This window comes from Callithrix jacchus, chromosome 5, assembly GCF_049354715.1.
Source record: "Callithrix jacchus isolate 240 chromosome 5, calJac240_pri, whole genome shotgun sequence".
NCBI classification, from domain to species: Eukaryota; Metazoa; Chordata; class Mammalia; order Primates; family Cebidae; genus Callithrix; species Callithrix jacchus.
Window position 1 is genome coordinate 118,328,722 of NC_133506.1, and position 109,842 is coordinate 118,438,563.

General features: G+C 49.5%; 3 protein-coding genes and 2 long non-coding RNA genes across 15 annotated transcripts; 3 read left to right on the forward strand and 2 right to left on the reverse strand.

Moving 5' to 3' along the window:
* Window positions 1–1,311: 1,311 nt before the first annotated feature.
* On the reverse strand, window positions 1,312–23,332 carry PNPO (pyridoxamine 5'-phosphate oxidase). Of its 4 annotated transcripts, none has more exons than XM_017972698.3 (8): window positions 23,100–23,332; window positions 21,629–21,753; window positions 20,324–20,423; window positions 19,430–19,483; window positions 19,039–19,167; window positions 18,665–18,735; window positions 14,862–14,912; window positions 1,312–1,566 (listed from the first exon to the last, which is right to left on the reverse strand). In XM_017972698.3, exons 1-7 carry the CDS (start codon window positions 23,235–23,237, stop codon window positions 14,888–14,890), a joined length of 642 nt encoding a protein of 213 aa, XP_017828187.2. In that variant the 5' UTR covers window positions 23,238–23,332; the 3' UTR covers window positions 1,312–1,566; window positions 14,862–14,887. The 4 variants fall into 4 exon arrangements, with proteins under 4 accessions (XP_017828187.2, XP_008995693.2, XP_078230382.1 ...); XM_008997445.5 differs by lacking the exon at window positions 1,312–1,566 and adding an exon at window positions 4,807–6,849; XM_078374256.1 differs by lacking the exons at window positions 1,312–1,566; window positions 14,862–14,912 and adding an exon at window positions 15,637–16,634.
* Window positions 6,834–17,364, forward strand: PRR15L (proline rich 15 like). Of its 2 annotated transcripts, none has more exons than XM_035301363.3 (2): window positions 6,834–7,060; window positions 12,073–17,364. In XM_035301363.3, exon 2 carries the CDS (start codon window positions 12,105–12,107, stop codon window positions 12,414–12,416), a length of 312 nt encoding a protein of 103 aa, XP_035157254.3. In that variant the 5' UTR covers window positions 6,834–7,060; window positions 12,073–12,104; the 3' UTR covers window positions 12,417–17,364. The 2 variants fall into 2 exon arrangements, with proteins under 2 accessions (XP_035157254.3, XP_017828188.4); XM_017972699.4 differs by having other exon boundaries at window positions 12,076–17,364.
* A 187-nt stretch (window positions 23,333–23,519) lies between the features above and the next one.
* Window positions 23,520–49,009, forward strand: LOC103793289 (uncharacterized). Its single transcript, XR_004743486.3, has 3 exons — window positions 23,520–23,566; window positions 47,277–47,396; window positions 48,753–49,009. It is a non-coding gene; the product is annotated as an uncharacterized LOC103793289 (long non-coding RNA).
* Window positions 36,419–69,689, reverse strand: SP2 (Sp2 transcription factor). 7 transcript variants are annotated; one of them, XR_013535883.1, is made up of 7 exons: window positions 69,632–69,689; window positions 51,207–51,283; window positions 49,463–50,437; window positions 41,401–41,786; window positions 39,885–40,059; window positions 39,436–39,629; window positions 36,419–37,687 (listed from the first exon to the last, which is right to left on the reverse strand). XR_013535883.1 is itself a non-coding variant. In XM_008997448.5 (7 exons), the coding sequence occupies exons 1-7, from the start codon at window positions 69,636–69,638 to the stop codon at window positions 37,587–37,589; spliced, it is 1,842 nt and encodes a 613-aa protein (XP_008995696.2). In that variant the 5' UTR covers window positions 69,639–69,689; the 3' UTR covers window positions 36,419–37,586. The 7 variants fall into 7 exon arrangements, 6 of the variants coding, with proteins under 6 accessions (XP_008995696.2, XP_008995695.2, XP_078230380.1 ...); XM_008997448.5 differs by having other exon boundaries at window positions 41,474–41,786; XM_008997447.5 differs by having other exon boundaries at window positions 41,447–41,786.
* A 453-nt stretch (window positions 69,690–70,142) lies between these two features.
* On the forward strand, window positions 70,143–72,641 carry LOC103793290 (uncharacterized). Its single transcript, XR_620294.5, has 3 exons — window positions 70,143–70,222; window positions 70,455–70,686; window positions 72,286–72,641. It is a non-coding gene; the product is annotated as an uncharacterized LOC103793290 (long non-coding RNA).
* The last annotated feature ends 37,201 nt before the right edge of the window (window positions 72,642–109,842 follow it).

A 109,842-nucleotide genomic window follows, 5' to 3' on the forward strand; every position in this document is an offset into this window, starting at 1 on the left:
ACTCGGGGGTGGGAAAAAAAAGAGGTACACTCAGAGATGCTCAGACTGCTAAGGGAACAGAAAGAAGGAGGAGGAGTACCCTACTCAGCTTGGGAAAAGGCAAGGGAGAAGGACAGAACACCACCAGAGCAGGCTCTTAGGAGAAGTAAGACTTGAGCTGAGTCTTGCAGGATGGTAGGAATTGTACCAGAACAGAGAGGAAAGAAAAGAGGAAGGGAAGTGGCAGTTGTCATTCTGGGAAAAGGAGAAAGCAAGGACAAAGCCCAGAAGTGAGAGAATGGCTGTTCCAGAAGGAAGAAGTTTATTATGGGAGCATGGATATTTGTGGGGACAGTGGAGAGAAATTAGGTTGAAGAGATGGGCAAAGGGAGATCTTGAAGAACCTTCAGGTCCATGACGAAGGGTTGAAGTTTAATCCCATAGGTCAGGATTCCTAACCAATGGGCAGCAGATCGCTGGAAAGCTGTAGAATTATGCAATGGTGGGAGGATCGTTTGAGCCAAGGAGTTTGAGGCTGCAGTGAACTATGACTGTGCAATTGTATTTCTAGCCTGGGTGACCGAGGGAGACCCTTTCTCTAAAAATAATATATAAATAAAATAGAATTATGCAAAGAGGCCAGGGATCCATAAATGCATTGATAACTCTCATATGATGAGATGAAGTTTTTCTACATTGAAAAAAATGATCATTTTGGCTGGGCATTGTAGCTCACACCTATAATCCCAGCATTTTAGGAGGTCAAGGCAGGAGGATCACTTGAGTCCAGGAGTTCAAAACCAGCCTGGGCAACATAGTGAGACCCAGACTCAAAAAGAAGAGAAAAGGGAGAGGAGAGGAGAGGGGAGGGAGGGGAGGGGAGGGGAGGGGAGGGGAGGGAAAGATGGATGGTCCAGCCAGGCGCGGTGGCTCACGCCTATAATCCCAGCACTTTGGGAGGCCAAGGCAGGTGGATCATGAGGTCAAGAGATCGAGACCATCCTGGTCAACAAGGTGAAACCCCGTCTCTACTAAAAATACAAAAATTAGCTGGGCATGGTGGCGCGTGCCTGTAATCCCAGCTACTCGGGGGGCTGAGGCAGGAGAATTGCTTGAACCCAGGAGGCGGAGGTTGAGGTGAGCCGAGATGGCGCCATTGCACTCCAGTCTGGGTAACAACATCGAAATTCCGTCTCAAAAAAAAAAAAAAAGAAAGAAAGAAAGATGGATGGTCATTTCAGAGAACATGACCAATAAGAAAAGATGTCCAACCTTACTAGAAACTGGGGTCTAGCTTCCCGGGGCTGCTGTAACAAATCACCACAAACTGGGTGGCTTAAAATAACAGAAATTTACTCTCTCACAGTTCTGGAGGCTTGAAGTCTGAAATCCAGGTGTCAGAACAGTTAGTTCCTTGCAGAGAAGCTCTCTGTGCCTCTCTCCTGGCTTCTGCAGCTGCTGGCAGGCCTTGGTGTCATTGGCTTGCAGGTACATCCCTCTTGGCCTCCATTGTCACATGACATTCTTCTTGTAAGAACACTATTCCTCAGCCAGGATGACCACATTTGAAAACCACATCTGGAAACCCTATTTTCAAAGCAGGTCACATTCTGGGGTTCTGAGTGGATGTGAATTTTTGGGGACACTGTTAAATCCAGTACACTAGGGAAATGCAAATATAAAGGACACCGGCCAGGCACGATGCTGCACACCTGTAATCCCAGCACCTTGGGAAGCCAAGGTGGGTGGATCACTTTAGGTCAGGAATTCAAAACCAGCCTGGCCAACATGGGGAAACCCCGTCTCTACTAAAAATACAAAAATTAGCTGGGTGTGGTAGTGTGCACCTGTAAGTGCAGGTACTTGGGAGTCTGAGGTGGGAGAATCGCTTGGAAGGTGGAGGTTGCAGTGAGCCAAGATGGCACCACTGCAGCAACACAGTGTGACTCTCTCTCTAAATAAATAAATGACATGAAGTAGACCACCTCACCTCCACCATACTGGCAAAAATGGAAACATCTGTGTCATGGGTTGCATTCTACAGTAGTAGGTGGTGTTTTGGGGTCGAGATGTTTATTAGGAATCATTTCCTGTGAGAGGAACCAGATGGAAGCAGGACTGGGCGAGGCAGAAATCCAACTGCACTGCAGGCTCAGTAAAGCTTCAGTTAATATGGTGGGGGCCTCTGAGTGAATATTGCCCCTGAGCATGTTCTTCATGGGGCTGAAATGGCTGGGTTTTTATATCCCTAGAAGAGCGCTGCCCCAAAGGGGCACCTTGCCCCTCCGGCAAGGTAGCTTTCTGTTGCTGAGGCAGACCTCGAAGGAGCTGATGGCCAACTGCTGACCATGCTCCTGTGACCTGGCAGCAAGTCCTTCCCTGAAAAAGGATGTGGGAGGCGCACTTAAATCTGACAATACAGAGAAGTGGTCTGAATGAAGAATGTGGAAGGCTGAAAAATGACCCCTCCAAAGATAACCATTTCAAACCTCTGGAAGCTATGAATGTGACCTTATTCATAGCAAAAGAATAATAGAAAAAGATTCTTTGCACATGTGATTATGTTAAACATCTTGAGGTGAGGAGAGAATCCTGGATCATCTGGGTGGATCCTAAATGCCATCCATCCCAAGTGTCCTTATAAGAGAGAAGTGGAGGGAGGTTAGCCTGACCCACGGAAGTGGTGTGGCCACAAGCCCAGGAGTGCCTGCAGTCACCAGGAGTTTGGAGGAGTCAAGGACAGGTTCTCCCTGGAACCTCCAGAGGAATCATGGCACTGCCAACCCCTTGGTCTTGACCAGTTAAACTGATTTCTGACTTCTGACTTACTGGATAGGTCAGAAGAGTCCATTTCTGTTGTTTCAAGCCAGGGAGCTCGCAGTAACTCATGGCAGCCACAGGGAATGAATGCAAAAAAGCAACAGGAAAATTGCTGAGGGGACATGAATGGGTGTACTGGTCAGAGAATCCACCTGGGGGTGGCCATGGGGGAATCAAGGGTTCACACCTATGGAACATCTGGGAGAGTGCCTGGAACACATCCCCCTAATATTGGCTGCTTATACTGCCACTTCCTGCTGAGATCTCCTTGAAGGGGACACCTCGAATGAAAACAAGGAGAAAGCCACCTCCAGTGGCAGCCCCACCACCCACCTCAGATCAGAATGCAGCTTCTGCCTGCCCCCACTCCCCACTGACCTGGTGTAGCCCACCAGAGACTGATCTTTGGTTTTGCCTTGCTTGTCACCTCGACCAGGCTGGACACCCCCAGGATCTCTGGTCTCCTGTCCTTCCAGAAAAAGGGGAGTGCTGAGGAGAATGGCAGCACCTCTCTTGTCTCTGTTTTGGGGAAGAAATATCCTTGAAGCCTAGATCTACTTGCTGGGCAGAGGTTAGTAAAATGGGATGGATGTGCCAGGCCAACTGGATTTGTAATTCAATGGGGCCTCATGGCTGTGTACCCCAAAAGAGCAACAAGGTCCTTGGGGCTCCTTTAGGTGAATTTGACTTGCTTTACTCAACAAGAACACATTTCTGAAAATGTGCCTACTGCGTGTTTGTATATGGCGTGTTACACTTAAACCTAGTTTTAGAAAGGTGTGCTTAAAGGTGAGATTTATTTATTTATTTAGTTTTAGTTTTTATTTTATTTTATTTTTTAGAGACAGTGTTTCACCATTTTGGCCAAGCTAGGCTTGAACTCCTGACCTCGTGATCTGCCCACCTCAACCTCCCAAAGTGCTAGGATTATGGGCATGAGCCACTGCGCCTGGCCCAAGCTGAGATTTAAAAAAAAATTTTTTTGAGATGGAGTTTTGCTCTTGTTGCCCAGGCTGGAGTGCAATGGTGCCATCTCAGCTCACTGCAACCTCCGCCTCCTGGGTTCAAGCGATTCTCCTGCATCAGCCTCCAGAGTAACTGGGATTACAGGCATGCGCCACCATGCCTGGCTAGTTTTGTATTTTAGCAGAGATGGGGTTTCTGCATGTTGGTCAGGTTAGTCTCCAACTCCCGACCTCAGGTGATCTGCCCCTCCACCCTCACATTCCCAAAGTGCTGGGATTATAGACCTGAGCCACCTTGCCGGACAAAGGTAACAATTTTTATAAAGCAATTAAGTGGCCTGTATGTGAAGAGTGATATTTATAGCTCACAGCGTTATCTCAAACTCTCCTCCCAACGCTGCTCCTCCCAGAAATAAATACCCTGAAGGCCAGGGGTTGGGCCTGACTTCCCAGGCTGACCCCTCCCTGGGTAATGTGCTAGAGCCTCACCCCGGCACCTGGTCCTGGTGGTGCCTGGGAAAGGGGAGCCACTAGTGGGCCTGCCATGGCACTTATGGGGGCTCCTTCTGTAGTGTGGGGCCAAGAGAACAGGAATCTGCTCCCCTGGGTCAGACATCAGAGAGGCTGGGATCTCTGAGGCACGCAGAATTAGCAAACCCTTTTCTCTATAGCTGGGAAATGGGGACCTGACTCTGGGGTTACTGTCCCCCAGACCAAAGCCCATCTCACCAGCCTTCTGGTCTCTTCCCAACACCTGAGCTGGAAGGAGTTTTTGTCTTCTGAACCAGATACCCACTTTCTGAGTAGACCAGGCTTTCATAGAAAGTGACAGATCTAGGAAGCTGTGGCACCTTTCTGGGACAGCTGTGTGTACTTTGCACTAGAGGCAGGGGACCTTGCAAAATAATACCCTTCAATTCGAATCAACCCCCAGGGAGATGATAGCATGACAGCAAGCCAGCTGTAGCTGGAACCGCAAGAAGGCAAATAAATGGGTTTTCTTGCACGTTTACCTGCCCCAGGGAGACTGGGACAAAGCCATTGGCTACATTAACAGTTTATTTGGGTAAAAACAATGTTTGTGTTTCTCATTCGTATTTTCAGGTTTGCATAAGTACCTACTATATGTCAGGCCTGTATCAGTGATACATAATTCTGGGCTCAAAGAGCTAAAAGTTTATAAGTGGAAATCAATCATGGTATATATATCATGTTAAATAGAAGTATATGAGCAGGTTCTATGGGAACACAGAAAGGGAAACAAGAAAACTTCTGGTAGGGTGGAAGGTGTAATCATTAATTCAGGTTTTGAGGGATGAATAGGAGTTTGTCTTGGGTCACACAGGTGATGGGAAGGACATTGCTACCCAAGAGCACAGCCAGCACTTCTAATCTCACCATTCTAAGGCAGCCTTGTGCCTACCAAGACAGGCAGAGAAGAGTCTACTATTCAGGGACAGTTGGAATGGGGAGGTGGGCATGAGAGGAGGCTGCAGAGGCCCCATCCTAGGAGAGTCAGGCCAAGTGGGTTCTGCTATGGGCTGTGGGGAGCCTTTGGAGGACTGTCCACCCAAAGACATTTTAAGGGAAGAGGGGCTATTTCCGATGGAGGAGAATACAAATCCAAGAGGCCATCAGAAGCTGGAGTGTCGGTAGAAGCAGAATTGGAGCTGGAGGACAGCTCTTAGAGTTAGTGAGCTGGGATTTCAAATGTAATTTAGAGGGAGAGCCAGGGAAAGGGGGGATTTTATGCCTTTCTTTACTTCATGCCTCACTCTGTGCCTGATACGCATGCCCCCAGTTCCTGAAGGAAGGTAGCTGGTGCGTGGATTGGGCACCTGAGCTGGGCAGCACTGGGCCCAGGAGTGGCAGAGACATTGAGTATGCAGCAGATGTTTTCTACTCTCCAGAGATGTCCATCCAAGGGGAGAGAGAATGCAAATGCAAACAGGAGAGGCCACCCTGGGTGGCTGCAAAGCAATGTTCCCCAGGCACAGAGCCATCCGCAAAAGCAGCCCTGGCTGAGGGCTGCACACAGGCTTGGCCGATGGTGGGTTTACAGGGGGAGTGTGGTTGCAAATCAGTGAGGACGATCGCCCCTGTGCGCACACACTCTGCCCTGTTCCCAACCAAGTGCCCATCCCCTGCCTTCTTGCCTTTCCTTCTCTTCCAGCCTCACTAGGGGCCCATCTCTCCTTTCCTTGAGAACTTGCTCCAGGTTTTGCTAACTGTATAATATCTAGGAAGGCCCTTTCGATTGATGCTGGGAGGAGTTGAAGCCAGTGGTACTTTGCTAGTGGAGAGACCGTCACAGGTCTTTTTGAGAGTCCGATACGAGTATAATCTATGCAGAAAAGTCAATGCCCCTGCCCACAAACATGGAATTCTGCATCTGATCTCAAGGGCCTTGAGGCCCCACCTCCAAGCAAAGCGGGAGAGGGATAACAATGTTTGAGGTTGTGGTGGGTCTGGAGAGCCTGACCCAAGGAGAGGCTGGTATCCCTTTTTTTCTCCCTAGGGAGATTTTAAGGAGGGGCTCTTTGGGTCAGGAGGAAGCCACAGCCCCCAACCCAGTCCCCATTTTGAGGCCTTCAGGCAGGGGAGTGACAGCCTGGGAACCGGTCTGCCAACCAGTTTAACCAGGGACTGGTTTCGACTCAGGGAGTTCAAAGGAAGCTGGGGTGCACCCCGTCCTACCCAGCCTGCCAATGGAAGCAGCAGCCCTTAACCCTTTCCCGGTTGTGACCTGGGCAACATCTAGGTGGTGGTCCATGCTGGAGAGGGATCTGAGCTTCCTTGGAAGATGAAATGCGTAGAGTGACCTTGGCTACAGCTGGGAAGTGCAACCAGACACCCAACAGTGGGGAAACTGAGAGAGAGCCTCCTGTGCTCCGCCACTCCAGATCTCCCTTGGGATTCCCTCCTCCAGTGTGGCAGTCCCTGGAGGTCCCCGGCTTCTGGGTGGATGCATGGGCGCTGGGATTGGATTTCCGGCATGATGAATATTCATTAGTCTGAGCCGGCCTCTGCTTCTGTTTACTTAGCTGGGAGGGGCTGGGTTTCAGGTTCACGGTGACTCCAGGAGCTGCAGCGGAGCAGGTACTAGCTCCTGCACCTGTTCCTCCTGCACCTGATGTGCAGCTGCTCCTACCCACCTCTCCTGGCCAAGCCTTGCCTGGTACGGCACCCCGGAGGCACCCCTTCCTGCCTGAGTCTCACCATCCCAGGCAGCTACTAGACTCAACTGCTTCTCTAGGAAAGGTCTCACCTCCAGCCTGGAGCAGTCAGGATTACAGGTACAGGCAGAGGGCTGGTGGGTGGGGAAACTAAGGCACAGACCCCAGTCAGGGCACCCAGTTCTGCCAGTTCTTCTGGGAAAGAACCCCAGCCTCTAACCTGGACTCCACTCAGGACTCATCCCACTGGCCTCTTGGAGTCAGTCCAGGCCTCCAACAGAGCTCCTGCTGAGTAGTTTTCTGTTAACTCTTGCTGAACGGGAGCCCACCCCTCTGACCCCGCAGCCTGGAGCATTTTTCCAGCTGTCTGGTAGGAACATCTCCCCATTTTTATTCAGGGTACCCCAGTCTCATTCTGCATGGACAAGCACCATTAGGAGCCCTGGAGAGGGATGGTGGAGGGAGTTCTGGGTTTTGTCCAACAACACATTAGCTGACTTGCTTCCCTTACCTACCCCTCTGCCCCAGTCAATGGTTAACTTGTCCCAGCTCAGAAGGGGCCTGGCTCAATCTGGGCAAAGCCCTTCAGAGCAGCTCACAGAACTCAGCCGGGATGGAGGGGCCTGTCCCAGGACACCCATGTGCATGCCATAGTGCTGGTCACCAAAGACCAGGTGGCAGGCTGTCCCATGAGACCCTTCATGGCCCCAAAGCTGTGCAAACAGCAGAGGTGAAGCTGGCATCCTCAGGGGCTGATTTCTATCATCCTTGGATTGTAGGGCCCCAGGGCAAGGGCCTAGCCCTTAGCTTGGCCAGCTCAGGAACCTGCCTGAGCTGCAGGGCCCTCCATGTGTCACCAAATGCTGGGTCTGTTTGAAGTCCGGAGCACCTGCCCACCCCCGCCAACCCCCTTGAGCCCTCTGTGATTATGCAGGGGCACAAGGTTGTAGATATCTTGTTCTTTGCCACTTTGAGAATCTGGGAAGTTTGGACATCACATCACCTTTTTTGTTTGCTTGTTTTTAAAGCAAATCAGATTTTACACTATCTTTTATGATCACTGTTTACAGAATCCTACAGCTGGGTTATTTTGTAAAACAAAGAATATTCTGCTAATTTTTCTGTTTTGCAAATCCAGATTTCCATAAGTCAGGCTTGCCTAAAGGGCAAACAGCTGCTGGCTGGTCCTACATGTCCTCCTGGGCAGAAGAGACAAGAAGGCCTGGCAAAAGCATTCTTTTTTTTTTTTTTTTTGAGACAGAATCTCACTCTGTCACCCACGCTGGAGTGCAGTGGCACAATCTCGGCTCACTGCAACCTCTGCCTACTGGGTTCAAGGGATTTTCGTGCTTCAGCTTCCCTAGTAGCTGGGACTACAGGCACATGACACCGTACCTGCCTAATTTTTTTTTGTGGGTTTTTTTTTCGATATGGAGTTTAGTTCTTGTTGCCCAGACTAGAGTGCAATGGTGTGATCTTGGCTCACTGCAACCTCTGTTTCCTGGGTTCAAGCAATTCTCCTGCCTCAGCCTCTGGAGTAGCTGGGATTACAGGTATATGCCACCGCACCCAGCTAATTTTGTATTTTTAGTAGAGACAGTGTTTATCCATGTTGGTCAGGCTGGTCTTGAACTCCCAACCTCAGGTGGTCTACCCACCTAGGCCTCCCAAAGTGTTGGAATGACAGGCGTGAGCCACACGCTCTGTGGATTTTTTTTTTTTTTTTTTTTTGAGACGGAGTTTCGCTCTTGTTACCCAGACTGGAGTGCAATGGCGCGATCTCGGCTCACTGCAACCTCCGCCTCCTGGGTTCAGGCAATTCTCCTGCCTCAGCCTCCTGAGTAGCTGGGATTACAGGCATGCGCCACCATGCCCAGCTAATTTTTTGTATTTTTAGTAGAGACGGGGTTTCACCATGTTGACCAGGATAGTCTCGATCTCTTGACCTCATGATCCACCTGCCTTGGCCTCCCAAAGTGCTGGGATTACAGGCTTGAGCCACTGTTCCCGGCCAGGATTTCTGTATTTTTAGTGGTGACAGAGTTTCTCCATGTTGGCCAGGCTAGTCTTGGACTCTGGGCCTCAAGCAATCCTCCTGCCTCAGCCTCCCAAAGTGCTGGGATTATCGTCTTGAGCCGCTGTACCTGGCCTCTGGCAAAGAACATTCTAGAGAGACCACAGTACAAGGCAAGGACACAAGGGCACCATACCTGATGCCTTGGTGGAGGCCCCAGGGCAGGGCACAAGGGCTGTTCCCGTCTCTACATTTTCTGACAAGTTCCTCATGATCTGTGGCTCCCTTTATGCCAAAGAGAGTTAAGCCTCAAGTTTGTCAACTTGAAATGCCTGTTAAAACAGGTGAATTTTTTTTTTTTTTTGAGACGGAGTTTCACTGTTGTTACCCAGGCTGGAGTGCAATGGTACGATCTCAGCTCACTGCAACCTCCGCCTCCTGGGTTCAAGCAACTCTCCTGCCTCAGCCTCCCGAGTAGCTGGGACTACAGGTGCGCACCACCATGCCCAGCTAATTTTTTGTATTTTTAGTAGAGACGGGGTTTCACCTTGTTGACCAGGATGGTCTCAATCTCTTGACCTCGTGATCCACCCGCCTCGGCCTCCCAAAGTGCTGGGATTATAGACGTGAGCCACCACACCCGGCCCAAAACAGGTGAATTTTAATGGGCACAGGCAGAAGCTTCTTTCTCTCTGGAGCTAGAAAATCTGGTGGTTATGAGTCTCGGGAGCTGGATCTTCTGTTCTTCCATTCTCCAAGTTCCTTGCTCCAGATGAGTAGTGGTGGGGCTATGGGCCTTGTTCCAGACAAGGCAGTGACTGGGGCACCCACAGACCAAGCAAGTACCCTGTTCCTCCTTCTCTGCTCTCCCCACACCTCCTTCCAGAAACCCATTCTGGAACACTAAGTCCTGTGCAAGGCTGTGCTAAGCCCAGGTGGGGCAAGCTGCCAAAGCAAACCTCTCAGGCTGTCCCTAGGTGTGCTCACCTCTCCAGGGTGCCCTGGAAGTATTTATCGAGTCCCTCTCACCGCCCCTTCACTTTCTGAGCGGGAGCTTCACAAGATCTCCCCTCAGCTTCTCTTGCTACTTGAGCCCAGCTAAAGGGACAGAGCTGGCAATGTGGCAGCTGCTTCCCAGACAGAGAGGTGGAAAGGAATCCATCAGCTGTGTGCTCTGGGGGAGGGGGTGGGGACATGGAGGGGCAAAAGACCAGAGCAGCGAGGAGTCTGGATGCAGGCCTTCAGCTCATTGTAAGCCTAGGCTCACATCGTGCTCTCCTCTTTCCTGAATTTGATATGCTCCCCAACCCCTAAAATAATCTATTCTCATTATGGAAATTCTGGAAATCAGAAAACTAGAATAGAGAAAGCACCCTCTACTCCTACATAAAGAAAGGCACTATTAATTATTTGGAGTATGTCTTTCTGGTATTTTTCAAAAAATGCAGTGAATACCTCCAGTTTTTAAAAGGAGGTGAACGCCAGGCATGGTGGCTCACGCCTGTAATCCCAGCACTTTGGGAGGCTGAGGTAGGCAGATCACCCGAGGTCAGGAGTTCGAGACCAGCCTGACCAACATGGAGAAACCCCCGTCTTTACTAAAAATACAAAATTAGCTGGGTGTGGTGGCACATGCCTGTGATCCCAGCTACTTGGCAGGCTGAGGCAGGAAAATCACTTGAACCTGGGAGGTGGAGGTTGCAATGAGCCAAGATCACAGCATTGCACTCCAGAGGGGTGACAAGAGCAATGCCTTCTAGCTTTCTGGTGTCCACTGGCTGCGCCTTCCTCCCCAGGAGCTTTCACAGCTGGCACCTAGGCATCCTGAGAACTAGACCACCAACCTCGCTAGTCATCACCTTTCTTCTGCCTGTTTTGTCATTGATCTTCCTTCATCTAGCAGACTGTCATCTGCTTCTATCTTACATACCTCATCTATCGATGATGTCCAGGCAACCTTCTCTCCCAGAACTTCCGCTAGCTCAAACAATACCTTTGTGGAAATTAGTCAAAGGTGAGGCCCCTGGGGAAGGCAGCTCCATGGCAGGGTACGTGGCCTATGAGTAGAGAAGCCTGGATTTCAGACCTAAGCCCCACCCTGGAAGGTACAACCTGTGATGACCGTGTCTCTCCTGTACTTCTGGGATACTTCTAACTGCTTTCTGCCTTTTTCGCTCCCCTTTCTTATGAAAGCTTGGTGGGAAAGGGAACTATCTCTTAATTATTCCCATTATCATAGGTTTTATTTGCAATGCATGGTTACCTCTGTGGGCAGGGATTAACAGTAGAGCTAAATGCTATGGCTGGATGGGATAGGTGAGGAAATCCCCCAGGATTTCCCAGTCCTAGCCTGAGGTTCTGGCTCCTGCCTTAGGAACAGCTCAGCAGCTACTTCAGCCTTGCGGGTCACTGCTGGGAAGTTCACATTGCTCAGAAAGTCACTAATTATATTTAATTTTGTAATGAATTCCAAGCAAAATGCACATGGTCTTTCTCTCCCTGTGCCACAAGTCAATGGTCTGCCCACACCTGGCAGCAGGGCGTGAGAAGTTTGCGAAGAGCATTAAAGGCCTGGATGCTGTGTGACTTGGGCAAGCTGCCCACCTGCCTGCGGCCCTGAGGGGCCTGGCAGGAATGATCTCAAAGCTCCCGACAACCCTGCAGGGCAATGGTGTGTGCCTGTCCCACTGCCCCTCTGCCTGGTGTGGGTGGCTTCCCTGTCATGACCTTAACTTTGACCCTTCTCTTGTCTCATACTCTCCAAAAGCATGTGTCACTCCACTGACCTGAATCTTGGGTTTATTCAGCCCTACCTTCAATTCTTTAATTCTTTTTTTTTTTTTTTTTTTTTTTTTTTTTGAGACAGAGTCTCGCTCTGTTGCCCAGGCTGGAATGCAGTGGTGTGATCTCAGCTCACTGCGACCTCTGCCTCCCGGGTTCAAGCGATACTCCTGCCTCAACCTCCTGAGTAGCTGGGAGTACAGGTGTTCACCACCATACCTCGGCCCTTTCTTTAATTCTTAAAAGAAGCCCACGATTAGGAGTCTACAGCAAGCTGGTCCAAAGGCACCCACCCCCTTTTCCCATTGACCCCTTTGTCTCCCCCACCCTGCTCCAGCAGAAAGCCCCACCCTCGGCTTAGGGAGCACCATGACAACTGAAATTGGTTGGTGGAAGCTGACTTTCCTCCGGAAAAAGAAATCCACTCCCAAGGTGCTGTATGAGATCCCTGACACCTATGCCCAAACAGAGGGAGGCACAGAACCCCCGAGGCCCGACGCTGGAGGCCCCAACAGCAACTTTAACACCCGCCTGGAAAAGATCGTGGACAAGAGCACCAAGGGCAAGCACGTCAAGGTCTCCAACTCAGGCCGCTTCAAGGAGAAGAAGAAAGTGAGAGCCACACTGGCAGAGAACCCTAGCCTCTTTGATGACTGCGAGGAAGGGCGGTCATTGAAGTGAAGGACTGAGGAGGGTGCTAGCACCTCCTTGTTCCCTGTCATCAGCAGGATCTGAGACAGGAGTTTGCTACGCTGGCCTCTTTGGCCATAGCTGAAGCCATGGTGGCAGTTGATGTCTGCTGGCAGGAAATGGCTGGTTTTTAGATTTGTATTTATGTGACTCCACTTTTATATGGCCTGGGAGATCCCAGGGTCCTCCTACCCTCACCCTGACCGCATAAAAAGGCCCTCTAGTTCAAGGGTGAAAACTCTCACTCAGGATGGACAGCCCTCCTTGAAGCAATGGCAGGGCCGGCAGGGAGGTGGGCATGGCAGGGAATGGAGAGAGGGAGCCAGACTTCATCTCCTCAATGGACACAGGGTCAAGGGCGAGTTTGAATTGCTGCTCGCTTTACTTTCTCTACCCGTGACTGTTCCCTGGACCAATCCTGAGGAGGTCAATTTTTCAGAAGCCACGTGATGGACTCTGGTTTCTGTGGAGCCAGAGGCAGAGACACTGAACTTGAGCTCACCTCCTAACACAGGCAGTAAACTTCCTGGAACTGTGCCCTCAGGTGTGGAGGGGGCAGAGGACACGGGCACTCTGTGGGGGGTGCTGTAGAAGACTAGATTGATGGTAGTTTGACTTACTGGTTCCTGTTTTGGCCATGACTTGTGCAGGTGACACTCTCAAAGGGAAGCTACACTGGCCAAATCGGGGGAGTGGGTGGGGAACTTTCTCCTCTCCCTCCCCTATAGTAATGTATCCGCTCCAGAGATGGGTCCTGGAGTCTTGTTTAACAAAATAATTGTAGGTTTCTCTCTTTGTAATAACAATGCTAGAAATGCAGAGAACCTCTTTTATGCTCATGTCTTGTACTTATTGAGATGACTGTTTTTCATGCCTTTATCTTCCTTCATGTAAGTAAAGTGGACCTTTGTGCTCAAACTTTTTTTCAAGCTTCAGGAAGGGTTCCCAGGTGTGACAGTGTGGGAACTGGGTCAGTAATTTTTACCATCAAACCAGCCTTAGTATGGGGATCTGGGAGCAGAAGGAGCTAGTTACACCTCAGTGGTTAGTTCTCTCTGGTCCACAGAGAGGCCATCAGATGCTCAAGAGAGTAGGGCAGAGCTTTGGGGACTGACCCCAAAGTTTCAGTGGTTTGGTTTGGGATGAAGATTCAAACTCTGGCTCTACCCCTTAGTAGCTGGGTGACCTTGAAAACATTTGCTTGTCCTCTGAGCCTCAGTTCCCTCTTCTATAAAAGGGGGCTGAAACAATCTTATCAAAAGCGGTCAGTATTAAGTAGCCTATCAGAGGTCCCATAGTAGGTGTTCAGTTTAATACTGGCTTCCTTGCCCCTTGCTTTATAAAGAACTCCACCATACCCCATAGCTTTGGTTTAAGAAAAAGGAGAGGGCAGGTATGGTGGCTCAGGCCTGTAATTCCCACTTTTTGGGAGGCTGAGATGGGTGGATTGCTTGAGCCCAGGAGTTTGAGACCAGCCTAGGTAACATAGCGAGATCCCCATCTCTAAAAAAAACCCAGCAAACAAAAACTAGCTGACTGTGGTGGCACATGCCTGTAGTCCTATCTGCTTGGGAGGTTGAGGTGGGAGGATTGCTTGAGTCCAGGAGTTCAAGACTACAGTGAGCTATGATTGTGCTACTGTACTACAACCTGGGTGACAGAACTAGACCTGAACTCTAGAAAAAAATTTTTTTTTAGTAAATAAGAAAGAGGAGAAAGTTGTTATCTTATGATGTTAGGTCCAACTCTTTATCAAGCCATAAGAGCTGGGAACTAAAAAAAGTTGGCCAAATCTCTGGAGCTCCTGGTAGAAACACAGGGAGAGACTAAGGTGGCCACCAAACAATGTAGTCCTGCGGCTTCCAGGTCAGCTCCTGGCAGGCTGCTGGCCACCCCACCCCAGGAGCCGCTGCTTGGGGAATTTATTACTGAAACAAACAGACCTATACAAGGGAGCCTTTGTTAGGTGCCTCACCCAGGCCAGGGGGACCTCAAGTGATGGGGGAGGGAGACCAGGAGCTAGAAGGATGGAAGGCAGGCTCAGGGGTGTTGCCTTTCCCAAGGCCTCTTCCCCTACCCCTTCTCACTACACAGAACTTTCTAGGGTCTCACTAATTACTCAATCCATGAGGCCTCCAAGGAGGAACTCAGACTTTCCCCACACTACAGCCCTGCCCCATGTTAATAGGTAACATTTACAGGGTGCTTATGACAGGCGGCTCTAGAACAAGCCCTCCCTAAGGTTGCTCACTTAATCCTATCATCACCTGAGACAGGTGCAGTCATTATCCCCATTTTTCAGACAAGCTGGCTGAGGCTTAGAGGTGAAATCACTCACCCTGGGGGCCAGGCGCTGGTGGAGCTGGGACTGAAGCCAGAGCCAGCTTGTGCATGTGACCACTGTCCCACACAGTCCCTTCTACTCTTGAGTCTTACCTGCTGCGGGAACAGGAACCTGAAGCTCAGAATGAAGAAAAGCACAGATACCTGCAGAAGGGGAAGAGGGGAGGGGAGGGAGCAATGTCTGGGTCTTGGATCCTGGGAGGTGAGCATCATTTGAGGAGGCTGGACAAACTCTGGAAGCCGTGGGATAAAGCCAACCAACTTTGAAGCAGTGTCCCCTAAGACCCCAGACTACAGGCATCTCCCACATCCACCCATTCTCAGTTTCCCTGAGTGGGGAGCAATAAGGTTGGGCCCTGGGCCACCACCTCCAATCTCACCATCACCACTCTGGGTGAGAGTGTCCACAGCCCCTCTGACCATTGCATGCTGACCCCAGCTCCATCTTCTAGGTAAAGTCCACCTGTGTTTCTAAGCTGGGGGGCCAGATGGATATGGGGTAGATACTAGAAGCCAAAGGGAGATCTGACTGCCCAGGGAAGCAGAGTGAGGCAGCTGCAAGTTTTCATGAGAACAGGGAAGGAGGAGGAACCGAGAGCGTAAATATGTGCGGGAACCGGGAGAGGCTACGAGTTATCGACCACAGTTTCACTGGGACGCGGCCCAAGCAGAGGAAGGGGGAGGCAAGGGAGGCCGGCTAGAACTGGCCTCACTGCCCGGAAGGGGCCGACCCTGTGCGACGAGCTCCCCCTGCTGGACATAGGCCTACTTGATGCGGAGAAGTGAGGGGGCAGAAAAGTCGATTAAATTCCTCAAGTCCCCTCCTTGGGGGTCGAGGGAGACCAGACCGGATTGAACATCAATAAAATGCACAGCTGACAGGCTTTTATTACAGACTGGGGGCAGTAACGACTGGACAGAGAACGGAAAAGGAACAGCTGAGACCAGGCTTAAAACTGGGGGGATACACAACCCCCAATAACACAAGGTGGGTGCAGCGCTTCTACACACACGTACACGAACTCAGAAACAGCACTGCTTACAGTACAAGAAAAAGGTCAAGGGAGCTCAGGGCACCCGACACCCTCCTGCCTGCAGGGGGCCGCAAGGTTCATGTACCTTCCTGCACTCAGGCTTAAGGGGGATTAACCAGGAGAGGGCTGCCCTGGGAGGAGGCCTGTAGATAATAGGGACTGAGGCTCAGGGCCCTGAAGGGGAAGGAAGCACAGCTCAGAGTGGCAAGCTCAATGCCAGCCAGTGCAAGCAACAGTCAGTTCTCTGATCCTGGCTTAGTCACAGCAAACATTTACCCAGCCTGGCTCCTCTCCATGGCCAGCAGGCTGCTTGCTCATCCAGGCTGTCTCTGATCAGTGGGCTTTGCTCAAAGAGAACAAACACAGTTTAGCACAGACTCAGCTGAGGGTCACAAAAGGATCACAGATTGTGAGGGTGGGAGGTCATGGTTTAGAGGTTGAGTCCAGTGCAGTTGGTCACCTGGGGTCTAGTGAAAATACAGGGTCAGATTCAGTGGGCCAGGGGTCTGAATCTCTAAGGGGCTGCCAAGTGATGCTGATGCTCTTGGCTTGTGGACCACACTGTGTATAGCAAAGCTCTAGACCAGGAGGCCTCAACTTTGGCTGCACAGAATTCTCTGGGGAGCTTTTAAATTTCCCAGTGCCCAGGCTGCCCTCATAGTAGATACAGGGTTTCACCATGCTGGCCAGGCTGGTTCAATCATCTCTGAGGGTGGGACCCAGGCATCGGAGTTCTTAAAACTTTCCAGGTAATTCCAGTGTGGGTGAAAAGCTAATGATCTAGGAGTCATCAGCAGAAGTGGGGAGTATCGACAGCAGATATATGGGTAGTCTGAAAAACATAATCTCTATAATCATTTAATTTTCCTTTTTGGAAAAACATACACACACCATTTCCACAAACAAACATAGAAAGTAAAGCTGATTAAAATGTTCCTGTCCTATTTATACCAGCACATGAATCCCTTCTACAAAATTCCTGAATGACTGGGAATAAAAATTCCTAGTGACAGCCTACTCCTTCTTAGGCAGGTCTGATTGCTTGAAATCTCTCCTAATACTGAGATGAAACCTGCTTTCCTGTAACTCTGTGGGTCCTTTGGAGCCACAGAGAAGGCAGCAATCAGTAGGGGAAGTACTATAAAAATATACTATCCTGCGCTGGGCAGAGTGGCTTATGCCTGTAATCCTAGCACTTTGGGAGGCCAAGGTGGACTGATCACAAGGTCAGGAGTTCAAGACCAGCCTAACCAACATGGTGAAACCCTGTCTCTACTTATAATAGAAAAATCAGCCGGGCATGGTGGCATGCACCTGTAATCCCAGCTACTCAGGAGGCTGAGGCAGGAAAACTGCTTCAGCCCGGGAGGCGGAGGCTGCAGTGAGCTGAGATCATACCACTGCACTCTAGATGGGGCTGGGTGACTGAGCGAGACTCCATCTCAAAAAGCAAAAACAAAAATTACATATATATATATATATATATATACACACACACACACACACACACACAATCCTGGCCGGACACAGTGGCTCATGTCTGTAATCCTAGCACTCTGGGAGGCCGAGGTGGATGGATCATTTCAGGTCAGGAATTGGAGACTAGCCTGGCCAACACGATGAACCCCATCTCTACTAAAAATATAAAAATTAGCCAGGCGTCGTGGCGGGTACCTGTAATCCCAGCTACTAAGCAGGGATCACTTAAACCTGGGAGGCAGAGGTTGCAACGAGCTGAGATCATGCCATGTACTCCAGCCTGGGTGACAGAGTGAGATTCCATCTCAAAAAAAAAAAAAAAAAAATTCTATTGGTAAATGAGTTAGTTAAGGTTAAGTTGTAAGCAACGGAAATAGATTCTAGCTAGATTAGGTCAAAAAAAAAAAAAAAAGAGAGAGAGAGAGAGAGAATTTACAGAGATAGTGGGGTTTTTCAAGGCAGGGGGAGGAACTGCACAGCTGACCTGGGAATGAGGGATCCTGGGAATTGCAACAGCAGCAGGCAGAGGCTGTTGATTCCTGTTGTTTCCTGGCTGCCATGAATGACTTGGCTTCAGTGACTCCCAGCGCTTTGATCTCTCCATTTCAAATTTCAAATTATTGACAAAACAATCTGATTGGCCAGATTGAATCAGGTGCATATGCTGGGACTAAGCTTTGGCCAGGATGACTCAAAAGATGTCACGAGAAAGGCGGCTGCTACCCCAGAGGGAGCTATCCTAATCAATCATAGGCAAGGTCAAAAAAATAATTATGGAATTATTTTCCATTTGTGATTCTCTACGCCACCATTACACTCCGCTTGACCAGCTAACTGAGAACCAACTGAGAACAGAGAACTCGGAGGATGAACTCTGAAGAGTCCTGAATATAAGGGGTAGGGAGGGAAATGGGCTGAGGTTAGAAAGAAGGGCCTGAGTCCCAATCCCACACCGTCTCTTGACACCTAGCCCTAGCTCCACTCTGGGCCAGAGTCAAGGTGCAAGTCTTTCATAGAGCCAGTCTTCCTCCCCACGGTGGGTCATGGGCCCCAAAGGGGAATCTCCTGTGGGTAGGCCCCGCCGAAAGACTATCCGGTCATGCAGGCGGTTGGTTTGACCTTGCCAGAACTCCATCACCTGGGGGTACAGGACATAGCCACCCCTATAAGGAGAAGCAGGGGTTTCAGTGCTCTGTGGGTTTTTCTAGCCAGGTCACTCTCCTACCCTCACCCCTCACCCCAGGGCCCCTTGAAGGAAATTGCTGGGATGCATCTGACAAGGGTTGTCAGGGAGGAGGAGATCTGTGATTCCCCAGGCAGGTGGCTTCAAGTAAATGTGAGGGCATGGTGTCCCTTTCTAGATGACTACCAGATGTCACTCACCAGTATTTTGGCTTGGGCACCTCTTGATCCTGGTAGAGCTGTTCCAGTTCCTCATTTTTCTTTCTCAGATACTGTCCAGGGGAAGGAGTTAGAAGAAGGGCCAGGCCCAGTCAATCATTCATTAGCAAGGACTTCCTGTGGATGTGTGCTGGGGAGATGGGTGAGCAGAGCAGACTGGCCTCTATCCTCCAGGAGCACACAGTCAACGAGAGGGCCAGACAGACAGAGGAGGCCTATTTCCCCTCTCCCACCCCCACTTCCCCTAGGGAGATTGTCCTTTTCACTGTCTTCACTAGAGAGAGAAGAACCAGGTATCTTCTAGGGATAAGCCAAAGCCTCCACCACCTGGAGGACTATGGCAGAGCCCCACTCACCTCCCGATCAGGGATCACAGAACTCTGGTGGCTGACCACAGCCCCAATCTGGCTGCTCTTGGGGCGGGAGTGGAAGTAGCACTCAGCCTCCTCCTCGGACAGCTTCTTCACAGGGCCTTCCACACGCACCTGCTCAGGGATGGCTCTGGGTGAATGGTGTTCAATGCCACCTGCCGTCCCTACCAGCACAGGCCCCGTTCGTCTGTTCTCTCTATCCACTGCCTCACCACTCCTGGCTCCAACTAGACCAGCTAACTGAGGGCTGTTTTGGAGGCAGAGTGCCCAGGTGGGACGTTTGCCCAGTCTGGAGACCTTCACTAGACTCAGCCATAAACTCAGGTCCTGCCAACCCAGTCTATTTTTCCAGGCTTTTCTGGGAAAAGTCACTCACCTGACGGTTAAGTGGCTCCCAGTAGAAGACAAGGGAAGCAAAGGGATTCGAGTCCTAGAAGTAAAAGAGAATCTACAACCAGCCATCAGGACAGGGAGAGGAGGCCTCCGGCATGCAGGGGAAAGGCAGGAGAGCTGTAGTGTGCAGGCCTGCAGCAGATGCATCCACTGTAATAGCTCATTTAAATCCTCAAAGGTGGGCCTGTTGTCACAGATACAGCGACAGGCTAAGTCACACGCCCAAGTTCCCTCAGTAATGGTGGAGCTAAATTTAAGCCAGTTGCACTCCAAAGTGAGGCTGGGACACTTCTCTCACCCACAGATTTGTGAGTCTTGAGATGCTGGCATAGACTCAGGGAGGTTTACTCATTTTGGATCCATTCATTGAATGCACATGAAGCGCCCACTCTGGGTCTGATAATAGGAGACATGCAGTGGGTACAGCAAAGATAAAACAGAGCAGCCTCCACTCCTAGAGAGCTTACTGTTCGGCAGAGGAGACAAATATCCGTTACATAATCACCTAAATAAATGCTCATTTACAAACTGAAGAAAATAACAAAAAGGAATGTTGCAAGTTATAATGACAGCAAACAGCATGAGGGACTGAGTCAGAGTCAAGGAAGGCCTTCCTGAGGCGGTAACATGTTGGCTGAGATCTGAAGGAACAGGTGAAGGCTGATGGGGGTGAGGCAGGGACCTTTGCATTAATTAATTCATTCATTCATTCATGGCAAAGAGCAGGGCAAGTGCCAAGGCCTCATGGCAGGAGGATACTTGCACACAGAGAGCAAGTAGATGGGAAGGGGTAGGGGCAGGTGGCATGAGAAGGTGACAGAAGGCAAGAGCCAGACCCTGCAGGCCCTGGGAAAGATTACCAGCCCTTTTCACTGACCAGCTCTTTTCCTTTTCGGCTCTCGAAGTTGGTGAAGAAACGGAAGCCATCTTTGCCAAAGCCCTTCAGTAACAACATGCGGGCAGAGGGTTTTCCATCTCTAGGGGCAAACAGCAGAGCACTGTGGTCAGAGCCTGCTTCAAGGTTCTGGCTACAGTCCCTCTCCCCAAAAGATGTCTAAGCACCCCCTCCAGCTGCACCCCCTTTATTGAGCTGTCAGGCTGCCCCCTCCCGTGTGCTTCTGGGGATTTGTCCTAGAGGTATGACACTACAGCCTGAGGCCCTGTTACGGACTGAACTGTGATACCCAAAACCCCTATGTCAAAGCCTTAAACCCCAATATGACTGTATTCGGAGACAGGGACCTTATGGAGGTAACTAAGGTTAAATACGGTCATAGGGTGGGGCCCTAATCCAATAGGATTGGTGTCACTGTAAGAGAAGAGACACTTCAGAACCACCTCCCCTACCCCCGCACCCTCCAACACACACACACACACACACACACACACACACACACGAAAGGCAGTGTGACGACATGGCAAAAAGCAGCTGTCTGCAAACCACGCAGAGGCCTCACCAGAAACCACTCCTGATGGCACTTTGATCTTGGACTTCTAGCCACCAGAACTATAAGAAAATAAATTCCTGTTGTTTAAGCTACCAGTCTACAGTATTTTGTTAAGACAGCCCTAGCAAACTCATAAGACCTTAAGGGCAGGGACTAACAATAATGAATCATCCAATGCTTAGGGATCATGGTGGTGCTATTAGATCAGCTCCTCTGCTCAGAGCTCTGGGAGATAGGCACTCGCACAGTATAAGAGCACTGCTTTCAAGGCCTTACAGTTTAGCTAGGAGTATTGTTCTATCTATCATAGTCTGAATAACAGGCTATAATACAAGTTATGTCTCAAAGGACATATGATTGTCAAAGGAATGATATAGTGAAGTACTGTACTAGATTTTGAGAGAGGAACAGAGCTTCAGCAGAAGTAGCTCCTGAACGGCAGATGGGGTTTGGGTAAATGGAGAGATGAGGGAGGCAAGGGATTGTGTATGGCTGTATAAAGGGCAGAGATGAACAAGGCACTGCATTTTTATCACTGACATGTAATTTTGTGGTCTGGTCTCCGGTTTATAAGTAGGGACATAGAGGCCGAGAGAGGACAAGTATGCTGCCTAAAGCCACACAGTACATTAACAACAGAGCTGGAACCATAAAGTCGGCATCTAGAGCTGAGAGCTTCATAAGCTCCTACTTCATATGTACCCAGCCAAGGAGGGTCCCATGGCCATGCTCACCTGGTACAGGTAGCCAGACACATGGCGTTGGCCTCCCCTATGTCAGGACACTGAACAGCATCCTCAAACCAGGCAGCAAACTGTTTAACTGGGTCCAGGGAGGCCAGATGAGTCTCCTCAAATGCCTAGAAAGGGAGTTTTATTTCATTTAATAAACATATATAGCGCTTACTATGTACGTGGTACTGTTCTAATCACTTTTCAAATATCAACTGATTTAGTCCTCATGACAATGACCTTAAAATAAAAAATAGCATGCAGTAAGAAGATTCTATGCCCCATTTTATAGGTGAGGAAACAGGCATAAAAAGGTCAGACAACTTGCTGTCCCAGAGCTAGCAATGGATAAATCAGAGTTTTATGTCATGGGTATCAAAACTGTCTGTGTATCAGAATCACCTGGGGAGCATTAAAAAACTTTCTGGGCTCCACCCCCATAATTTCTCATTCAGCAGGCTGAGATTTAATCAAAAACTGCTTTTTTTTTTTTTTTTTGAGGCAGTGTCTCACTCTTTCACCTAGGCTGGAGTGCAGTGGTGTGATCTTGGCTCACTGAGGCCTCAACCTCCCAAGCTCATGTGATCCTCCCACCTTATCCTCCCAAGTAGCTGGGATTACAGGCACGCTCCAACATGCCTGACTAATAAAGGTTCTCTTGGTTCCCATCCTGAGGAGGGAAAAGGAAAAGAACTTCCCAGCGGTCAGCAAAAAGTACTGAAGGCAGTAAGCTAAGAGCTTTCTCCTCCCTGAGCTAGTCCCCTTCCCCAAATTCCACTTACTTTTTTCTCAAACAGTTTGTAAGCTCTTTATCACTGTATCCACCCAAAGAGGGGCCCATGACCATGCCCTCCTTGGGGAGTTTGGGTGACCCCCAAACCTCCTTGCCCCAGGGGGTGGCCCCAGGAGCCCTGAGGGGCTGGCTCCTCCTAATCCCCTCCTCCGAGTAGATGACTCTGAAAGACCCCTCTTCCCCCACCACTTGAGGGAGGCCCGGCCCTGTCATGACATCTATGACATGAAACCCTGATTAATCCATCACTGGCTCAGCGGGACTGAGCAAGTTATCTGACCTTGCTACCTGTACTAGGTGAGTAGCAGGGTTCTAAGCACTTTACAGACATCTAAGTTCTTAACATCCCCGTGAGCTAGGTACTATCACTTCCCAGATGAGGAAACTGAGGCCCAGAGAGGTTAAGGATTCCAACCCAGGTAGGCTCCAAATTTCGAGCTCATATCCCTTACGAAAGGCTGACGTTCGAACCCATCTTCATTTGCATTTCCCCGGAACTGCTCCCCCGGTCGGATGTCTTTGAAGCCCCCTTATCCCACGGGGGTGATCCCCAAACCTCCTTGCCCCATTGGCTGGCCCCAGAAGTCCCGAGAGGTTCCTCCTACTCCCCTCCCCGCTGTAGATGAATCTGGGGACCCTTCTTCCCCCGCCCTGCGGGAGGCCTGGCCCTGGCGGCGGCACCTCTCGGTCCCCGCGGTAACTCTTGCGCATGGGTCCCAGGTCCATTGCAGCACCACGACCACACAGGTGACGGAAGTAGCCTGGCCACTCGGCAGGTCGCCCAAACGTCGCAGTGACGCCCCGCAGCCAGCACGTCATGGGGACCGCCGGCCACGTGACTCGGCTGTCGCCCCACGCTGGGTTCCTTTGAGTTCGGAACCAATTTCTCACCGCAGACGTCTACCTCCGGGAAGGAAGGATTTGCTAGTCGCCCAACCAAGCTAACAGGTCCTAAGTCCTCAGAGCCAATGGGAGTCCAGGATCGGAGGAGGGAGACAGGCACGGAAAGGTCATTGGTTGGAGCTTTTGGGGAGCGAGGCCAATTAGAGTGTGAACAGAGGAACCCAGCGGCCAATGGGCAGCTCCTTTGGGGGCGGGAGCAGAGAGACAAGGAAATGCTGTCACCGCCGTTAAACACGCACGTGGAGGTTAGTTAAAGGTATAGGAAGATCTCCTGCAGCTCAGGAGGGGCGGAGGATGTGTCCCGGGGGCTTGAGGGGAGTGGTCAGTGTTAAGTGGCTGGCCCATAGTAGGTGCCTGAAGGTGAGCTTAAGGCAGGAAGTACCCCCTGGGAGGGGAGACTAGTGGAATGGGAAAAGAAAATTGGAAAATGGTCAGGGGCCAGACTGAGGCAGGGTGATGGGGACACATAGAGAAAAGGGTAATCTGGTTGTGGGAGAAATTAGGGCATGAGAGTGGGAGAGGTTGAAATGACTTGTGGACCATGCCCGGACTGGGAGGTGCAGTGGGGTTAGGAAGAGACGGTCAGGTGAGAAGGAAGATGGCTGAATGGGAAGGGGGAAGAAGGAAATTTGGGACCAAGGCGTCCTAGATGAGAGTTGTTTTCCTCTTCTAGTTTTGTTTTTGTTTTGTTTGAGACAGAGACTAGCTCTGTGTCTCAGGCTGGAGTGCAGAGGCGCGATCTCAACTCACTGCAGCCTCTACCTCCCAGGTTCAAGCAATTCTCTGCCTCAGACTCTCGAGTAGCTGGGATTGCAGGCACCCGCCACCACGCCTGGCTAATTTTTCTATTTTTAGTAGAGACAGGGTTTCACCATGTTGGCCAGGCTGGTCTCAAACCCCTGATCTCAAGTGATCCACCTGGCCTCCCAAAGTGCTGGGTTTATAGGCATGAGCCACCGAGCCCATCACCTCTTCTAGTTTTGAACTCTCCCTCCAGTCTCATTTATTTAAGCAAGGGTCAGAACATACTGCTCCCTTTGCTCATGGTTTTCCCTGTCATGGTCCACTGGAGTTCATAGGAGCCAGTGTCCTGGTATATGGCAAGGCTGCCAATGTCCTGTCTCTCCAGGGCCTCCCCTATCTTTATCAAGCTTTCCCTTTTCCACATTTTGCCCATCCTAGATAGTAGGAGTCTAGCACCTAGGTCAATGCCAGCAATTGCCAACTGAGAGTACACAGAGCAGGTGGCTGTGCATAGCCATTCCAGGCAGTGGATGCAAGGCTGAAAAATGGGAAACCCACTTGTGCCTAATCCAGTTCTGACCTGGCTGGGGCAGCCTTGGGTTGAGACCTCTCTGTAGCCCTGCTTTCCACCAGCATCAGGAAGGGGAGCTGCAAGAGCCATCTAGGCAGGCACCCAGGACTGTGCCAGGTAAGGTTCCCCTTCCTGGCCTGCCCAGGTGTCTGCATTACAGCTGAGCTTCATAAAGCCCTAGATTAGATACCTGACATCCTTTATGTGTACATAGCTTGAGCCAGATAGAATCTCTAAGACAATTTTGCTGCAAGGAAATAATATGTGTCTCAAGGCTTAATGATATTTTCTATGGATTCTCCATTGGTTGGAATTTTTTGTGCTGCCATCATTTTCCTCCATAAGCATAATTGAGAGATAGTTAACTGGATTTACTTTCCTGAAGTTGTCTTTCTATATAAGAACATTGCTGTCTTCCCGCCCTCCTAAGCCCCTGTAGTTGAACCTGTGTAAGCAGTAATGAATGCACTTTGACTCAGATGGCTTTTGTTCTTTTTTTTTGAGATAGAGTCTCCCTCTGTCACCCAGGCTGTAGTGCAGTGGTGCGATCTCGGCTCACTGCTAGGTTCAAGCCATTGTGCCCCAGCCTCCTGAGTAGCTGGGATTACAGGCGTGTGCCACCACACCTGGCTAATTTTTTGTAATTTTAGTAGAGACGGGATTTTGCTATGTTGGCTAGACTGGTGTCGAACTTCTGACCTCAAGTGATCTACCCACCTCAGCCTCCCAAAGTGCTGGGATTATAGGCATGAGCCACTGCGCCCGGCCATGGGGTTTTTCTTCACACTCTTTCAGCACTCCTGGGATGCTGCTTCCCTGGACCTGGATTCTAGGACACCAAGACTAAGATCATCTGTGTACTTAAAAGCCAACAGCTCAGTGTAGTGGGGGTAAATACATATTTATGTATTCATTCAGTAGACGTTTGTTAAAGACTTCCTTTGGACCAGACACTGAACCAGGTCTGAGAACATTAAGATGAAGATGACAACCTGGGCTTGTAGACTATAGGGGGAGGCAGATTTGTGAGCTTAAGAATTGTTGTGGCCTTTTATTTATTTATTTATTTTGAGATAGAGTCTCACCCTGTTGCCCAGGCTGGAGTGCAGTGGGATGATCTCGGCTCACTACAACCTCTGCCTCCTGGGTTCAAGCGATTCTCCTGCCTCAGCCTCCCGAGATATTTTAACAGGTGTTTCTGTGCAGTAAAAAGGAGCAAAAAGAAGAGGATCAAACAGTCAGGAAAGGCTTCATAAAGGGAGTGGACATTTGATGTCTTAATGAGTAAGTTTTTGCTGGATGGACAATAGAACAGCTGTTCCAGCAAGAGGGAATATTGTGAGTAAAGGCATGGTGCACTTGGGGGACCCTGGAGATGTGTGATACTGCTGGAGCAAAGGTGATGAGAAAACAAGCTGATCAAGCAGGCAGGGGCTAAATGATCCTTGCTGAAGAGTCATCACGAAGGTGGTGCTGAGGGCCAGGCTTTTAGACACAATGATTCTGATATTTTATCCTGTGACATTTTTTAGCCTGTGAACCAGCCTCTAGTTTCTGCTTTTTAAAGACTGATGGGAAGAAAAGTGCTACATTCTGACAGCCTCTCCTTCCCTTGGCAATTAGCAAAGAAGTGTGCAGCTGACTGCCTTTTTGTATTGTTCCCTTTGTCTTGAAGATAGTAAGTAGACTTGTGTTACTTTTCTGCTTAGTCAGATTTGGTGTCTGGATCACAAAGCAGCCCTGCAGTGCACAACCAGAAGGGAAACAAGCCTCCTGGCTGCTTTTGCTACGGATGCAACCACCAGCAGGGGCTTTCTGAGTGGGAGAAAGGAATTATTTTACAGTTCCAGTCTTTTCTTGAGAAAGTCCTAAATGAACAGAAAATACATAGCAAAAATTTTATTGTACAGAGAGGCACACTGGTTTCTCAAGATGAAACAAAAAAGTCTGCATGGCCGGGTGTTGTGGCTCATGCCTATAATCCCAGCACTTTGGGAGGCCGAGGCAGGTGGATCACTTGAGGTTAGGAGTTTGAGACCATTTCTACTAAAAATACAAAAATTAGCCAGGTGTGGTGGCAGGTGCCTGTAATCTCAGCTACTCGGGAGGCTGAGAGGCGTGAGAATGGTTTGAACCTGGAAGGTGGAGGTTGCAGTGAGTGGCGATCACACTACTGTACTCCAGCCTGGGCAACAGAGAGAGACTCTGCATGTGGGTTTGGGGACTGTGCCTTGCTTGTTTTCTTCTAATGCTTTTGCATTTACTTTCTATTTTTCTTTTTTAAGACAGAGTCTCACTTTGTCGCCCAGGCTGGAGTGCAGTGGTGCAATCTGGGCTCACTGCCACCTCTGCCTCCCAGGTTCAAGCAATTCTCTTTTCTCAGCCTCCCTAGTAGCTGGGATTACGGGCGCCTGCCACCACACCCAGCTAATTTTCTGTATTTTTAGTGGAGGCGGAGTTTCACCATGTTGTCAGGCTGGTTTCGAACTCCTGGCCTCAAGTGATCCGCCCTGCTTGACCTCTCAAAGTGCTGGGATTAGAAGCGTGAGCCACAGCACCTGGCCACATTTACTTTCTTAAACCACCTTTTTTCTTTTTTTTTTTTGAGATGGAGTTTTGCTCTTGTTACCCAGGCTGGAGTGCAATGGCGTGATCTCGGCTCACCGCAACCTCTGCCTTCTGAGTTCAGGCAATCCTCCTGCCTCAGCCTCCTGAGTAGCTGGGATTACAGGCACGCGCCACCATGCCCAGCTAATTTTTTGTATTTTTAGTAGAGACAGAGTTTCACCATGTTGACCAGGATGGTCTCAATCTTTTGACCTTGTGATCCACCTGCCTCAGCCTCCCAAAGTGCTGGGATAACAGGCGTGAGCCACCGTGCCCTGCTAAACCACCTTTTTTCTAATTATCTAAGTTATGTATTTCAGTTTTACTTTAGTGATTGAGTTTGTGTTTTGGAATCTGGCTCTGGTGACCAAGTGCGTGATGAGCAAGGGAGGGCGAGTCTGGTAGCAGGGATACATTGGTAGATGCTGCAGATTTGTCTAAGTGGAAGGTGGGGGCAGGATCCCAATGCATGAGTATGGGGTAGGGTGTGTGGAGAGGAGGGATCCACTCACCAGGACTGGCTTTAGGTGACATGGGTGGTTCTGTTCATTGAAGTGGGGCACATTGGAGGAGGAGGTTTGGGGGAATTCCTTAGCAACATTTTGAGTGTAAGTGTTGATGGGACACCCACGTTTGGCCAGGTTGGATAATGGAGTCTGTAGCTTAGCAGGGAGGTCAGGGCTGATGATACTGGGTTAGGTAGAATGAGCCTCAAGGTGGCACTTAGAGGGAGGATGAGAATGTTTGAGAAGGTAAGAGGGCCTGGGAGGGCTAGGGAGGGTGGTGGGGAAAGGGAGAGTCAAGCAGTGAGAATGATGCTGGTGAAATATAGTGTCCTTATTAGTTTTCTTTCCTTTTTTTTTTTTTTTTGAGATGGAGTTTTGCTCTTGTTGCCCAGGCTGGAGTGCAATGGGACAATATTGGCTCACTGCAACCTCCACCTTCTAGATTCAAGCAGTTCTCCTGTCTCAGCCTCCCGAGTAGCTGGGATTACAGGCGCGTGCCACCACACTCAGATAATTTTTGTATTTTCAGTAGAAACAGGGTTTCACTATGTTGGCCAGGCTGGTCTTGAACTCTGGACCTCAGGTGATCCACCCACCTCAGTCTCCCAAAGTGCTGGGATTACAGGTGTGAGCCACTGCGCCCAGCCAGTGTCCAGCTTTCTAAGAAGGGAGAGGAAGAGGGCTGATAGCAGAGCAAGGGGTGCGCTGGAGGGTCTGAAGCTCAGGAATTCTTGGGCCCAGCCTTGGGGTGAACTCAGCTTGGAGCCCCAAGGGTAGCAACACCAGGACTCACAGAAGGGTGTGTGCTTGGTGCTCTGCCAGCAGATGCCTGAGCTCTGAGTAGGTTTATCGGATGCCCAAAGGAGGTGGGTTCTCAGGGGCTTGGGGCGAGATCAGAGGAGGGTGAACCTTATCTGAGTCCTGTCTATGGTGCTTGTGGCTAAACCCCTACAGATCCTTGCATGTGCTTATAGATGGCTTCCCAAATACGTTGTGTGTGGCTGATATTTCCCGTTAGAATGGGAGCTCCTTCATGAGAGGGACCACATCTCTTAACTTCCTTTGGCTCCTTCTCACGATCCTAGCCCACGAGGTGTGCTCAAAAAATGCTAGTCTGTAATATTTACGCATAAACTACTTTTGTTAAACTTTTTGGTATGATGGGTGTTAGGTATGGTGGAAGGGCATGAGATTTTTTTGCACCTGGTGGGAACAGGGCTGAGTATGTGTTTTGGGTTTTTGATGTTTTTCTTTTTTGTTTTGTTGATACAGGGTATCACTCTGTTGCCCAAGCTAGAATGCTATGGTATAATCATAGCTCACTGCAGCCTTGACCTCCTGGGCTCAAGAGATCCTCCCACCTCAGCTTCCTAAGTAGCTGAGACTGTAGGCATACACCACAATGCCTGGCTAATTTTTTAATTTTTGTAGAGATGGGGGTCTCACTATGTTGCCCCTGGTCTCAAACCCCTGGGCTCAAGCAGTCCTCCTGCCTTGGCCTCCCAAAATGCTGGGATTATAGGCATGAGCCACTATGCCAGCCACAAGCGTGTTGTTGACTGGAGGGATGTTGAGCTTCAAAGGCCAAGGGAATTAAATCAGTTTTAGTTCCCAGACTACCTGCCTTGGTATTATGGGGTGGAACACAGGCAGTGAGTGGGAGGAGGCCTGGTGGTAGGTTTTCAGGCAGGCCCAAAGGACCTGGTCTACCGGCTTCCTAGTTTCCTTTGAGAAATCCTGGTCGGTGCTTGCATTTATCCTACCCTGCAGTCAGTTCTCATTTCCTTTTGCCCAGGGTCCCTATGAGCAGGTATTTGACCCTCTTTTCCAGGCCCGGAGTCACTACCATAGTCCACCATGGTTTGCTTCCTTTTTTACCCACAGCCCTATTCATTATTCCATCCTCTCAGCCTCACTTACTGCCTCTTCTACTCCCTGAGGACTCCTTCACCTAGGAAACCCAAGTGCCACCTGTCCTGAGATTACTGCATTTCCTTTAGAGGCTCACCCCAGGCCAGGCGCGGTGGCTCATGCCTATAATCCCAGCACTTTGGGAAGCCGAGGCGGGTGGATCACGAGGTCAAGAGATTGAGACCATCCTGGTCAACAAGGTGAAACCCCGTCTCTACTAAAAATACAAAAATTAGCTGGGCATGGTGGTGCGTGCTACTCGGGAGTCCCAGCTACTCGGGAGGCTGAGGCAGGAGAATTGCTTGAACCCAGGAGGCGGAAGTTGTGGTGAGCCAAGATCGTGCCATTGCAGTCCAGTCTGAGTAACAACAGCGAAACTCTGTCTCAAAAAAAAAAAGAGGCTCACCCCAGCCCCAAAGACCTTGATTGAATCACAGGTGTTCTGTCCCAAGGCAGCATCTCATTCCTGAGTTAGGTTCCTTGGAATCTGTGTTCTCTCAGCCATGAGCTCCTGATGGGTCTGGGGACCTGAGATGCCACAAGTGGCAAGGGGCAGAATGGAGGTGGGGCTGTGGCTGGCAAGCTCTGCCTATCAAGTGCCCATTCCTCTTGTAATCTCCAGAATCCCAGGGTCCTGGTCGCCATAGTGTGTGCTGTCCACTCTGATTTTGAAGCTGCTTGGGTGATCTTGTTCCATTTGCTTCATTTTTCACTTCTCCATTCTAGGTCTTCTGTTCCATTTTACTTTTTAATAATTTTAGACTTATAAAAAAGTTACAAATACAGTACAAAGATTTCCCATACATTCTTCATCTACCTTCCCCAAATGTTAAGATCTTACTACCATAGCACAATCGTCAACACCAAGAAATTAACATTGGCACAACCCTATTAATTAAACTACAGAGGTAGGGAATGGTAGGTCATGCCTGTCATCCCAACACTTTGGAAGGCCTAGGTGGGTGGATCCTTGAGCCCAAGAGTTCAAGACAATCCTGGGCAACATAAAGACTCCACCTCTACCAAAAAAGTGGAAAAAAAAAGTATACTCTGGGCTTTTTTGAATTTCACCCTTTTTTCTCCTACTTGTGTCCTTTTTCTGTTCCAGGATCCCACATTGCATTTAGCAGTCATGTCCCCTTAGCCTCCCATCTGTAACAGTTCTCAGTCTTTCGGGTGTTTTGTCCAGCTCCCCCCACCCCACTTAAGAATGGGTGTGATGTCGGGAAATGAGTCCACCCACTTTGGAAATAATGCAGCAGCTTGGTTTTGGAGACAGGACAAGAGACAGGGTTGGCCTTGGGCAGGGTGAGTTTTCCTTAGGGCAGCATGCACTACGAAACTTCTGCCATATCCCCTTTTGCCTGGGGTAAAGGATGATGCTGCTGTTGTGTGTGTGTGTGTGTGTGACCATAGCCCACTTTCCCACCATGAGCTGAGGAGTGCAGGGTGTCCTCCCCAGGACTCCCAGTCATCACAGTTCTATTAAACTTTGGGTCTGCCTCCCTAAAAGCTCCCTGGCATGGGGTGGGTGGCCCTGCTACGCTGAGTAAGACCGCCTGCCTGTGGGAGGGCAGTGTAGAAGACACACGCCTCATGGGACCCAGGTGTGGGCATTGCTGGTTTGGTGGATCTAGCTCCCTCTGACTGTATAGAGGGGTCTGTGCCCAGTTGACATCATGGCTGAGCTCTTCTAGGACTGGAAATTAGGAAGAGACTGAGACAGTGTCAAGATTAATGACTGTGGACTGGGCCCCCTTTCCGTCCTGCAGGACAGCAGTGGACCCAAGGTAGAGCTGACCCAAAACTCAGGGGTGTACATCTCACAACTGCAGTCCACTGAAAAGCTGTTTGCCTGCCCCCACTGGAGGGGTCAGTGCTGGTCTAAGGACCTCTAGGAAAGGTCAGTGTGTTGGGGGCCTGGTGGAGGAGAGGAACTGAGAATCCTGTTCACCCCTCACAGCCAGAGGAAGAAGCAGAAGCAACAGGCACATAAGCCTTTGGACACTGAGGCCAGTTGTCTAACCCAGGGGCTGTCCCACTTGCTTTGGGCAGTTGCCTCCTTTCACTTTGATAATCTTTTGGGCAGCAGGTTAAATCATTTTGGTGGCCAGGGACAGTGGCTCATGCCTGTAATCCCAGCACTTTGGGAAACTGAGGCAGGTAGATCACCTGAGGTCAGGAGTTTGAGACCAGGCTTGCCAACATAGTGAAAGCTCTTTACTAAAAATACAAAAAATGAGCTGGGTCTGTTGGTGGGCACCTGTAATCCCAGCTACTCAGGAGGCTGAGGCATGAGAATCACTTGAACCTGGGAGGTGGAGGTTGCTGTGAGCCAAGATTGCACCACTGCACTCCAACCTGGGTGACAGAGCAAGAGCCTGTCTCAAAACAAACAAACAAAAAAAAACATTTTGGCCAGGCACAGTGGCTCAAGCCTGTAATCCCAGCACTTTGGGAGGCCGAGGAGGGTGGATCACGAGGTCAAGAGATCATGACCATCCTGGTCAACAAGGTGAAACCCCGTCTCTACTAAAAATACAAAAAATTAGCTGGGCATGGTGGCGTGTGCCTGTAGTCCCAGCTACTTGGGAGGCTGAGGTAGGAGAATTGTTTGAACTCAGGAGGCGGAGGTTGTGGTGAGCCGAAATGGCACCATTGCACTCCAGCCTGGGTAACAAGAGCAAAACTCCATCTCAAAAAAAACAAAAACAAAAAAACCCAAAAAACACAAAAATGTTTTGGCTGTTGTGATCCTGTAACTTAGAGAAGGGAAGACTGAGAGGTAGGGGGCTATCAGCGGGTGGAAAGGATGTTACTGGCCAGGGAAGAGGGAATGGATGATGCAGAAGTCACAAACTGGTAGCTCAAGGGCTGAAACTGATCCTGCTTTTTTTTTTTATTTTTTGAGACAGAGTCTTGTTCTGTTGCCCAGGCTGGAGTGCAATGACGCAATCTTGGCTCATTTCCACCTCCGCCTCCTGGCTTCAAGTAATTCTCCTGCCTCAGAGGAGGAGGGGGGTTGAATAGCAGTGGGGCTTGAGGTGAACCCCAGGAAGAGAGAATAGCAGTGGGGATTGAAATGAACCCCAGGCTAACTAGGAGGGCTCCTAAACGCAGATAGAGGGAGGAAGGCAAGGGGTCCTACCTAGAGCACTGCTCTAGTCATGAGGGAGCCAAGCACAGACCAGGCCTTAAGAGGCAGAGAAGATGCCTTCATTTTTATTCAGAATTGAAATAATCAACAGTTTAACTTCTTTGGTCCAATTTCTGGGTATGGCGGGTGCAACCTTAAAAGGGTCTCAGGTTTGGGCAGTGGAAGACTCGAATGGAGATCCTGTTCTCTGCACTTAGACGAGGACAGCTTGCATCTATCCACTCAGGGCTCCTACCCAGCCACCCTGGGCTTGGGGCTAGGTCTGAACCCTTCTCTTGCTCCATTCTGTCTTCCTCAAAATGCATCATGTGTGGTTGGGTTATAACCAGCATTGTCATCAAACAAGCATGGAGCCTCACAAGGGCACTGGAAAAATGATTTTATTTTTTTGAGACAGAGTCTTGCTCTGTCGCCCAGGCTGGAGTACAATGGCATGATCTCAGCTCACTACAACCTCTGCCTCCTGGGTTCAAGCGATTCTCTTGCTTCAGTCTCCCAAGTAGCTGGGACTCTAGGTGCACACCACCACCCTCAGCTAATTTTTGTATTTTTAGGAGAGACGGGTTTTCACCTTGTTGGCCAAGATGGTCTCGATCTCTTGACCTCATGATCTGCCTGCCTCAGCCTCCCAAAGTGCTGGGATTACAGGTGTGAGTCACCATGTCCGCCGGCCTTTTTTTTTTTGAGACAGGGTCTGGCTCTGTCACTGAAGCTGGAGTGCATTCTTCGCTCACTACAACCTCCGCCTTCCAGGTTCAAGCGATTCTTGTGCCTCAGCCTCCCAAGTAGCTGGGATTACAGGCATGTATCACCACATCTGGCTAATTTTTTTTTTGTGTGTGTGTATGTATATATATGTATATACATATATACACACAGAGTCTCACTCTGTTGCCCAGGCTGGAGTACAATGGAACCGTCTCAGCTCACTGTAACCTTTGCCTTCCCGCTCAAGCAATTCTTCTGCCTCAGCCTCCTGAATAGTTGGGATTACAGGTGCCCTGCCTCAGCCTCCTGAATAGTTGGGATTACAGGCGCCCTGCCTCAGCCTCCTGAATAGTTGGGATTACAGGCGCCCTGCCTCAGCCTCCTGAATAGTTGGGATTACAGGCACCCATCACCATACCCAGCTAATTTTTGTGTTTTTATTAGAGACCGGGTTTCACCATGTTGTCCATGCTGCTCTCAAACTGCTGACCTCAGGTGATCCGCCTCCCAAAGTGCTGGGATTATAGGCGTGAGCCACCATGCTTGGCCAATTTTTTAAGTGATCCACTGCTAAGACAATTTTTGTGTTTTTAGTAGAGACGGGGTTTCATCATGTTGCCCAGGCTGGTCTTGAACTCCTGACCTCAGGTGATTCGCCCACCTCGGCCTCCCAAAGTGTTGGGATTACAGGCACGAGCCCCCACGCCCAGCTAATTATTATATTTTTTAGTAGAGATGGGGTTTTGCTATTTTGGCCAGGCTGGTTTCAAACTCCTGCCCTCAAGTGATCCCCCTGCCTTGGCCTCCCAAAGTGCTGAGATTACAGGCATGAGCCACCACACCTGGCCAAAAAGATGATTTTTAAAATGGACTGGGTGGTTTGAAGGAAGGGCAAGGAAGCCCCATTTGCGGGTCTGGTAAAAAAAACAAACAAACAAAACAAGTACATATAATGCCTAAATTTGCCTTCAGGAGGGAAATCTTGCCCCATCCCCTTTTCTTCCAGGCATGGAATCCTAGTTTCTGGGATAATGAGCCCAGTGTTGAGTGTCAGCTGGACAGAGAGGAGGGGTATGAGGGATGGCCTTTGGTACAAATGACGGTGGGGATGGAAGAGGGCAGAGGAGGAACCACACATGTGGGGCCCCCACCCAGATTTCCATCAAGGGCCCATCAGGATCAGGTGTCTGTGGGAGCCTCTTGCCTAGGGTGAGCTTAGGCTGCATTACTCCTTCAACAGTTCCCCTGCAACTCTCAAACAAAGGATAGGTTAGAGCCAGAGGAGGGCCAATTGGCCTGTAAGTCTTTCTGTGCTTTCTTGGTGCCATCACTCGGCTAGGCAGAATACATTCTCTCGCTCCCTAACTCAGCCATCCCATGGGAGGCAGAGGTGATCAGACATAACTTTTGAACCCCCATCTCACTGGAGAAGGGAAATCCTACAAGGGAAATATTCATCCTGCCCAGCTGGGGGCTGGCACCTTCATTTCCAAATGATGCTGCAGAGTCAGGTCAGTTTCTTTACTGGAAACATAAAACACACAGCTTGGAATCAGGTCCCAGGAAAGGATCCTTCTTTGTGCCTGAGAGCAAAGCCAAGGGAAACATGTGGCAGAAAGAGGTCACTTAGTTAATATTCCCCTTCTCTCCACCAATCCCTTATTCAGAACACAGCAAGGCAGTTCTCTAGTCATGTAGTCCAAGCATGATGCAGTCCATGAGATGCAGAGCTGAGGGGCTGAGGAAGAGGCTTCTGTGCCAAGCTGGATTCAGCTGGTGGTCTAATATTGTCCACAGGGCTTCAGTAGCAGTAAGAAAGGCCCCCTTCTTGTTAACAAAGAAGTAGTAAAGGGCAGAGAACCTGGATCCGTCTGAGACCTGTGGGCTTTTTACTTTTTCAGCCGTTTGAGGGTTGACTGGTTCTAAGGAAAAGCTGTTTGCTGGCACAGGTGGCTGATGACAAAGGGGAATGTATAGCTCAAAATGAGCCTCACCACTCCTGAACAGAACAGCGATCCCGGCTGTGTCCTTTTGAGGGTGAATAAAAGCACATGCTGTCCTCTACATGCTTGAAGCAGACTTGCCTGTCTCTTCAGGGTGGATGCTCTTCAGGGCCCTGTGGGGCTTAAACACATGTACTGAGCTAGCTCCAATCTTAATGTGCACCACATCACAACCCCTGACTTCCTAAAAGCTCTGCAAAACTAAGTAAAACAGAGCCCCACTAAAATTTCAGGTTTATAGCATTTGCTATAACCAAAAGGCACAATCAACTTCTTCTGTCTGGGGTACTAGGCAGGGGATAGAAGGAACCAGAATCTGTGGCCAGGGTCCTCTCGGGTGGAGTTGGGCTTCAGGAACCCGTAGCTGCCAGGCCCTCCCAGGAACCTGCCTGGCCCTTCACTTTGGGAAGGGACTTTGGCCCTTGGGGAAATGCATTTTTGCCAGACTAGCCTTCTGGAGGGGACTGAGCCAAGACTCCCTTGGCTCTCCTGTCTAAGCTTCTTACTAATGGGCTCTGAGACCAATGCCTTCCTCCAGAGGTTAAGGAGGCGGGTGGAATAGTTAGCTTGCTGGCTGAGGAAGTCACTGCTGTGACTTGGCTCTGTGTACAAGTATCTGCTTTGTGTACAAGCAAAACTGGCTTATGGAAGAAAAAAGCAGGAACACCTGCATTGGGCCTGGCCCTTGGAGGTGCTCTGGGGGCTTGTGTCATGAGGAACATGTGGCTGCGGCACCATTTGGGCATGTGGCCTGGATCTGCCGACTGTCAGGAGGGCAAGGTCCTACCTTGGTCCCAGTGTGCATCGCTCTAAGAGACCACAGCTCCCTCCTCTGGAGTCCCCTCTCCGAGCTCTCCAGGGGAAAAGACAAAGGAAGCCGAACTGCCAAGTTGCAGATTTTGCCTCAGGCAACTAAATTTATTAGCAAGAAAAAATTTTTGTCAGCCCAGTGCCGACCAACAAAGTACGTTAATAGAGGATAACAAATCTGTCACTTAATTCATAAAACATACCTCAAGCAGTTACAACTAAAAATAAAGTTGGATTTTTGTTTAATTTAAAAGCCTCAAAAATAACAAGCAATATGTTTTTTAAACATGTAGTAGACACAATTGTCTATTATACAATATACACTGTACACAAGTAGAGCTTGGGCCGGTCGGGGGTGAGATGAAGGGAGAGGGAGGAGGTTCAGGATGTGCAGGTGTTATCTGAATTCAAATTTGAGTTGAAATGCTGTGTCATTTAGAAAAGGGAATTACTAGAATGAGAAAAATATTCATACGCTCATCATTGCCCTCCAAAACCCTCAACTGAAAGCCGGCATGTGGGGGGTGAATAACAAGGAAAGGAGAAGGGAGCAATTAAATAAACTTCTTTAAAGCACACACAGTACACAGTGTTCATCATCTGAAGTAGAGAGTATAAGGCAACGTTCTCCATAGAAAAAGAGAGGGATCAGGAAGAGTCGGTGGATATCTTTACTTTTTAAATAGAGCTGGAATGTGCTGGAGGAGAAGTTGTGGCAGGGCTGGGCACATGGAGTGGAGGTGGCCCCAGAGGTGGGTGCCAAGTCTCTCCAGAGGTGGGTGCCAAGCCCCAGGGCATCCACAGTGGCCAGCAGGGCCGGGGAGGTGCAGGAGAGGGGGCATGGCACGATGCGACTCCGGCAGTGTTGGGAGCGGGAATTGTTGGGAGTGGGGATTGGGGTAGGGAGTGGGGGCTCACTTTGCTCCTCGACGGAGTGAAATGCATGTTTTTCCTTTGGAAATAAGGGTTCCCACGCGTCCTGGTTTAGAACGTCTCATTGGGCAGGGCCAGCGTCCACAGTATGGGCAGGCCAGGAGCCCGTGGTGAGGGGAAGGGCCAAGGCGGAGCCGATGGCCTTTGGAAGGAGGACAGTACAGGGAGCAGAGTCCCTTCCTGTGGGGACAGTTGAAGAACAGGAGTGGGGCTGAGGGTGGGCCCAAGGCAGCCACAGGGCTCCTTTTCCACCAGGGGCCCAGGGAAGACACAGGTGGGGGATTGCATCTTCAGGGCCTCCCACCGCAGTTGGCCTTACAAGTTCTTCGTGACCAGGTGGGTCTTGTAATGCTTGGTGAGGTGGTCACTCCTCATGAAGCGCTTCTGACACTGGGCGCACTCAAAGCGTTTGTCCCCTGGGAAGAGGAAATGCCCATCACCCACAGACCCTGTGCATAAACCCTGCCCCTGCCCAAAAAGGTGGGGTGCATGTGAGGGGCACCCAATCAAGCTGACATGGCCTTGTCACCACATTCTGCCCATCTCCTGCTCTCACATTTGCTCCCTGGTGCCTATGCTTCTAAATCTTTTTTTTTTTTTTTTTTTTTTTTGAGATGGAGTCTTGCTCTGTTGCCCAGGCTGGAGTGCACTGGGGCACAAGCTATGCTCATTGCAACCTCTACCTCTATCTATGTTCAATCAGTTCTCCGATCTCAGCCTCCAAAGTAGCTGGGACTACAGGTGCCCACTACTGTGCCCAGATAATTTTTGTGTTTTTGTAGAGATGGGGTTTTGCCATGTTGGCCAGGCTGGTCTCAAATTCCTGACCTCAGGTGATCTGCCCCAGGACAGGTGTCTGCTCACTCTGGGCATTCAGTATAGCAATGTTTGCCAAAAGTGTGTGTGTGGACCACTGTGGATACCCAGGGCAATTTCAGGTGGTAGATGGATGAACTTTGTATTTTTAAGAGATGGGGGTCTTGCTATGTTGCCCTGGCTGGTCTCAAATTCCTGGGCTCAAGTGATCACCTGCCTCAGCCTCCCAAAGTGCTGGGATTACAGGTGTGAACCACTGTGCCCAGCCTGAATCAACCTTTTTTTTTTTTTTTAGGAGAGACGGGGTTTCACCATGTTGGCCGGGATGGTCTTGATCTTCTGACCTCATGATCCATCTGCCTCGGCCTCCCAAAGTGCTGGGATTACAGGCATGAGCCACCACGGGATCAATATTTTTAATAGTTTTGCATTGACTTGCCAGTACATAAAACTGTAACTGTGATATCTAACTTCGGGAGGCAGAGGAAGGAGGATCAACTGAGCCCAGGAGTTTGAGACCAGCCTAGCAACACAGTGAGAAACTGTCTCTACCAAAAATTTAAAAATTAGCCGGGTGTGGCAGTACACGCCTGTAGTCTCAGCTACTCAGGAGGCTGAGGTTGGAGAATCGCTTGAGCCCAGGAGTTCAAGACTGCAGTGAGCCAAGATTGTGCCACTGCACTCCAGCCTGGGTGACAGAGTGAGATCCTGTCTCAAAAAAAAAAAAAAAAAGGCCGGGTCTCCACCAGTCACTAGCTGTGTGACTGGGCCACCACTTCTCCATTCCTCAGTAAAATGGGCATCAACAGGCTGGGCGTGGTGGCTCACACCAGTATTCCTAGCACTTTGGGAGGCTGAGGTGAGTAGATTACCTGAGGTCAGGGGTTCGAGACCAGTCTGGCCAACATGGTGAAACCTCGTCTCTACTAAAAATACAAAAATTAGCTGGGCATGGTGGTGGGTGCCTGTAATCCCAGCTACTCAGGAAGCTGAGGCAGGAGAATTGCTTGATCCCGGTGGGGCAGCGGTTGCAGTGAGCCAAAATTGTGCCACTTCACTCACCAGGATCAACTGAGGTGTAAAGTGCTTAGTACTGTACCTGGTACACTATGTCAGTGTTTGTTAAATAACTATATGGACATGGCAAAGTTATCAGGTTGTGTCATGCAATAACAACTATTCTTTTCCCATTACTTTGGGAAACAACAGTGATAATGGAATGGCTTGAAAATAATTTCTTATGCTGTCCCTGGACAGTCTGTAGCTCTTGCTCAGTGTGGTAGTTCCAGGAGTGTCAGTGTTGCTAAGGGTCATAGAGTGGGGATGGGGGGAGAGGCAGGAAGCTGACCTGTGTGGGTGCGAGCATGCCGCTGGAGCTCGTCACTCCGTGTGAACCTCTTCCCACAGAAGAACCAGTTGCAGACAAAGGGCCGCTCACCAGTGTGCAGGCGCACGTGGGCACGCAGCAAGGATGTCTTACGGAACGTCTTGCCACAGTCGGGGATATGGCACACATGCTTCTTCTTGCCCTGCTCTCCAGACCTGAGAGTTGGGGTAAGGGTGGAGTGAAGGGAATGGGAAGAGGAGAGAAAAGAGGTAGAGGATGGGGGCAGGAATGGGATGCAGTGAGGATGTGGGGTCAGGTCAGAAAGCACAAGGAGGCAGGAGGCAAGGTGGCATAGAGCCACCAGCTCTTCCCCACCTGGTCTGTGCCAGCTTGCAGCCCTGGACAACTGTGCAGGAGGGGCTTGGAGAAGTTAGACCAGCCTTGTGGCTTGGCCCCTCTCCTTGAATTACCTCTTCTCCCCATCCTTGCAGTTGGGACACGTGCAGGCCATGCGGCGCCGCTTTTCCCCGGGCTGGGTCTCTCCGGCCAGGGCTTGTTCCATTTGCAGCTGGATCTGGGTGGGGCTCAGCCCACTGATGGTCAGGTTGTTTCCAGAAACATTCTGCACTGTCAGCTGCTGCTGCCCTGTGGGGACAAAGAAGGCAGAGTTCAGGGTGAGGAAGCCTGAAATCTCCAGTCGACCTTTCTGCCCTTCTGCACATGACAAAGATGATAATCATAGCAGGTATTTTTGAGAGCCTGCTGTATGTCAGATACCATTTTAGGGATCTTGTATGTATTCACTCATTTAATGTTCATGACCCCATAAAATAGGTATTATCATCAGCACTTTACAGATGAAACTGAGGCTCAATAACATATCAAGGTCACACAGCTAGTAAGTGGTAGAACCCAGATCTGAACCCAGGAAGCCCATGCCCTGAACCACTGTACCATGCAGGCAGAATCTGCTTTAAAATACTGCCCACATGATTTCAGTTGGGAAGGGTCTTGTCTTGGATATTTCTTCCTGAATCTTCTCCAACCTTTGGCCCTTGTGAGGTATCAACTCTGCTTTTAGGAAAGTCTCCAGGGATTTCTATTAATAAGACAGAGTTCAAGGCCAGGTACAGTGGCTCATACCTGTAATCCCAGCACTCTGGGAGGCAGGAGAATTGCTTGAGTCCAGGAGTTCAAGACCAGCCTGGGCAACATAGGGAGATCCCATCTCTACAAAAAACTAAAAAATTGGCCAGGCATGGTTCTAAATGCCTGTAGTCCCAGCTACTCAGTAAGCAGAAGTAGAAGGGCTGCTTGAGCCCAGGAGGTTGAGGCTGCACTGAGCCATGATCATGCCACTTCACTCCAGCCTGGGTGACAGAGCGAGGCCCTGAGGCCATGTCTCAGAAAACAAAAACAAAAACAAAAAACCAACAACAAATAAAAGGACACAGTTCTATGGGCTTTGGAAAAAAAATCAGATCCTCTAGGATACCTTATCCTCTTGGGGGTCACTTCAAGAGGGGAAATCAAATGTGTTAAACTGCTAAAAATTCATTAAGGATGAAGAGAAATTCAGAGAGCTCCCACTAGATAAGGAGCCATTTTTGCTTAAGGGCAAAATGGCTAGGTTGCTCCAATTTTCCCCCTGGTTATTTGCCAGGCTGGTTTCACGGCATAAATCTTACCACTGAACTGAAGTGCAGCACAAATTATTCCCACTGCCTGGGGCTCCCTCCTTTTCTTCCAACCTTAACTCAAGGCTTTCTCCTCCAAGAAGCCATTTTTGTGTTTAGATGTTAGTTGGAAAGTTTCCCGAGTACATCTGTCTTCTCTGTCTTTAGCTGTCAGATGGAGACATGTGCCTTAAACTATGTGAATGCTCCTGTAAGGACTAGGTGAGAAACTGCAGGTAGACATGCCCTCAAGCTGGACATATCCTCACTATTGTTACTGGGAATCCTGGGGCCAACCCATAGTTTTCACCTGCTAAGAGCACTGGTACCACTATGGCCACAGGGGTCATCCTCACCGCCCTGGCCACAGGGGCCATCCTCACCGCCTGTGTTGGTGATAGTGACAGGCACGCCCTGGACCTGGACACCGTTAATGTTGATGGTCTGCATTGCCTGGGCAGCTGCTGCCAACTGGGCTGCATTCAGGCTGATGATGCTCCCAGCGGGGGCAATCTTTGGCAGGGGACGTTCTTTTCGGAGAATTGCAGCTGAGTGCTTTTTGCTGGTCCCACTGACATGGGAAGCACGGGATGCAGGACTGCTACAGGTGGTGTTAGAGGTTGCCGCAGCTGATGCTGGGGGGCTGTCCTGGACAAGGACTGTCTGCACCTCACCAGAAGGCGTACGGATGTAGACCTGTAAGGGGCCAGAGAGAAAAAAGTCAGTGCCTGGAAGAGACTAGGCTTCTGGGGCCTTCAAATGTTCCTGCCCAAGTGAGAACTGGGGGCACCCGTCAGCCAAAAGTCTCTTCCTCTCAAATCACCTAAACCTAAATTTATACACAGCTGATGCTCAACAAAGGGCTGCTGGCATCCTATACTAAGATGGTGAATGTTGACTATTGATTTGAAACCAAACATTTAATTTACTTAGCATGGAAAAATATAATTGCCAACTATCAGAACTGGAGATTTAGAAGGCAGTGCACTGTGAATTACCATCAAACAAACAACAATGGTTCACTTTGGTTTTTAAGAGTCACATCTTCGAGCCCAGGAGTTCCAGGTTATAGGAAACTATGATCCCTCTACTGCACTTAGCCTGGGTGACAGAGCAAGATGCTGTCTCAAAAAAAAAAAAAAAAGTTTCTGGTCTTCGTAATCAGAAAAAATAAAGCCACATATTAATGAAAAACAACTTTTCTCCAGATTGGCAAAGAGGGAAAACAAAATGTGCTCATTGTTGGTGAGACAGCGGGAAACAGGCACTTACTTGTATATTAGGAGTGGAAATATGATGTGGGGCTAACCTTGCCGGAAGGAAATTTGAGAATATGTATCAAAAAACCTTAAAAATATGCATGTTAGAGTCTGAGTGGGACAAGGAGGGCATCTGCAGCAGGGAGGAGGGTGTCTGTGCCGGTGGCAGGCTGGCTGCATACTGGAGGACTTACACAGAAAGGAAGTATGTTAAGGATAGTCGGGGTGAGGGCTCCCACTGTCACAGAAGGGAGTTATCGAAAAGAAGAAGGCTAGATGGAATGCTGTGGTGCTAGATGGGAATTAGAGACATTGATGGAAACTCGTGGGTTTTAATATATATAGACAGAGATATATAGATTCAAATGTGTATATATATGTACGTGTATATATGTTATGTGTGCCCTTACATAAGTTTATCTATCTCCATCTATCTATGTAGGCATTGCATAGGTATGTCTATTTATATATACTTCCTAGCTGTGTCCATTGAGAACGGCTGGGACCAGCCATGCCCAGTAGGAATGAGCTTACCTAGCATCCAGGCCTTAGATTGTTACTTACATGCTCCACTAAAAGGAACCCAGCTCCTTGGAGAAACAGCTGATTCCAGGGTGGGGGCAGGGAAGGTACAAGAAAATCTTGGAACACTTGTACCAGAAAGTAAAGAAATGCTTACAGAATGGTGGGGACTTGGAAAGATACAAGCCAGCTTAAAGGGGCTGCCACTGGCCAAATCTAGGTCAATGGAAACATCAAAATAATAGTACTAACAGATTATAACCCAGTAAATAAAACAGGAATCTGGACCAGGCGTGGTGGCTCATGCCTGTGATCCCAGCACTTTGGGAGGTCAAGGCAGGCAGATCATGAGGTCAGGAGTTTGAGACTAGACTGGCCAACAGGGTGAAATACCGTCTCTACTAAAAATATAAAAATTAGCCCAGCGTGGTGGTGCATGTCTGTAATCCCAGCTACTCGGGAGGCTGAGGAAGGAGAAGTACCTGAACCTGGGAGGTGGAGGCTGCAGTGAGCCGAAATCACACCTCTGCACTCCAGCCTAGGTGACAAGAGCAAGACCCTGTCTCAAAAACAAACAAACAGGCTGGATGCGGTGGCTCAAGCCTGTAATCCTAGCACTTTGGGAGGCCGAGGCGAATGGATCACGAGGTCAAGAGATCGAGACCATCCTGGTCAACATGGTGAAACCCCGTCTCTACTCAAAATACAAAAAATTAGCTGGGCACAGTGGCGCGTGCCTATAATCCCAGCTGCTCAGGAGGCTGAGGCAGGAGAATTGCCTGAACCCAGGAGGCGGAGGTTGCGGTGAGCCGAGATCGCGCCAGTGCACTCCAGCCTGGTTAACAAGAGCAAAACTCCGTCTCAAACAAACAAACAAACAAACAAACAAACAAACAAACTGGAATCTGGCTGGGTTTGGTGGCTCACACCTATAATCCCAGCACTTTGGGAGGCCGATGCAGGTGAATCACTTGAGGTCAGCAGTTTGATACCAGCTTCAAAATGGTGAAACCTGTCTCTACCAAAAATACAAAAAAAATATTAGCAAGGAGTGATGGTGCACTCCTATAATCCCAGCTACTAGGGAGGCTGAGGCAGGAGAACTGCTTGAACCCAGGAGGTGGAGGTTGCAGTGAGCCAAGATTGCAATACTGCATTCCAGCCTGGGTGACGGAACAAGACTCCATCTCAAAAAACAAAAAACAGGCCGGGCGCAGTGGCTCACACCTGTAATCCTAACACTTTGGGAGGCTGAGGCAGGCAGATCATGAGGTCAGGAGATCAAGACCATCCTGGCCAACATAGTGAAACCCCATCTCTACTAATACAAAAATTAGCTGGGCATGGTGGTGTGCACCTGTAGTCTCACTCCTTCTCAGGAGGCTGAGGCAGGAGAATCACTTGAACCTGGGAGGCAGAGGTTGCAGTGAGCCAAGATCGCATCACTGCACTCCAGCCTGGGCGACAGAGCAAGACTCCATCACAAAAAAAAAAAAAAAAAAGAAAAAAAGAATCTGTGAGTCCATAATGACATAAATAAATAAATGGGGAGGAAGAGAATGATAAAATGTAAAAAAAAAGGCCATCATATTGTTCAATGAGAGGAACCAGGAATCCTAGAAGAAATGGTTGATCCTAAGGCTGAGGCTGGGACAATACAAGGAATGAAGTTCAGACACATGCTATAACACGGATGAACCCTGAAACATGCTAAGTGAAGGAGGCCAGTCACCGGACATGTGCTACAACATGGATGAACCTTGAAAACATTAAAAATAGACTAGTGGTTTCCAGGGGCTGCGGGGAGGAGGAAATAAATGGGGAGTGAGGTTAAAGGGTAGAGAGTTTCTTTTTGGGGTGATGAAAATGTTCTAAAATTATATAGAGGTAATGGCTGCACAACTCTGAATATAGTAAAAATCCCTGAATTGTATACTTTAAAAGGGTGAGTTTCATAGTATGTGAATGTCTCAATAAAGCTGATTTTATTAAAAAAAGAATGAAAGCCTGTCAGAGGGATATTAAGAGCCAACCTGAGAAAGCTGCCAATGGCCAGAGTTGACCTTGAGCCTTCAAAAGTGTCAAGGTCATGACAGTCAAGTAAAGAATGAGGAGTCATTAGAGTGAATCGGCAACCAACAGAATGGGAAAAAATTTTTGCAGTTTACCCATCTGACAAAGGGCTGATATCCAGAATTTACAAAGAACTAAAACAGATTTACAAGAAAAAACAAACAAGCCCATTCGAAAGTGGGCAAAGGATATGAACAGACACTTTACAAAAGAAGACATACATGAGACCAACAAACATATGAAAAATGCTCATCATCACTGGTCATTAGAGGAACGCAAATCAAAACTACATTGAGATACCATCTCACGCCAGTTAGAATGGCGATCATTAAAAAATCTGGAGACAACAGATGCTGGAGAGGATGTGGAGAAATAGGAACACTTTTACACTGCTGGTGGGAGTGTAAATTAGTTCAACCATTGTGGAAGATGGTGTGGCGATTCCTCAAGGACCTAGAAATAGAAATTCCATTTGACCCAGCAATCCCATTACTGGGTATATATCCAAAGGATTATAAATCGTTCTACTATAAGGACACATGCACACAAATGTTCATTGCGTCCCTGTTTACAATAGCAAAGACCTGGAGTCAACCCAAATGCCCATCGATGATAGACTGGACTGGGAAAATGTGGCACATATACACCATGGAATATTATGCAGCAATCAAAAACGATGAGTTCGTGTTGTTTGTAGGGACATGGATGAACCTGGAGAACATCATTCTCAGCAAACTGACACAAGATCAGAAAATGAAATACTGCATGTTCTCACTCATAGGTAGGTGATGAACAATGAGAACACATGGATACAGGGAAGGGAGCACTACACACTAGGGTCTGTTGGGGGGAATAGGGGAGGGACAGTGGGGGGTGGGGAGTTACGGAGAGATAGCATGGGGAGAAATGCCAGATATAGGTGAAGGGGAGGAAGGCAGCAAATCACCCTGCCACGTATGTACCTATGCAACTATCTTGCATGTTCTTCACATGTACCCCAAAACCTAAAATACAATTAAAAAAAAAATGAGGAAGTGTTTCAGATCAAAACAGACTAAGGACACAACTTAATGTAATGTGTAATACTGGATCAGACCCTTTCCCCACAAAGGAATTAGTGGGGCAAGTGGTGAAAACTTAGTGGGGTCTTGGAATTAGTCGTGTATTTCATTGCTAATTTCCTGGGTTTGACTACTGTATTGTGGTAAAGTAGAATGTCCTTGTGTGTAGGAATTAAAATATTCAGAAGTGACAAGGGGGATCATAGTGGCAATTTACACTCAACTGAGTAAAGAGGAAAAAAGTTCTTTGTAAAAAAAAAAATCCTGCTGTGATTTTGATTGGAGTTATTTTTAATTCCTGGATTATTTATGAGTGTTTCTTCTTACTTAAAAGCTAACAAACAGCCTGTCTCTTTTCATTTATTTATTTATGTACTTATTTTTTTAATAGAGCCAGGGTCTCTGTCACCCAGGCTAAAATGCAGTAGCATGATCATAGCTCACTGCTGCCTCGAACTCATGGGCTCAAGTGATGCTCCCACCTCAGCCTCCTTGAGCAGCTAGGGCTACAGGCGTACACTAACACACCTCGCTAATTTTTAAATTTAAAAATTTTTTTGTAGAGATAGAGTCCTCCTATGGCACAGGCTGGTCTTGAATTCCTGGGCTCAAGCGATCTCTAGACTCAGCCTCCCAAAGTGCTGGGATTACAGGTATAAACTACCTCGCCTGGCCCATCTCTTAGTAAATATGCAAATCTCATTCCCAATTTTCTGATATGTGCCCTTTTTTCAAATCACTGATATTTTATGTCTGATTTTGTGTGTGTGTGTGTGTATGCATGCATGAGTATGTGTGTATTTGAATCTGAAGGTTTAGCAAGCTTTTTTTTTTCTTTATCCTGTAAAATCAAAAGCAAAGCAAGGTTTTTTTATAAAGGGCCAGACAGTAAATATTTTAGGCTTTGTGGGCCATATTGTCTCTGCCACTTAACTCTGCTACTGTAGTGCAAGGGCAACTCAAATGGATGTGTCTGTGTTCCAATTAAACTTCATTTACAAAACCAGGTGGGTGGGCTAGATTTGGCTTGAAAGTTGGTTGCAGACTGCAAACCTCTAATATAGAATACAAATTGTTTTAAAATGTGCATGTCCTTGACCCACTTTTAGGGATTTATTTAGCTACAAGATTGGAAATAACCTAGATATATACAGGTAACAGGGTATCGGTTGTATAATAGTCAGCATGTTGGGATGATATAAAGCATGTGTAGTCATGAAAAAATAAGGCTGTAGCCAAATCTTTCTGCATATGTATCATTATTTCCTTAGGGAAGACCTGGGTTTAAGTCCTGTCTCCATCAAGCTCAAGATATGGGACCTCATGGAAGGGAGGGGAGGCAATGCTGAGGATGTGCACCTGAGCAGGTGCCCCAATTCTTCACCTGTAAGGTAGGTCTGATCATAGGAATTCATAGACATTGTGAAAAAGACTTATTTAAAAAACCACCTCACAACATAAAATATGCCAGAAGGGTCAATTCCTGTGTGACTTCTATGTCCACAACTCAAATTCAAGGGCTGTCTTCTCCACCCAGAAAATTATACAACTTCCCACTGTCAGTCATTCAGTTCTCCCTCTAGAGAAAACTAAATCATAAATTCCTCAATGGGAGGAATTTTTTTTTTTGAGACAGAGTCACACTCTGTTGCCCATGTTGGAGTGCAATGGCTCTATCTCTGCTCACTGCAAGCTCTGCCTCCCGGGTTCAAGCGATTCTGCTGCCTCAGCTTCCCAAGTAGGTGGGATTACAGGTGCTTGCCACCATGCTCAGCTAACTTTTTTTAGATAGAGTTTCACTTTTTTTGCCCAGGCTGGAGTGCAATGGCACAATCTCTGCTTGTGGCAACCTCTGCCGCCCAGGTTCAAGCAATTCTCCTGCCTCGGCCCCATGAGTAGCTGGGATTACAGACATGCACCACCGGGTCAAGCTAATTTTTAGTAGAGACGGGGTTTCTCCATGTTGGTCAGGCTGGTCTTGAACTCCCGACCTCAGGTGATTTGCCTGCCTCTGCCTCCCAAAGTGCTGGGATTACAGGTGTGAGCCACCACACTCGGCCTAATTTTTTTTATTAGAGATGGGGTTTCACCATGTGTTGGCTAGGCTAGTCTTGAACTTCTGACCTCAAGCCATCCACCCACCTCAGTCTCCCAAGGGGATTACAGGCATGAGCCACCACGCCTGGCCAGAACTGTTTTTTACATTAAAAAAATAGCGCTCCCCAATTTTAATGGTAGCATCTGCTACACCTAAGACACAAGAGTTGCCCAGGTGTGGTGGCTCATGCCTGTAATCCCAGCACTATGGGAGGCCAGGGCAGGTGGATCACCTGAGGTCGGAAATTTGAGACCAGCCTGACCAGCAGGATGAAATCCCCGTCTCTACTAAAAATACAGAAATTAGCCGGGTGTGGTGGCAAGCACCTGTAATCCCAAACTCCTCTGAAAGGCAGAGGTTGCATTGAGCCCAAATGACACCATTGCACTCCAGCCTGGGCAGCAGAGTGAGACTCTGAAGTTACAAATCTGAGTTGACTCCTGACTCCTGTCATTTATGTCCTATTTGATCTTGGATACTTCATAAATTCTCTGAGTTCTGGGTTCTCCATCTGCAACATGGGCACAATTTCTGGCACTTCGTAGGCATGCACAAAGAATAAAACTTGCCTCAAAGAACCAAAGAGATTCCAGAGTATTAGAGCACATTAATAAATGCCAAAAATAAGAACATTCTTGTTGAATTTCAGCATCCCGGTTTGGCAGAGAGCAGTGGCTCAGCCTGGCATGTGGCATACACCTGTATTCCTGGCTACTTGGAGGCTGAGGTGGGAGGATCGCTTGAGCCCAAGGAAATTGAGACTGTAGTGACTGCATCACTACACTCCATCCCGGACAACAGAGTAAGACCCTGTCTCAAAAAAAAAAACCACCCTAAAACAAACAAACATTCCAGATGAATCTAGCCTAAATATTCCTGCTATAAAGCTGGGCTGCTCTTCCTGTTGTTTTCTTGTCATTCATTAATAATGATCATCATTTTTCTCATTAATTTTCTTACTCCACATAAAATTCTGTGGTTTTCATTCTTGGAATGAAATGGATTAGAATGTTTTCATTCTTGCTACTGAGTATGTAATTCTATAATCAAAAATAAGTGTTATTTTAAAATTATGTATCTGTCCCCTTTCCACCCCCCCCAAAAAAAAAACCATAAAGAAAAAGGGCCAAAATACCCCTATGTCTCATTCATCTAATTTCTAAAGATAAGCAGTACTTGGCCCTATGAACTTGAGAGCACATTTGTCAGGTAGAAATGGTCACTTACTGCCCACCCCAAAACATTCTGACTCCCAAAGGTCATATCAAGCTAGATGATCAGCATCATCTTCAAAGCAAGCCAAGAAGAGGTAATCAGAGGAAGAGGAAGGAGAGGAGGATAGTACAGGGGGTATGGTACCTGAGTAGGTGTTGGCTCAGCTGCCTGGATCTGAAAGTTCTGGGAGGGCTTCTGGGGGACAGTGGGGAGGGTGGCAGATGCCGCCTGTACCACCCGCAGAGCCTGCTGGGGGATCTGCACCACCTGCTGCTGCTCAGCCTTGGGGGGTACCACCTGGACCTGCTGGACCACAGCTGGCTGGCCCCCACCAGGGCTCTGAACAATGAGCAGGTTGTTTCCTGCCTGGATGATGTTGTCAGCGGTAGTCTCAATCAGCACTGTCTCCACCTGCTCAGCCACAGCCACAGGGGGCTGGGATGCAGGAAGGCTCTTCTTCCTTGCTTTCTTGTTAGTCTTAGACAGCGGGGTTGGGGGGCTTTCAGTGAGGAGCTGAGTGGGCGCCCCAGTGTCACTGGTGTTCACGAGGTTGTTGACGGGCAGAGTGAGCGTCACGTTGCCGCCTCCACCTGTCAACTTCACCACATTGGCCCCGCTCTGCACTGGGGTGGTGGTCGTACTCGACTTCTGGATGGGGGCTGGCTTGATGGGTACAGGCTTGTGACTGGACGGTGAGGGGGTGATGATGGCTTGGTTGGTGCCAGGGATGATCTGGATCTGGTTGGTGAGATTGGGCTGCACTTGGATGGTTTGGGAACTGCTTGCCTGAATCTGAGGGACAGCCTGGTACTGGATATTGGAATTTGATCGGGTCCCTTTGTTGATCATGGTGGGATTCTGGATAGCGAACACCAGCTGCCCTCCAGGATAGGAGGCGCTCAGTTGTGACCCTTGAATCTGAAGTATATTTCCTTTGGAGGACAAGATTCCAAAGCTATTCTTGCTGGGGCTGAGTGGGAGAGGGGCAGGTTTGATAGGGACAAGTTTCCGCGGTGTGGGTTGCGGGGGAGCAGGAGGTGTCACAGCAGCTTCAACTGCTGGGGGGCCAATTTTGCTACATGTTGCAGCAAGCAGGGCTAAGGGAGATGGCTGGGAGTCCTGCAAAAAAAAACAGCAGAGAGAAGGAATGAGAAAGGATGCACGCTGCCCAGCCGCCTCTGTCCATGATCCTCTCCTGGTGGCATTCCACACCACTCCTCCCCACCTCTGTGGCAGGCATGTTGCCAGCATCCTCCCCTGATTGGTACCCGTCTCCCTTTCTCTACTGGTTTCTCCATTAAGAGAGGGAGAAAAGGTGGGCAGTATCTTTCTCAGGAAGGAACCCCAGGCAGCACCCCAAGGATAGGGTTCCTAACAATGTGAGCTGACTTCCTACTTCCCACTGGCCTTGTTTCTAAGGACAGTGAAGCATGTTTGGCTCTTAGATGGAGTTTCATTAGCCCATCCCGGGGATTGAGGTGTCCCTGATTGCTCAGCTGAGGAGAGGAGGGAGGAAAAAAGAAATAGAGGGGCAAAAGGAGGAATAAACATTTCGGTAAAGTGCTTTTTAGTACTCAGAACATATAACTTTATACATTGCGGCGGGCTGAACTTTTGAGACAATGAGAGAGCCTCTGTTTTCCTTTCATATGTAGTGAGGTCTGGTGGAAGGAACATTGAGTTTAATCCTTGTTTTTCCCCTTGACCCACCTGTGGCACCTTAGGTAAATGACCATGGTTTCTCAGTAAAGAAAACTTGGCTAACTGAATCTTCCCCAGTTGTATAACCTAGGATATTTACAGTGAGACAGTGAAGACAGAGAGTGTTTTCAGTGAGTCTGTCCAGGATGCTGCAGCCCCAAGCCCTTAGAGCCCACTGCCCACTCGCCTGGGTGTTAGAGGTGGCAGGCTGCAGGTAGTCACTGGGACTGACAGCGGCAGTAGCAGCCATGCTGGTCTGTGAATCTGTTGGAAGAAAAGAGATGGAGTAATGTATAAGATGCCCAAAAAGAACCCAAGCCCACTTGCTTCAGATTTTCTTTTCTTTTTTTTTTGAGATGGAATTTTGCTCTTGTTGCCTAGATTGGAGTGCAGTGGCTTGATCTCGGCTCACTGAAACCTATGCCTCCCAAGTTCAAGCGATTCTCTTGCCTCTGCCTCTTGAGTAGCTGGGATTACAGGCATATGTCACCACACTCGGCTGATTGTTTGTGTTTTTAGTAGAGATGGGGTTTCACCGTGTTAGGCAGGATGGTCTCATTTTCCTGACCTTGTGATCTGCCCACCTCAGCCTCCCAAAGTGCTGGGATTACAGGCACCCAGCCAAATTTCTTTTTGCCTCTATTTGTTGCTGCTTCTCCAAGGTAAGTTAATGCTTTTCCCCAGACTTCCCCACCCTAGGCTGACAGCCTTATATCTATTTCAGAAGATGACCTTCTCCTCTCCTTAGACTCAGCCATCTGAGGCTGTGAGGACAGCTGGTCCTGCCCCCTCCAGCCACCACAGTCTGGGATAACATGAAAATAACCAAGACTATACCAGGACTCCCTTCTGTAACTCAGCTATGCCCTCTCTGCTGGGCACTGCTGGCTCTTCATAGCTAACCTGGAACCCCTCTATGATGGGCAGAGGGAACTTCCCAGCTAACCCTCTAGCTCTAACTCAAGCCTCCTGCAAACTCCTGCTGTAGACAGATGCCAAAACTGACAGGGAAGCATGGCTCAGCCAGGATTTCTGACAAGGAGGACATACCTCCTCCATTCCCAAGTCTTGGATGTTTTATGCTCAGCCTTCACCACAAAGGCTGGTGACCCTAGGCAGCATATACGACACACAGGTCAATTCTTTACATGAATTTACACTTTTACATAGTATAACAGGCATAGGCCCACAGGCATCAACCAAGACTCGGTAGAGCTAATCACTAACTGGGTATAACAGGAGAAGGAAAACAGTAAATTCTATTTTTGTTTAAATGTGTATGTATTTCTTTTTTTGTTTTTGAGACAGAGTCTCGTTCTGTTGCCAAGCTGGAGTACAGTGGCGTGATCTCAATTCACTGCAACCCCTGCCTCCCAGGTTTCAAGTGATTCTCCTGCCTCAGCCTTCCAAGTAGCTGGGACTATAGGCATGCACCACCATGCCCAGCTAATTTTTGTATTTTCAGTAAAGGCAGGGTTTCACCATGTTGGCCAGGATGGTCTTGATCTCTTGACCTCGTGATCTGCCTGCCCGGCCTCCCAAAGTGCAAGGATTACAGGTACGAGCCACCGCACCTGGCCCGTGTGTATATATTTCTATATATGAATATAACCAAATAGGAAAAAGTCTTAAGCCATTATCTCTTAGTGGTAGAGTTTTGTTTGACTTTAATTTGTACCTTGTTTATTTTCTCATTTTCCCATGACAAATATACTCTATTGTACTTTTTAAAAAAAAAAAAAGAAAAATAAGTTTGAGGAAGTAATGAAGGCACTCTCCACTGTGCTCTAAAGTCATCTAAAAGAGGCCAGGTACAATAGCTCATGCGTGTTATCCTAGCACTTTGGGAAGCTGAGGTGGGAAGATTGCTTGAGCCCAGGAGTTCAAGACCAGCCTAAGCAACATAGGTAGACCCTGTCCCTGATAAAAAAATTTTAAAAAAGAAAAAAACACAAGATCAGGAAAATGAAAGTCATGAGAATTTTAGAAGAAAGAATCTATGCCATCTTAAAGTTCATAAATCACTAAGAAAAAAAAAAGAACAGAACAGAACACCAGGTAGAATCCAGACTTGAATCCGGACCTTTGGAAAGCAGATTTCAGTAAGTACAGAAATAAGAGGGGTATTACTTTGAAGACTCAAAAAAGAAAAAAAGGCTCAGGGTGCATTTGGCTTGGAAGGCTAAGATGGAAGGATCATTTGAGGCCAGGAATTTGAGGCTGCAGTGCCCTATATCACACTTGTGAACAGCCACAACATTCCTGCCTGGATAACATAGCAAGATCCCATCTCAAACAAAAAGGGGTTGAGCCCTTCTAAGGAATTTGGCAAAAAGAGGATAGGTATTGGGCCAGGTGTGGTGGTTTATGCCTGTAATCCTAGCACTTTGGGAGGCTGAGGTAGGCAGATTGCCTGAGCTCAGGAGTTCGAGACCAGCCTGGGCAACATAGGGAGACCCCATCTCTACAAAAAATTTAAAAATTAGCCTGACATGGTGGCACATGCCTGTGGTCCCAGTTACTTGAGTGATGCAGCAAGACCTCCATCTCCATTTAAAAAAAAAAAAAAAGGTGAAGTGGAAACTGAAGCCCTGGATACGGTGATGAGCTGGTAAGAAAGCACACCAGTGCTTTAAATGGTTACCAGGCCTGAAGTCCACACAAACTGTACTCCAGAAGAGGGGAGACTTTGCAGACACACCTGCAAATGTGTGCAGAGCCAGAGGGCAGCTCTGGGCAAAATTATATATGCACATCCAGAGATATTACAGGCACTGATCCTTGGCAAAATCCTAGGACAAAGGATTGAATAGTACTGTAACTACTGAGGAAAGGAAGGAGTGACCACAAGGAATAAGTATTATAATGTAAAAGAACAAGTCATGCTGAACAAATCTGTTTCTTAAAACATAGGGTTTTGGTTGGACACATCAAGAGCATGGTATACACTAGGGTATTTCATTTCAACAGGTATCTGGCTGACATTTTCATAATATTCTTGTGAACAAAAAGGGAAGAAACTTGGGCAATATGATAGTCTAGTTTGTGTGGGGCTAAGCTGAGCAAGCCTCCACCTAAGAAGTCTGCTGCTGCAAGGTCAACCAGTATCTCGAACTGGGGTGATTTTTTTTTTTTTTTTTGGAGATGCAGTCTCATTCTGTCGCCAGGTTGGAGTGTAGTGGCATGATCTCAGTTCACTGCAGCCTCTGCCTCCTGGGCTCATATGATCCTCCCACCTTGACCCCCCCAAGTAGCTGGGACCACTGGTGCACACCACCAGACCCAGCTAATTTTTGTGTATTTTCTAGAGACAGGGTTTCGCCATGTTGCCCAGGCTTTTCTCAAACTCCTGGGCTCAAGCAATCCCGCTGCTTCAGCCTCCCAAAGTGCTGTGATTACAGGCATGAACCACCACACTCGGCCCAATCACCTTTTTAAAAATGAACATACCCGGGCATGGTGGCTCATGACACTTCGGGAGGCTGAGGCAGGGATCATGAGGTCAGGAGTTTGAGACCATCCTGATCAACTTGGTGAAACCCCATCTCTATAAAAATACAAAAATTAGCCAGGTATGGTGGTGCACGCCTGTAATCCCAGCTACTCAGGAGGCTGAGACAGGAGAATCGCTTGAACCAGGGAAGTGACAGAAGAATAACTTGAACCAGGGAGGCAGAGGTTGCAGTGAGCCAAGATCATGCCACTGTACTCCAGCCTGGGTGACAGAGTGAGACTCGGTCTCAAAAAAAAAGAATTAAATATACACACACGCACACACACACACACACACCCCACAGATCACCAGGTGACTGCTGCATAACAAAGTCCTGCACATTTCAGGGCCTGTGTATGTATTTATAAGTGCACCACCATAACTGTGGGCTAATTAGGACAACTTCGTTCTGGACATTTAGTTCACAACGCATCTGTGCAAAGTGAAACGGCTTCAGAAGCAGTGGGAGGACTGTGTCACACTGATTGGCACACTACAGGATGGGTGTGCAGAACTCAAGGAGCCTAAGTGTCAAGTCTGTGCCATGCTTACACAGAAAAGCAATTATTTGATTTGGGTTCAGTCAAACATCACCCTCTCAGAATGATGCTGATAATTTGAATTTTACTGGCTTTTTTTGTAGTTACATACGTGAACTGTTTTTTTGGGGGGCGGGGGGAGAAGTTTTTTGCTTGTCACCCAGGCTGGAGTGCAGTGGTGCAATCTCAGCTCACTGTAACCTCTGCCTCCTGGGTTCAAGCGATTCTCCTGCCTCAGCCTCCCGAGTAGCTGGGATTACAGACATGCGCCACCATGCATGGCTAATTTTTTATATTTTTATTAGAGGTGGGGTTTCACCATGTTGGCCAGGCTGGTCTTGAATTCCTGACCTCAGGTGATCCTCCTGCCTCAGCCTCCCAAAGTGCTGGGATTACAGGCATGAGCCACCTCGAGTGGCTACATTTGTGAACTTTATAGGAACTTGATCAATGAGCTGACACACAGATTCATGTTCATACAAAATTAAGTTATAATATTATAATGAAAATAATATAAGCCAGCCCCAAACCATTTTTCCTTTGGACCAGTGATGTTCAAGCTATCAGATCACAAACCAGTTACAAAAACAATTTGCGTCAAGACCCAGCATATGCATACACACACCACACGTTCTTGTCCCATGCCCATTCAACGAAAGTTTCCTGAAACAAAACTCCCTTATTAAATGTGATGGACTGTAATATTTTTCTATTCTATTTCATTTTTTTAAATGCTGGCTGTGATCCACTAAATTAATTCTGTGTCCTACAGGCTGGAAAACTTAGGCTTTAGAATGGTATCCACTATCCAAGTTTGGCAAAGATCTAGATGACAAGTAAAACTTGCAGATGTTGGCTTGGCACTGTGGCTGACTCCTGTAATCCCAGCACTTTGGGAGGGTGAGGAGGGAGGATCATTTCCTGTCAGGAGTTCAAGGCCAGCCTGACCAATATGATGAAATCATGTCTCTACTAAAAAATACAAAAAAATCAGCTAGGTATGATGGTGCACACCTGAAGTGCCAGCTGCTTGGGAGATTGAAGCAGGAGAATCGCTTGAACCTGTGAGATGGAGGTTGCAGTGAGCCAAGAGCGTGCCACTGCACTCCTGCCTAGGTATCAGAGCTAGACTACCAAAACAAAAATGAAAACAAAAAAATTTGCAGACATCACAAAAGTTGGAAGGAGGTTCAAAAACATCTTTTTTTTTTTTTTTGAGATGGAATCTTGCTCTGTCGCTCAGGCTGGAGTGCTATGGCGTGATCTTGCCTCACTGTAACCTCAACCTCCTGGGTTCAAGTGATTCTTCTGCCTTAGCCTCCCGAGTAACTGGCATGCATCATCATGCCTAGTTAATCTTTGTATGTTTAGTAGAGATGAGATTTCATCACATTGGCCAGGATGGTCTTGAACTCCTGACCTTGGCCGCCTCGGCCTCCCAAAGTGCTGGAATTACAAGCGTGAGGTACCGTGCCTGGCTAGGGTTCAAGGACATCTTTAAAAACTGGTAGGTATAATGTTCAAGAACATGAGGCTCCATGCCTAAATGAGATTCTAACTGTGTGGTTCATTAGTGGGATGGTCCTTCTTAGCCTCCTCATAGTGCCCTCGGTGAAACAAAGGTAATGTCATCCTTCTGGGATTTCTGTAAGGCTTTAATAATTTATGTGACAGCATCGAGGGTTTAAAGTTTAATAAGTCTTGGCCAAGTGCGGTGGCTTGCACCTGTAATTCCAGCACTTTGGGAGGCCAATGTAAGCAGATCACTTGAGCTCAGGTGTTTGAGACCAGCCTGGGCAACACGGTGAAACTCTGTCTCTATATTAAAAAAAAAAAAAAACAACAAAAAACATTTAGTAAGTCCTGCACTTAGATAAAAAAGACTAATCATGGCCGGCACAATGGCTCACACCTGTAATCCCAGCACTTTGGGAGACTGGGGTGGGAGGATCACCTGAGGTCAGGCAGGAGTTTGAGACTACCTGACCAACATGGAGAAACCCGTCTTTACTAAAAATACAAAATTAGCTGGGCATGGTGGTACATGCCTGTAATCCCAGCTACTCAGGAGGCTGAGGAAGGAGAATTGCTTGAACCCAGGAGGCGGAGGCTGTGGTAAGCTGAGATTGTGCCATGCACTCCAGACAGGGCAACAAGAGCAAAACTCTGTCCCCCCACCAAAAAAAAAAATTAGCTGGGCGTGATGGCTGGCACCTGTAGTCTTGGCTACTTGGGAAGCTGAGGCATGAGAATCACTTGAACCAGGGAGGCAGAGGTTGCAGTGAGCCAAGCAAGATTACACCACTGTACTCCAGCCTGGGTGGCAGAACGAGACTCCCTTTCAAAACAAAAAACAAAAAAAGAACCAATCACATGCATGTAGGGCAGAAAGAGCCTAATAGTGCCATGTAGAAAAGTCCCAGTGGTTTTGACTTCAAGCTGAATGGAGCCAGGACAATCTAGATATGGCTGCCAAAAAGGCTACTGCAATCTTGGATTGCATTTCTAAAAGTTCAGTCATAGAACAAAAAATATCCTCTTGAAGTCTGCACACTTGGGCCACATCTGGAGCGTCAGGTTCTGTTCTGAGTGAGATTTTTAAAGGGGGATTTTCAGAGGACAGCAGCAATCATTGTGACTAGCATGCCACTTCCGCCATTTAATAGTGCCATTTACTTTTAATGGGTTCAAAGGGTAGAACCAAGATTCCTGTGTGGACATTTTGAGGCAGATTTCAGTTAACATAAAAGAGAACTTTCAAAAGACGAAAATGAGTTGCCTTCTGAGGTACTACTATCTTCTCCCTTCTGTGGAATCACTTAACCACAGGCAAAAGACATGTGTCCTTGCTGGAGTCAGGATGTTGAGATGGGGTGGGAAGTTGGACCAAATGATCTTTAAGATTTTTATTCATGGCGGGGCATGGTGGCTCATGCCTGTAATCCCAGAACTTTGGGAGGCCTAGGCAGGCAGATCACTAGAGGTCAGAGGTTTAAGACCAGCCTGGCCAACATAGGGAAACCCCATCTCTATTATAACTACAAAAATTAGCTGGGTGTGGTGATGCATACTTGTAATCCCAACTACTCAGGAGGCTGAGGCAAGAGAATCACTTGAACCTGGGAGGCGGTGGTTGCAGTGAGCAAAGATCGTACCACTGCACTCCAGCCTGGGTGACAAGAGTGAGACTCTGTCTCAAAAAAAAAGATTTTTATTCACTGGAAGAAAGGAAAGTTAATTTAAAATAAATTTTAAAAAACAGATTTTTATACTTCTCAGACCATGTTGCTGATAAAAATATAAGATGAGTTTGTTGCTGGCAGAACTTCAAAGAAAGGCAGTGGCTCTCCCAGGAGTCTCCCCCAGGGCTCAGGTTTGCTTAGCTAAAATTAATGAATGACTCTCTTAGACATCCTCTAATATAAAACAGAAGGGACATGGGATCAGCACAGAGTGTAAATGAAATGAGACAAATTAAAACTGGCCTAGTGTTTCTTCATCAGTCCTTATTACCCTGGATGCAAACTGTTTGGATACTGGGCTGGGTTCTGAGTGCTTCTTCAGTTAGGATGTTAAAGCACAATCTACTGAAGGAAGCTGAAGACTGCTGGTGCTCGACGTTGCACCATTTCAGCTTGTTTTCCTTCCCAGCTGGTTCCTGAAATACTCCTCCAGAGCTCAAGCCAATGTTTGTAAGTATCTTCCGTAGTGTCACGCAGAGCTTTATGGCCACAGGCTGCAGACCTGGGCAACCCAAAGAGAGACCAATCTCCATGCCACCATAGAATTATCTCCTGGGATTAACCATGAAGGAGAAAAGACAGGTATTTCCCACTGATGTTTGGAAATGAAAAGTGGTTAAGAAGAGGTAGCGTAGATAGCTAACTGCAAGACTATGATCAAAGGCACTTTAGAATCTCATTAATTTGAAACCTTATATTTAAAATATATAATTTGGACAAAAATTGTGCTTAACTTTTCTTTCATACTATTTAAAGTGAGGCTAAATGGTGTTCAAAGATTGCAAAGGGACTCCTAGAGTAATTGTTTTATACCACTTCCACCATTTTAATAGTGCCATTTGCTTTTAACAGTAATTTACATCTGGTCACTGAAATCGACACTTAACAACATTGGTAAGTGGGATTGTGCATATTCTTGAAAGAAAAAGCTGCAATGCTTTCAGAGTTTTATCATTCAGACTTTTCATTAAGTTAGGTTGGCTAAAACTTTCCCAATAGTCCCTAGGGTGGTGAAGTTTTACAATGATTTACTATACAAGCAACAGGACCTCTCTTAGGCTCCAAGGAAAACTCCAAGGACATCAAACAAGGTTTGAAGGCAGCATGGAGTGGAGATGGGGTTGCAGGTGCCTGATGGGACCACACACAACATTCCTTTCCCATATTGGAAACCAACTGAATCCCAAAACCAGTAGAAAAACATCCCCTGAGTTTCTGGACTCTTGATGTGTTTTATTCATCATCTGCCTCTACCTGCTGTCCCCTCCAGCACAGCCTTCTCTTCCTCCCCGCTTGACCAAACTTGGTAGAAAAATTGCTGGCACCCTGCTGTCCCCTCCTTCCTTTCCTACTCAGTCATTTCCCAGCAGCATTAGGATGTCCACCCTGGCACTGTGCTCACGATGCATTTGGCCCAGGTCGCCAGCAACCTCCTTGCTGCTCAATCAAACAGACCCTCTGACCAGTCCCTCCTCCTCGAAATTGCCATGGATTTTCTTCCACCTCTCCTGCCACCTTTTCCCCTTGTGGGCTCCTCTTCCATTACCACCCCTTAAATACTGATGTTCCCCAACATCTGTTCTTTCTCCTCATCTAGCACCCTTTCCCTGGGTGACCATGCCTACTTGCATGCCTTTACATACTTTCCACAGGCTGGGGACTCATAGGCCTGTGTCTGGCCTGGGTCTCTGCTCCACGTGTTAGACCCGTATATCCAGCCCTCTAGGGGTCTTCTACTAGGACTCCACAGACACTTCCAGCACTGAGCTGTCAGCTTTGCCCATTCTTTCTCCAGCTTTCTCACCCTCGGCCACCACAGGCCTTCTTCCAGATCCTTGAAAAACCTTCGTCTCTGCACCTGCCTTTCCTTGCTTACAGTTCTTTCTGTTCTCTTCACTAGCTAAGGCCTTACCCTTCAGGTCTCTAGCTGTTTAACTTTCCCAGCATAATTTAAGACCCATTATGTAACAGGCATGCCATTGTCTCAGAGAGGCCTTTCTAGACCCCTGAGATGAGGTTAACTCCTTTGGGAACACTCACCCATTAAATAATCATGAGCTTAATGTATGTAAGGGCTCCCCAAGATGGGCCATGTCTGTCTGCACCACTGAACTGCTGACACTAACCCTGGCACATGGCTCACAGACACCTTCAGTGCCTATAGGCTGCATGAATATCCGAGGTTAAAATAGCCTCTCTTCTGGTATCTCCAATCAGGACAAAACCTGAGTATCCCCCTCACTGCCAATCAATCAAGTCCTTATGATTCCATTTCATAAACAGAAATCTTCCTGTAGTGTACCCAGGCTCCCCACCCTCATCACCATGATCCACCTGAGATACTGGCCACTGGCCTCCCCCTTAGCCAGCCTCCACAGTTTGGTCAGAATGCTCTTTTTAAAATGCAAATCCCATCTAGCCACTCTCCTGATTAACGCCCTCAATTGCTCCCTGATGCTCTTATAAAGGCCAAAACAAGCTGTCCCTCCCTGTCCCTCCCCCCAGCCTCTTGCCCTTTCAACTCTCCCAACGCACACTTCAGTTTTTTCATTTCTGGAATTAAAACACGTCACCCTGTCTCACTTGGATCCTGAAGCACACTCTTCCATTTGCCTGGCCAGCTTCTGTCCTTCAGAGCTCATTTATACTCTCACTCAGGGAAAGCCTTTCCTGACCTCCATCTCAAGTCTGGGGCAGGTGACCTTGCCACCTGCCAGTACATACTCCCCAAGGCACCCTTCTGCTCTGTCCCACCAACGCAGAGCAGGTAGTGTGTCTCTGTCCCACAGGTCTTTCTAGGGCTGACTTGGGGGAGCACGTAACAGGAAGAGACCTCTGAGCCCTGACTGCCAGGCTGCAGGCTGTCCGACTGGTCTTTTCATTGAGGACGTTACTGTTGAGACCCAGCGAATGAGAAAAGGCACCTACAGAAAGACCACAACAATAGGCTTTAGGAAGGTTTTCCTTCTGGAGAGAACTTGACTCCAACTCAGGCCTTGCGGGTATTCAGCTTTTTCCGCCTGTGGGTTCCTGCCATCGTGGCTCTGGCTTTCTTGGCCTTCTGCTATGGTATTTCCCCTGGAGGAATTTCACACTGTGCAAACAGTCTTTCTGTTGGCTATTTTGGTCAGCTCAGCTGGGCCTTAGGCCAACAAAGCAGTTTCTAAGCCCAGGCTTTTCCAGTTGCCTAGCCTGGAAGAATTCAGAGCTGGTGAAGGAAAAGCATGCCCTGACTGGTTTAGAGAACAAAGATGGACCTCAAAGGAAGCTGACAAACAGGGTAAGAGAATCCACTTGGATGAAGACAGCAGCAACCTTGGTAGTGAAAGACTCCAAATTGTACTGAACATTTCAATGAGAAGCAAACCTCAGCAATCACCAAAAACATTATAAGGTGGGCACAGTGGCTCACACCTGTAATCCCAGCACTTTGGGAGGCCGAGGCAGAAGGATCAGTTGAGGCCAGGGTTCAAGACTAGCCTGGGCAACACAACAAGATGCCACCTCTAAAAAAAACATTTACAAACTTGCTGAAAGTGATGGTGTGTGCCTGTAGTCCCTGCTACTTAGGAGACCAAGGACAGAGGATTGTTTGAGCACAGGAAGTCAAGGCTGCAGTGAGCCATGTTTGCACCACTGCGCTCTTGCCTGGGTGACAGAGTGAGACCCTGTTTTAAATAAATAAATAAATAATTCAAACGAACAAATAAACAAAAACCATTGTATAACAGCCCAATAACAGTAAAACAAATTTCAATGACTTTCATCAAATGAGGACAACTCTGGGCAGTGGCTTGCTAATGCTACAGGCGGAAGGAAGAAGGTGAGTAAGGAATAGAGATCTTGTCTCCACATTAACCCTTTACTGAGCCTCCCATCTTCCCTCCCTGTAACTTGGAACCCCCAGCCTCAGGTAATGACCCTTAGGTGTGTCCACAATTTAATCAAGAAGTTAAAATTTCCCTCATCAGCTAAGATCCATTATGTCTCCCCTTTTCTTCAAGCAAAACCCCTTACAAGAGTAACCTATACTTACTGTCCTTAATTTCTCTCTGCTAGCTTTTCTTAAACCTGCTCCAGCCAGGCTCACCTTCCCCATGCATGCCACCAAAAGTGTTCATGCCACCAGACACTTCCATGTTGCTAAAAACCTAATGGCTACTTCTTAAACCAAATCGTCTGTGGTGCTCTGACAGTTGATTGCTCTTCTTCCTTTTGATCTTGGCTCACTGCAACCTCCCCCTCTTGGGTTCAAGCAATTCTCCTGCCTCAGCCTCCTGTGTAGCTGGGGTTACAGGCATCTGCCACCATGTCCAGCTCATTTTTTGTATTTTTAATAGAGACAGGGTTTCACCATGTTGGCCAGATTGGTCTCCAACTCCTGACCTCAAGTAATCCGCCCGCCTCAGCCTCCAAAAGTGCTGGGATTACAGGCATGAGCCACCACAACCGGCCTCTTCTTCCTTGAAACATTTTCTTCATTTGGCCTCTAGGACACACTTGCCAAGTTGGTCTTCTATTTCTCTGGCTAACTTCTCCCATATCTCCTCTGCTGGTTCTTCCTCTTCTTTCTCAAATTTGAAATGATTGGGTTGCCCCAGGACTCTGTCTCAGGACCTTTCTTCTGTCTACATCTGTTTCCTAAATGATTTTGTCTAGTCTTGTGGGTTTAGACACCAGTAAGATATAGATTCTATGTAATTTTAACTCTCAAATTTCTGTCTCCAGACTTGTATATCCAACTGCCCACTGACATCTCCACTTGGACGTATTAATAGACGCCGTAAATCTAGCCCCTAACAGTGTTCCCAATTTGAAGGAATTTTGACTCTTTCAAAATTCCTCACTGTAGTGAACAAATAATAACTCCGTCCTTCCAGCTGCTCAGCCCTACAACTTTGGGGTTGTCCTTATCTTTTTTCCACACCCTACACTTGACAGCAAACACTTTGGCTCTATCTTCAGAATATATGCCAAACCTGACAGCTTCTACCACCTCCTCTGTCATCACCTAGGTCCAGGTTTCTATCATGTCTCCCGTGGATTAACTGACAAACCTCCTAGCTATGCTTCTGACCTTGACCCCATCTGTCTGTTCTCAACACATCCAGAGTTAAGACCTATCACACTTAAATGAAACCATGTTATTCCTCTGCTTGGAGGCCCCCGATACCATCCCATCTCCCACTCAAAGTAAGAGCTAAAGTCTCCACAGTGATGCATAAGGCCCATGTGACCTGACCTCTCTCACCTGCCCTGTCATTCTCCCTCTCACTGCTTCAGCAATGCTGGCACCCTGCTGTTTCTCAACATACCAAGTATGGCCCCACCTGAGGGCCTCTGCATTTGCTCTTCTCTCTGCTTGAGTTCTCACCCTTTTCCCCTCACCAGAGATAGAACAAGGCACAATCTCCTCCCAACTGCTTCAGGGTTTTACTCAGATGTCACCTTAACATTGAGACCTTCCCTGACCATCCTATGTAATTTGTTCTCCACCCCCCCCCCCCAGCTCTTTCCTTATCCTTGTTTTGCCTCCTTAGCACTTCTCACTGTCCAACAAATATCTATTAGTTACTCACTGTCTCCCACCAAGATGTGAGCTTTCTAAAGGCAGGGACTTCTCTGCCTTACTCACTGATGTATCCCTAGTCCCTGGCATGTGGTAGGTGCTTAATAATCTATAGTTGTTGAATAAGTGAATGGAGGCTTTAGAGTAGGAGAGCCTACAGAGTTTTGCAACCAAAGGAGAAAAGCTGCAGATTTGCATATCCTGGCACTAGGCCAGGATCTACTCCACAGCTGGGTTTAGCTGAGCCAGACCGTGATGGAACCCTCGATCCCACCTGTCACCTCACATGTGGGCCAGTGCAGTCCAGTCCTGCTCCGCGTCAAAAATAACAAAGCCCACACCTCTCATCACTTCAGGTACTACTGCATTTCAGTGCTTCTCTCAATTGACATGCATTGGGGGAAAGTTAAGATAAGGAAGGCACTGGAATTTGCGTAAGGCCTGTCTGTCTCCACTCTTAATTCTTCTTTTCAAAACCTGACTATGTCATTTGCTAGTTTGCATCCTGACAGGGTCACACCCCTTTGTACTGGAATGGACTCCGGAAGTGAGTGGGTGACGACCGCCTCGGGTGATGAGAACCTGATCAAAGCAGGCCCAGGAAAGAGCATCAAGGTTTTTTTTGTCAAAGAATACTGGCCCTTCGAATTCTTAGAGAACAGGGGAAAAAAGAAAGCAAGATAAACTTTTTCCCCTAATGAATTTCATTATGTGCTTTGGCACATTTATTTGTGAGTCACTCCCCACATTTATCCTGGGCCAGAATCAGTTTTATTTTTTGAGATGGAGTCTTGCTCTGTCGCCCAGGCCGGGGTGCAATGGCATGCTCTAGGCTCACTACAACCTCTGCCTCCCAGGTTCAAGCTGGGACTACAGGCACGTGCCACCACCCCTGGCTGATTTTTGTATTTTTAGTAGAGATGGGGTTTCGCCATGTTAGCCAGGCTGGTCTTGAACTCCTGACCTTAAGTGATCTGCCCGCCTCACCCTTCCAAAGTGCTGGGGTTACTGGCATGATCACAGAGCCCAGCCCTGGGCCAGGAATGAGTGGTGATTTCATTTCCCCTGAAATGACAGAGCTGGCTTACTTACCATTTACTTTTTTAAAGGCTGGGAAATGTCTTGGTCTTTTTCTTCTAGGCTGATCTGAGAAGATTCCCAATTATCAACTGGGAGCAAAAATATTCTGCTTCCAATTAAATGGCCTTACCTGCTCACTCTTACTCCCTATTCACACTCTCTTGGAGGCCACTTTGTGATTCTACCAAATCCTATAGGAGAGGTGACAACCTCAAAGAGGAGGCTCTAGAAAGATGACATTTGGAAATGTGTAAGCTACTGTCCACTAGCTTCCCCTGAGCCACTTTTACCCTTTGATTGAGATGAAAGGCCACCTAACTGCCTAAATCACCACAAAGGGACAAACTGGTATCTCAGAGCAGTTAGCAACAAAAACAAGTAAGCTAAGCCTCTGCACTGCAATGTGGTAGGGCTTCTGGCTAGACACAGCAAGCAATTGTGATGTGGAGACACAACGCAGCAAAGGGAATGAGATGCCAATGAAGGATTCCAACAGTTGGGTCTGCAAGTATGTTTGTCCTATGACACACATAGCCTCGACATCTCGCTGCTCACTGGGGCAGTCAGAGAAACATGGGCCTTTTCATACCCCCTTGCTCCTGAGCAGAGCTCATCTCCCAAGAGCACATCAGCCTGCAACCCAGTCTGATGAGAATCACAGTAATTCCCTGTGCCAATGGCAGCCTCCAAGCATCCTGAAAGTGCTTCTTAGACACGGAGTGGAAGCCATGACTTCCCCTAAGCTGCCAGTGCTGCCTCTGAACTCACGCAGAGGTTCTTCTCTCAGTGTCCCCAGAGCCAGTAGAAAAATCCGTTTTCCATTTGCAATCTGTCAAGTAGGACAACCCTGCCACCTGGGTGCATCTCCTCAAGGGTAATCTCTACTCCCTTTCCTACATGTCCTGACAATACTGTTGAGTCAGAAATGTCCCACATTGGCTGGGCACAGTGGCTCACGCCTGTAATCTCAGTACTTTGGGAGGCTGAGGTGAGAGGATGGCTCAAGGCCAGGAGTTTGAGACCAGCCTGGCATACAGACCGCACCTCTATTATTTTAAAGAAGAAATGTCCCATATTTTTACCCTTTTCACTCATCTTTCCACCTTGCTCCAATAGATTGCTGACAGGAAAGTAAGACCTCCTCCACCCTGAGGTCTCCTAAGAGAATGCTGCCAGCCAAAACAAGATCTGCTGATAATTGAGGAAGAGCATCTTTAAAAAGATGCTCAACTATATTTCAGAAACATAAAGATCTAAGTGTTGGCTCTATGAGGGAAGAAATAAAGAGAAAGAAGATTTTTTCCTCCCACAACGGGTCTAGACAGTGCCATACAAGGAGTTGCATGAATATCCAAAACAAAAGCAAGGCAAAAAGAAATAAGCAAAAAAGCAACAAATGCATTCCAAATGTCCATTTCTCAGCCCAGAGATGTACCAGTCACTGGTTTAGTTCAGCCTGTAGGTGCTGGGAAGAAATTCACAAATCCAAGTCAGTTGCAAAAAGGGAAAACTCCATACATATCACCCAATGAACCTCTAAGAAAGTATATGAGCTTCTCGGAACAGATTTTACTCCAGGTTTGCAGCCCACAAGGTTTAAGATTGGACCATGCGGTTAAATCTTGTAAACTCAGAAGTGGTCAGGCTACTCCCTAAACTTTGTAATTCTCTACACACCCTTTAAAGCAGTGTTTCTCTGCATCTTTCATTCCACAGTCATTGTTCACCTGATCCAAAATATCCTAAATTTTTCAATGTTTGGAAGCAGGGTTTCCAATTTTTGTGTTCCAATACAGAAAAGGAGAGAAGGGGTGAAAAATAAGTCTTTGAAAAAGAACATGCTACGTATCTATCACAGAAATATGAGTGGGCAAGATTTAGAGGATTGCTGAAACAAAGCCAATACTAGGTCTACTGGTTGGCTGCAACAAGTTTAAGATGTCTTCATAAGGGCCCTGATTGGGGAATACTATACTTGCTTACAGTAAGCTTGGGAACTGCTACAGACCTGTAGCAAAGGGCTGTTCAGCTTCTCTAAAAGGCTGCTATTAACCATCGGAAGAACTAAGAAGTTCAAGGCCAAAATATCAAAATGAACCAACCACTCTACTTGCCGAATAAAAAGTTTCTTTACCCCAGACATCTGCCCAAATCTTTTTTTTTTTTTTTTTTTTTTTTGAGATGGAGTCTCACCCTGTCGCACAGGCTGGAGTGCAGTGGCACAATCTTGGCTCACTACATACAACCTCCTCCCGCTGGGTTCAAGCAAATCTCCTGCCTCAGTCTCCCAAGTAGCTCGGATTACAAGTACGGGACACCATGCCCAGCTAATTTTTGTATTTTTAGTAGAGACAGGGTTGGTTTTAGTCAGTGTTGACTAGGCTGGTCTCGAACTCCTGACCTCAAGTGATCTGCCCACCCTGGCCTCCCATCATGCTGGGATTACAGGCCTGAGCCACTATGCCCAGCTTGCCCAAATCTTATAATTTCTTTTCTCCTCTCTGACAGACCTCCAGAGGCCCAAACTTTAATAGAATCCGAGAGAGAAAAGTGGCCAGTCTATCTGCTGTCCACAGTGATGCCAAACTCTTCCTCCTGGAGCCAGTTCTCCCTGTTGGGCAGTCAGGTGAGGATCTAATTATGAACAAACTCTACTTGCGTCTCCCTGGCAGAGCTTGTGGCTTCAGCAGCCTAGCTCACGGAGGCTCATTATGTCAGACTAGCTTTTTTTTTTAAGAGTCTCTCTTTATTGCCCAGGCTGAAGTGCAATGGCGTCATCTCGGCTCACTGCAACCTCCGCCTCCCAGGTTCAAGCGATTCTCCTGCCTCAGCCTCCTGAGTAGCTGGGATTATAGGTGCGCACCACCACGTCCGGCTAATTTTTGTATTTTTTTAGTAGAGACGGGGTTTCACCATGTTGGCCAGGCTGGTCTCAAACTCAGGATCTCATGATCCACCTGCCTCGGCTTCCCAAAGTGCTGGGATTACAGGCGTGAACCACCGCGTCCAGCCTTGCAGTTACTTTTACCCAAAGAGGTTAAGCCTCTGTACAACCAAGAGGAAGAACTAGAATTAGAAAACTTACCAATTGCCCCAGCCAATAAGATTCCATTTCCAACAGGTATTAATGCCTGTTAGAAGCCACTGGAACACTGACATCATCAGCCCAATTGATAGGCTGTCTGATAGATTCGCCCCCTTCATCACACACAAGAATTTAAAACAAAACAAGACACTGCAGTTATATTCATTATTGCAGACAATGGGTTTCTTTATGTTAGTAATTGAAATTACTGCTGCGGTCTGGACTCCACCATTGTTCCCTCTGCAGCCTGTGAGGCTGGCCAACACTGTAAACTTCCTAGCCCTAAAAATCGTAATCCAGAATGCCACCTCAATACAGCCCTCCACTTGAAACTGAATGCCTTCTGGGGTACAGCACGAAAACGTTTTAGACAGTGCATGCCAGTGCACCTTGAAACAGTCAGTGTCCTTCCATCTGTAATGAAATCTGTGTAACGGGAAACTTGAGTCAATTCATTGTTTAAAGCAGATCTACTGGCTCATACCTTTCTCTAGGAAACAGTAAGTGAACAAGAAGTAACCGCAGAAAAAGAAAGAACTTTGCGAGAATGCACTGAGAAAAGCCAGACTGAGTCCCCTTGGATGAAGTTAATTAAGGAACAAACATGACAGGATATTGGAATCACAACCAAGGAATGCAGTGAGGACAGGTTTCTCAGTTGCCCAAAGACATAGTTCCTTTTGAACTAAAATTAGAAAGCCGCTGAGAAGGAAACATAAGAAGCATGGGTAAGAAGCAAGTCAGGAAAGGGGATGAAGGTGTGTTGAGGAAGAGAGCAAGTTTCTATTCTATTTCTTCTGTAATTCCTTAAGATTGTTTGCACCTGAGCTTTGGGATTGCAGCCGTCTCCCCCAAGGGGCGTCAGGTAACAGGCTGGGAGCTTTGGCAACAAGTTCCAAACTTCTCATAATTCTGCTAAGAGCTGGCAGATATCTAGCTGGAGGCTCAAGGATCCAAGTGCAAACATTAAAGGAAGGTTTTTGCCCACTACCCAGTGAGAGGTGATCTGCCTAGGGAGTGCCCTCGTGTCCTGACACCATCTCCCGATTAGGATACATCGGTAACCGGGCTGGCGTCGACGCCCAGCAGTGTCCATCTGGATCTCAAGCGTTCCCTCGCCCCTCTCTGTGCTCCGGGGAGCCCTTAATCGCTGGTGGGCATCTACAGTTAAGAGTGCAAGAAGGCCCCTCAAACACGAGGCAAGCACGAGGGCTGTCGGCTGCCTCCTCGAAGCAGACTCAAGCATAGTCCGCCCAGGCGGGCGAGCAGTTTTGAGATGGGTCGGCACCCGACTGAGGGGTGCCAGGCCGCCCCGGTGCCCGCTACTCTCGCTGGCCCCCGGAAGCGCCGCCCTCCCGCCCGGCGGGCTCCGAGGAGGCGGGGAGTCGAACGCCCCCTTCCGGGTGCCTCCGCCCGGCTGGCCAGCCCCGCTCCTCCTCCGGGCGGGAATCCTCCCTCCCCCGCCCCTCCCGAAGCCGGGCCCCGGCGTCAGGCCCGGCCCCAGGGGGGAACCCCCGGCCTCGGCTCCCCCTCCCCGCGGCCTCTGCCCGTCTTCCTGACCCTTGGGGGCCGGGAAGACCCCGCCGGCAGGGGCCGGGACCCACCGCTCATTACGACATCTTCCTCCCTGGCCTCCGCCGCCTCCGCCGCCACCGAGAGCCTGACACCGCCCGCCTAGCACCCGCCAATCCCGGAGCCCGCCACCGCCCGAGCGACGGCAGCCTTCACCAATAAGCGCTTGGAACATTGGGGACCGACAGCATTACTAACCAATCAACCAGAGGCGTCTAGAGCGACGTTGACTTGGCCAATAGGTTTATGCAATGTCACTGATCGACGGTAAAACCCACCAACCGGAAGCCAATTGAAGAATGAACGACATGTTCACCAGCCAATTGGAGGGAGTCAAAGTCCCGCCTACTGGGTGGTTGATGGACAGCAACAGGAAGCTGGAAGGGGAGGGGCTTATCCTAGGAGTGCTTTTGTATTGGTCGTGGTTGACCTTCCACCCACCTCTAACCCAGAGGATGAGTGATAGATTTGCCCTGAAGCCAATCAGAAGTCATTAGGGTGAGGCCCACAAATGCCTCATAAACAGCGTATACATTGCGCCTTAAGCCCACTCTCTCCCAGGTGTGCCAGGAGCTTTCACGGGCTCTTCGGCAGTAGCCGGCTGCCACTCAACCCTATGCTTGGTGAGTGGAAAGCCACCAACCTTTTATTTAGTTCCCCGCTTGTCATCGCCTCGGGGGGGGCGAAGCACTGGGGTCCGGCACCGTAGAGGGAGTTGGATTGTTACGCGACGCTTCTGAGGGGATTTTCCCAATCGGTTAAGCCCCCGTTAATCCTCACATGGTTATTGCGGCGACCCCCATAACCCACAGTCCCTAACGTGTGCATCTGAATCATCTGAAGTTCTTTCTAAAGGCAGGTTCCTCGGGCCGCTTCTTCTAATTCGACTTGGTACTTCACGGGTCGTGCCTAGAATCTGCATTTTAACAAGGGCCTCCCGTAGACATAATTGCACGCTCGAGTTTGAGATGCACTCTCCCGGGGCTACGCCAGTCAGAGCGTCACTTCTGAAGAGGAAAAAAAAAAAAAAAAGAAGAAGCACTGCTTGGCCCACTTGCCCTTACCTCGAAATGAGGTAAAGCACTTGGTAAGCACTAACCGGGTAGTTTTTTGGTGTTTTTTTTTTTTTTTAAGACGAGGTTTCACCATGTTGGTCAGACTGGTCTCGAACTTCTGACTTAAGGTGATCCACCCGCCTCGGCCTCCCAATGTGCTGGGATTACAGGCATGAGCCACTGCGCTTGGCGCGATGGTTTTATCTTTGCTCCCAAGTCTCTTCCGACAACTTCGGAAGACTGCCTGGCTTTTAGTGAGGGAATCCATTCTGGCTGCAGAAAACCTACTCATGCCACTAACTTAGGCAGGGTACCGAAGCTCCCTGACCCTCGTGTCCTCATCAGTAAAACGAGGTTGATCACATCTACACCTTAGAGTAATGGGTTAAAACAAAAACAAAAAAACCATAACCCATCATGAGAAAATTTTGCATACTGACCACTACGCTTCTGTTTGCATGAGAGTGTAATAAGGTTTCCGAAAACAATGCTTACTACTTGTGACGCACTGATAGTTTCTATGCATATCCTATTCATTCTTGTTGATCATGACTGGCAGTTTGAAAAACACTGCTAGAAAAGGTTGGTGTGATAATACCAAATACAGAGCAGAATGCCAGGTACACAGTAATTGGTGAATAAATGTTAATAGCCTCTTCCATTCTACTATGTGTTAGCCTTTGAAAAACAAGACTTTAGGCCGGGCGCGTGGCTCACTCCTGTAATCCCAGCACTTTGGGAGGCTGAGGTGGGCGGATCACCTGAGGTCAGGAGTTCGAGACCAGCCTGACCAATGTGGTGAAACCCCATCTTTAAAAAAAAAAAAAAAAAAAAAAAAGACTTTAGACGGTATCACTCCTAGTAAAGAGCCTTCATGGGATCCGTATTTCATAAAGCCCAAACTCCTTTTTTTTTTTTTTTTTTTAGGCAAAGCCCTCCACACTTTTTTTTTAAGGGGACTGTAACCAGATGAAGATCCACACTCTTTTTTTCTTAACCTCAGCATCCACCTGAGTACATACTCTTACTTGTGTATCTTTCATGCTTTATCTCCTCCCTCTACCCCCATTCCCTTCCTAGAAATCTTACCCTTCCGCCCCCCGCCGAAAGATTTCACGGTTCCTAAACACTTAAGCTATTTTCTACTAGTTTACTTCCTATCTTACCCTTCCTTCTGGTAAACTCCTATGAATCCATGGCCGGGTGTGATGGCTCACACCTGTATTCCTAGCGCTTTGGGAAGCCAGAGGCAGGTGGATCGCTTGAGCCCAGGATTTTGAGACCAACCTGGGCAACATGGTGAAACCCTGTCTCTACAAAAAAAATTTAAAAATTAGCCACATGTGGTGACTTACAGTTTTAGCTACCTGGGAAGCTGAGGTGGGAGGATCACTTGAGCCTAGGAGTTTGAACTTACAATGAGCTATGATCACACCACTGCACTCCAGCCTGGGTGACAGAGTGAGACCCTGTCTCTCAGAAAAATAAACTCCTATGCATCCTTCAAAACCCTTCTCAAGGTCTGCATACCACACTCCTGGCCAGCCATAGCTTCGTCCTCCTCTGCGCTGACCTGGCACATGCAAAAGGGCTTCTCTCACACACTATTTCCACACTTTCATTCTTGTAAGGCCGGTTGCCTCGCCCGGAGGCCGGACACATCCACTTCTGCACTCAGCACCTGACTCTGCACCCGGCACCAGGCTCTGCATTCGGCACGAAGCTCTGCTGGATGGCTCCCCTGGAAGGCTCCGGCTGATGCAACCCTGGCAGTCTCTCGCACCGGAAAACCCGCCCAACCCGCCAACCAATGGCAGCCCGCCCCGTCCCAATCCCGCTCCCCTGGAGCCAATCAGAATACCCAGCTGTTGCTCGTTCCTCATAGCCATAACCCCCTCCCCCAGGAAGTTGGCGCGACTTCTCCTGGCCCTTGTGTCCGACTGTAGAACCTCGCCCAGGAGCCAATTAAATTTCTTTATTTGAATAACTGACCTCAGTTGCCTCATTCGAACCTCAGTTGCCTCATTCAAACCTTACAATTCTCACTTCTGAGTCTCCTGCTAGATTGAGCTGTGGTAGAAGGATTGAGGCCAGTACAGAGGAGGATCAGCAGGAAAAGTAAGTTAAAGAATGAATATTTGCATACAATGACATCTGCCTGACTCGTTTGTATAGTCCATACATTCTGTTCCCAGGCCATTTTTCAAGTTAAGATTGCTTCACTGTCAAACCAAGGACTCCACCCGGGTTCCATGACTCACCTGTATTAGGGTACATGGGTTTCGGGGGGAGGTAGGTGGGGTTGAATATCCTGCTGGGCCATTGTCAAACCTCTGGGAGAAAAGCTGGGGGTAGCTATACTTCTATCCTAGAGACTCCATCATGAAGACAGCAGAGGTGAAGAAAAAAAAAAAAAAGTAGGCCAGGTGCGGTGGCTCAAGCCTGTAATCCCAACACTTTGGGAGGCCGAGGCAGGGCGGATTGCCTGAGGTCAGGAGTTTGAAAGCAGTCTGGCCAACGTGGTGAGACTGTCTCTACTAAAGATACAAAAAAATTGGCCGGCTGTGGTGGCCTGGGCCTATAATCCCACCTACTCCGGAGGCTGAGGCAGGGGAATTGTTTGAGGTGGAGGTTGCAGTGAGCAAAGATTGCACTACTGCACTTCAGCCTGGGCAACAACAGAGCGAGACTCCGTCTGAAAAAAAAAAAAAGAGAGAGAGAGTGTGCACACGCATGTAGGGGAGACAGCGTGTGAAAACTTAGAATTCTGCAGTAGTTTTGAATTATGTGATTGGTTTTGCCCTTTTTTGACCCCAAGCGGTCTGCCTCCTCGGCCTCCTAAAGTCCTGGGATTACAGGTGTGAGCCACCATGCCTGGCTGGTTTTGCTCTTTTAAAGGTCACCTTATCCTTGTTTTCTCTTTGTTTCTAGACTATCTTACTCTTTTCTTATTAGAGACAGCCAAGGAAGATATTTTCTTTTTCTCCTTCTTTTTTTTTGAGACACTCTTCTCTCTGTCATTCAGGCTGGAGTGCAGTGGCACCGTCTGGGCTCACTGCAATCTCCGCCTCCCGGGTTTAAGTGATTCTCCTGCCTCAGCCTCCCGAGTAGCTGGGATTACAGGTGCTCGCTACCACGCCCAGCTATTTTTTTGTATTTTTAGTAGAGATGGGGTTTCACCACGTTGGCCAGACTGGTTTCAAACTCCTAACCTCAACAGATCCAGTCGCCTCAGTCTCCTAAACTGCTGGGATTACAGGTGAGAGCCACTGTGCCCGGCAGAAGAGGACACTTTTTTTTTTTTGAGACGGAGTTTCGCTCTTGTTACGCAGGCTGGAGTGCAATGGTGAGATCTCGGCTCACTGCAACCTCCGCCTCCTGGGTTCAGGCAATTCTCCTGCCTCAGCCTCCTGAGTAGCTGGGATTACAGGTACGCGCCACCATGCCCAGCTAATTTTTTGTATTTTTAGTAGAGACGGGGTTTCACCATGTTGACCAAGATGGTCTCGATCTCTTGACCTCATGATCCACCCGCCTTGGCCTCCCAAAGTGCTGGGATTACAGGCGTGAGCCACCGCGCCCAGCCCTTAAGAAGAGGACACTTTCTAAGAGGACTCCCTTATACTTTTGTCAGGCCCATTGGAGTCTTAGAGCCTTGTGTTCAAAAACACCCCCGCTCCCCCAAATACTACACAACTCCTCTGAGAGATCTCATCTTTCAAGATGTACCCTGTCTTCAATAGACAGGGGGTGTTCAGGCAGCAACTTGGATGTGCTCGTGGCCTCTCTGGCCACACTTTATTTTATTTTTATTTATTTGTTCTTTTGAGATGGAGTCTTGCTCTGTTGCCCAGTGTAATGGCATGATCTTGGCTCACGGCAACCTTCACCTACCGGGTTCAAGCGATTCTCCTGCCTCAGCGTCCTGAGTAGCTGGGATTACAGGTGTGCGCCACCATACCCAGCCAATATTTGTATTTTTAGTAGAGACAGAGTTTCACCATGTTGATCAGGCTGGTTTCGAACTCCTAACTTTGTGATCTGCCCGCCTCGGCCTCCCAAAGTGCTGGGATTACAGGCGTTAGCCACTGTGCCTGGCCTTTATTATTATTTTTGAGACAGGGTCTCTGCAGCCTCAACCTCCTGGGCCCAAGTGATCCTCCCATCCCACCATCTCAAGTAGCTGGGGCTACAGGTGTGCACCACCATGCCTGGCTAATTAAAAAAATTTTTTTTTATAGAGCTGGAGTCTCCCTATGTTACCCAGGCTGGTCTCAAACTCCTGGGCTCAAGCCATCCTCCTGCCTCAGCCTCCCGAAGTGCTAGGGTTATGGGCATGAGCCACTGCACCCAGTCATGGCCACACCTGAGACTCATTAAAAGAGCTGTTAATAGATTCTGAAGTCTGGGTCCCATCCCAGGAAATTAGAATCTTTGGGGGCCTCAGTATTAAGGAGTCCTCAGGTGATTCCAGTGGGCAACCAAATGTGGAGAAGTGCTCCTTAGCCCGAAGATACCTTCCCATTGGGGGTCCCCAAGTAAAAAACCAGGAAAAGTCTGTGCCCTCCACCGCCACCTACTCCTGTCCCTCCCCTCTCTGAATTTCTCCTCTTCCTACCCTACATTCTGCCATCTTCACAAAGCCAGGGCTGGTGGGTGGCTCCAGCTGTGTCTGTCAACCTCAGCCAGGGGTGACATCTCCTCCCTGGTGTGTCTGGAGGCAGGTTCTCTCAGTGATATTTCCATCTTGTCTCCAACTGCTTTCAGCTTCTCTCTACTCCAGGTTGTCACTTCCTCTCCATTTCTAACTTGCAAAACTACACATTCCCCACCACTAAAAACCCCATGCTTGTCTTGTCTACCATGGCACCTTCCGTTCCCAGTGTATTGCTTGATTATAGTAGGTGCACAGTAAATGTTTGCTGTCTGACTGAATGACTATATCCTTTTAACCCTTCCCAGGGACTTACCCTTCTCTTTCAAGCCAAGCTGCTTTCGCTTTCACTTTACTTCTTCCATGTCTACTTCTCAATTGCCTTCTTTCTTCACTTTCCTGTGCTTTTCCTGCTTCCTGACATTCTCTGTCCTTTTATTCACATGGCCGCCCTCATCTAATCTATCGGTAACAGACAGTGGACATCCCTTCCCCAGGATGCTGAGGGAGGGTGCTGGAGGGAGGGATGTAGAACTACAGCCTCTGCCCTCAAGAAGCTTCAGATCCTTCCTGAAGCCTCCTGTGAGACCACATAGCATAGCTGGTACTGTTGGTCCAGAAACTAGAAGGCTATCAGGCCAGCCCCTTGACTCTCTGTTGGTCCTCACTCATAGCTACAGCCCAAGCTTTATTGTTGGTGTTTATCTTTGAAAAGTTACAGCCAACCTAGCCTTCTGAAGACTGCTCGTTTTGCCTCAAGGATTTCTCAAGTAACCTCTGCTTCTCCCTTTTCCCTTCTCTGGTTTACTATTTTCTCATCTCTTCCCTTCATACCTATGGGAAATCAAAGTTGCAGACTTCCTTTTTTTTTTTTTTTGAGACAGAGTTTCACTGTTGTTACCCAGACCCGGAGGGCAATGGCACAATCTTGGCTCACCGCAACCTCCGCCTTCTGGAGGTTCAAGCAATTCTCCTGTACTTCAGCTGGGAGGTACAGGCGCGCACCATCATGCCCAGCTAATTTTTGTATTTTTAGTAGAGACGGGGTTTCACCTTGTTGACCAGGATGGTCTCGATCTCTTGACCTCATGATCCACCTGCCTCGGCCTCCCAAAGTGCTGGGATTATAGGCGTGAGCCACTGCGCCCGGCCTTTTTTTTTTTTTTTTGAGACAGTCTTGCTCTGTTGCCAAGGCTGCAGTACAGTGACACAATTTCATCTCACTGCAGCCTCCGCCTCCCAGGTTCAAGCGATTCTCCTGCCTTAGCCTTCCGAGTTGCTGAGATTACAGGTATGTGCCACCATGCCCGGTTAATTTTTTGTATTTTTGGTAGAGACAGGGTTTCATTATATTGACCAGGCTGGTCTCGAACTCCTGACCTCAGGTGATCTACCCACCTTGGCCTCCCAAAGTTGCTGGGATTACAGGCCTGAGCCACCATGCCCGTCCAGAGTGGCAGACTTTTCTAACCTGTACTCTATCATATGCAGACTCACAGAAGTATTTGATGGGACAAACCCCTAGCTTGGATGAATTTAGGTTATTTTTTTTTTTCCAGGGTCCATCAATGATTTCAGGAATCTAGATTTCCTCAGTCTTCTGTGAACATGAAATGTTGACAGACTGAGGCTGTAAGATGTATCTCCCTGTTACACTACACACCTGGGTGCCTACACAGACACACCTCTGTGTCCACTGCCAGGGATCCTTACCCCTGCCTTAAGGTGTCAACTTCCTCTGCCCCTGGTTCCCCTGTTCAGGCCAATGGCTTCCCACCAACTGCCATGGAATCTTCCAGCAAGGACATTCCACTCATCCTTCCCCCACAGGGTTCTTCCTTCTTTGCTGCATCTTTCTACCCACCGTCTCCCTCGGGTGGGATCTGTGGAGCCTCAGGAAGGACAGGGCCCCAGGTAAAAGGAACCCATTAGGGCAGAAGGCACAGGTGCTGCCTCAGCCTTTGTGTGTCACCACCAGGGGGCGCCCAAGGCATTTCCAAAGCAGCTGCCCTTGGAGAAGCAGCGTTCAATTACAGGAACACGGCTTGCAAGGAGATCCAGTTTAGCAAGCAGCTACTGAGTGCCTCCTATTCCCCAGACCTGGGTCCTGCTTCATTTGGAGACTGAGAGTGGGTTCCAGCCTCTACAAAGAGACTCCTTAAAAAGAGCCATTTGGGGCTGGGCACAGTGGCTTACACCTGTAATCCCAGCACTTTGGGAGGCCGAGGTGGGTGGATCACCTGAGGTCAGGAGTTGAAGACTGGCCTGGCCAACATGGCAAAACCCCATCTCCACTAAAAATACAAAAATTAGCCGGGTGTGGTGGCCTGTGCCTGTAATCCCAGCTACTCGGGAGGCTGAGGCAGGAGAATGGCTGGAACCTGGGAGGTGGTGGTTGCAGTGAGCCAAGATCTCACTACTACACTCTAGCCTGGGTGACAGATTGAGACTCTGCCTCAACAACAACAACAACAACAACAACAGAACAAAACAAAACAAGCCATTCGGGCCAGGCGTGGTGGCTCATGCCTGTAATCCCAGTACTTGGGACGCCTAGGGCAGAGGGTTGCTTCTTGGGCCCAAGAGTTTGAGACCAGCCTTGGCAACATAGCAAGACCTCCATCTCTACAACAAATTTAAAAATTAGCCAGTCTTGCTGGCTCTCGATTGTATTCCCAGCTACTTGGGAGGCTGAGGTGGGAGGACTGGTTGAGCCTAGGAATTCGAGGCTGTCCTGAGCTGTGTTTTTGCCACTGTACTCTGGCCTGGATGACAAAGCAAAATGCTGTCTCCCTGTCTGAAAACAAAACCAACCAACCATATTTGCCTCTTCAAGGAATTGGTTTCCTACCAAGCAGCTCCTCTTACCTCCCCTGGTAGCAGAATCTTCTGTCTGCCTCAGCCCCTCCCATGCACTCCCCTGCCGCCCACCCTTTCCTGACCCTATCCACCACAGCTCCCTGAGGCTCCCGGTATGCTTCTCTGAGTTTGAGCTGCCCACCGCAGAGTGGAAGTATCCCCAGGGACCAAGGGAGGCTGACAATGTTCCTGGCCAGGCATTGCCCTCTCTCCCTCTGCCCCTCTCCCTCCTAGGCCCTGACTCACTTCTCTTAAAACTGCATCTCAATTCCATTGCTAGCCTCCTGAGGGTTCCCCAGAGACTCTGAGTGTGGAGGCAGAAGGACCAGGACCACGGCCAGGAACAGGGGCTGCAGGCTAGGCTCAGGAGCAGCACTTCTTCACCTGGAAGCACTGACCGGGCTGGGAGACTCGGGAAGTGGGCCATGGGGGTGATAACAATAACAATAATCATATTAATAATAACACTGGGGCCCACAAAACGGCTGTGAAATGCCCGATAATGATCCCTTATATTTATAGATCTCCTTCTCCTCCTAGACACTTCAGAGCCATTGCCTAATTAACCCTCCTAGATTCCCTAGAAGGGACAATTAACCCCATACTTTATGGCCAGGGGAAAACCTAGGCTCTAAGAAGGTGATAGAGTTGGCTGAGGTCGTCCAGTCCATTAGTGACAGCAGAATTTGTGGAGCAGCCCTCTCTCCTTCCTTCTTTCGTCTATATCACTTAACTCAGGAGTTTGAGAATAGCCTAGGCAACATGGTGAGACACTCTCTACTAAAAATACAAAAAAAGGGCCGGGCACGGTGGCTCAAGCCTGTAATCCCAGCACTTTGGGAGGCCGAGGCGGGTGGATCACAAGGTCGAGAGATCGAGACCATCCTGGTCAACATGGTGAAACCCCGTCTCTACTAAAAATACAAAAATTAGCTGGGCACGGTGGCACACACCTGTAGTCCCAGCTACTCGGGAGGCTGAGGCAGGAGAATTGCTTGAACCCAGGAGGCAGAGGTTGTGGTGAGCTGAGATTGTGCAATTGCACTCCAGCCTGGGTAACGAGCGAAACTCCGTCTCAAAACAAAAAACAAAAATAAAAATACAAAAAAAGAAAAAATAATCTCTAGGTGCGGTGGTGCATGCCTGTGTTCCCAGCTACTCAGGAGGTTGAGGTGGGAGGATGGCTTGAGCCTGGGGGAGTTGAAGTTGCAGTGAGCTGAGATCGCAGTACTGCACTCCAGCCTTGGAGACAGAGCAAGACTGTCTCAAAGAAAACAAATGGCTAGGCATGGCAGTGGCTCACACCTGTAATCCCAGCACTGTGGGAGGCCAAGGCAGGCGAATCACCTGAGGTCAGGAGCGCAAGACCAGCCTGGCCAACATGATGAAACCCCATCTCTACTAAAAATACAAAAATCAGCTGGGCATGGTGGTGCAGGCCTGTAATCCCAGCTACTTGGGAGGCTGAGGCAGGAGAATCACTTGAACCTGGGAGGCAGAGGTTGCAGTGAGCCAAGATCGCACCACTGTACTCCAGCCTTGGTGATAAATACAGCAAGACTCCATCTCAAAAAAACACAAAAGGCCGGGTGCAGTGGCTCAAGCCTGTAATCCCTGCACTTTGGGAGGCCAAGGCGGGTGGATCACGAGATCAAGAGATTGAGACCATCCTGGTCAACATGGTGAAACCCCGTCTCTACTAAAAATACAAAAATTAGCTGGGCATGGTGGCGTGTGCCTGTAATCCCAGCTACTCAGGAGGCTGAGGCAGGAGAATTGCCTGAACCCAGGAGGCAGAGGTTGCGGTGAGCCGAGATCGCGCCATTGCACTCCAGCCTGGGTAACAAGAGCGAAACTCTGTCACAAAAACAAAAAAACAGATGCACTTAGACACATGCCCCATGTACACACACATGTGCACACACACAGGCACATGCATGCACTCATACCCACCGTCCATCCCATCTCTGTCTTACTAGGGACCTTAACATCTGGGAGGAGCCTGAGTTGGAGCAAAGAATGGCTGCCTAGAGGAATGAGGAGGGATATCCCAGTTATCATTAAGGAGGACTTTTCAGGGTCTTGACTGCAGCCAGCCAAGGCTCTGGGGACTTTCTGAGTTCTGATGGACATGGCTTTTGTCTAGCAGCATGCCAGTCAGACCTGCCTGAGCCTCTCCAAACTTCAGGACTCACAAGGAAAGGAATGTGGGGGTCTCTGGGAGCCCCATACAATATGCCCTTACCTTGGTACAAGCTTATACCCTTATAGTGCGAGACTCCTGTTTACCCTGAAAACCAGTGTGGAAGAAGAACCGTGCTACCTACTTCTGTGCCACAATGTTGGAGATGGCCAGGTGATTCCTAGCAGGAGAAGAGATATGGCAGCTCTAGGAAGGAAGGACAGGGTGGAGACAACTAGGAGGCCCTTAGTCAAGAATGGCAATCATTTGGCCTACACATGCCCCAGCTCCATCTCCTCCCTTCCCTTCTTACTCCTGTTGGGAGGTTGAGGTCAGAGGATCGCTTGAGCTTAGGAGTTCAAGACCAACCTGGGGCAACATAGTGAGACCCTCATTTCTACAAAAAAAGAAAAAAAAGAAGAAAGAAGAAGGTGCTTTTTGGCCGGGCGCGGTGGCTCACTCTTGTAATCCCAGCACTTTGGGAGGCCAAGGTGGATGGATCACGAGATCAGGAGATTGAGACCATCCTGGCCAACATGGTGAAATCCCATCTTACTAAACTACAAAAATTAGCCAGGCGTGGTGGTGCATGCTTATAGTCCCAGCTACTTGGGAGGCTGAGGCAGGAGAATTGCTTGAACCTGGGAGGCAGATGTTATAGTGAGCTGAGATCACACCATTGCACTCCAGCTGGGCAACAGATTGAGACTCTATCTTAAAAAAAAAAAGTGGCCGGGTGCAGTGGTTCATGCCTGTAATCCTAGCACTTTCGGAGGCCGAGGTGGGTGGATCACCTGAGGTCAGGAGTTCAAGACCAGCCTGGCCATCAAGGTGAAACCTCATCTTTAAAAAAACAAACAAACAAAGCTGCTGTTTTCTAATCTGAACTCAGGCATAGAAAGTTTGAATGTGCTCTGTTTGAAGCAGGAAGGAATAAGGTTAGTGAATCATCTAAGAACTTCCTTGTTATATAAGGTTATGCAGCCTAGGCAACCTCGCCAGACCCCCCCACCCACCGCCGCCATTTCTACAAAAAAAAAAAGTAAAATTAGCTGGGTATGGTGGCACGAGTCTGTTGTTCCAGCTACTCAGGAGGCTGAGGTGGGAGGATCACTTGAGCTCAGGAGGTCGAGGTCACAGCAAGCAGTGATGGCTTCACTGCACTCCAGCCTGGGTGAGAGAATGAGACCCTGTCTCAAAAATAATAATAATTAAATTTAAAAATAGGCCGGGAGTAGCGGCCCATGCCTGTAATCCCAGCTCCTTGGGAGGCTGAGGCAGGAGAATCACTTGAACCCGGGAGGTGGAGGTTGCAGTGAGCTGAGATCATGCCATTGCACTCCAGCCTGGGTGACAAGAGTAAAACTCCGTCTCAAAATAACATAAAATAAAATAGTAAAGTGATGCACTGGAGCAGGTGACCAATGGGGGCAGCGAGGTAAACGTGAGATGACATTTGGTCAATATGAACACTGGCCTGGAGAGAAGTTTCTGAATGGCTTGGACACTGGGGTGTAGGGGGGGTTCTGTGTGGGGGGGTTACTGCACTGAGAGAGCAGCCATCACACCAAGGTGACCACCGACTTACCTGCATTTTTCAAGCTGCTGGTTCTTCTCTTGGGGCCCCACCTACCAGCTCTGCTCCTGCCTCCTGGTCTCTACTCCCTGTCTGGCCTCTGACCCCTGCAGCCTGGACCTAAGATGATCCCTCCCCACCAGCTTCAGTTTTCACCTCTGAAACTGCAAGGCTCCACATTGCTGAGATTTTACTATGGCTTCCAGCTGGATCCCACCTTTGATCTGGCTTCAAAAAATAAAAAGCAGTACCAGGAGAGTAATTTTCCCGACCTGCTGGGGAGGAAGGCAGGCTGGAGGCAGGTCCTGACCAGCCCGGTCCACTCCTGGAGCCTGGAGTCAGAAGGTGGTGGCAGAGGAGGCGGGGGCCAGGGTAGCAAAGCCATCTTTCCTCATTAACTTCCTCCCCTTCCTTTCTGGGGCACTGACCTGTCTCCTTCCCTTCCCAGCCTGCCAATCAGCAGGGCAAAGGATGATACAGCTGCTTCCCCTGCACTCCGAAGGCTCTCCCCACTCAGCCTCTTGCCTCTTGGCCTGGATAACAGCAGTGCCTCAGTTCTCTCTTTCCACTGTTCCCCTGACCTCTCTCTGGGGGGTGGGGTCTGAACACTCAGGGTGGGGCCTGGTAAGTGGCAAGTCTGTGCCCCCGTGGCTGGGCACCTGAGACATGACTCAGTTGGCTGTCTGAGCGCCAGCTCTGGTCTTGAGGGATTGGACTGAGGGCTGGGGAGGGGAAGGTCCAGCTTTTTATGGGGCTTCCTGCCCACCCCTTTCCCGTGGCGCTGCAGGGCCTGGCCCAGGATTTCCATTTTTGAGCAGCAGCATCTGCCCCTCCCAGTTCAAAGGCTCTGGCTCCTCACCTGTTCTCAGGATGCTTGCCTGGCCCTTTTAAGTGGTTAGCAGAATACCCCCCACCACCCAGCTGAGGGTCTGGGCTTCTCCAGGCATGTGGGAAACCAGGGTGATGGGGCAGGGAGTCCAGAAGAGGCAAAAACACACTTCAGCCAGCTGAGCTGTCCCCAGTAGGCACAGGGTGACCACCCTTCCTTTCAGTGGGTAGGGAAGGAGTGGGGGTCTGGCCCAAGAGAAAACTTGGTTTTGGTGGAGCAAGGACAGAGGGCATGGGACTGGGGCCTTCCATTCGAGAAATTCCTGTCTCAGCTTTTTGGCTCATTGGCTGAAATGAGAGCTTACTGCCAAGCACAGGGAACATTCTGTGTTTCTGTGTCACTATTTTTTTTGTTTATTTGTTTTTGTTTTGGGACAGAGTTTCTCTTGTTGCCCAGGCTGGAGTGCAATGGTGTGATCTCAGCTCACGGCAACCTCCGCCTCCCAGGTTCAAGTGATTATCCTGCCTCAGCCTCCCAAGTAGCTGGGATTACAGGCATGGGCCACCACGCCCAGCTAATTCTTTATTTTTAGTAGAGATGGGGTTTCTCCATGTTGGTCAGGCTGGCCTCGAACTCCTGACCTCAGGTGATCTGCCCGCCTCGGCTTCCCCAAATGCTGGGATTACAGGCATGAGCCACTGCACCCAGCCTAATGTCCTTATTTTCCCATCCTTGTCTCCTGTCAGGTAAGACTCCTACCCACATTTGCACTGTAAAAGCATTCCCTACATATTGGAGCTGGCAGAATCCACTCACCGCCCTCTTCCGGGCCTCTGGGCTTGTCAGGGATTCTGGCCACTGCTGTGTCTTCCTTGTCTGGGCAAAGGAATGGTGAAAACCTGAGCCCCATTTTCTCCAGGGGGAGGCCCCTTCAGGAAGTTGCCCCCCCACCCTCCCCACACCCCATGCCTTGCCCCAGGCACCTCTCCCTGACCTGAGGGCAGAGAGGAGAATTCAGGGAGGGGGAGGAAGTTGGGAGCCACCTTGTCTCCAGGTGGGGCAGGGGCTCAGCAGAGATAACCATCTTCTTGGCAGCTCCAACCTGTTCTATTGGTAATTTTTTTTTTCCTAGAGGAGAAAGGTGAAGGCCTTGGTGGGGAGTTATTCTGGCTCTGAAGTGTCCTTGCAGCTCCCCGGGCCCCTGCAGGCCTTGTGCAAGAGCTGTAAATCCCTCACCACCCACAGGCCTGGGGGGGCCTGCCGCTGGGACTTTCATGTCCAGAGGTTTTATGCCTCTGCTTCTCTGTTGGGCTCCACGGCTCCTGCCTGGGGCCTCTCCCCAGCCTGTAAAAATCCTGTCCCATAAATCTCCACTGCCCTCCTAGGAGCCCAGCAGTTCCTCCCACTCTGACTCCCACCCATAAGCCTCTCTCGCCTCAAGAGACCGCAGTGAAGTGGCAGGGCAGAGGCAGAAGGTTTCCAAGAAGGACAGCAGCTAACCGGGGGTCTTTCTGGGACCTCCTCCAGCATCAGTCACTGTTTGGGTGGGATTGGACTCCTAACTGAATGGTCTGTTTCCAGCTTCGATGCTGGAGGGGCTTCTGGGGGGTCTCTGGTGGGGAGGCTCTTGGCCTCCACTGCCTGTTAGTATCCACCTGAGCCTCCCGAGACAGGTGGCTGTCTGTCTGCCAAGCCCCCAGGTGCATTGGAGGTGGCAGGCAGCCCAGTGACTATGCTGCTTTCCTGGATCAAAATGGAAAACCCAAGAAAAGAGAAAGAGGGTAACAGTGGTTGAGGCCTGGAGGGTCATGGATGGACTGCATGGTCCAGTGGATTCTAGGGCAGAACACAGTGCTTAACTTCCTAGTCTGATGGGGGAGACTGGGCACTCATCCAAGACCTGGGCATTGAGAAGGGGGCCAGGTTGCTGGAGCTGGTTAGGACTCAAGGCAGGGATGATATTGGCCTGGGAACGTCCCACTGGAGATAGTTCAGGGAGGAGGAAGAGGCGAGAGCTGCAAACGGAGCAGGGTGTCTCCAGCAGAAAGAACAGTTTGTTCGCACGTTCCTGGGGGAGAGGATGTGGCTGGGTGGGGGGATGCCAGCAGGTTTGCCAGGAAAGTGAGGAGCCTGTGCCTGGCTCCACCCTTCCTGGAAAGACATGGGAAGGAGACAGCAGCCTTCATGCTGAAGGTGGGGAGAGGTAAGGTAGATGGTGGGAGCGAGGGCTCTATGGTGGCAGGGCTTGAGTGGGATGCAGCACTCAGGAGAGAGCCCAGGTGGAGCTCTCACTGACCCTCCTGGCTTACTGGGATCTCGCTGCCTGATGAGCAGACTTTGGGAAGCCCAGGATCTCTGTTCAGAAGTCATCTCACCCAGCCACTCTCATCCCCACCATGTCCAGATTCTGACTTGTATCTTATCTCCCCATGCCCACTGCCAGGCTGAGCTAGTGCTTATGGCTACTATTTATTAAGCACCTACTGCATACCAGGCACTGTTCCAAGCTCTTTACGTGCATTGACTCACTCAAGCCCATTTTCCCTATGAAATAGGTCCTATATTCAGTCCCACTTTGCAGATGAGAAAACTGAGGCATAGTGAGCTTAAGTAACTTGCCCAAGATCACACCACTGGCTTCACACAGGATTCCAGCCAGGACCCTGGTTCTGGAGCCCATGTCTCCATCTCTGCCCTCTGCTGCAGAAGCTTCACCACCAAAGCCCAGGGAAATGGTGTTTTCTGTGCCTCCTCCCAACTCCTTCAGAGGCCAGTGGAGTTGGCCCTGGGCATTTGGAGAGAAGCCTGCCAGTTGTCCTCTTTCCACAGGGAAGGGGCAGTTGTGGCCTAACATTCTGGTACTTTCTAGGGGTCCTCTGACCCTTGGGGGACACCTATCTCAGAGGTAGCATCAGGGACTAGCTCCTGACTCCCACGGGGTGCCCTGCTTCCACTAGTGCCTAGCAACAATGGGGAAACTGGGCAATAGCAAAAGTGAAACTGACTCAGCCGGTTTCCCACCCCCGCCAAGGGAAATGGGGAGCAGCCTCGGCTGGACAACAACCAATTAGGCAGTTTTTATTGCCCACACTGTCATAATCCTCAGAGCTTGGCTAGGATGAAGGAGAGGAAATGGGATAGGATGGAATTCCAAGATGCCTTCAGCATTCATCCCAGCCATTCCCATGCTTCTAGATGGGAAAGCCCAATACCATCCCCAAGAACTTTCCTCCAAGTGAGGCCCTTTTCCCTGGAAGTCAATTGGACTTTGCATCTATTGCTTCTAGCAAGAACCCTTCAACCTCATAGAGGGTTTTTCTTCTGTCATTTGCTCTAGGGACTCAGGGAAGAGGAATCTTATTTCTGTTTATTCCTAGGACATGGTGGGGAGCCAGGCTCATGCGGTCTCGGCGATCTCTGGTGCCACCTGGATGGTGGCATTAGGGAACAGGAAACTACCTATTTTTCAAGTGCAATTTGATTCCTGTCTCAGACTAGCAACTCCCAGAGGACAGAGGTCTTGTCTCCCCATCAGACTGAAAGCTCCTGGAGAAGCTGTCTTCTCTTGCTTTCTTCTCTTGTCCCCTGCCCCTTCTCTCAGTTGCCCAGGGCAGAGCTTTGTCCACAGAGGGCCATTCCTGTTGTCCATAGGACCTTGACTGTGTCTGTGACCCAGAGAGGGCTGCATTCTGGCTGGGAAATGCTGCTGTGGGCTGTCGGTGCCTCCATTTCTTCTTGTGTATGGAGTTGTAATGAAGATTAAATTTTTAAAAAGCATGTGCCCAGTTTGTGGTAAGGGCTCAGTAAATGAGAGCTTTTATTGCCTTTGGGACAACTGGAGCCCTTCCTAGCTTTCTGCTTATTAGAAATCAGGATGGGGAGATCCAGCAGCCCAAGCTTAGTAGGGTAGCCTTCAAAATGAGAGTCACAGAAGCCAGCCAGCCTAGCAGCCCTGTGCAGGTCTCAGGCTGAGACCCTGGTGGACAGGTCAAGTCCATTATCTCCAGGAGGTGGCAAGGAGATCCGTGGTCAGCATAGGCAACTTCAGAGATCTGCAGCAGACAGGGTGGCAATGAAGATGGATTTCAAGTTAGGCCCCAACTGCCCAGGCAGGGCAGAGCAGAGCAGGGAGGGTACATTTCATTGTTTCAAAAGAACTAGGAGGGGTATGGTGGTTCCTTTTCCAGGGTGGTGGTGGTCTCAAACCCAAAAGAGATGCTGGGGCGTTGGGGCAGCGGCCTGGGGAGGAATGCAGTGACCTCTCCAAGATCACAAATTCCAAAATCACCTGAAGAAGGGGAGGGGACAGAAGGAGGTAAGAAACACACTCAGGCTGAGCACACATCCACCTTTCTTGTCTCGGGCAGAGATGTACCCCCGGGTTCAGAGTGTGTTTATGCACGGGTAGATGAGGGGCATGGAAGGGGACCTAGACATTGGCAGCTGCTGTGAGGAAGAGGAGACACTGTCTCCCCAGTTGGTTCTGTCCTGAGTAAGGACCCTGGGTGAGGCTGAGCAGATGACATCTGGCATGGAGCCAGGGCCCTCAGGTGGGCAGGGTGGACAAGTTGGAGGAGGGGAAGTGCAACACAACTTTGTGAGAGATGAGGCAGACTCCTGCAGCCCTCTGTCTGGGACCTCCAAGGAAGGATAGGGTGGGAATGGGGAGGTGGGGCAGGAGGAGGCATTCTGAAGCTCTCCAGAAAATCCTGAGCATGGTGAGGAATAACTCACTCTTCTTTTCCTCAGCATCAACTTTATAAGTCATGTCCCAGCCTGGGCAACATAGCAAGACCCTGTCTCTGCAAAAAAATTAAAAATTAGCTGACATGGTGGCACGTGCCTGTAGTCCAAGCTACTTAGAAGGCTGAGGCTGGAGGATCACTCGAACCCAGGAGTTTGAGGCTGTAGTGAGCTATGGTTGCACCACTGCACTCCAGCCTGAGCGACAGAGTGAGATCCCAACTCAATAAGTAAATAAAAATAGGCAAGGTGGCTCATGCCTGTAATCCTAGCACTTTGGGAAGTCGAGGTGGGCAGATCACTTGAGGTCAGGAGTTTGAGACCATCCTGACCAACGTGGTGAAACCCCATCTCTAATAAAAATACAAAAATTAGCCAGGCATGGTGGTGGGTGCCTGTAGTCCCAGCTACTCAGGAGGCTGAGGCAGGAGAATCACTTGAACTTGGGAGGCAGAGTTTGCAGTGAGCTATTGTGCCACTGCACTCCAGCCTGGGGGACAAAGCAAGACTGTCTCAAAACAACAACAGCAACAAAAAAGTTATGTTCACTGCTAAATATATACAATTGTGATTGGCCAATTAAACAAAAAATAAACTGGGCACAGTGGCTCACACCTATAATCCTGGCACATTAGAAGGCTGAGGTGGAAGGATCACTTGAACTCAGGAGTTCAAGACCAGCCTGGGCAACATGGGAAGGCCCCATCTCTATAATTTTTTTTTTTTTTTAGTTAGACAGGTATGGTGGTGTGCGCTTGTAGTACCAGCTATTTGAGTGGCTGAGATGGGAGGATGACTTGAGCCCAGGAGGCTGACGCTGCAGTGAGCCGGGATCACACCATTGGACTCCAGCCTGGGTGACAGAGTGAGACCCTGTCTTAAAAAAAAAATTTGAAATAAAAAAATGTCACCTGTCCTGGGAATTCTCTCCCTTATGCTTCCATGTCTCCCTGGCTTCCTTTGGGTGATCTGTCTACTTGTGAAAATCTTTCTGGAGTGGAGAGGTGGACGTGCCTCCCCCCTGCTGCCTCCTCCCCTGCCAGCAGTCAGCTTCCTGTGCTCAGTGCAGGGAGCAGATCTAGAGGAGACCCTGTCAGGGAGTGGTGGTCAGATAGGGGAGGCGTAGTTCTTGACCACAGAGATTTCTCAGCCTGAGTGGGAAGACAGAATACATCCCTGATTCATCAGGAGAGACCAGAAACAAGGGCAGACAGCAAATGAGTGGAATTGTTGAGGTAGTGCTGGGAGAACGGGAAGAAGATACAGGGAAGGGGCTGAGTGAAGTTACAGGGGAAAAGCTTCCTAGAGGAGAATCTGAAATGATTTCGCAGATGGTTGGGGAAGAGGCCAGTAAATGCCATTTACCCCCAAACTATGCCCATTCACCGGAAGAAGAAGCCGCCTAGGACTTCACTGTAATCTGAGCCAAGATTGCAGATCACCCCCTTTTTCCCAGGCTCGGGTGTGTGTGCTCCTATAAGGTGCCAGCAATGGGGCGGGGCCGTGGGAGTGGGAAACATTTCGTTTTTGTAACATTGGCTGGCTCCTTGGCCCATGGATGACCCAAAGTTGCTTAAATGAAAAAGAGAGGGGCGAGTTGAGCAGGTCCCAGTCTGGGTCTGGCCACCGTGAGTCAGGGAGCCGGGCAGTCTGATCCCATGAGCCAAATCCCTGACTCTCTGGGGGCTTTAAAGGCTCTGAGTGTCCGGCCTCAAAGCCACTGACAGGTATGGATCTGCCCCCTCCCTGACTCCCTCTGCTTCCTGCCCTTTTGGTGCTCCCTGACCTCTGACCCTGGGGCCCAAGGAACCCATTCTCTGTGTAAGGCTGAGTCATGTCTGCCCCCGCACAGAGATTTGGGGTAGACCCCGGTAAAGATGGCAGAATGAAGGGGCACTCGCAGACAGACACAGGGCAGAGAGAGGGAACTGAAGGAATCAAGGAAATCAGAGAACCCCTTGTTTCCCAGCTGATGGGAGACGGGGCTATTCCTGGTGGTCCCTCCAGCAGCCACAGTGGATTTTAACCCTTCATTAGAGGGTGACAGGAGCAGATTTGTGAAAGTGTGGGTGGGTGAGGAGAAGATGGAGGTGGAGACAACAGAGCAATTAAGATGGGTCCCCAAAGACCCCTTTATTTGAGTGCTAGTTGCTGGTAGAGGAAGTAAATTTGAAGGAAACATGTCAGGGGCAGCCCCCTTCAGCTCTGGGTCTGACCCCTCAGGGACATCATGGGGTCCCCCATCAATCCCTGCTCTGGATAGACCCAAGCCCCAAGCTGGGCCAGCCCAGGGTGTCTCCTCGGGGGCTTTCCAAGTCAAGGCATTTGAAGTATCCACCTTCTCAAGGACACCCTGTTTTGTTGGGGGAGAGAGAGTGTGTGTCTATTGAGCCTCTGGACACTCTCCTCTGGCCCATGGGAGCTGGCACCGTCTGACCACCTGGGGGAGGCTTGGAGCCTGGCTGAGCCCCAGTCTTAGGAGGGAGGGAAGAGGGTGGTGAGGGAGTGGGATGTCTCTTCCGCCTGGCAGATTAGTGACTCTGAGACAGGAGAGGGCCTGTCACTGGGCCCATAAATAAAGCAGCCGAGTCTCTCCCTCCATCTGTGTTTATCTGTCTGGCCTTGAGTTTCCGGGAGAGGAGATGTCTTGGCACCCCCCACCATCAAACGCCAAGTGCTGGAGGGGAGGAGGGGCAGCCTCCTTCCCTTCGCCTTCCCTCTCAACCTCTATTCCTGCTTCCTCAAATCTCATCCTCTCAGGCCCTCTCTCTTCAGCCTAGACACTGACTCCAGGAAGCCCTCTGAGACCAGGGGTGGGGGCTAGAGTGAGGAGTGTGGTCTGGGGTCTCTGACACATTTCCCCATTGGTGACCACACTTTGTAGACTCAGGAGAAGATGCCCTGAGGCCTGGAGAGAGATGAAAGGTGGGAATCAACAGGGTGCTGGGAGGCCTGAGTATAGAAGACCCTCTGCTCACAGGGAAGGGTCCAGGGAGGCCCCGAGTGATGGTGAAGGGCCAGGGAGGACCTGTAGGCAGAGAGAGCCTGGTGACTCCCCAGCCCCCCTCAGGGTGGGGGCAGAAGACCATGAGGAGAAGACCCTGCCTGTCACCTCCTACCTTGGCCGCCTCTTCTCGACAGCACCTCCCTCCATCTTTCTACCTCAATGGATTCCTGAAACTCCAGGCTGTTCTTAGAACATAGAATCTGCCACCAGGGCTTTTCCAAAGTGTGGTCACCTGGTCAGGAGTTCGACAGCTGTCTGGCCAATGTGACAAAACCCCATCTCTACTAAAGATACAAAAAAAAAAAAAAAGTGTGGTCACTAGACCACTTACAGCTACATCACTGGGACGGGGAAGGGGAAAAATGCTTGTTTCAATGCAGATTCCTGGGCCCGCATAGACTCACTGGATCAAAAGAGGCTTGGGGACTTGGGTTTTTGTGGGGTTTTTTGTTTGTTTGTTTCTGTTTTGAGATGGAATTTCACTCTTGCTGCCCAAGCTGGAGTGCAATGCTTCCATCTTGGCTCACTGTAACCTCTCCCTCCTGGGTTCAGGCAATTCTCCTGCCTCAGCCTCCCAAATAGCTGGGATTACAAGCATGTGCCCGGTTAATTTTTGTATTTTTAGTAGAGATGGGTTTCACCACGTTGACCAGGCTGGTCTCAAACTCCTGACCTCAGGTGATCTGCCCACCTTGGCCGCCCAGAGGGCTGGGATTATAAGCATGAGCACATTGCTGGGCTGGGGACTTGGGTGTTAATGACTATCCAAGGTGATGCCGGTGTAATTCAAGCTTGAGAAACACCTGTTGTTCTACATGAAGGCAGCCGCTCTTGTTCACCTCATCCCTACTACCCAGCTCAGAGCCCAGGACATAGAAAGTGTTCAGTAAACATCCACTGATTGAATGCATTTCTTTCTTTCTTTTTTTTTGAGACAAAGTTTCGCTGTTGTTACCCAGCCTGGAGTGCAATGGCACTATCTCGGCTCACTGCAACCTCCACCTCCTGGGTTCAGGCAATTCTCCTGCCTCAGCCTACTGAGTAGCTGGGATTATAGGCACGCGCCACCATGCCCAGCTAATTCTTCGTATTTTTAGTAGAGACGGGGTTTCACCTCATTGACCAGGATGGTCTCAATCTCTTGACCTCATGTTCCACCCGCCTTGGCCTCCCAAAGTGCTGGGATTATAGGCGTGAGCCACCGCGCCTGGCCTGAATGCATTTCTAGACAGTGTCTATTCCTTTTTTCACTCCAGGTCTTCTCTTCTCCAACCACCCCAAATCTACCAGAGGATCCCAAGTCCCTACTTTATGCTAAGGTGATAATAGCAGAATGTGTCAGCCAGACCACAGTGGCACGTGTCTTTAAACAGAACATGGTACTCACAGAAACACTCTAATGGTAGGAATTTTTTGGCAGCAGGGCAGGTTAGCGGGGAGTTTACTGGGAAAGGGGAGGCTCTCAGCTCTTCTCAGAGTCCACAGGAATCACCTGCTTTACTCACCCTCAGGGAATGACGGTGGGATGCAGGATGCCTGTGCTGAGGGCAAGGAATGTCAGGACCCAGGGAAGGGGAAGATCAGAGAGAAGGAAAAAGATCGAAAGTGTGTGAAAGAAGAGACAGAGTTAAAGGAGGTCTAAGGGCAAAAGGAGAGCGCTGTTACACAACCCGGGTCAGTGGCCCTGGAAAGTTTTCAGAGGATCAGGCATCCTAGCCAGGAATGCACAAGCAAGTCACTTCTTTCCAGCCTTGGTTTCCCTGAAAGTCCATCTCTGGAAAAAGAGGTTCTTTCAGCCATTGAGTCCTCTCCTGGCATCAAGGCCAACTGGCATTGCTGTTCATTGCCTCTGCTCTGCATTTGCATTAATTTGCTTGGGCTGGACCAACAAGTATATGCAAATGGATATGAAGTGGTGGGGTCCCAGGGCAGGGAGTCTCCCTGAGGTGAAGATGGAGCTGTGGAGGAGGGATGCACAGGGAGATACCTGCGCTAGAGGGGCCCCCAGGCTTGCTCTGATAGCCTTTCTGACTCCATAGGGGAGAGGGTAGCCTAGGATGTTGAGCCTTGGCACTGCAAGCCCCAGAAGGCCTTGCTGGGGGCTGGGGAACAAAGGACCCAGGCGTTCTGAGGGTGGTGAGGGCAGCTCTGATGGTATAGGGTAGATGAGCAGGGTTCTCAAGCCTCCCAAAAAAGCAGACAGCCTCGGAGGCAGCCCCAGATGGCAAATAATTGCCCTGAGGCCCTGAAGAGGGATAAGGGTGGTGGGAAACTGGGAGAAGAGGAGGAGGCAGATGCCAGGCTAGAGTTTTTGAGAAGAGAAGAAGCCAAATCACTTCCGAATGGGAGAGGGGAGATGGCAAAGCTGCCTCCCTGGTGGTGGCAGGGGCCCAGAAAAGGGGGCAGAGGGAGCAGGGAGATGAGAAAGCAGTCAGTGGAGACCTGGGAGAGGCAGCTGTCTGAGCCCCTCTCCCCTGTGGAATGGCTCCTGCTGACCCCAGGCTTGAGGCAGGGGGAGGGGGCAGAGTCATCAACGTTAGGGAAAAGTTTTAATGGTGGAGACACAGTCCCACCCTAATGGGGGCTCTCTGCTCTCAAGAGAGCTACAGTATACTGGAAAAGACACAGCCCATGTTCTTGGGAAGCCCCTAGTCTAACAGAAGAGACAGTCTCTGTCTTTATCCTGGGTGCAAGTGGGGGCACAATGAGGATCCTACACACACTCTCCAAATTACTTAGGAGCTCTCCAGCCCATATCGGCAAAGGCAAAAATACAGGACCAGTGAGCACTTCCTAGACTTCCTCACTGCCCCAACATCAGCAGCAACCAGAGGTCAGTGGGGCTAATCCAGTAAGGCCTCCTGAAGGGAATTGTTTTTTCTTCTTTTAGAGAGCTGGTCTTGCTCTGTTGTCCAGGCTAGACTCGAACTCCTGGGCTAGACTGGAATTTCCAGGCTCAAGCAATGCTTCTACCTCAGTCTCACAAATAGCTGGGATTACAGGCATGTACTCCTTGCCTGGCTCCTAGAGTGAATTTTGAGGATGATTTTGAAAATGAGGCTGGGTGTGATGGCTCATACCTATAATCCCATCACTCTGGGAGACCAAGGCAGGAGGATCACTTGAGCCCAGGAGTTCGAGACCAGCCTGGGCAATGTAATGAGACCCAGCCTCTACAGAAAAACTTTTAAAAAATTAGCTGGGTGTGGTGGTGCACCTGTACTCCTAGCTACTCAGGAGGGTGAGGTGGGAGGATCACTTAAGCTGGGGAGATTGAGGCTGCAGTGAGTTATGATCACTCCACTGCACTCCAGCCTGGGTGCAGAGTGAGACTGTCTCAAAAAAACAAAAAAGAAGAAGAAGGAGGAACAGAGAAGGAGGAGGAGGGAAGAAGGAGGGAGGAGGGAGAAGAAGAAGAGGAAGAGGATGAGGAAGAAGAAAAAGAAGGAAGGGAGAGAGAGAGAGGAAGAAAAAGAAAGAAGGAAGGAAGAAAGAGAGGGAGGGAGAGAGAGAGAGAAAGAGAAAGAAAGAAAAAAGAAAGAACAGGCTGGGCATGGTGGCTCACACCTGCAATCCAAGCACTTTGGAGGCCAAGGCAGGTGGATTACCTGGGGTCGGGAGTTCAAGACCAGCCTGACCAACATGGTGAAACCCCATCTTAAAAAAAAAAAAAAAAGAAAGGAGCAAAAGAAAGAAAGAAAAGGAGCAAAAGAAATAAAAGGAAAGAAAGAAAGAAAAAAGGATAGAGCTAGTTGGGAGCAGTGGCTCATACCTGTAATCCCAGCACTTTGGGAGGCCAAGGCAGGTAGATCACAAGGTCAAGAGTTCGAGACCAGCCTGGCCAATATGGTGAAACTCCATCTCTACTAAAAATACAAAAGTTAGCCAAACATGGTGGCATACACCTGTAGTCCCAGCTACTCGGGAGACTGAGGCAGGAGAATTGCTTGAACCCGGGAGGTGGAGGTTGCAGTGAGCCGAGATTGCACCGTTGCACTCCAGCCTGGGCAACAGAGTGAGACTCCGTCTCAAAAAAAAAAAAAAAAAAGGAAAGAATAAAGAAAGAAGGAATGAGAGAAAGAGAGAGGGAGGAAAGGAGGGAGGAGGACAAGGGCTGGGGTTCATCCTCTGCTGGCCTGAGGCAGAGTGATGAGAGCTGGGGAAGGTGAGGAGCAGAGCAGTTGGCTCCAGGACCCTTGGCAGCCATTCGGTAGGGCTCTGACACAGGGAGGGGACTCAAGTCAGGAAGAGCCTTTTTCCCCAGAGATAGCCACTTGATATTCAGAGAAACTGAGGCTTGGAGAAGAGAATCGACTCACTCAAGATCACCCAGCAAGTTAGAGGCAAAGCTGTGACCAGAGATCAGATTTTAGGACTCCCGATTCTGTGCTCTTTCCCCTCCCCGAGCTGGCATGCTGTTGACCAAGGGCTGTTGTCAGAAGGTTCCAGGAGGCCTGTCATTCTCCAGGTGGGCTGTTAGAGCTGGGGAAAGTACCTTAATCTCTTAAGGCCTCTATTTCCCCATCTATACTTTGGGCTCTTTCATCTAAAGTCCTTTGCAGGTGGGTCCCAAGTGAATCTAAGGTATCTTAGGGCTTAGTTTTCCTCTGGGGATGGGTGAGTGGAAAGAGAGAATGAGGCAAGCAGAAGCTGGGGACTGGGGGGGGGGGTCCCAGCTGATCAGGCGAGGCCTTCTTCCAAATATGCTTGATCTGACGATTTTTGAATGGGGGATAAAAGATGTATTTGCATTTGGTTTGCATAGCGATTGTTTGAATTCCAGGCCTAGGCCGGAGCTCTGGAATCTCCCTGGCTCCTGTTCCCTCTTCTGTGGTTTCCCCACCTGCCTGAGAGCCTCTCGGTTGCCAGTTGTGTGGCTACAGCTGGAGAAGGGGGGTTCAAATGTTGGCCACTGGCTTTTCCAGGACCTACAAAACCCCTTCCGCCCTCTCCAGCCCCGGTCCCAGGACATTCTCGCTTCCCTGTGGGGTCCCCAGGAGGTCTCTTGGAGGCCTTGTAGGAGGCTCCGGGCTGGCTGAGGGCTGGCTCTAATCAGGCTGGGGCCTCCTACGGCTCTGCCTTCCCAAACTGGGACCTCCTCTAAGGGTAACCCAGCGGGAGTCCTTCGGGGCCCTGCCCCTACCGCCGGGGGTGGGGGGCGCTGGTGAGAGGGGTCTCTGCACCCCACCCTCCGCGTCCTCCACGGAGGCTGGGTGCTCAGCTGCAGTGGGCCGGGAAAGGGCTGTCCCCTCCCACTGGAGCCAAATAATTGCCTCCTGCTTTGTTGTGTGGTGTCTGGGGCCCGGGGCCTCTCATTTGCGGGGACGTGCTGTGGCGAGAGCCTCCCTGCTAATTACCCTCCTCCCCATCGCCGCCGCCGCCGCCGCCGCCGCCGCCGCCGCAGCCACTGAGCCTCCTGCGTCCGCTGGGCCTTACTCACCCCCGCCCGGCCTGCAGCTCCCCAAGGCCCAGACGCAGGGAACTCCCCTCCCTGGTCCCAAACTGGCCTTTCCCGGCAAACAACCTCGCCGGCTTCCCAGCTACGCCAGCAAGCCGGCTCGGGGAGGAGCAGACCGGCCGGGGTCTGTCTCGAGGAGCGAGCCCTGAAAGGACATTTCTGGTTTGAATACAGCCCCAACCCGGACCTCTGCCGGGGAACCGATCTGGGATTGGGCACAATGCACGCGCCTGCATTGTGCAACATCTGGACAGGGGTTGCACCTGTTGGGACTTGTTCCCAGTTAAGGTTGGAACCACCTGCGACCCTGATACCTGAGAGAAAACACCCCATGTTAGCTTCTTTTTTTCTCCCCTTTTCCTATTTTTCGACCATTTGTTTACCTATTTGCTGTAAAGGAAATGAAAGAGAGGGAGACAGAGAAAGAGATCGGGTCTGAGACACACCTACATCAAACCTAGGGAGGGGGTCCCAAGACAGAGCGATTCCTCCCCCAAAGAAACAGAGACCAGAGGCCAGGCGCAGTGGCTCCCGCCTGTAATCCCAGCACTTTGGGATGCCGCGCGGACGGATTGCCTGAGCTCAGGAGTTCAAAAGTAGCTTGGGCAACATGGTGAAACCCCGTCTCTACTAAAAATACAAAAATTAGCCAGGCGTGCTGACGGCCTGTAATCCCAGCAGGAGAATCGCTTGAAGTCGGGAGGCAGAGATTGCAGTGAGCCGAGATTGCCACTGCAGAGCGAAACTGAGAGAGGAAGGAAGGAAGGAAGGAAGGAAGGAAGGAAGGGAGGGAGGGAGGGAGGGAGGGAGGGAGGGACAGGAAAAAAGGAAGGAAGGGAGGAAAATAAAAAGAGAGAGAGAAACAGAGACCAGAGACCCAGAGGGGGATACAGAGGCAGGCAGGACACATGCTATGCAGAGAGAGCTGGAGGTACAGAGACAGGAAGAGAAATGGAGAGGTTTTCCCTTCTCTTAAATGGAGACAAAAGAAGAACTAGGACGAACAATTATAATCATAGAAAGCAGACTTCTCATTCTTATTAAATCTTGGGTAACTCTTGGAGAATGGAGCATTGAAGTTGAATGAAGATGATTTGGAGGGAGAAGCAGGGACAGACAGTAAGAGGCACTGGGATGAGCCAAGGCTCTTAAATTAGCAAGACAGTCACAAATCACAATGGTTTGCACACAGTAGGTGCTCAATGAATGATTACTGATGCAGGCAGATAGCTGACCCTGCTCTTCTAGGGCCAGAGCTGAAAACTTAAATGATTGTAATGGGGATATAGGATGGGTGAAAAACAAAAATCCTTGGAATACTCAAGGGTTATGGACTCCACCTGCTAGAAGGAGGGTCGGAAGAGAACAACCCCTCTTCTCAGCACGTTATAGGGGAGCTACTTAGGGAAGATGAGTTTGGGGGTGGGGGCTGCAAATTTTCTAGAAAACTAGGGAGGTGAACCCTGGGTTCTAGGTTATAGAGTCCCTCAAACCAGTGGAGACCAAGTTGCCAGTGGAACACCACTGAGTTCAGCACAGGAGGAGGTGAATGCTCCTGAAGTCACACAAAACTGGCAGTTTCAGCCTCTGGCATGGCAGGGGGTGCTGGGTGCCAATTAGGAAACCCGGATGTTTAGGATCCCTTCCCAGCTGGATGCTCTATGTCAGGAGCAAGTACCTCCAGATGTTCATGGTTGGGTGATAAGGTTCTTTGCAGTGAAAACCCAGCAAGTTTAGGACCCCGTAAACTGATCTCATCTCTCCCTGTCTCCAGACAGGTCAGTCTTTATACAGAATCTTGGATTTTGGCTGGGCTTGGTGGCTCATGCCTATAATCCTAGAATCCCAGCACTTTGGGAGACCAAGATGGGTGGATCACCTGAGGTCAGCAGTTTGAGACCAGCCTGGACAACAGGGTGAAACCCCATCTCTACTAACAATACAAAAAGCAGCTAGGTGTGGTGGCACACGCCTGTAATCCCAGCTACTCAGGAGGCTGAGGCAGGATGATCACTTGAACTCAGGAGGTAGAGGTTGCAGTGAGCTGAGATTGTACCACTCCACTCCAGCCTGGGTGAAAGAGCCAGACTCAGTCTCAAAAAAAAAAAAAAAAAAAAAAAAAAATCCTGGCTTTTGTTCACCCCCTCCAAGGACTCAAGAACTTCTTACCACCCCAGTTATCAGGAAGTCCAGCTCAAAGCCCTCTCCCTCAGTGGCAGAAGAAGAAATCAATGCCTCCTGCCTTTTTCCTGGGTGGAGGGAAGGAAGCAGGGATGTCATTTGATGAGGTGGGGACCAGCAGCTTCTTCACAAATACCCTCCACCCCTCCAAAGCTATCTCTTTTAGGCCCTGAAGCACAGGAGGGAGATGAAAGGGGCAGAGCTGACCGAGAGAGGTGGAGAGGGTAGGACCCTGACTGGGAACAGATTTCAGGAGCAGATAGTGGGGGTGGGACAGAGGAGAGCAGGGATCCCAGTGATCTCATTGGTTCCCTTGGCATCAAAGCATCCATTGGCTTTTAGCAAAGTGAAATAGGTTAGTGTGTCTGAGGACTGCAGTGGGGGTAGGGAATGGGGTGTATCATTGTGTTGGCTCTGTATAGCCTCCCCTCTTTCTTCCCCCAACACACATATGGTCCAGAAATTCTCTGAGAATCTGGCCTTACTAGGTCTTCATTCTGGAATAAACTCTTTGATCTTCCAGCTGAGGAAAGAGACAAATGTGAGAGCCCCTTAAAGGAATCATAAGACAAATTATTGGCTTGATATGTAAAAATATTTAATGTAAATGTTTATTGAACTACAAAATGCCCATAGAAAAATGTTGTAAATATAGAACATATGTAAATCATAAGCACAAAACTGAATGCTTCTTTATTTTCTTTTTTTTTTTGAGACAGAGTTTCGTTCTTGTTGCCCAAGCTGGAGTGCAATGGTGTGATCTTGGCTCACCTGCAACCTCCGCCTCCTGGGTTCAGGCAATTCTCCTGCCTCAGCCTCCTGAGTAGCTGGGATTACAGGCATGCGCCACCACACCTGACTAATTTTTTTGTACTTTTAGTAGAGACTGGGTTTCTCCATGTTGGTCAGCCTGGTCCTAAGTGATTTGCCCACCTCAGGCTCCCAAAGTGCTGGGATTACAGGCGTGAACCACTGTTCCTGGCCAAAAACGGGATGAATTTTCACAAAATGAACATACCTGGGTAGCCAACACTCAGCTCAAGGAACAGAAGGTTGCAAACACCCCAAAGCACCCATTATACCCCCTTCAAGGTACTAAACACCCCAAAAATAAGGAATCTCTATTGTGACTTCAAAGAGTATAGATTAGTGTTTCTGCCTGGTTTTGACCTTCATGTGGGTAGGATCATGTACTGTTTGTGCCTTTAGAGCCAGCCTCTTTCACTCTGCATGTTCTTGAGATTCATCCTTTGCTTGAGTTTGAACCCACCTGCAATAGGAGGGAGAGGATGCCTCAGGGATTATCCTCCTTTGGGTGTCAAACTCAGGCTCTCCTGAGATCCCTGTCAACCCCTTTTCAGAGTTTGGTGTTAGCACCCTCAATTTGCTGTACCTCCAAACTCCCCAGATCCCAAACAGGATGAGGACTGGGAGATCCTGCCCTCTTGGGGCTCCTATCCAAGTTGAGATCTGGGAACTGCTGGTCCCAGACCACACCCTCCAAAGGGACTGCAGAGGAAGTCCCCAACCTGGGCGGGGTGAATTAGATGGCGCTTTGAGATCTCAGGATGAAAGGACCGCCTAGGGCCATTGTCCTTGGCCTCCTGTCCAGCTTGGCAGGAGTGGAGAGGCAGTACCCTGACCCTTCAGGCCGCAGGGATGGGGCATCAGCTTATTGGGAGTGGCACACCAGGCTCTGGAGGACTCTGTTCTGAGAAGCTTCTGCTCATAGAAGCAGGGAGCCGAGGGTGGAGATATAGGGGATAGGGAGTCAAGGGCTCACGCCCCTGGGGTCTGCCTCCCAACCTCCTGGGCAGCACCCAGACAGCCCGGCTCTGGTGCCGTGTGTGGTTTCAGGATAAGCTGCCGATGCCACCCAGAGCGCCCTGCTGACAGACAAGGATCTCGCCCGCTTTCAAAGACGCCCTTTCATCTGCCAGGGCTAATTACACCTGCAGAGCAGAGAAGAGGGCACTGGAGCCAGCCCCCTCCTTCTTCCCCCATCCTGCTCCCAAGCCCCCTACCTCAGGAACCCTTCCACTCCCTCCCTTCTGCCTGCTCCAAAGCTCCCTGGCAGCCTCAGCAGCTGCTAGTTATGGCTCCTCTAGTGACAAGTGGCCCTGGCTACTGAGAGGGAGGGTGTGTGAGAGCAGAGGGCTGGGATATGGGCCTATGTGTGTGCATGAGGGTTGGGATTAGGGGGGTCTGGCTGTGTATTAGGAAGCTACTAGGGACTAGATTAGGACCTCCTGAGTGTGGAAGCTCTGTCGCTGTTGGAGGCAGCTTGGTGTCGGCCAGGAGCACTTTGGCTCTGATGCAGGCAGGTCTGGGTTGGCTGCCCAGGTATGAAAGTGGAAGGCTCAGTGCCCCCCACTCGATGTGTAGGCAAGTGGCTTCCAAGACTTGGGTCATCCCCAGGGTACTCGATGCTTTTTCCTCTTCCAGCACTTTGAGTGCTGCTTTGCAACACCCTGCTAATGTAACTGAGTCTCCCACCACCTTGTAAGGCGCCATGTTGGTCTGTCTTTGCACTTCATTCTCATGGTAGATGCTCACTGCCTGAATGGTAGTGGAGAGCGTGTGAGGGAGCACATGGGTGAAGGGGACCCCAGGAGTGTGTGGGGCCTCTTGGCATGGTGAGGCTCTGTGCTGAGGTGAGTGGGGCGTGCTTGCTCCAGTGGTCACAGTGTACGCCTGCATTGGGGTCTGGATGAGCCTCTGGGTAAGTGACGACCTAAGAGGGTGTGTGGCTGAGTGAGGGCATGTGTGCATGTGTGTGTGCGTGTGCATGCCAGCGGAGGCTCTATGTTTGTGGCTGCATGTCATGCTCTGTTCAGGAGGAACACCTGTGAGGGGTGGTTGGGGAAGACACGGGAAGTGTGGCTGTGGCTGAGGATCTGCCAAGGGCTTCCAGTGGGGGCGAGATCTTTAGAAGAACAGATGAAGTCCTCAAACAGGCTCTTCCTTCCCAGGCTCCTCTCCTCAAAACCGGGAGAGAAAAAACAGCAAAAGCCCATTTCCTTCCCTAGATGGGATAAGCGAGAGGGAGCTACCACCATAACCACAGTGCCCCACCCGCTTCCTGGTCCAAAGGAACAGAGGAAATGCCAGCAATGGGTTTCCACAGGGGGCCCAGGAAGCTGAGGTCCATGAGGGTGAGGTGGGAGGATTAGAGCCCCCACTCGCCGTGTTGCCAAGTGGTGGTCTACCCTTGCACATGAAGCGTGAGTCCAGATTTTCTGAGATAGTGGTGGGTCCTCACTCAGTCTCTTAGTGTTCCCATCACCCAAAAGCAAAGAAATTCTTGGTGTCTAACCCAAGTCCTCGGCATTCCAGGCCTAGTCAGGGCCCTGCCCTCCCACTGTCAGAATTCTTAGTAGACATGAACAACTGACCACCGGGACCCTATATACTCAAGTCGGGGTCACTGACATTATGGTTTCTCCACTTTTCCTCTAAGCCTCATGGCTTCTCTTTGCCCTCCCAGATCCCCTCTTCTGACCCCGCCTGTCTCGGAAATGTCATTCCCTGAGCTCCTCCTGACAGCACGTCCTTCTGGCATCTAACCAACTTATCTCATGCTCTCAGGCCCTGTTTCGGGGCTGGTGCATGGGGACCCTCACTGGGGCAGTGCGATAAGACGGGGTCTGACGACCTGGCTGAGGTCACCGGCCACCGAAGTACGTCAGCGATGGGTGTGTATGTCCCAGCCGGCCGCACAGCCTCGCTTTCATCCTTTGTTCCTACCAGCCCGGCCCATTCCCACCACAGATTCTCAGATTCCCAGCGTGGCGTGTCCGATGAGCAGGAGTCTTCGCCCGGACACGATCCTCTCCCGGCCCTGCCCTCTGCTCACCTCCCCCTCCCTGTCTCCCTCCCAGCCACTTTCAGTGAGGCAGTTGCTTTCCATCTCCCTCCTGCGTTCTCCTTGCCAAACCTCCAATGGCCATCAGAGGAATTGTGGTTGAACACAAGGAAGGATGTTTGGGGGTGTTGCTGAGCAGGGAACTTGGCAGGTGGTGGGCCCCCCCTTTCCAGAGTGCCTATCAGCAGGTTGGGAGGGAAAGAAACACGTGTGCCTGGGGGAAGAGGGGTGGGCAAGGTGATTTCTCCATCTCCCATCAGGCCTCGGATGCGATCCCAGAGCCTTTTTGTTCACGGTGGCTGTCTGGCTGCTCCGTTCCCGCAGCCAAACCCCAAACATTTCTCCATTCACCCTGGCTTAAAACTAGGTTTCCACCTCCCTGGAATGGTTGTTTGTATTTGGCCCTCCCACTTGCCTGCATCATCTCTGGCAGGGATTTGAACCTCATCTCCTGGCTCCCAGCCCCTTCCCAGGCATAACCATGGCCCCCAACCTAGGCCCATCTTCCTCCTTGTCTCCAGGGAGTCTGTGACTTGGGTTTGCTTCTCCACACCCCTCCTCACATCTTCCTTGCCCTCATTCTCCGAGAAGCCCTCTCAGAGACCCTCCCTGGCCTTGCCTCCTCCTTTCTTTCCTGCCCTCCCTCTCCTCATCCTGAGACCCACATTCTTTCCAGCCAGAGTCTTCCTGTTTCTCGTCTCTTCTGGGTGCCTGCGAGTGTCAGTCTGTATCCCCTCCCACCCCAGTTAAGTGCTCCTCAGGGACAGGAACCTTTATATTTCCCCGAATTCCCAGAAAAGCCATGAGACTAGAGCTTGGAGAAGTGAGGGAGGGGAAGAGGGCAATTATCAGGGGAGGTGATGAAAAATTGGTAATAGTTGAAGCATAAAGACAAAGCATGTCTCCCCTGAGCCCTGGCCCGGTGATCAGTGTAGAGAAGAGAAAGGAACAGCAACCAACATTTAGTGGGGTAGATGGGGTGGGAAGAGGAAAATTCCCCATCATTCATCTTGTGGGTCTGAAGGGAGGTCCCCTAGAAGTTTTTCAAAGCGAAGACCAGAAGAGGTGAAAGGGCATGGTTGGGGCAGCATGGAGGTCTGATGACTGAGGATGGAGGGAGCCCTGTGCTCCAGCTCCTCTTTCTAGACTGCCTCTAGGGACATCAGCAGCGTTTGGGTGCCGTTTGCTCACTGAAGCAACCCAAAGTCCTAAAGGTGCTAACAAAAGTCCCCAGGCACCCTCCCATCCTGGCCTGGAAGAGAACCCACTGGCTCTTATCCTGGATCTGCCATTAATTAATGTGCTGAGTGATCTCTGGCAAGTCTCTCAGCTTCTCTGGGCTTCCCTTTCCGGTCCTCACCCCTCCACAGCAGGAACAGGTGCCTGAGGGAGGAGTGGAGACTTCCCCAGCCTGGCTTGGAGGCAGGATGATGGAGGAGGGATGGACTCTCTCAGAGGCTCCTTGGGTCCTGGTGGTCGGGGCCAGTGGTACCTTCTTGGACCCTTTTCCTGGTCAGTGGGGGAGGTCAATGAGGGGACTCCAGAGAGAAGCATGAATCTCTCCTCGGCTTCTCTTCCTAGCCTTCCTCAGGGTGGCTCCCAGGAATCCCCTTCACCCCTGGGTCCCCTCCCCTCATGTTCCCCCTCCTCCTGCACAGGAGCAGGAGCACACCCTCAGGAGAGAGACTAGCCCAGCACTCATGATGAGCAATAATTTGTTTTATGACAGAAAAGGAAATTGTCTTCAGTTTCACAAGAGCAAAACGAATTCGTTTGAAGTAGTTTGCCCTGCGGCAGGCAGGAGAAGAAGGTTTCTCTCTAGAGCTTACCTTCGCTCTCCTTCTCTCTCCCTCTCCCCTTCTAATTACAGCAGCTTCCAAGCTGTTGGCAAGAGTCGATGCCAGGCTGTCAGATGCCAAGTGCCCCAGGATCTCACCTCTTGGGTGTGGATGGGGGATGGAGCCACAGGAACAAGGTGAGGTGGCTCTCAGTTCAGCCTCTGCCATGCCTGAAGCCTTACCTGGCACCATCATGTAGGGAGGAGGATGCGGGGGCAAAGAGCAGCAAGTCAGGGTCCAGGAGAGCAATTGCCTCCTCGGGCCTTGGAAGACAACTGTCACCTTGATGCCCAGAGGGGGTCTGTTATGGGCTGAAGGGCTTTCCTGCAACACCTGCCCATATGTTCAGATCAGCCTTCCTTCTTCATTCTCTGTGATTGCAGCCTGGAAGCTGAAGTCCCTGTGGGCATCTGGGCAAGGAACTGGACCATGACCACCTACTGGTGTTAAGACTCAAAGATTCAGCAGGGTGCGGTGGCTCACACCTCTAATCCCAGCACTTTGGAAGGCCAAGATGGGAGGCTCACTTGAAGCCAGGAGTTTGAGACCAGCCTGGACAACATAGCGAGACACCCATCTCTATAAAAAAATTAAAATATTAGCTGGATGTGGTGTCATACCTGTAGTCCCAGCTACTGAGAAGGCTGAGTCAGGAGGATTGCTTGAGCCTGGAAGTCAGAGTCTTCTATAAGCTATGATGGCACACTGCACTCCAGCCTGGGAAATAGAGTAAAATCTTGTCTCATAAAAAAATAAATAAATAAAAGGGTGGCCTGGGCATGGTGGGTCACACCTGTAATCCCAGCACTTTGGGAGGCCAAGTGAATCACCTGAAGTCAGGAGTTTGAGACCAGCCTGACCAACATAGTGAAAACCTGTCTTTATTAAAAATACAAAAATTAGCCAGGTTGGTGGCATGCACCTATAATCCCAGCTACTCTGGAAGCTGAGGCAGGAGAATCACTTGAACCTGGGAAGCAGAGGTTGCAGTGAGCTGAGATTGTGTCATTGCACTCCAGCCTGGGTGATAGAGTGAGACTCCATCTCAAAAAAAAAGGAAAAAAAGACAAAAAGATTCATTTGGAGGTGGACAGAATGGAATGGAGAGGACAGCACTTGTGGATTATCAATGCCCTCATTAAGAAGTCCAGAGTAGGCTGGGCGAAGTGGCTCATGCCTTTAATCCCAACACTTTGGGAGACCAAGGTGGGTGGATCACCTTAGCTTGGGAGTTCGAGACCAGCCCCTGACCAACATTGTGAAACCCCATTTCTACCAAAAAAAAAAAGAAAAAAAAATTAGCCCGGGTATGGTGGCACATGCAGGTAATCCCAGTTATGTGGGAGGCTGAGACAGGAGAATTGCTTGAATTCGGGAGAGGGAGGTTGCAGTGAGCCGAGATCGCACTTATCCTGGGCAAAAGGATCAAAACTCCGTCTCAAAAAAAAAATTAGCTGCTCTTGGTGGTGTGGTGCCTGTAACCTCAGCTACCAAGGAGGCTGAGGCAGGAGAATTATTTGGACCCAGGGGGCAGAGGTTGCAGTGAGCTGAGATCGTGCCACTGCACTTCAGCCTGGGCGACAGAGCAAGACTTCATCTAAAAAAATAAAAAATTCAGTATACTGAAAAATCATGGGACCCTCTTATGTCCACTTTAAGGGCCTCTTCCTCCTTCCCTCCTTCCTTCCTCCCTCCTTCCATTCCTTCCTTTCTCCCTCTATCCTTCCTTCCATTAGCTTATTCAACAAACTTACAAAGCACTTATAGAGTACCAGGCACCATTCCAAGCACTGGGAGTAGTGCAATGAACAAAACCCCCCGCCTCCATGAAGCTTACTTTCTAGTGAGGACAATGTTAGCTTCAGGGGAAAGATGCTGTGCCTAGCACATGCCTAGAACAGAGAAGGCACTTAAAAATATTTGTGGAATGATGACTAAATGCCTAGTCTGAATCAGAGGTGACACTGCAAATGTTCAGCTGGTAGGTAAAAAAGAATTACTCACTTAACCCATTCCCTACCATGTTCCACCCCATCCTCCCTTCCTGTCCAGAGGGCCTCCTGCAGTGGTCCAAGGGGCAGCTGGCTGTGCAGGGAGCAGGCAGCATCAGGCTCCAGGGCTGCCAAACTGGCACCGCTGCTTGGCACTGGGTGCCCTCTAAAACAACAAACTTCATGTCTCTAATTTGGTGCTTCCTGTTTATCTTGATATTATCTCCTGTCCTTGAAGCCCACAGGCCCAATCAAGGCAAAGGGCCAGAGCTTTGGGGACTCAGAGATGGAAGAGGCAAGGAAGAACCTCCCTGCTATGGTTCTAGGCCATGCCCTCAGGCTGGGCAGAGGTCTGAAGTCCAATGCTCCAGGCGCTAGAGGAGTCTGAGTCTCCTCTGCACCTGTACAGCAGGAAGTCCCGCATGCTGGGTTCTAGTGTCCCAGGTTCATAGATCAATGCCACTTTTCCCCTCTATGACTCTTGGATTTCTGAACACCACAGAACAGGAAGGATTCAGCAGGAGAATCCCCAGCTTCACTGCTCTCTTTCTCCTTTCTCATCCCCACATGGCTGGGAAGCTCTTAGTGACTGACTTCAATTCCTTTCACAGCCTTTGAGGAATGGATCGAACTTTGGGTGTTTTACCTTTTTTTTTTTTTTTTGAGACAGAGTCTCTCTCTGTGGCCTGGGCTGGAGTGCAGTGGTGTGATCTCGGTTCACTGCAACCTTTGTTTCCCACGTTCAAATGATTCTTGTGCCTCAACCTCTCAAATAGCTGGGACTACAGGTGCACACCACCACACCCAATTTTTTTTTTTTTTTTTTTAGACAAAGTCTCGCTCTGTCACCCAGTCTGGAGGGCAGTGGCATGATCTTGGCTCACTGCAACCTCTGCCTCCCTGGTTCAAGCAATTCTCCTGCCTCAGCCTCCTGAGTAGCTGGGATTACAGGCTCCTGCCACTGGGCCTGCCTAATTTTTGTATTTTTAGTAGAGATGGGGTTACACCATGCTGGCCACGTTGGTCTTGAACTCCTGACCTCAGGAGATCTGCTGTTCTCAGCTTCCCAAAGTGCTGGGATTACAGGCCCTTTTTTTTTTATTTTTATTTTTTTGAGACAGGGTCTCATTTTGTCTCCCTGGCTGGAATGCAGTGGTGTAATCATGACTCACTGCAGCCTTGATCCCCTGGGCTTGGGTGATCCTCCTACCTCAGCCTCCCAAGTACCTCCCAAGTACAGGCACCCTCACCATACCCAGCTAATTTTTGTACTTTTTGTAGAAATGGGGTCTGGCTATGTTGCCCAGGCTGGTCTTGAATCCCTGGGCTTAAGCAGTCTGCGCACTTTGGCCTCCTAAAGTGCTGGGATTATAGGCATGAGCCACTGTGGCTGGCTGTCTCAGGTTTTTTTTTTTTCAGATGGAGTCTCACTCTGTGGCCCAGACTGGAGTGCAGCGGCCTGATCCTGGCTCACTGCAATCTGTGCCTCCTGAGTTCAAGCGATTCTCATGCCTTAGCCTCCCGAGTAGCTGGGACTATAGGTGTGCACCACCATGCCTGGCTAATTTTTGTATTTTTGGTAGAAATGGGGTTTCACCATGTTGTCCAGGCTAGTCTCAAACTCCTGACCTCAAGTGATCCACCCACCTTGGCTTCCCAAAGTGCTGGGATTACAGGCATGAGCCACTGTGGCCATTCCTTCAGGTTCTTGAATCCATACTGTAGGCATTTGAAAGATGAAGCTTATGGCCGGGCATGGTGGCTCAACGCTTGTAATCCAAGCACTTTGGAGGCCAAGGTGGGCGGATCACCTGAGGTCAGGAGTTCAAGACCAGCCTGACCAACATGGTGAAACCCCGTCTTAAAAAAAAAGAAAAGAAAAGAAAAGAAAGATGAAACTTATCTACACCTTGAAGTCTGCCTGGGATCAGCTGTTTCCTGGAACCAAGTCAATATGCCCACTATGCTGGGCATCAAGATGGCTGCCCTGTGGGTGGTAGGATCAGGGCAGATTCCAGACAGGCCCCCACCCCGGCCAGAGGGGCAACCTCTGCCACCCCCAGAGCTCCAGGTAATAACCTAGGGGCCACGCCAGGCTCGCCAGCACCTGAGCCACCGGCAGCAGATAATGATGGGGGAACTGGGCAGGCAGAGCCAACCCCTCAATCAGGAAGCAAATTAAAAAGGGGAGGAATCTCCCAGACAGACCACAACAATGAGACCGGCCCCCTTTCCAGGGCACTGCTCTCCCTCCTCGTTCTTGCCTGATTCCGCCTGCCAGGTCCTCATACCCAGCCTCCTCTCTAATTCTCTTCTCATGGGATCCTGCTGGAGGTTCTCTGGGTGACCCTGGAGGTTCTCTGGGTGACCCTGGGTTGGTGGCTGTGCCCAGTTGGCCAGGACCCAGGATGCCGGGCCTCTTATGGAGCCTTGTCTGCCAGCCTGACCTTGGATTGCTGACAGGGCACTGGGCACAGTGTCAGGGTGAAAGAGGAAGGGTAAGGGCATGTTTTTGATGCAGTGCCTTGAAGCCCATGAGGCCAACTCTCAGTGATGTGACAAAAGGGATTTATTTATTTTAACCATTTATTTATTTATTTATTTTTATTTTTTTAATTATTTATTTATTTATTTATTTTTTTTTTTGAGACGGAGTTTCGCTCTTGTTACCCAGGCTGGAGTGCAATGGTGAGATCTTGGCTTACCGCAACCTCCGCCTCCTGGGTTCAGGCAATTCTTCTGCCTCAGCCTCCCGAGTAGCTGGGATTACAGGCACGTGCCACCATGCCCAGCTAATTTTTTGTATTTTTAGTAGAGACGGGGTTTCACCATGTTGACCAGGATGGTCTCGATCTGTTGACTTTGTGATCCACCCGCCTCGGCCTCCCAAAGTGCTGGGATTACAGGCTTGAGCCACCGTGCCCGGCCCCATTTTTTAATTTTTTTAAGATACAGTCTTGCTCTGTCGCTCAGGCTGGAGTGCAGTGGCACAATTTTGGCTCACTGCAACCTCTGTCTCCTAGGTTCAAGCAATTCTTCTGTCTCAGCCTCCTGAGTAGTTGGGATTACAGGCATATGCCACCATGCCTGGCTAATTTTTGTATTCTTAGTAAAGACAGTGTTTCACCATGTTGGCCAGGGGGATCTCATATTCCTGACCTCACGATCTGCCTGTCTCAGCCTCCCAAAGTGCTGAGATTACAAGCATGAGCCACCATACCCAGTCAGAGTCTCGCTATGTTGCCCAGGCTGGCCTGCGACTCCTGGCCTCAAGTAATCCTCCTGCTTCCGCCTTCCAAAATGTGGGGGTTACAGGTGTGATCCATTGCACCCAGCTAACAAAGGGACTTATAGAGAATTCATCAACTTCTGACCTGACAGCCCCTTTTCCTCTGCAAAGGGTGTAAATTCAATCCAGTGCAACATGCATTTATTGCACACTCAGTACTAGTCGCTGTATGAGATGCTGTGGGGGGTACAAAGATGAATAGAGATTTCTAGTTTTTCAAGGAACTCACGATCTGACACACACACACACAGCTAATTCTATTACCCATCGGAAAATGTTAAATGCTCTACATTTTAGGACTTTGGGAGCAAAGAAAAGTATAACTTGAAAAACTGGAGAAGGCTTTAGAGAGCATGGAATTGGGATTTAAAAGATAGGAGTTGGGATTTTTTTTTTCACTTATAATTCTGTTTATTGAGTTATATATGTATATATTCCATGTTCGCTTGTACAGGAGGATTTACATGGCTGTATAAAAATGGCTAGGGGCGCCGCGATCTTCTGGGGTGCTCATGGTGACAGGGTGGGGTTAAAACTGGCTGCCCCAGGAGAAGCAGAGGCCTGGATTTAAATAAGTTTCCTGAATATACAAAGGTGGGGGCCACGAGTTTGCTGCCAGTCATCGAGGAAACGTTTAGCTTTCCAAATATATGCTGGTTTTGATAAATAGATTTTAGCCTCTCTGCTATAGTTTTCTTTTCTTTTAATTTTAGAAA

Excerpts from the sequence above, each read along its gene's own strand:
- PRR15L (XM_035301363.3), top strand. The coding sequence starts at position 12,105 with ATGACAACTGAAATTGGTTGGTGGAAGCTGACTTTCCTCCGGAAAAAG.
- PNPO (XM_002748488.7), bottom strand. The coding sequence starts at position 23,237 with ATGACGTGCTGGCTGCGGGGCGTCACTGCGACGTTTGGGCGACCTGCC. Across the intron at positions 19,484-20,323 it reads GCCGAAAAGGAAAAGAGCTG|GACTCGAATCCCTTTGCTTC; the intron begins GTCAGTGAAAAG and ends TTTTACTTCTAG. Across the intron at positions 19,168-19,429 it reads GGGAGCCACTTAACCGTCAG|GTGCGTGTGGAAGGCCCTGT; the intron begins GTGAGTGACTTT and ends ATCCCTGAGCAG.
- SP2 (XM_008997447.5), bottom strand. Across the intron at positions 41,787-49,462 it reads CTGAGCCAACACCTACTCAG|GTCTACATCCGTACGCCTTC; the intron begins GTACCATACCCC and ends GGCCCCTTACAG. Across the intron at positions 40,060-41,446 it reads TGGCCCCTGTGGCCAGGGCG|GGCAGCAGCAGCTGACAGTG; the intron begins GTGAGGATGACC and ends TTGTCCCCACAG.